Source organism: Aotus nancymaae, unplaced genomic scaffold (genome assembly GCF_030222135.1).
Source record: "Aotus nancymaae isolate 86718 unplaced genomic scaffold, 86718_ANA_hifiasm-v0.15.2.pri h1tg000059l, whole genome shotgun sequence".
NCBI lineage: Eukaryota > Metazoa > Chordata > Mammalia > Primates > Aotidae > Aotus > Aotus nancymaae.
In genome coordinates, this window is record NW_026988473.1 from 56,575,465 (window position 1) to 56,697,360 (window position 121,896).

The 121,896-nt window shown below is 54.0% G+C and overlaps 1 protein-coding gene and 1 non-coding gene across 3 annotated transcripts; one reads left to right on the forward strand and one right to left on the reverse strand.

The window, feature by feature from the left end:
* Positions 1-16,804: 16,804 nt before the first annotated feature.
* PDE2A (phosphodiesterase 2A) lies at positions 16,805-116,845 on the reverse strand. 2 transcript variants are annotated; one of them, XM_012456903.2, is made up of 31 exons: positions 116,235-116,845; positions 84,197-84,269; positions 49,761-49,850; positions 46,232-46,320; positions 38,499-38,608; positions 37,608-37,663; positions 32,129-32,188; positions 31,308-31,461; positions 31,075-31,127; positions 30,800-30,874; positions 30,636-30,677; positions 30,067-30,132; positions 29,690-29,820; positions 27,046-27,157; positions 26,533-26,572; positions 26,335-26,398; positions 25,847-25,919; positions 25,527-25,704; positions 25,103-25,215; positions 24,383-24,460; positions 23,349-23,471; positions 22,752-22,822; positions 22,239-22,361; positions 21,768-21,855; positions 21,459-21,506; positions 20,455-20,529; positions 20,213-20,312; positions 19,825-19,937; positions 19,436-19,474; positions 19,193-19,299; positions 16,805-18,268 (listed from the first exon to the last, which is right to left on the reverse strand). In XM_012456903.2, exons 1-31 carry the CDS (start codon positions 116,303-116,305, stop codon positions 18,058-18,060), a joined length of 2,826 nt encoding a protein of 941 aa, XP_012312326.2. In that variant the 5' UTR covers positions 116,306-116,845; the 3' UTR covers positions 16,805-18,057. The 2 variants fall into 2 exon arrangements, with proteins under 2 accessions (XP_012312326.2, XP_012312327.2); XM_012456904.2 differs by lacking the exon at positions 116,235-116,845 and adding an exon at positions 73,048-73,109 and having other exon boundaries at positions 84,197-84,386.
* Positions 62,626-62,687, forward strand: LOC135270291 (U7 small nuclear RNA). Its single transcript, XR_010338452.1, has one exon. It is a non-coding gene; the product is annotated as a U7 small nuclear RNA (small nuclear RNA).
* Positions 116,846-121,896: the final 5,051 nt, after the last annotated feature.

The following is a 121,896-nucleotide window of genomic DNA, read 5'->3' on the forward strand; positions in this document are numbered from 1 at the left end:
AAAAAAATCAGTAAATCCAGGAGCTGGTTTTTCAAAAAGATCGACAAAATAGACAGACCACTAGCCAGATTAATAAAAAAGAAAAGGGAGAATAATCAAATAGATGCAATAAAAAACGACAAAGGGGATATCACCACTCACCACAGATTCCACAGAAATACAAACCATCATCAGAGATTATCACAAACAACTCTATGCACATAAACTAGTGAACCTGGAAGAAATGGATAACTTCCTGGACACTTGCATCCTCCCAAGCCTAAACCAGGAAGAAGTCGAAACCCTGAATAGACCAATAACAAGGTCTGAAGTTGAGGCAGCAATTAAGAGCCTACCACCCAAAAAAAGCCCAGGTCCAGATGGGTTCACAGCCAAATTCTACCAGACATACAAAGAGGAGCTGCTACCATTTCTTCTGAAACTATTCCAAACAATCCAAAAAGAGGAAATCCTTCCCAAATCATTTTATGAGACCAACATCATCCTGATACCAAAACCTGGCAGAGACTCAGCAAGAAAAGAAAACTTCAGGCCAATATCCATAATGCACATAGATGCAAAAATCTTCAATAAAATACTGGCAAACCAATTGCAACAGCACATCAAAAAGTTTATCCACCATGATCAAGTAGGCTTCATCCCGGGAATATAAGGCTGGTTCAACATACATAAGTCTATAAACATAATTCACCACATAAACAGAACCAAAGACAAAAACCACATGATTATCTCAATAGATGCAGAGACGGCCTTTGACAAAATTCAACAGCCCTTTATGCTAAAAACCCTCAATAAACTAGGTATTGATGGAACGTATCTCAAAATAATAAAAGCTATTTACGACAAACCAACAGCCAATATCATACTGAATGGGCAAAAACTGGAAGCATTCCCTTTGCAATCTGGCACTAGACAAGGATTCCCTATCTCACCACTCCTATTCAATATAGTATTGAAGTTCTAGCCAGAGCAATCAGGCAAGAAAAAGAAATAAAGGGCATTCAAATAGGAAAAGAGGAAGTCAAACTGTCTCTATTTGCAGACTACATGATTGCAGACTACATGATTGCAGATGATGTAGACCCCATCGTCTCAGCCCAAAATCTCCTGAAACTGATAAGCAACTTCAGAAAAGTCTCAGGATACAAAATCAATGTGCAAAAATCACAAGCATTCCTATACACCAATAACAGACTTAAAGAGAGCCAAATCAAGAATGGACTGCCATTCACAATTTCTACAAAGAGAATAAAATACCTAGGAAGAAAACTAACAAGGAATGTAAAGGACCTTTTCAAGGAGAACTACAAACCACTGCTCAACAAAGTAAGAGAGGACACAAACAGATGGAGAAACATTCCATGTTCATGGTTAGGAAGAATCAATATCATGAAAATGGCCATATTGCCCAAAGTAATTTACAGATTCAATGCTATCCCCATCAAGCTACCAATGACCTTCTTCACAGAACTGGAAAAAACCACCTTAAACTTCATATGGGATCAAAAGAGAGCCCGCATAGCCAAGTCAATTCTAAGCATAAAGAACAAAGCGGGAGGCATCACACTACCAGACTTCAAACTATACTACAAGGCTACAGTAATCAAAACAGCATGGTACTGGTACCAAAACAGACATATAGACCAATGGAACAGAACAGAGGCCTCGGAGGCAACACAACACATCTACAACCATCCGATCTTTGACAAACCTGACAAAAACAAGCAATGGGGAAAGGATTCCCTGTTTAATAAATGGTGTTGGGAAAACTGGCTAGCCATGTGCAGAAAGCAGAAACTGGACCCCTTCCTGACACCTTACACTAAAATTAACTCCAGATGGATTAAAGACTTAAACATAAGACCTAACACCATAAAAACTCTAGAAGAAAATCTAGGCAAAACCATTCAGGTCATAGGCGTAGGCAAGGACTTCATGACCAAAACACCAAAAGTACTGGCAACAAAAACCAAAATAGACAAATGGGACCTAATCAAACTCCACAGCTTCTGCACAGCAAAAGAAACAGTCATTAGAGTGAATCAGCAACCAATAGAATGGGAAAAAATTTTTGCAGTCTACCCATCTGACAAAGGGCTGATATCCAGAATCTACAAAGAACTAAAACAGATTTACAAGAAAAAAACAAACAAGCCCATTCAAAAGTGAAGGATATGAACAGACACTTTACAAAAAAAAACATACATGAGGCCAACAAGCATATGAAAAAATGCTCATCATCACTGGTCATTAGAGAAATGCAAATCATAACTACATTGAGATACCATCTCACGCCAGTTAGAATGGCGATCATTAAAAAATCTGGAGACAACAGATGCTGGAGAGGATGTGGAGAAATAGGAACACTTTTACACTGTTGGTGGGAGTGTAAATTAGTTTAACCACTGTGGAAGAAGTGTGGTGCTTCCTCAAGGACCTAGAAATAGAAATTCCATTTGATGCAGCAATCCCATTACTGGGTATATATCCAAAGGATTATAAATCATTCTGCTATAAGGACACATGCACACAAATGTTCATTGCAGCACTGTTCACAATAGCAAAGACCTGGAACCAACCCAAATGCCCATTGTTGATAGACTGGACAGGGAAAATGTGGCACATATACACCATGGAATACTATGCAGCCATCAAAAACGATGAGTTTGTGTCCTTTGTAGGGACATGGATGAACCTGGAAACCATCATTCTCAGCAAACTGACACAAGAACAGAAAATCAAACACTGCATGTTCTCACTCATAGGTGGGTGTTGAACAATGAGAACACATGGACACAGGGAGGGGAGCATCACACACTGGGGTCTGTCAGGGGGAAATAGGGGAGGGACAGCGGGGGGTGGGGAGTTGGGGATAGCATGGGGAGAAATGCAAGATATAGGTGATGGGGAGGAAGGCAGCAAATCACATTGCCATGTGTGTACCTATGCAACAATCTTGCATGTTCTTCACATGTATCCCCAAACCTAAAATGCAATTAAAAAAAGAAAAATAATTCCTAACCTAGAATTCAATAGCAGCAAAAATATCCTTCAAGAATAAAAAAGAAAATTTTTTATTTTTTATATTTTAATTAAAAATACAGGGTGCCTGCTTGCCTCTTTCTCCCAATCCCTTGAGAAAACACCCACTTGGAAGGGGAGAGGACCTTGCCTTCAGGGCAGGAGGTTGGCTCTGTTTCAAAGACACTTAATAACAGAAATAACAGAATTCACCAGCAGCAGGTCTGCACTAAAGGAAATATTAAAAGGGTATTTTTCAAGTCAAAAGGAGTGATCACCCAGATGGAAGCCTAAAGATGTGCATTAACAATGGAAGTGAAGAAATGAATTCTAATATATTCATATAATGGTATATTCAAAACATATATACATATACAAGGGTTTTCTGGGAATATTGTTCTTAAGAACCAAAGCTTCATATCCAAATGTCTATTCATAGTCAAACATGGAGTATTCTATAGCAACACAAATTAATATAGACATGCACTCGTATCCAAAATAGACTAATAAAGACTAAATTTACCCTCCTGTCTAAAATAATAAACAAAAAAGGGGCCAAACCTATGAAATGAAAGTTTTCAAGGCATTGCATATTAGGTAATGACTATGACTCCTAAGAAGTAGGAAACAGATGTGGTGAGTCCCACAATGCTCCCCTTACTGCCTGGAGAGAGTTTCCACGCCACAGGCTAGGAAGGGGAGCCCACGGGAAGCCCAGAAGTGTCCCTGAGTTGAGGAGATGGACAGGCGGTGGCTTCTAGGAGCTCTACACTTTGGAGTTTGAATTCAGGCTCCACCACTTCCTAGCTGGGTGGCCCTAGGCTCTCTGAGCTTCCTTTTCCACATTTGTATAAGGAGATTGCCAGTAATACATGAAATAAACACAGGAAAGAACCCAAAATAGGCTTAGCCGATGGCCTGGCTCAGCCCAGGCTGAGGCCCCCTCCCTCCCTCCTGCCCCACACTTGAGGCTTCACCATCATGACCTTGACTCAGGACACCTGCGATGATGCCTCTGTGGGCTGTGGGAACCCTGGAAGCACTCATGCTGGGAAACTCACCAGACCTGTCCCGCTTTCTACCCTTCCCCTCCCAGCCATACAACACTACATCCCATCCACCCCGCCCCATCCCAGCTTACAAGCCCAACCCTGGCCAACATCAACTTGTCCAGTGCCCTGAACTTAGAGCTGAGCCAGGCCTTGTGGACAGAGCTCCCTTGTGGGAGCTCTATATGAGGCACTTACCTTCCAGGCCCTGCAATTCTACCTGACCTGGAGTAGCAACTGCTGCAGGGCAGGGGGCGCTGCTGTGGGGACCCTGGGAGGTGATATTCCCAGGTGTGGACAGCTTCCACTTCGTGCTTGGGAGGATAGAGGCCTCTGTCCAACAGGGCCCATTCACCTCCAGCTGCCTCCAGGGGGTAGTCCTCAGTTTTGGGAACGCTGCATTTTTCTCCCTACAGAACTGCTTCGGGGCTTCCATCCACACCCTGTCAGGCTTTGTGGCTGTTAAGGTTTTGTGGCTGCCAGCCTCTCCTGTGATGGGGCAGGCATGCAGCCTAGTAATTCTTCAGAGCACCAAGCAGACCTGCAACCACCTCAACTGTGCCTGCCTGTCAGGTCAGCTCTCCCCAAGGTCTGGGCAAACAGCCAGGCTCCCTCATTCATGCTCCATTCACTCACCCATCTATTCACTCATCAAGGCATTGACTCACCGAAGCCAGTCACTCTCTTTATCATCTTTATTCATTCACTCAGTTATTCTGGCACTCACTCATTTATTCAGTGGCCCATCCATTCATTCACCCATTCACTTACTAATTCAATCATTAGCTCATTTCTCCTTCAACTGTTATTCATCTGCCCATTCATCCATGTGTGTATTCCTTCCGTCACTAAGCAAGCATTTAGCAAGGTTTTCTACCAGCCAGGAATCAGAAAAGGCTCTGCTTTCAGAGACAGGTGCGTTCTCAAACAAGAACAATTAAGGAACTCAGAGGAGGCTGACTGGGGGCAGGTGTGCTTCTCGTGCCCAGGATATTTGTTCCCCAGACCTCAGGTGCAGAGGGCTGAGCTAATCCTACTCCTGAGTTCACAGCGTGGAACCATCATTGGTTCATCTAGGGTCCTGCTCATGGTTTACTTACGGATTCCTTTTCATCCTCCTTCTCCCCTGCTATTCTTCTCTTCTCCTCAAAAGAAATTAGGTACTTAATGTGTAGGCTTTTGCTGATGAGAGTTCTTATAAAATGAATGCTGTAATTTTGAATGCCTACGTTTCAGTTCATGTAAATTGTCGTATATGATAGATCTCATTCTCCTCTCTTACTTCACTCAGCTGTATGTTTTTAGGATTCATGCTGCTATAGATGTGTCTATACATTATTTCCACCTGCTAAGTAATACCCTGTGGTGTGCATACACCCCATTTTGTCCATCAACATGCTGTACATTCCGCCGGCATCCTCATTCCTGTGCCCTTTGAGCCTGTGGGAAGATTTCCCTGGGGTATATACCTAGCAGCGGCACTGCTAATCTAGGGGATCTAGACACTTTGAGTACTGCCATGTGGCTGCCCAGAAGTGCTGCTTCAGTCTACATTCCCATGGGCACTGTGAAAGTGTCCATTTCCCGCATACCTGTCAAGAATTGATATCATCAGCCGGGCGCGGTGGCTCATGTCTGTAATTCCAGCACTTTGGGAGGCCGAGGCAGGTGGATCACAAGTTCAGGAGATCAAGACCATCCTGGCCAATATAGTGAAACCCTGTCTCTACGAAAATACAAAAAATTGGCTAAGTGTGGTGGTATGCACCTGTTGTCCTGGCTACTCGGGAGGCGGAGGCAGGGGAATCGCTTGAACCCAGGAGGCAGAGGTTGGAGTGAGCCGAAATCAGGCCACTGTACTCCAGCCTGGTGACAGAACAACACCCTGTCTCAAAAAAAAAAAAAAAGAATTAGCATCATCTGGCTCTTGGAGTTCTGCCAATCTAACAGGTGTAAAATATCTTCTTGTTTTCATTTCTGCTTCTCTGATAATCAATGAATTTGAGCATCTCTTCCATAAATAGCTTATTCAGGGCTTTTCCTATTGGGGTTGCTGTCCTCTTCTTGCTGGCTTGTGGGGATTTCTCATCTATTCCAGATAATAGCCTCTTGTCAATTTTAAACATTGAATAACATCCCGCCTTCCAGCAGCTCTCTATTAACCTTATCCTTGACATATGTCACTGAACAGAAATCCACAATTTCAATGTAATTGAATACACAAATTGTTTTTCTTATGGCTTGTCCTCCATGCCCACAAAGATACTCCGTTTTCTTCTGTCGACCTGACACTCTCACCTTTTATGCTCAGTCTATAATCTGCCTGGCATCCACCTGTGTGTGTGATGGTAAGCAGGGATCCAGTCTTCATTTCTGCATGATATGAGTGAGTTTTCCCAACAATCCAGCCTCTCCCCTAGAAGCAGGGATCCCATCTTTATTGGGTAGTATTGTGAAGTTCCTAGTTGTATGTATGCTCCTCTCTGAACTCTCTACTCTGTCCCATTAACCCTTTCATCTGTCTGGCACCAATATCACTTCTTTTCCTACTCTTGTGTTGGATTACAATATCATTTTTGGCTGAGGAGTGCAGTGGCTCACACCTGTAATCCCAACACTTCGGGAGGCTGAGGTGGGAGGACCACATGAGCTCAGGAGTTTGAGATCAGCCTGAGCAACATAGTGAGACCTTGTGTCTCTTTTTTTAAATTATAGTATCACTTAAAAATCATAATCTTTACTTTCACTTTTCAAATGTATCTTGCTATTCACAGATTTTTATTTTTCCACATATACTCAATAGGAGTTTATTGTGTTGCTCAAGAAACCAACAGGAATTTGTATAGGGATTGTATTGGATATCTAAATTACTTTTAGGAGAATTACCTTGTAATAATATCAAGTCATTTCATCCAGAACATGGACTCCTTCTCCACTAGTCAAATAACCTTTCTTTCTTATCAGATGTCTAGATTTTGTCCCAAAGATAGCATTTATATTCTTAGCTAGATTAATTTCTAAGATGCTTTATCATTTTTATGGCTTTTGTGAGTGGCACATTATTTCTGAGTTATATTTTCCAATTGGTTCTGGTTGTTGTAGAGAAATGGCATTAATTTTCATCTTATTTCCAGAAATATTGATAAACTCTTATTAGTTCCAATGGTTTGTCTATTGATTCTATTTTCTAGATAAACAATTGTATCATCTGTGAAAAATGACACTCTAATCGGTTCCCTTCCAAAATTGGTATCTATTTATTTTTCTTTCATTAAAGCATTGGCTGGGACCTCTAGTACTAGGTGCAACAGGATTGGTGATAATGGGCATCCCTGTCTTATTTCTGTTTCCAGAGGGAATACATCAAAATTCCTCCACTGACTAAAATCTTAACTGGAGAGTTTTGGAATATTACCTCTTCCAAGTTAACATCTCATATAACCCCAGTTCATCAAATTATTTTAAATCCCAAATAGATATCAATTTTATCAAATACTCTTTTCTACATCAGTTGAAATAATCCTATAATTTTCTTCATAAGTCTATTAATATTGTGAATGATACAGATAGGTTTCCTGAGGTGAAACCATCCTTGCATCCCTTGGAAAAAAATTTCCATCTGATTTTGATGCATTTTAAAATATTCATTTGTATCTGGTTAGCTAGCATTTTACATTTAGGATTTTTGCATCTAAACTCCTAGATGAAACTGAACTAATCTTGCATTATCTTCTTTTGCATTATCTGGTTTGAAAATCAAGAACAAGTTAACATCATAAAATGAGCTGGGGAGCTTTGCTTTGTTACCTGGAATAACGTATATGAATCAGATACTATCCTTCTTTTAAAGTTTAGTGAACTTATCTGTAAAGCTATCTGGAAAGGAGTTTTTTTGAGAGGAGGTTTTTAACTGCCATTTCATTCCTTTAATACACATTGATCTATTCAAATTCTATGTCCCGTGAATTTTATATCTTTTTAGAAATGTATCCATTTCATCCAAGTTTTTAAATTGTAATTTTCAATGATATGCTTGTATTATGTTTTTAATCCCTCTTGGATGAAATGTAAAGATTGTCTATCATTTGTTCTATACTTAGTATGTCTACTCTTTTAACCCAAGAGTATACTTAGTATGTCTTTCTTTTTTCATGATCAGACTTATCAGAGGTCAATCTTACTAATCTTTTTTAAAGAACAAGCTTTTGGTTTGGGGAATCTCTAATAGCTGTTGGTGTTCTCTGGGTTATTTCTGCCCCATGTTTATTTTCCTCTTGTTGCTCTTTTGCTGTCTTTTGTCCAGCCTCTTAAGTTAAATGCTTAGTTCATTTTTAGTGTTCTGCTTCCCAACAAATGAATCTAAAGATATAAATTTCACCAAGTACTGTTTTGGCTATTCCATAAATGTTGATACTGTATGTAGTGAAGATTTGTTTTTACAATCTAGTTCTAAGTATTTCATCATTTCCTTTATAGTTTTCTTTTTAACGCAAGAGTAATTTAATAATATACTACTTCACTTCCAGATATATGGAAATTTTAACCATTCTTTTGTTATTAATGTCTATTAATATCTATGTTTATTATATTATGATCAGAAAACATTATGTCATGTTGATCCTTTGGAGTCTTTAGGCTTCTGTGGGGTCTCATAGATCAGTGGTCCCCACCATTTTGGCACCAGGGACTGGTTTTGTGGAAGACAATTTTTCCATGGAGCAGGAGTGGGGGATGGTTTCAGGATGATTCAAGCACATTACATTTATGTGCACTTTATTTCTATTTTTATTACGTTGTAGTATATAATGAAATAATTCTAAAATTCGCCATAATGTAGAATCAGTGGGAGCCCTGAGCTTGTTGTGGCACCCCACAGCCACAGGGACCGGGACCAGTCCATGGCCTGGGGGTTGCAAATCCCTGTAACAGATGATCAGTTTTTCAAATACTCTGTATGTGCAGAAAATCATATATTCTCTGTTGCATGTAGGGGATATGTATAGACAGTCTTTGACTGTCTCATCATTATGCATTCCAGCCAGTAGTGAATACTGTTAGGAACTCTGATGATAACCTGGTTTGTTCTCCTTTTTAGGTGACCTGTATTTTCTCTCTGGCAGTGTTTGGAATTTTCTCTTTGCCTTGGTAGTCTTAAATTTATGAAATAATGCATCTGGTTGGAAGTTTGTCCTTATCTCCCCTGATTGACACTCTCAGATCCCTTTAAATGTTAGGTCTTTCAATTTTTTAATGTAGTACCTTTATGTCCACTCTTTCTACAAATATTTCCTCCAACTTGTTTATCCTTTCATCTGGGATGTCTATTGCCTGGATATTGGCATTTCTACTTCTATCCTTCACATCTCATATTTTATTTTCACTTATACCTTCTATTTCTTGATCCTTTCCAATTGCCTTTGTCAAGAGTTTATCCAGCTGATCCTCAAACCTCACTATTTCTCTCTTCAGTTGAATCCTCCTTGCTCTTCTCATCTATTCTCTTCTTTATTCCAATTATAATCTTTTAATATCTGATACTTCCACTTGGTTCCTTTTTGTTTGGTTTGGTTTTTGTTTTGTTTTTCTGGAGACAGAATCTTGTTCTGCTGCCCAGGCTGGAGTTCAGTGGCACAATCATGGCTCACTGCAGCATCAACCTCCTGGGCTCAAGTGATCCTCCCACCTCAGCCTCCCGAGGAGCTGGAACTACAAGTGTACACTACTACACCCAGCTAATTTTGGTAATTTTTTGGAGAGATAGGGTCTTGTTATGTTGCCCAGGTTGGTCTCAAATCGTTCTTTTTTTTTTTTTAATGATTTCTTGTTCTTACTTCATGTTGCTAATATCTTCCCTTAGCTCTTTAGGAAAATTTAAAGCATTTATTTTAAATTCTGAGCCCTTCTGTTAAAGTATGCCTGATTTGTGTGCATTGTTTTCTTTCTTTTGGTTACATTCTTTTGACCTGTGGGCCAATGTTTCCCTCAGAGCAGTGTGACTCAGACTAGTAATACGTGCTGGGATGAGCTGAAGGCAGCATCCTAGTCTGTGCTGGGTCCTGACCAAGGTGAGGACCAGATGCGAGGGCCAGGCACCCCACAGCCACAGCTGGACACTCCTTTCTGCTGGAGCCTCCTCTGACTAGAATATCTAGAAGAGAAGCAGCCCTAGGCATCTCCCTAGATTGTGAGCCACCCGTCCTAGGGACTTGGGAGAGAAAGTGCTAGGGTGATGTCCACGGGGACCTGGCTGGCCCCTCCTCACTGAATCAAGTCACATCAGGAGTTTGTGCACAGGTGAAAGGGCAGGCAGTGACTGTCCAAGGCAGTAGGGGGTAAGGCAGGCATTCCTCTCCAACCCAGTTTTCATTTTTATCTCTCCCTCCCCCCAGCACACCCAGGCTGCTGTGGAAAAATTAAGTGAGAAACTGAGAATGATAGAGAAATCTGTCACAGCTGACTCCATCTTCCTTCTTACTTCACAAGCACGTCGTCTGCTCATTCCTAGGCATAGGCCAAGTTAGCTATGGGAGAAATTTAGCTTATCGTTTAATTTTAAAACAAAAATGATAATAGCCTCTTCCCGAAATTAACCCCCTTTTTGCTAGGGGACCAAAACTGACTTTATAAAACTTTATAAAACTAAAAAATTGTCCATAAGTTTAGAATTATGGCTTAGAAGTTATGAAGCCAAAGATCACAAGATTTGTAACCTCCCCATTTGCTCCTATAGGTAACATCACTATTGTAAAACCTAAGACTGGTATGTGAGATATTTTTCAGATCTTGCATTCTGATCAATCAGAAGGTATCACCCAGACCAGTAACCTACACTAGGAAACTGACTCAACCGGTCCTGTGACCCCCCACCCAAAACTGACTCAGTGCAAGAAGACAGCTTCAACCCTCTGATTTCTTCTTCAACCCAACCAATCAATCAGCTTCCCCCATTTCCTAGTCCCCTGCCCACCAAACTATGTTTAATAAACCCTAGCTACCAAATTCTCAGGGAGGCATATTTGAGAAACATCTCCTATCCTTCCACTTGGATGGCCCTGTGATTATTAAACTCTTTCTTTGCTGCAACACCTGCTGTTCTCAGTGCATTGGCCTTTCTGGGCAGCAGGCAAGAAGAACCCATTGGACTGTGACACTGTTGTCATTTCCTAGAATCCTATGCATCCCAATCAGTTCTGTAGGTTTCCCAGGGGTAATTTAGGAATTGAGAGTGGCAGCCATTTTGGCAGGATGTTGTCACTCCTCTCATTCTTACACCTGACCCACCCCAGTCCCCAAAGTTGATATTGTGCTTTGTTTCCTGTATGGACTCATCCTGGTATTCCCTCAGAGAACAATCTGGCTGTGTCATCTATCACACTTCATTCCCACACAGCTGCCCAGATGCAGGACAGCCTCCCTCTCAGAGCACCTTCTGCATCCTGAAGGCCTCCAGTGGGCTCATCCTCCCAGTTAATGGAGAGGAAAACTAAGACCAATGAGGTAGCCCAGTGCTCATCCTGCCAGGATAGAAAGGAAAGCCCAGAGGGATTGCAGAGAGTGCTGAAGAGCAGGGATTCATTGTGTAGGGTCAGCTCTTGCTTTGTTTCAGGACAGGAAACCCAGGAGTGCAAACGTCAGTCAGGTAAGAGGCCTGCCCTGATATCCTTGATCTGCCCACACCACCCATGCTGCCTCCTCTCCTGATTTCCCATGCTTCTTCCTTCATTCCCTCCCCAACCCTGATTCTCCCTTTTCTCCCCAGGTGCAGTCCAGAGCCTGCCTTGGGGGCAATGGCTGCTCTGCTCTGCCCCCTACCCTCACCACCTCCAGCAGGGTTCATCATCCTGGTTTATAGACAGAAAAACTAAGATTAGAGGGGGAGAGATTAGCTCCTGCTCAGAGCAGACCTTCAACATCTTCACCTCCCTGGACCTGGCACCCTCCCAAGGGGACTGCAACCAAGATTATGAAAATAGCATCTACTCACCATTCTCTCTCAGCACACCCCCAACCAACCCACCCCCTCAGTCCCACACCTGTTTCAAAGAGACCAAGCCCTGAGAGGCACAGCTTCCTACACCTCCTCATCCCCCAGCCTGCTTTCCTAGTCTATCTGCAATGTCCTCAAGTCCTTTCCCATCCTCCTCATCCAAACTCCAAGACCTGCCTACACCTCACGCCCCTCCAGGAAGCATCCTCCATGAGCTGGGTTCACTCCCTGCCATGACTCTCCTCCCTCACTAGCCTAGCACCAAGCCTTGCAATGCTCTCTATTAGTTATTTCCTGCACAGAAAAGGGGTGAGGGAAGCATCATTTCTGTCTATGTCTGTTCACACGCAAGGCTGGCTCTGCTTTCCCAGGGACCCTTCTGCAGAGGGAGACCACTCATCAAGCAGGCACCACCTGCAGGGGTCTCACTCAGGTAAAGCTAATGGACCTCAGTCCTGTTCAGAGTACAGCTATACGGGCTGGAAGCCTTCAGGAAACAGTTCCTATTTTCCCTGTGGTGTCTGTATGGGTGTGTACTGTATAGGGTATATGTTGTATAGAGTCTGCAGGTAAACATGCCTGTGTGTCAAAGAATGAGCATGTGAGTGTGTGTGTGCATGTGTCAGTGTAAGAATGCCTCTGTGTTTGTGAGTGTGAAAGGGTCATACAGGTAGAACACTCTGTTGATGAAAAGAGTCAAACTCTGTAAAAAAAAAAAAAAAAAAATTTTTTTGAGATGGCATCTCTGTCACCCAGGCTGAAGTATAGTGGCACAATGTCAGCTCACTGTAACTGCTGCCTCCTGGGTTCAAACAATTCTTCCTGCCTTAGCCTCTCGAGTAGCTGGGATTACAGGTGCCCACCACCATACCTGGCTAATTTTTATATTTTTTAGTAGAGATGGGGTTTCGCCATGTTGATCAGGCTGATCTTGAACTCCTGACCTCAGGTGATCCACCCTCCTTGGCCTCCCAAAGTTCGGGTATTACAAGCTTGAGCCACCGCACCCAGCCTATAAAATATTTTAAGAGATTTCTTCTGAGCCAAATATGAATGACTGTGGCCCATGACACAGCCCTCAGGAGGTCCTAAGAACATGTGCCCAAGGTGGTCGGGATACAGTTTGGTTTTATATCTTTTAGGGAGGTATGAGACATCAATCTACTACATTTAAGAAATACGTTGGTTTGGTTCAGAAAGACAGAACTACTTAAAGTGGGGGCTTCCAGCTATAGGTAAATTGAAATATTTTCTCGTTGACAATTGGCTGAACTTGTCTAAAGACTTGGGATCTATAGAAAGGAATGTTCAGGTTAAAGATGAAGGATTATGGAGACCAAGGTTTATTGTGCAGAGGAAGCTCTCAGATAGCAGACTTCAGAGAAAGCAAGTTCAGACTTAAAAGGGTGCCTGGCTCTTACTTAGTTGATTATCTCCTGGATCTGGAAAGCAAGGAAGGAAAACAAAGGGGGAAGGAGAATCTCTAAAGAATGTGGATTTCTCCCACAAGAGACTTTGCAGGGTAATTTTAAGATATGGCAAGGAAATACATTTTGGGATTAAATATTTTTTCCTTGTCTCATAATGTTAGGCCAGAGTCAGATTGAAAAGTAAGTCACAACATATAGGGTCAAATAAAACCCATCTGATGAGAATGTATGGTTTGTAGGGCATGGCTCCCTAGACCCTTAGGTAGGAATTTGGGTAAGACAAAAAATCAGAGCTTAGTCCTCAATTCCTAATGCAACCTTCTGAGATCCAGAACGCTCCAAAATCTAAAACATTTTTTAGCACTGACATAATGCCACAAGTGGAAAATTCCACACTCGCTTCAATGTGCACAAACTTTGTTTCATGCACAAATTATTTAAAATATTGTATAAAACTGCTTCAGGCTGTGTGTATATAAAACATAAATGGATTTCGTCTTTAGCTTGGGGTCTCATTCCCAAGATAGCTCATTATGTATATGCAAATATTCCAAAATAAAAAAAAAAAAGTCTTAAATCTGGCCCCAAGCCTTTTGGATTAGGGATACTCAACCTGTCTGTGAATGGACAGGAGTGAGATTGCCAACCGCACTCCCCTTCCCTACCGCCCCACCCTTACCCTTGTCTGACCTCTGGGGAGGTGAGGACAGTAAGGGCTGGACACCATCTGGTGGCCATGAGCTGCACTACAAGCCAACCGCCCCCAACTCCTTTCTCCCTGCCCCCTACTCCAACTCATATACACACAGACACACACATGCTAAGAGTTGATCCCAGCTCTTAGCTCTTTCTCTGGGGCCTCAACCACTTTGTGCTCATCATCCCAATGCCCTACAATAGTTTTGCAAAGACTGAAGATGGAGACCCATCCTTCTGAGTCTCCTTCCTCTATCCCAGAGAGGGAGGGAGGATTCAGACAGGTGGGGCTCACATCCTAACCTTGGTGCATTACTTAACCTCTCTGAACCTCAGGCAACTTGACTGCAGAATAGACTAACAGTGTCTGCTGGAATCATTGCAAGATTTAAATAACATGCAAAATGAAGCCATTAAGTTGACAGGGCAGGACTGCTTACAGGAAGCCAATGGGGTCAAGCCTTGTGTTCTGTAACCTGGTGAGGGCTGCCCTCAGGCTCTGTACAGAGCCTCCTCCCATCTGTCCTCCTTCCCTTCCTCCCACTTCTCCTCCCTGGGGAACCCCAGACAGCTGTCTTGCTCACCTTTGTAGGGAGCTCCCCCCTGCCAGAGGCTCTACCCAATACCTGCTGTGGGTGAGGGTGATGCTGAGCAGAGCCCCCATGGCTCGTCATGGAGTGGCATAGACCTCACCTCCCAGGGCCCCTCCAAGTCCTCCCTCTGCATCCCCTTTTCCATTGGTCACCACGTTCTGCCAGCCCAGCATCTCTTGAATTCCTCTCCTTGCCCAGCCCAGGGTGAGCATCCCACATCACCCATAGAATAATCCCTGCCCACCCTCTCCCTCTGCAATCACATCCTTGCTCTCCAGGGGCATCTTTCTAAAATGCACTTCTGAGTCACTCTCCTGCTGAAAACCTTTCTCTGGTTCTCCACTGCCCACAGAATAAAGCCAAACTCCACAAGCTGGCATTTAAGGCCCTTCATGATCTGGCCTTGCTTCCTCCTCCATCCCTCAGCTCCTCCACCTGCCAGTCCCTTCCCTTCTCGGGGCCTTTGCAAAAGCGGTTTCTTTTACCAGGCAGGAGTACCTGTCGCCTTTTGCCTGTAGGAAAACAACATCTGCTCATCTTTCAAGCCTCACTGTTGTTCTCAGGGTTCTGATCCTGCCTGAGCCTCATGGCGGGCACCCCACAATGCTATCGTGGCCTGCATCTGAGTTTGGATATATCTCTCCAATCAAACTGTGAGACTCTCCAGGCCAGGACAAAGACAAAGTCAGCCTCAGCCCTAGCACAGGGCCCTGCATTCATGGGGAAATAACTGTGGCTGTTCCCTCCATTTGCTGAAAAACAGAATGTGTCACAGAATGGGCCTTAAAGGAGGGTTGGGCTGGGGGCAGACAGCAGATGCAGGGTCAAAGTCCCCCTTGCCCAAAGGCTTATGGAAGACGAACACGCAAACACACTCAGGGTTAGGGGTCAGGCAGAAGAGCAGCTACATCAGCCCACAGTGACCCTGGGGTCAGCTAGGCACCATTAGAATAGCCATCTCTTATTGGCCTTGGTCCATGAACTGACCACTCCCACCCCCACCTGCGGACTCACTGGCCAAGCCTGGGTCCTGTGCTGTGAGAGGGTAGAGACAGACTTGGGGAGCCCAAAGCAGGAGACGGGAGCGGGAGGAGCCTGGAGCCACGTGACACTAAACAAAGCTGGAGACCTGGAGACCATTCAGCCAGAGGAGCAGATTCCAAACCCAGACAGGCTGGAGGGGTGGGGGGAGCTGCAGAGGAAGCAGAGGGGCTCTGTGGTCCCAAAGGCAAGACTGGCAATGGCTGATGGTCACAAGATGGCCCTGTCCATCTCCTTCCTGCTCTCACCAAGAAAGGAGACCTCAGTGCCCGCCCTCTCAACACATCACCTTTACGGATCAGGAAGAAATGAACAGGGAGACAGGGGTAGGTAAGTCGGGGACAGGGCCTGGAGACTGCCAGGCAGAGCCACTTCATGGCCCCAACCTGGAACCTGCCCATCTTGGACTGGGCGGAAGTGAACGCTCTCACGTGGAGGAAATCAGGGACTAACTCCTCAGACACAACTCGGGGCTGGATCTGGTGTGGAGTCCGACTCAGGAGCGGCCCTTCGGCGGGACTCAGAGAAACTGGGATGTGGGACTTGCTGGGACACAGATCACTGTACACAGGCATCACTGCAGCTAAGAACAGGGATCAGAGGCCCAGGCCCTCACCATATTGGCACTCATGACCAGGGCAGGCCAGCACTGGGAAGGTCTAGGACGAGCTTCAGGCTACCTCCTCCAGGCAGCCTACCTGCTTGCTTCTACCTCTCAGTTTTCTGTCTACTCCACAATCTCTGGTAGCCAACATGTCCCATCACTGCTCCCTGACCAGGCCTTCTCATCTGCCACCCACCCCTTAGCTTCCACGATCTGGCACAGGGCTAGCCCAGGGAGTACCCCAACAGGTCTAAATGACTCTCCCAGAAGAGGGGCTAGGCATCAAGGGTAGGGGATTCGGGAAGAGAGCATTTGCCTCTCCCAGTTCTAATCCCCCCTTCACCCACCCCAAGCACAAAGTCTGCAAACAGCTCCATGAGGGATGACTGGTAGAAAGAAATAGATTTATTCTCATGTACAAAGCGGTCAGCCCACGGGACCATATACGACAGTTGCACAGAGTCCTAGAAAAACGCATCTCTCTAAAGGCAACTCAGAAAGGTAAGGCAGGTGGCCCCCCTCCCCCACCCCACAACGCACACAGAACGAAACGGAGAAAAAGAGAGAAGCCAGTGGCCGGGCTGACCCAAGAGTCCCGACCCTATGGGGTCTCCCAAGCCCCACGGCACAGGTGGATATGGCCTTGAAAAGAGAGCCCTGCCAGGGCTGAGGCCAGGTCTCTCACTGGCTGCAGGAATGGGGAAGGGGCTCAGGCCAAGGGGGGCGCCTCTGAGGGACGCAGGGGACTCTGAGGGACGCAGGTTTGGGCTCTGTGTGCCCTAGGGTGGCAGAAACATTCCACAGCCTCTGCTGGGACTCCACAGAGCTACAGAGCTATTTTAGACATTGATCTCAAATGGATCTTAGAGCGTGGATTCTCTTACCCTCCTGTTTGGCCCAGACAGGGGAAGAGACTTGCTCAGCGTCACACAGGCTGGAGGAAGCAAGGCTGGCTCATACCTGGGCCTGTTTCCCAGTACGGGGATCCCTCCTGCCCATCAACCCCATCCTGCCTTCTTCCCAAGCCCCCTCTCCACAGAGCATTGAGCTGCCCTTCTGGCAGCTTCCTCCCGGGGCCTCTGTATCCCCCAGGTCCCAATCCCACCGTCAGTATGTAGTGGTGGTCCTCAGGGGACTTTCGCCCCGAGGCTGTTTCTAGTCCTCCCATAGAACTGAGGACTGTTTCTAAGACGCCACACTCTGCTCACTCAGATGTTTCACTTTCCCCTTCCATGAGGATCCTGAAGACCCCAAGGGGTGGGAATCCCCCAAGGGAAAGGAGCAAAGATCTGGTGGGACAGGAATGGGGCAAGGAGAAACCATCAAGCTGCTCAGACAAAGAATGGCTTGGGAAAGACTCGCCAAGGTGTAATCAGAGGCGCAGAGCAGGGCCCACTGCTCATTGGTCACCCCTGTGCTCTCAGAGGACAAATTACAAAGTCTCCATGAGGCTGGAAGTCTTGCTTCCATTATACAGACGAGAAAGCTGAGGCCCAGGAAGGTAGTACTTGTCCAGGGTCACACAGGAAGTCCTGGTGTACGACCCAGGACCTGTGGCTCTGTTCCCAGTGCATCTGGCCAGGCCAGTGGAGGGCTGTGGGAGGTGGCCTGGGCCGGGAAGGGTCCCTGGAGGGGATCACTCAGCATCAAGGCTGCAGCAGCCATTGATGGGGGCCCTAGTGCCATCCAGATCAGGCACCTCGTACTCCTCATCCAGGAAGTCCAGCGAGTTGTTGCTTGGGAGGCCGCGGATGGTGAACTTGTGGGACACTTTGGTCCAGTGCTCACGGTTGGAGGCCACACGCTCATACAGCTCTGCTGCTTTGGGGAACAGGTCCTGCAGAAGCCTGTGGATGTATAGGGGCAGGACGACAGGTAGAAATCAGATGGGCAGCAAGAAAGAAGAGGGCTACACAACACAGAACTTCCACAAGGGCCGGCACGATGGCTCACACCTGTAATCCCAGCACTTTGGAGGCCGAGGAGGGCAGGTCATCTGAAGTCAGGAGTCCAAGACCAGCCTGACCAACATGATAAAACCTCATTTCTACTAAAAATACAAAATTGGCTGGGGGCAGTGGCTCACGCCTGTAATCCCAGCACTTTAGGAGGCCGAAGCGGGTGGATCACAAGGTCAAGAGATCGAGACCATCCTGACCAACATGGCGAAACCCCATTTCTACTAAAAATACAAAAATTAGCCGGGTGTGGTGGTGCGCACTTGTAGTCCCAGCTACTCAGGAGACTGAGGCAGAAGAATCACTTGAACCGGGAGGCGGAGCTTGCAGTGAGCTGAGATTGCGCCACTGCACTCCAGCCTGGTGTCAGAGCGAGACTCCATCTCAAAAAACAAAACAAAACAAAATTATCCAGGCTGGTGGCAGGTTGTAATCCCAGCTACTCAGGAAGCTGAGATAGCAGAATCGCTTGAACCCAGGAGGCAGAGGTTGCAGTGAGCCAAGATCATGCCATTGCACTCCAGCCTGGGCAATAGAGTGAGACTCCACCTCAAAAAAAAAAACTTCCACAAGAGTGTAAGGCATAGGACTGGACACCCAGGAAAGCATGATGGTCTCTTTCCACTGGGGACCAGGGACGAAGTGAGGGGCCCATTGAGGGGTACAGCAGGCAGCAATTGTGCCCAGAGGCAGGGGAGTGAATCAGTTGGAGCTGGGCCAGGCCAACCTCAGCACCTGTGTTTGCTGTGACGTCCGTGCTCCAGCCCACCCTCTCTGTGTAGGGTGCCAGCTTGTCCCTGTGAGCTCACTCACTTGTAGATGGGCATTGCAATGTGCTCCATGAAGCTGATTTGCAACTCGGGGATATAGGCCTTCTCCCGGTCCATCATCTCCATCGGCCTGTTGCCCATGGCCTTCTCCTGCAGACATCAAGTTGTCAGGCCTGTCGCTCTCATTCCTCCATCAGATACTAGGGTCAGGCTAACCCAAGCCCTCCCAGCCCCAGGCCAGAAACCCTCCCCCAACCTGGACATCCTGGGGTGACTCCACACATACCAGGTCTCCCTGGGAGAAGAATTCTTTGTAGATCAGCTCCTGAAAGGCCAACACACTCATCACATCCTGCACCCAAGCTCCTCTGACAGCCCGTTCCCAGGAGAGAAAACTGAGACCCAGTGACTCAGTCCCAGGTCAGGAGCTGTCCCCACCAGCCCCAGCCAGGCAGGAAGGAGTGGCTGGGTTGGGGCCCGTCTTCCACCAGCCACTGACTTGTTAGGTCTGTTCCCCTCTCTGAGTCTCCATTTATCACCCTGAGATGGTCTAGGTTTCTGTCTCCCCAGAACATAGCCAGGCTGAGCTGAGCAAAGCGGTGTTCAGGCTGCAGGAGGCACCCAGAGCCAGGCGGGGTGGGCAGCCTGTGCCTTCCCAGGGAGGACAGCACCTACCGCGATCTTTCTCGTGGTCTTCCAGCCCTTGGTCTGGTCAGAGAGGTCACAGGAGGTCATGAGGAGGCAGAGGAGGAGTCTGTGGTGCTGCCTGTTGTTTCTGTCATAGCCCACTGTTGTGGGGAGCGTGGGGTCAAGGAGCGAACGGGGGAACTCCTTGACCTTCTGAGGACAAGTCTCCCAGGGCCCACCCCAGAGTGGCCCAAGGAATTGGGCACTCCTGATGGGAGCCAAGGGGCCAGTGCTGGGTCTACCTGGTGGGGCCATACAGCCAGAGAAGGGTTGATACCGCAGGGGATGGGTCTGCACCCCTGGGAATGTTCCCCTGGCAAATCCTCCCCCTAGTTGTTCCTCCCCAGCCCTGAGGCCTGGGGCTAATGGCAGTCACCCTCAGCCATCTTCTGGAGGTCCTTAAAGATGCGGAGATGATGGGCTAGGTCTGTGGCCAAGATGATGTCCCGCATCAAATCCAGCATTCGCTGATAGTCCTGGGTAGAGGGCAGGGGCGTCATGGCCTCCTGCTGGACACCCCCACCCATTTGCCCATCCCAGTGAGCCTCCACTCCTTCTCCCACCTCCAGCCAGCTCCCAGCTCCCCCTCATTCCCTACCCCACCCTCGACCCCATCACCTTCCGGGAGAAATGGTCAAAGATGTTGCAGCCGTGGGTGTTGAGGATGGCGATGGCCTGAGCAAAGTGGTGCCTCTGTGGGGAGAGGAGTGATGGGGGCTCGGCTGGGGCAGAGGGGCTCCCCTCACCACTGACCCCAAGAGAGGAAGCAGGGCCTGGTCCAGCTCCAGCCCCGAGGTCAACAGAGCAGGCAGAAAGAGGGAGTCAGGGGCCCAAGTTCCCTTCCTGAGCTCTGTTTCGGCCCTCTGTCTGACCCAGGGCAAGCCCCTAGACCACTCTGAGCCTCAGACTCCTCAGCTGTCACATGCAGGGACCCAGCAAGGTAAGCTCTGGGGTCCTCGAAAGCTGGAACATTTTGAAATGATTTCTTGGAGTCCTAGACACTAAATCATGCAGAACACACTTGTTTGCTGACAAGGAGAGGCAGTGATGAGGCGAGGGCAAGGCCCCTGTTTCCAGACGCTGAAGGGCTCTCACTCAGAAGAGGAGCAGCTTATCTCAGGGGGCAGAGGGTGGAACTAGCATTGCCACCAGCCTTCCTGGGAGAGCCTTGTCTCTCGGGGTGTGCAAGCAGGGACAGCCTCTGGAGTAAGGTGACCTTGGAAATGTGTCTCCTGCTCTGTGCCAAGCCCTGTGCCAAGTGCAGGGAACTCAGAAATGGCTCATACCTTGTGCATGCAGAGGTGGGCAGAACCAAAGCAAACAATCTAAGGTGATGCCAAGTGATGGGAGTGAAGCCCACCCCAAGCCTGGCACGAGTGGGCCGAATGGGGTTCCCAGACAGCCAAAGGGAAATGCACTGAACACAAATCCTCGCTACCATCCGCACCTGCACCCTTCCAAGCCCACCCCAGGAAAATGAGCCAGACGCGTCCTAGGTGAGGCTACAGCTCTCACAGCCTGTCTGGAGAGCATGGTTTGGGAATGGGAGGAGCTGGGTCATACTTTGCAAGTCACTGGCCTTAAATGGAAAGGAGGATGGGGATGGGACAGAAGAGTGATACCTCCATGACGGAGCCCTCAGAGCTGTAGAGCGCAGCCAGCACAGATTTCTGGAAAAGCCCAGGAAAGCTGCGGTCACTCCTCACATCCGGATCCAAGTGTCACTGCTTTAGGCAAAGCAGTGTCCTGCCCTTCCCACCCTTCTCCCCCGTCCCTATCTCAGAGCACAGGGCGAACCCTGGGGGAACCTCCTCCTGTCTCTAAACCTGGCTCCTGGTCTCACTTGCTCCCACCTGCCTTCAGGCTGGGAGAGGATGAGACTCCCAGACACCCCATGGAGGATCCCCACTGTGAGCAGGGCAGGGTCTCACCGAGGCCACCTGGAAAGAGTTGTTTGTGCCTCTGTGGTCCAGGTCATGACACATGCAGGAAATAAACAAGGCAAAGATCTCGATGTCCCTGGTTGGGAGGCAAAAAAGAGAAAAAAAAGAGGTCAGACAGCACCCTCCCCAAACCCCCTAGAGGAGAGACAGCTGGATGACGTGCCCAGGAGCCACTGGGACGGGAGGTTGGGACACCTGGGTTCCCTTCCTGGAAAGATGCACTGGTTTGGAGTCCAGCAGACCTGAGTTTAAATCAGGCTCAATCTTCACTGGCTGCAAGACTGTGAGCAAACCCCTCCCGGAAGAGGAGGCATGCAGCCTTCCCCTCTAGTCCCCTGGGGCTAAGAGGCTCTCATGAGGCGGTGCGTGTAACATGCCTGACACACAGGGGGATGCTTCCCTGTCTCAGGTAAGGGGACCCCAGCAGCTGCTAGATGTGGGGGAGATGCAGCCACTCACTCGAGGTAGTTGGTGAGCTCCAGGTTCTTGTAGAGCAGGTAGCAGAAGTGGGAGACAGAAAAGGCGTGCATCCAGTTGTGGTAGGGGGGATCCCGGTAGCCCTTCTTCACCATCAAACAGAACCTGGGGGAGGGGAGAGGGCAGCAGAGGGGCCTCAGTCTCTCCTCCTCTATCATAACCCCATGATGGTAGACTACATTTCCCCCCGCATCCCTGAGGGAGCCTCCATAGCCTTCCTTGATGACTCTGCTTAGCTGGAAGTTCCTCTGCACATCTAACTTAAACCTCTGGCTACACACTCTCAGCCTCGCCTCCAGGCTCTGCCCTATTTCTTGCCTTTACTGACAGTTCGGTGTCTAGGAATTGCTTCTCACTTGTGGATCCTCCCCATCCCCATAAGACTGGGTCTCCCTAGTCATCCTTAGAGAGAGCCTCTCCAGAATGCCAGGGGCAATGGACGTGACAGCAGAGGAGAGAGGGAGGCGAAGACGGGCTGTCTGCATGCGGACGAACCGGGCCAGGGTCGGGCAGTCAATTTTGTAGTTGTTGATGAAATTCATGTCCTGCAGCATGCTCAGGATGGCCTGGAGAGAACAGAGGGAGGGATCAGAGATACTGCCAATATCAAGAGAGGGCCCCTGCCTGGGCCCTTCTTCAAGCTCCACACTCAAAATCTGGAGTCTTAGAAACTTAAATCTAAACTAGAGAACCACAAAATAATTGAAGCAACCATTCTTAGAGCTATGAAGTTTTAGAAATCTAAGAGATCTAAGAACTAAGAACTCTTGAAACCAAGCCCACACAAAATCTTAGAAAAACGGGGTTGGTGGGGTGGATGCAAACCCTGAGGTCACATGCCCTGGATATTAATGGTCCAAGAGTGGCCCTTGGGATCATCCAGTCCAGCCCCCAGCCCCTGGGCAGGCCCCATAGCCTCATGATGGCAGACTACATGCTCCTCCATCTCTGAGGGACACTCCACAGCCTTCCTTGATGACTCTGTCTTACCAGGAATTTCTTTATGCACATTTAACTGAAGCTTCACATTTAACTGAAGTCTCTGGCTACACAGCCTCGGCCTCACCAGTCAAGTAGAGGAGAGCAGCTCACCATGGACGTGTCATCCTCGGGCAGAGAACGAGGGGTATAGGTGAAATTGGCAAAGTTGGAGTCAATGGCAGCCACAGGCTGGATTCCATCATGGAGAAGTTTGGTGTACTCATCATCAGAGACCTAGAGGAGACCAGCCAGGTCATTAGAAGACAGCCTTCACCCCATCTGGTGTCTTCACCCTCAAATTCCCACAACAGGTGGGGAATCCATCATCAAGAATGCCACAGTTGGGCCACCACGCTGTGGACTGTCACTAGGCAGAAAATCACCACCCTCCCCTCACAGCCCTGCAGCCCACCCCATGCGCCTCCCTGCAGATGACCACCCTTTTTCCATAACAACCTAACCTTGGCAAAGATGGAGAACACCCCTCATGACACCCCCAAACCACAGCAGCATTAGTCCTGGGTGGGGAGTCTCCCAGGGCCCACCCCAGAGTGGTCCAAGGAATTGGGCACTCTGTTCTCCTTTTGTGGGGACCTTCCTACTGTCTAACCCCAACTCTTCCTACTACAGTTTTGATCCAGCTCACAAGGTCTAGGCCTCTCTGGTTTAGACACAAGTGAGAAGAAATGTCCAAATGAACAGTGACTACCATATATGTGGAACTCAGCCAGCTTTTCCCAGACCAGGGTCTGGGAATGAGAAAGAATATCAGCAATTAGGACTGCCCAGGGCTGCACGGCCATTGTACCTAGAAAAGCCATGGGGGCAGGTCCTGGGTGAGCTTCCTAGCCCTCAGGAATTCCCAAGATGAAAATTATTCCCTGAACATGGGGAATACCTGGCTCAAACAAGTTATTCCCTGGGCTGGGTCCTCTGGCTACTTCCAGCCTTGGGACTGAGCTCAGAAGCAGCTTGGAGGAGAGGTCTGTAAGCAGAGGTGGGAGCTGCCCCTATGGAGGGCAGGAGGCCTGCTGTGGCTCTGGGCCTATCCTCTCATCCTCAGTAGAGATTGATCAGGAAGCCCCGCCTGGCCCTGGGTTCCCTGGGAATCTGGGAGGAGAACTAGAGGTCCTTACAAGCCTCACCTTCATGTGATACATCATCATCTCGTTGGCCAGGTGGCTGCGATACTGAGCCTCATTCACTTTTTTGTATAGGAGAGACTGGGGGAGAGAGGGAAGATAGGGCTCAAGGAGGCTGGCTGTGAAATCTTGGCAATGCCCTGGACTGGGAAAAGGGATCAGAAAGATACCCCACTTTCTGTCTGATTCTGGCCCCAGTCAAAACCTTGAAGCTCCAGTCCAGAGTAAAGACCCCACCCTCACTTTCATCCAGACACCCCACCCCACCCGTTCCTCCTCACCAAGTCCTCCTGGTATTCTGGCCCTTTACACCCCTTGCGCCAAGGAGAAGCAAGGAGGGAATCATGTTAGGGACACTGGGGCTGGATTCCCAGGCCAGAGCACCAGCAGGCCTGGACACCGAGACCCAGCATTTCCAAAAAACACCCGGCTTGGGTTGAGACTGCTTCTAGGGAAGGGAGGAGGTTTTGACAACGGGAGTTTCTCTTGGTCCTAGGAGGCTGAGTGGACACGGCACGAAATCATATCCCCAATTTTTAGATGGGAAACTGAGCCCAGAGGTGGACAGCGTGTGCTGAAGGCTGCACAGCACTCCAACAGCGGGACTTTGAGTGCCAGACCAAGGGATCAACCCACAAGGAGATCCAGTCGGGGAGGAGAACCGAGGGTCCCGCGTGGGCCCCGCCCCTATCGCCCTACATCCCACTCCCACCCCGCCCTCACATGGGCGATGCTGATGCCGCAGTAGATGGAGAAGGCCGTCGCCAGGTCCTCATCGAACTTGCTGAACCACGGCCCATTGATCTTGTTCACCAGCTCGGCCACACCTATGACCTCTGGGGAAGGGAGAGGGGCAAGGAACCACCGGTGGAGGGGGGAATCCGGTGGAGGGAGGGATCCGCGGGGACCAGTCCTCGCAGTTTCCGCAGGTGACGTCCCAGGCAAGGAACCCGACTCCCTTCTGCTCCCGGACGCCGGAGGAGGTGGGGAAGTGTTGCCCACCCGGGGCGCTGGGACCAGCTCCGCCTGGTGCAGGCCCCGCCCCGCCCCCTGCCCCGCCCCTCTGCCCCGCCCCTCTTCCCCGCCCCAGCCCCGCCCCGCCCCTCCGCCCGAGCCCCTCGCCTCTGCCCGAGCCGCCAGCGCGCACCCTGGTTCTCGTTCTTGATGGGGAAGCAGAGGATGTTGCGCGTGCGGAAGCCGGTGCTATCGTCCACGCCGCGGTAGAAAAGCGGGTGGGCATATGCGTCCGGGATGTTCAGGATCTGGCCCGTGGTCGCCACGTGTCCCGCGATGCCCTGGTCGGCGGGGATGCGGATCTCGTAGCTCTGCCGGGGCAGAGATGGAGTCGAGAGGAAGAAGTTAGTGACCTGGCCACAGAGGGGCCTATTAAATGTCGGGCCGCTCCCCAGCGCCCCCGGCGGACTCCTGGACACCCTAGGGCCACAGGTTCCCCCCACACCCGCTCACCTCATCATCCACCACGCCCCCGTCGAACACCTTGGCCACCAGCTCATTCTGATCCAGCAGGAACACAGAGCAGCTGTGGGGGGAGGGGGTTTGGTCCTCTGGGGCCTGACAACTCCCTCTGATCGCCCCCATCTCCCATAAGGAGGCAAAGGGCGGACTTCCGAGGCCTGGGAGGAGTGCTCCAAGGTGAGACACTCTGCTCAGGGCTAGCTGGCTCCAGAAACGTGTCCATTCAAGTGCTTTTTTTTGGGAGCACCTACTATGTGCCAGGCACTGTGACAGGAGCTGGGGATCCAAAGCCAGCCCTGTCCCTGCTGTCACTGGAGCTTACAGTCTAGTGAGGGAGACAGACATGAAATAAAGGATCCCTCAAAAGGTGATGAGGTCCCTCAGAAGGCAGAGAAGGGAAAGGGAGGGGCAGGAATGGAGATGAAGGGAACTGAGGGTCACAGCCTCTCTCGCCCCATCTCCTGGGTAGAGTCACTCACATCTCCGCATTGCTGAGGTTTCTGGCCTCTGTGATGATCTCCTGGAGCAGGACAGAGACGTCATCTGGGGGAGGGAGAAGACCGGGCATGGTGAGATCAGGCTGCAGTGACGAGGCCAAGCCCTCCCGCCTCTCCTCTGCAAATCCCAGTCCCCATGCCCACCCCACAGCTGGGCATAGAGGAGAACAGTGCACTCACCCAGGTGGGTGAAGAGGTTCTTTGCCACTTGGAGAAGAGCCTGGAATGGAGGAAATGGAGTGCAGGGTGCAGGGGTCATCCTATCTAATGCCCTGCCTCCAACAGCACCCAGGTCTTCTTCATCCCCTAGGGCTCACCAGACAAGCTGGAAACTGTCAGTGTCTAATTATATCATTTGGCTACTAAGTGAAGGAGTAAGGGAATAGCCCCGGGGCAGATGAGGAGTCTCCTGAGTGCCTCAGCTGCCTTCATGCCAGCTCTAGCTGCCTAGGTGTTGCTGTAGTGCCCAGATTGAACGCTAGAGGGCGATCACACACAGTGCCTGCTGGCAGTGGTGCAGGTCCTGAGCAACTGCAGGCCTTCCTCTTAAGCCTCCAAGTCATTAGTTACAGTTACCTGGAGAAGTGCTGCCACAGGTCTAGAAAGACATGGGCATTTCCCTTGTGAATGGCTCTTTGGGGCTGAAAGCTGGGCAAGTCAGTGCCTGATAGAGGCTCAAGGCCGGGCACTCACCTGGCACTCACACTTGAGCTTCTGCTCCTTCTGGAAGGCCAGGGTGCTGGTAAGCACCGTGCTGGTGTAGTGGAAGCAGTGCTGGATCACGTGCTCATCATGGTCGGTGAACCTGGAGGAGGAGTGAGCTGACTCAGGAGGGAAGGGAAAACTGGCTCCTCTCCCCACTCTCCTTTCTGTTCCACCAGAAGCCCACGGGGTGCCCACCCGCCAACCGTATAACCACTGCACAGGCCCTTGGAACAGCTTTCTGCTCCCACACCCATGCAGAATGGCAGCTCCCTGAGGGGAGGGCTCCAGTCTTCCAGAGCCATACCTCCCCACTCTGATTTGGGATTTACCCAGCTCAAAGCTGAGTCTCCTCCTTCGAAGTAGAGACTGCTCGGGCTCAAGCTGGCATTCTCCTGCTCTTCCCCAGGCACGCCTCCAGCCTTGGGGAGCGGCAGTGCCACTGCCCCATCTTGTGCAGCTCCTGTCACTACCCCACTCTCCCTGGACTCCACTGGCCCTGATTCAGTGCCTCCAGAAATCCGCCGGCCCTGCTTATGGAGCTAGCTCTGGTGTGACAAGGTCAGCCCCAAAGCCTGTTCAGGTCATTCAATCTGGCCTCCAAATGATTCGTCACTGGGGAGCTGCATGGGGCTGGGTGGACCAATGGTGTGAGTCATGGGGGGAGGGGGCCTGCCTCAGCCCACATCACACTGCTCCCAGGTTTCCCTGCCTAAGCCCTTCCCCTTTTTATGGCTGGGCTTGGTGCTCCACCTGGTGGGGCATCCCCCACTCATGCTTGCCTTCTGGTGATTCAGGCCTAGATCCATTCCCATCGCCCTGGCTCTGTCTGCACACCTTCCTTTCATTTGAGATCCCTCAGCTAGCCCCTCCCCCACAGCCTGCCTCTCACCCCTCAACCCTGGACATCTCTCAGCTTCAGCCACACAAAGATCCTCATCATTCTGAGAAAACCTCGGGCTCTTTCACACCTTTGTGCTTTTTCTCTACACTGTTCCCTCAGCCTAGAATACCCTTCCCACTCTCCTCCCTCTATGCCCTGAAAATGAACCTCGAGTCTTATGATACTGTATCACCCCATGCCCAGTGCAGAGCCTGGTACAAACACTTGGGAGGTCTTTGCTGATGTCGTGACTGTACCCTATCCCTGGCCTTGCCACCAGCCCCATCCTGCTCACAGATGAAGGGCTTCTGGAGCTCATGTTCTCCGGCTACTTAGCTGTGTTCCAGGAAGCTTCTCTGCAGTCACTGCACTGAGCTGAGCCCCACCCTGGCTCATGCAATCATTCAACACCCACTCCCTGAAATGCATGGACCCAGAGATGGCCTTGCCCCTGTGCTGGACCTCAGGGCCATCACCAAGGCCCCATCTTGTTTTCCTGCTGATACCACCTCCCCTCCAGCTCTGGGGCCATCCTAGAACCCAATACCACAGCCAGCAGTGAGAGGTCATGGTCCCTGCTGGTCCCCCATTCACTCTGCCTTCCCCTCCCCAAAGGCCTTCCCAAGGCCATCTGGTCAGCACTGGGATGGCAACATTAAGCGCTCAATATTTACTTGCTGAATGGCATAAATTCTCCCACCACTAGGATACCTACAAGTTCCAAATGCCACCGATCCCACAGTCTTCTGCCTCAGCAGATTCTGCCTTGTTCCTATCTTCATTTCCCCAGGCCCACCCAACTGTCAACACAATTCCATGCTGGTAGGTCCTGCAGCTTAGAACTAGGACTCCTGGGTCTCCAGCCTACCCCAGCAGGCCTCAGATCTGGGCTCTGACACCTCCCTAGTCCCAGGCTCTCTAGTGTCCACCTCCTGCAGGAGCTTCAGGCCCTGAAGCCCAGCCTGTTTGCTTGGACTCCAGAAGCAAGCATCCCATCAATGTCTCTGCATCAGGACTCGGCCCCCTCATCTGTCTACTTCTCCCTACCTATGTGATGGTCACGCAGCACAAACTGCTTGTCCTGCCAGCCCAAGCATGAACCTGCACCCTGGACAGAAATGGCTCATCAGACGCACTGTTTCTCACTGACTAAGATCCATTCGCAATAAAATTCAGGCACCTACTGCCAGTTCATGAGTTGGTGCAGGACATGAAATTTACTTACAACACCACTTCTAGACCCCAGGTTTAACCTCAGTTCTTGAGACATGCTTCCCAGCTAAGCCTCCAAGTCTGTTTCCCTGTCCACTGTGCCCCGCCCACCTCTCTTTACAGCTGCCCTATCAGGGGCTCAAAAGATCCACGACTTTTCCCAGTCCCCAAGCATATTCCCTTTGGCCACTGTCCACTGTGTTGATAATGCTCTGTGGGTCCCAGAGGGTTCACCCACCCCAGACAGCACCCACCCTCCATCTAGCAGTTTCTAGCAGTAATGAAGAAACAGGGATGGGAAGGTGGGGGGTCAATACCCGAAAACCAGATAACCCAAACTTCAGGAAGTGGGGGAAGAGAAGGGGAACCAGCTGGGATCTCAACATGACTTTCAGTCTCTTGCACTAACAAACTGTTCAACCCCACTGCTGCTGAGACAGTAGCCCCTGCCTAGTAGCCTTCCTGCACTGTCACCCTAGTGGAGCTCTAGCCAGCCTCTCAGTGACATCTCCTGATCCGTATCATCCCACAAAGACTCACAAGTCTCCTTCCAGCTTGTTGAAGGCGCAGGCCAAGGCCACCACCTGGTCAGTGGCCCGGCTGATGACAGGGACACAGAGCATGGCCTGAAGCTCACAGCCCAACATGCTCTGCAGCTGCTGCACATCCTCCTGCAAAGGAGAGGCAAGTCAGAGCAGGGAAGGAGAGGGGAGCATGCTTCCTTCCTCCAGCCCTCCATCACATTTGGCAACAGGCAGTTCTAAGGGACTCATGCAAGGTGGAAGCTCTGTGACATGGAGATGGGATAGTAGAAAGTCCCCAGGTCTTGTCTCCTCCATTCCTAGGCTGCTTTATAACAGAGACCTTGGCTCTGGGGTCTCCCCTTTCCCCTCTGGGTCAGCCAGGCCATGACTTACAGAAGTGAGGTCCTTCAGCTGGATGGACTTCTTGTCTTCCACCACCTGGCCCAGGCATCCTGTCAACTAGAGGGTGAGGCAAGACTGAGTCAGGGCCAGCACTCCCAGGTCAGGAGACCTCAACCTGTCCCCACCCTCAAGTCTGAAAGTTTCAAAGAACTCTTCAGTCAGTCCAAATGGTGGATGGGGTCAGCACTGAGGAGGAGGGATGGAGGGGAGTCCGGCAGAATTCACTATAGAGGACTCTAGGGTCTTCCCTAACTGCGAGACAGATAAGCAGACTCCAGGATTCTCATCAAAGAGTCCAGCAGATCCATATCCAGAAATACTCCAACAGAAAGGAACAGGTCCCAGGTAAGCCTTTCCATAGATGCTAAGAGATTCCTCATAATAGAGCCTGATGATCACAGGTTGGGATCGCTTTAGCATTTCTAAGTAGATCCCAAGATCCAGATAATTCCATCAGATTCCAAGAATCTAGAGGATCCAAATACTCCAAGAAGATCCCAGAAGTGTCTACCCAGCCTCAACCGCCCCTGCAGATTCCAACAGGAAGACGCAGAACTCACGGGAAAGCTGACCTCTTCCCCCAGCACTTTGTCTCCGATGACCTGAGGAACAGAGTGCAGGGCCCGGTTAAAGGAAAGGCGAGGGATTCCCCCCTCGGAGACAGGAGTGCCTCGCCCAGCCCCCCCCCCCCGCCCCCGGCTCCACTGTGGACCTGGGCCCTCACCTTGCAAGACAGCTGGAGATTGTCCTCCGACACCAGCAGGAGGCAGCAGCGGGAGGCCCGGGTCTCCTGCTGCAGCTGAGGGAGGGACAGGCAGGGCTAGGGTCTGACAGCGGGTCCGGGCCACCCCACTCCCCACCCGCTCCCCTTCTCGGGGCTCTTCAGGCGGGTGGAGGAGAGGGGAAGGGACATCGTAACTGGAACTGAGACGGAGGGCTCAAGAGGGCACTCGTCCCCGGAGGACAGGGGAGATGGCCTGGAGGGGCGCAGGGACTCACATATTGGAGCACTTTAAGCTGCAGGGAAGAGGCATCCAGGTCGTAGAGTTCCCCTGCAAGGGCCGGGCGCGGGTCAGAGAGAGGGCCCCTCCCCACCTCCGTGGCCAGGTCCCTCGGGCACCGCCCAGCCTGCGCCCGGCCCTGGCTGGCTCCTGGGACCGCCCAATCCACCCACCTCCCCTCCAAGTCCCGCCCGGCCCCGCCCTCGGGACCTGCCCAGGCAGGACCCTCACCGCACAGTTGCAGGATCTTGCGGTCGCGGTCGGTGTAGGCTTCCCTGTCCTTCTGGTCTTCCGCCGCGCCCTCCGGGGGATTCTGGACCGCTCGGGGAGCCTCGCTGGGCCCGCGCTGCTGCAGGGCCTGCACCCTCCGCAGGGCCACCAGGGTCTGGGGCAGGCCGAGCGGTCAGCGCGCCGCTTGCCACTGCGGACTCCTGCCTCTGCTCCCGCCGTTCCCTCTGCCTGCTGGGCCCATGGACCCCGCCGCCATCCCAAACAACTCATCCCTGGACTCTACATTCCTGAGGGCTCCCCCAAGGGCTCCCACTGCCCCTGGAGCGTCGGTCGGTCCAGGAACAGGAGGGCACAGGGTCTATCTCCAACCCTAGCCCCTAGATTCTTCCGAGACAAGATGTCAGATTTCTGTCTCCAGCCCCCTCAGGGAGTCGTAAGTCCTTGTTAAAGTCACAAAATCATACAATCTCAGGCAGGAAAGGGCCTCCGTATCATTAGGTGGAGGGGTCTTTCTATCTCCTGGACTTAGGAGGGGTTGCTTCCCCATAAAGCCATCGAAAAGTCGAGACATTGTAAGTTGGCAACCGTGTGTATTTATAAAGTATTTGAACAGTTTTGTCTCACCACTGTCCTAGGTCAGTCAGTGCTATCATTATCCCCATGCTCAGAGAGGTTTAGCGACTTGCTCAAGGTCACACAGCTCGAAAGCAGCAGAGCCGAAGCTGAAACCCAGGTCTGTCCAACTCCCTGGCCAGGCCATCTTCCCACCAGCTGTGATAAGGGTCTTCAGCCTCATCCCACACGGCCCCAGTCCCACTCACATGCCTCTCCACTGCCTGTAGGCTCCACTCCTCATTGTCACTCAGCTGGCCACAGTGCACCTGGAGGGAGGGGAGAAGGGAACTAGCTGTGACCTCTCCCATTGTCTGTCCCTGCCAGAGTGCCCTTCCCATGCTCAGCACACACAGCCCCCATCAACATATACACACTCCAGTCCGTCAGCCTCAATGATAAGCCCCTCCTTCTGACCACGCAGACAGCTCCAGGAAAATCCCCTCCTGTGGGAAGTCTCCTAGGACTAACCCAAAAATGTGAAACTTTTTTGTCTCTGCCTTTTCAATCACCGCCTCATCAAGAGCACAGTTCAAGGTGTATGGTTCAGGAGACGGAGGAACCTTAGACCCCTCTTCAGCTCCCAGCCTATGGAGCCCTGTGGTTGTGATTTTAGAATTGGAGGTATTAGCCTCAGCCTCCCAGCCCTATCCTTTCTGAGTTAGGGTATGAGCTGCTCCTAAGTCTTAGATAAAGGAAAGGGTTCAGTATGACGCACCTGCCATCAGGAGGAGGGGTGAATGAATAAATGGATAAATGGGTTGGTGAAATACTTTTTCTTACGTGTGATTCTCACCACTGTGATGCAAGCCTCCACCTGGCAGATGGGCCATGGCCAGAAAAGTGGAGTAACTTGCCCAAAATCACATAGCAGAAAGTGGCAGAGCGAAGACAGTACCACCCACTCCCTCAAGCTCTCTGCCCACACCTTCCCCCTCCAGCTCCACCCTCACCACCATTCCCATCATCCTGTCCCTCTCCAAGTTCCCTGTGCCAGTCACCAGAGAACTCAGCCCATCTTTCATACTCTGTGAAGTCCCTTCCCTCACCCCTACTTGGGTGCCTGTCAAGGAAAATGAGAGACGGCGGGGCGGGAGGGTGGCAGCCTAGGGACCCACTATAGGCCCTGCCAGCAAGGCTCCCCACCTGCGTCACCAGCTTCCGGAGCCTACTCAAAGCTGCTCACCACCTGCAGAGCTCCCCACAGCGCCTGCACTGGGGGCCCCTCCCTCCTCCCTCCCCAGTCAGCAGCCAATGCCTGCCTCAGCTCTGGGTCCCCTGCCAGGAGCAGATGGGGAGGAGGAGACCAGCAGGTTCCCGGGAAGCTCACAGTCTGGGTTGGGGCGGGATGAGTGGGGGGCGGGGAGGGGGGGACATGACTGGGAGGAGGTGTGGCGCCTCATACCTGATGAAGGAGGGAGAAAACTAGGTGGGTAGCTCAGAGGGGAGGACATTTGGAAGGCTTCCTGAATTGGCCTGGGGAGAACAAGTAAACCCTGAAGAGACCAGGACACTGGAGGTAGGTGGTGTGGGGAGATGAGGACCCAGGCAGGGGTGTGGTCCATGGTATCACAAAAGGAAGGGCCTTGAGTGCCAGGCTAAACAGTTAGGCTTTAGCCTGAGAGTACTGGGGAGCCATGGCAGAAGTTAGCACCTGAGGGCCATTGGCTATGGGGTGTAGGGTGAATTTGAGGGAGGAAGATTGGAGGCAGGAAGACCTGGAAGAGACCTGGGCCGTCAAGAATGGTACTGAAGCTTAAGCTCTGGATGAGGCTCAATCCGTGACTCCTACGGGACAGCGGGGGCTGGCGGGAGGAGAAGATGGGGCTATGGTTCATTTGCATACGGCTTATATAAATATGTTGGCATTTTACTGTTAGCACATGGAGGAGGACATGGTTCTTGTTCCTTCCACCTGGTTCCCACATCTCAGGAATAGAGAAGGTTGGGACCCCTCTAGGGCTGTAGGGGCAACCAGTTCCTGGACTGCCTACGCCCACCTGCACACATGTGCAATACACACACACAGAGCAGTCACAGACACAAAGACATCCACACACCCACCCTCACAGTGTCCACAGCAAGTTCATGCCTGTACACAGGAAACTTAGTTCATATACTCAAGGGCCATGAGCATGCACCTGGCGTCCCTATATACAAACACAATCACCCCAACACATTCATGGCTTTTTGTTCACCCACAGGCACACACACTTGCACCTGCTCTTGCTAATCAGGGCAAGTGTCCAGGGCCCAGTGGGAACACAACAGAGGGTACTGTGGCTGTAAGAGAGGGTTAAAAGCCCAGCACAGGGCCAGGTGCGATGGCTCACGCCTGTAATCCCAGCACTTCGGGAGGCCAAGGCAGGTGGATCACCTGAGGTCAGGAGTTCAAGACCAGCCTAGCCAACATGGTGAAACCCCATCTCTACTGAAAATACAAAAATTAGCTGGGCGTGGCGGTGGGTGCCTATAATCCCAGCTACTTGGGAGGCTGAGGCAGGAGAATCACTTGAACCCAGGAGGTGGAGGTTGCAGTGAGCCAAGGCCGCACCACTGCAGTCCAGCACAGGCGACAACAGTGCAACTCTTTCTCAAAAAAAAAAAAAAGCCCAGCACAGCCCCCAGGTCCCCACCCTCGCAAGTTCAAAATGGCCAATGGCATGAGCACCCATCCCTGTGCAGGGAGTGGCTGGTGCTGCTGGGGCAAGAGTGGGCACACATCAAGCGTCAGATGCCAGAAACCAAGGGCCACCACTCCTCACAGGGACTTCTTATCCAAGGATCGAAGACCAGAGCCAAAGACTCTTTCCATCCAAAAAATCTGCAATCAAGGCACCTTGAGTGGCGAGCTGTAAAGGCCCAGCAGTCGGCCACACAGCCCTGCACCTGGCCGGCATATCCCTCAGAGAGCCCTCGCTGACTGCGGCCCCATCAGGCCCCAGCATTCCTTTGCAGGACTCCCTCGAGGGGTTTCCTGGCTAGCACTTGCCATCATGTGTGATCCTATCCTTATTTTGCTCACTTCTTTTGCAATATTTGAGTTATTTTTATTCTTTTTAGAGATGCCGTCTCACTCCATTCTCCAGGCCAGATTTGAACTCCCGAGCTCAAGGAACACTCCCAGCTAAACCTTCCAAGTAGCTGGGGTTATGCTCACTTCAGTGCTTGCCACCACCACCCCTCCAGACCGTATGGTCTGTGAAGGCAGGGCCTGTCCAATCTGTCTTGGTCACTTCTGTGTTCCCAGCACCTAGCACACCATGCCTGGCATACAGTGGGTACTCAAATAGTTGTCCAACTGATGGACGAGTGGGCGAATGGGTAGGTGGATCAGTGGATCAATACTAAGAGCAGAGACCCAGAGCCCGGAATGGGGCTTGTCGAGGAAGGAGCTGGTGACTCCGCCTTCCCAAAAGATCTACCCTGTGGCACTCCGTCTACTTTCTGCACCCTCTGCCCTGAGGATCTGGTAGCAGCTGGGAAGTCTGGCTGTGCTGCCTCTGGGAGGCAGTGAGATCCTGCGGGCCAGGGAGCATCTGTCAGACGGTATGCCTTGGGGAGGGGCATCCTGGGGAAGTGCATTTCCACATTAGTGGGAAGGTGCAGGCTTGGAGGAGAGGCAGATGTGAATAATCCAAACATCTTTCAAGAGCTCTTCCCTGCCCAGGGTATTTGAGAAGGGGAAGGGACGGGTGTTGAAAACTTCTCCTGGCAGCCAGAGCTCTGGGTGGCTAGCATCCTGCTCCACAGCATGCACCCCTAATTCAGATTCCCTGAGACCACACTCCCCCCAGCACACCACCCCTTCCCCTGGCCTCCTTCCTGCCTCACTCACATTCCTCCTCTGCCTAGGATCCCCTTTCCCTTCTTCCCTGCCTGTGGGCCTCCTACCCATCCCCAAAGCCCCACACAAGTGCTCTCTCCATGGCAAGACACCACTTGCAGACCCAGCCTCTGCCACCAGAGCACCTGCTGGCAGCAGTATTTCACCTGGCCCATGGTGGCAAGGGTGTCCCCACCTTCCCCCAGACTGAGAGCTCCCTGAGGGCAGAGTCTGCCCCAGCACCCAGCCTGCCAAAGGACGAGAGCAGAGTTCTACTGGGTAAGTTAAGTGAAAATGATCAATCCCATCAGCATTCCTGAGACATACACACACACACATACACGCATGCACGTGTGCGCCTCTGGACCAGTAAGAGCCAAGATGAGCAGCGGCCGTGGCAAGCATTCTGCCCACAATGGGAACAGCCTTCCAAATGTCTTCTCCTCGCTTCCCTCCTGACCCAGTCCCCACAACCTCAACCTAAGGAAGTCCTTCTCAGGCACCTGGCACCCCAGGCCCTTTTCCCTCAGCAGAGAAGGAGGTGCATGACCCAGCCACCACCTCCCAACCCCCACCTCTGCACACAGCCCCTCACCTCGGTGCCCCCAAACTGACCAGCCCTGGGACAGAACGAAAGCAAAGAAGAGGGGGAGGCGGCCCCCTGAGAACTCTGCAACAGCAGATCCGTTCCAGAAGCTGGAGGTGGGGGGAGCAGCTTGTGGAGAAACCAAGCAGGGGCCTCGGCTCCCTCAGTCAGGCAGATGGGTGCGGAGGAGACCCAGCCAAGTCCTCCTCCTCTCCTCTCCCCTCTCCTCCCCTCTCAGCTGTCCCCCACTCCCACCGCCCTCTCCCGCCAGCAGCTCAGAAAGGTCAGGCGCCTGGGAAGCCTTTAATTTCATTTTAATGAGCTGGAGAGGAGTCCCCGGGGAACCAACACCTGCTCATTTATCTGTCCCTGCCCCCAAACCTGCCCTTTACTGGAATGGCAGCCCCCTCGACGGAAGCAGACCCCCAATAATGGCGATTTGGGGAACTCATCCTTTGGTCACTAGGACAGAACAAGAGTTTGAACCCCCACCTCCACTGAAAGAGCGGCAGAATTCTGTCCCCACAGGCTCTGCGCTTCCACCACCCCTTCCACGGAGCGGAAACCCTGGGAACTTCGAGAGAGGCTGCAGAAGGAGCCCTGCCTGGGTTCTGGGGTTCCGGGGTTCTGGCAGACCATCCACCACTTCCAGCTAACACTCCTTCCTCACCTACTCCAGGAAGCCCGCCTCGCTGCCTGTCTTTTGCCTAACCTCAGCCCTGGGTCTGGCTGGCCTGCCCACGGGCTTTCCTGAAGGCCCCCAGCTCCCACCACCCCGAACCTCTGGCTAGTTTCCCACACTGTCTCTGTTGGTCAGGCCCTTATGTCCATCCATCCCTCTGCAGTGTCTCTCCTCACACTTCACTTGTTCATGCCCTCCTGGACGCTATCCCCACCCCATCTGGAGGATCCCGACGAGGAACAAGGTTAGCGCTGCTTGTGCCAAGGACTGGGCCTTCTAACCTCTGGGGGGCTGAGAGTCCAGAAGGGGCTTGGACACCACTCGGAAAGCTGCTGACTGGGCCAGTGGCTTCATCCTACCCATTCGAGTTGGGGCAGAAGGTTGGGGTGTGGGAGAGGCCCCAACTCCTCCCACACCCCCATTTCCCCTTGCTCCATCCTCACTTATGGCGCCCATCTCTCTGTCTCTCTCTCTCTCACACACACACACACACACACACACACACACACACACACACACCCCAGACAGGCTTCATCCACCACTCCCTCCCGTGGTCTCCTCTCCCCGCATCCCACCGCCTAGGTGGGCTCTTACCAAGATGACAGCCGCCACAGCCCCGGCCTCCTTGTCCGCTAGCGGTATGACCAGCACTGAGGGGGAGAGGGCAATGAGGTGCTCCTGCAGGGCCGGTGAGGCTCAGTGATACCGAGCCGAGACCCAGGTGGGGGAGACAAAGATGCAGACAAAGAGAGGCCGAGACAGAGACACAGAGAGACCCCAAAACCCACAGAGACAGAGAGGCAGGTCCTGAGGCAGCGACAAAACCACAGCAACAGCCTCTGCACAGAAGGAAACCCCTTCACTCCACCACCTTCCCGTGATCCTCCCATGGTTGCAGGGAGGAAGGCGGCTGGTGCTGAGCACCCCTATTTTACAGATCGGGAAACTGAGGTCTAGCAAGGGGAAGTGACTTGCCAAAGATCACACAGCAAGTCAGGCCTCCTGACTCCCAGTCTTGTGCACTTTCCACATCGAGACAGAGGACAGAGACCTAGAGAGACTGAGACACGAGGCAGAGAAAGACATGGCGGACAGGAAGCATGGAGGGGAACAGAAAGAGGAGCAGGAGCAATGACAGTGACAGAGACAGTGTGAGAACAACTGGAGCCCCATCCAGCGTCAGGCACAAGCACATCACAAGCACAGCCACGGGCCACGGAGCCCTCGCAGGTGCCCGGCCCCTAACATGCATTGTCTCACTTGCGCCTCCTTGAAACTCCCCCCTTGTCCCATTTTATAGTCAGGAAGTTGAGGCTTAGAGAGTTTAGTAGCACAATAGAGAAAGAATTAGATGGAGGGATTGCTAGAGACACAGAGCAAGAGAAAGGAGACAGAGATGAAGACGGGTAGAAGACAGACGTGACCTGGAGTGCAGGGGCCACAGTCCCTCCCTGCCCCTGCCCCTGCCCAGCTCCCAGCCCTTACCTTGGGTATCAGGAGCCAGCGGAGCCACCAGCCTGGCCAAGGGCTTTCCTGGCAGGTCCGAAAGGCCCAGTCCATTGCAGCCCAGCCGCTTCCGGGAGATGACAGCCTCTCTGAAAAGAGGACACGATGCCATATTGAGAGCCTCTGGCTCAGGGAGGAGCAAAGCCTGGCCTGGGGACACAGGACAGTTTGGACCCTGCACATGTGCAAGGATCTGGGCAAGCTGACCTGCCTCAGGGTGGACATGATGACAGCAAAAGTAAAGAAGTAGGGGACCCTAGCCCCTATGTGGGGAAACAGGTGGCCACAGTCTGGCCTCTGTGCCTCTTGCTGGTAAAGGCTCAGGCAGGGCCCATCACAGATCTTCCAGGCAGTGGGAGAGCAGAGTAAATGAATGCAGGGGCTCAGAGCTAGGCTACCGGCTACAAGCTGACCTTGGACATGTGACCTGACCTCTCTGATCCTCTCAAGGACAACTAGGGTGGGGAGAGCAGATCCCTCCACATCACCATTCTCAGAAAACAATTGGAGATCAGTTTTTAGTTCAGGAGGAAATCATCATCACTAAAGTTGATTGACCATTTCCTATGTACCGTGCACAGCCCAAGCCACTCACACAGATGAGCTCAGAATTCCCAGCAATTCTATGAGTGAGATATAATCAGCATCTTTATTTTCAGATGGAGAAGCTATGGCACTGAGAGGCTAATTCACGTGTACAGGGTCACACAGCGAATAAGTGGTAGAGCCAGGATTTGAACCCAGGCAGGTGGCACCAGGGCTAGGTCTAACCACTATGCTGGAACCTTCCCAAAGACCTGTGGAGGTGTGAGCCTTGAACAGGGGGCTGCTGTGAGTGTCAGGGTATGATGGTGGGGGAGTGGTGGGGGAACCAAGGCAGGGGAGGTTGGTACGGGAAGAATGAGTTTCTCTCTGTCCCACCACACAATCCACCTCCTCTATCCCCCTGGCCTCTGGCTCATCCTGCTTAATTAAGCACCTGAATTTGCACCAACTGTCACTCCTTGGTGATTAATTGTCCTGGCTTCTTCCTCCCTCATGCTGCCTCCACTTACCTATGCTTGCAGGAACTGCCTGGCCTGGACAGAAGAGAAACTCGGGGAACTGTGTGCCTAGAGGTTCACTAAGGGAAGCCCAGCAGAGGTCGCATGAGGAAAAGGAGGGGGTGGCCTGCAAGTCACAAGATCATTAGGTCACAGACTTGAGACAAATCGAGGACCAAAGAGGTGGAGCATCTTGTTCAAGCTCATGCAGCATTCTGAACCAGACCCATTCCTTCCCGGCCACTTGGAGTAATCCAGAATCTACAGGAACCGGTGGTCTCCTACCTTCCTGCCCTTACACCCGGGACCTTTAAGGCTCCTGGAGTTCCGGGCTGTCCACATTGCCAGTCACCCGAGGAAGTGGGGGAGCGTAGGCTGAGGGCAATGGGAGCCACATTTCCTGATGATTAAACTGATGAAGGCTGAGGCTCCAGGGAGGCAGGGGGTGACCCCGGGACAAACCCCGCCAGCTCCTTGGCCTCGGACAAGCTGGTTACCCGGAGGCCACAAGGTGGCGCTGGTCCTTGCGTTGCGGTCCGACCCCAAATATTCCCGTCCCAGCCCTGGATGGGGTCTGCCTTGGCCTCTCTCTCCCAGGACCCTAATGAAGGAAACTGTCCTCAACCTATTTTCTCTTTTGCACAAAACCCCTCCGGGCTCAAGGCCTCATGACTCTCCAGCCCTCACTCATGAGCTCCAGACCCCAGATACCCAAAGGCCACCTGGAGCCTCTCCATCACGTGCCTGAGGTGGCCCAGGGACCCCCATTCCACTGAATTATTATCTCCACTCCCCCGACCCTGCAGCAAAGCGGCACAATCATCCACCTTCTCTGGTGGTCCTTCTCTGCTTGTCCGAAAACCTGCCTCTGTTCCTCACCTCCCCCATCTGATCAGTGAGTCACTTCCCAGGCGTCTCACGACAGTCCCCTGCTCTCTATGCCCAAGCCACTGCCCAGCGCACATGGAGACACCTTTCCCCCAAACGCTGGGGCAGCCGCTCCCCAGCCTCTGGCCTCCTAGCTGGGTATCTTCAATCCGTCCTCCATGCCACAGCAAGAATAAATGTTCTGGACTAAAAACCTCAGGGGAGTATCCTCCTTAAAACCTCTCATTCCACTGGGTCCTTCTGGGTCTGGTTCAGTACTGAAGGCTGAGATGAGCAGAGGGGTGGAACATAGGCCTCCCCTGAGGAGGCCAAGGACCCTCGGAGACTGATATACAGACCCAGGCTTGAGTCGGGAGATGAGGGCTCCACCAAAGGGAGGACAAGCAGGCCCCAGCCCGCCCAGGTGCAGGGTGTGATGGAGCCAGAGAAGGCTTCCTGTAGAGGGAGACACCTGAGTTGAGTCTTAAAGCACATGCAGAGGTCATCAAGGCAGACAGGAAAGGATGTCAGGGGAACTGCTCGTACGAAGGTGCGGAGGCGAGAAGACTGCCTGCTGACGGAATGGCCACGAGGACGCTGGTGTGGCTGGACAGCCGAGAGCAAGGCTAGACCGGAGCTGGGGCCCCATGGAGCTGGGCCTGAGCCCGAGGGCAGCAGGAGCCCCAGGAGGGGTCTGAGCAGGGCATGGGAACGGTCAGGTGTGATTTCAGACCGACTGCGCTGCTGCCTGGGTAAAACTCTCTGAGTACGGAGAATGTGACACTGGAAACCTGGTCTCAGTGAGGATCCCATCATCTTAGTGGCCCTGGACAAGAGAGAGGCAGGGCTGGGACAGATCAACCTTGACTAAGCCGAGATACCCCCAAGCACTGGGGCTTCCAAGGACCCTCAGTTCTCAGGAAGCCTCGGCACCTTGCTCTGTAGCCTGCTCTCCCCTGGCTTAGCCGGACCCCCAGCCCAGCTCACCTCAACCTACCACCCTGGGAGTCCCTTTCCTCTGCTACAGCCCCCTAGAACTGCCTTCCTCCTGGAGGCTCCAAAGATGCCCACAGACTGCAAGGGGAATGTGCCAAGGCTGAGTCTCCCCGACCCACATGGGAGTGAGGGCTTTGTCCCTGCTCCTCTCCAGTTCCTCCCTTACTTCTCCCCCTTTCACCACCCTGCCTTCCAGGCTCATGCTGGGGGTTGTGGGGGACTCCACACCCCAGGGCCAGCTGCCCAGGCGAAGGCTAATGACAGCCCTGGGTGCCTGGGTGGTCACAGCCTGCCCCACTGAAGATAAGGACAGATGGGCACAGAGTGGAGAGAGGAACGGGCGTGGACTTTATGACAGTTCCGTCCCTTTAACAACTATTTGTTTAATGGAAAAGAATCGAGGGAAAGGTTCTCTGCTGGTAGGGCCAACAGCCTGGAAAGAGCTGGGTCCCCAGGCCCTGTGCACTTCTCCGAGTCCCGGTGTGTTCTTCTCGGGTCCTCTACTGTGGTGAAGCCCCTTCCCTTTCACTGAGTCCCCCAACACCCACTAGGTCCCAGCCCAAAATGAACAGCCAAGCCTCTTGCTGAGCCCATCCTCCCACTGAGCCCCGTCCCTCAAAGGAACCCCCCATCCTCACTGAGCCCTCCACTCTCACTAAGTTTCCATCCTCCACTGAACCCCCATCCCCTCACTGAGCCCCCCAGTCTCCCTAAGACTCCATCCCCCACTGAATCCCCATCCCCTCACTAAGCCCCCATCCCCTCACTGAGCCCCCATCTCCTCACTGAGCCCCAGTTCTCTCACTGAGCCCACATTCCCTCACTGAGCCCCATCCCCTCACTAAGCCCCCATCCCCTCACTGAGCCCCTATCTCCTCACTGAACCCCAGTTCTCTCACTGAGCCCACATTTCCTCACTGAGCCCCATCCCCTCACTGAGCCCCTATTCTCTCACTGAGCCCCCATCTCTTCACTGAGCCCCCATCCTCTCACTGAGCCCCCATCTCCTCACTGAGCCCCCATCCCCTCACTGAGCCCCTATTCTCTCACTGAGCCCCCATCCCCTCACTGAGCCTCTATCCTCTCACTGAGCCCCTATCTCCTCACTAAGCCCCTATCCTCTCACTGAGCCCCCATCCCCTCACTGAGCCCCCATCCCCTCACTGAGCCCCCATCCCCTGGCTGAGCACCCCACTCTAACTGAGCCCCCAGGACCTTGACCTCTTCTCCCCTCCTTCCCCTAGTATGTGAGGATCCCAAGATGAGAGCATGCAGTTTCCGGTGTCCTCCGAGACAAACCCCAGGGATGGCAGAATTCTGTAAGGAAAGACCTGGTCCCCTTAGGGCAAGAAATTTCTTAGGGATGGGTCCTGGGACCCCGAAATGGTAGCAGAGGGAGACAGCCAGCCTGGGCTGCGGTGGGGGCGGTGGGTGCTTCAGTTGCTGCTGAAAGGCCTGAGATTTTCACTGCACTCAGCAGCAGGTAATCAGAGGCTTTAAGATAGCAGGAGACACCAGAAGAGGAAGGCGGCAGAGCTGGGCCTGAAACGGGCTGGGAGATGGAGGTGGGGCACCAACAAGAGGGAAGTGAAGCCTCCTTCCAGGAAGACCCTGGCCCAGGCAGCCTTCCAGGATTCTCTCCTCTCCAGTCCTAAGGCCCTTTGCAGCCCTTACAATTCAGAGCCTCACCAGCCCTCAGCATCAGAATGTCCAGCCTATCATTTTACAGAAGGTCCAGGGAGAGGGCAAGGGATTGTGATTGCAGCCGTGTTGTCCTGGATTCCAGGTCTCCAACTCCTGGCCCAGGGTTCTTCCTGTGGGCAGACCCATCCCTAAGAGAGGCCACTATGGCCCAGGCCCCTTTCCTGAAACTTGGATCCTTCTCAGTGTCAGCGAGCTGCGGAGTAGGCTTCCCCAAGAGGGCTTCTGGCCGGGCCACAAAAGATAAGTAAAATGGGATTGGCTGAGACGAAGGTGGAGCAGGGAAGGCTTTGCAAGGAAGCGAGTAGCCCTTGCAAGACAAGAAGACAGAAAAGCCAAACACACCGGGGGGATGCAGCTGGGCATCTGAGAGCCTGCAGAGTGAGGGGAGCAGGGGCAGGTGGGGCTGGGAGCTGGCGGGGCCTCCTCACTCCACCTTGACCCTTCCCTACCCTCCTCTCCCCACACTGCCCTGAGCCCATTCCCTGCCCGTTGCGTCGGGCCTCCTTATCTGTCTTTATGATCCAGCCTCCACGCCACACCTGCTGCTGTTTGCCAGCCGTCCAGGGTTTCCTGGAGGAGCACCCTCCCCGCACCCCTGCCTCCTCAGACACTGCTAGAGCCTCAGGCTCCACGGCAGCCTGCAGGCTGGTTCCTCTCCCTCCTGGGGGGATCAGAGCCACAGAGGTCACCATCGAAAGGCCCATGTACCCAATCCCACCCATTTCACAGAAAAAGAGACTGAGGCCAGAAGGGAAGTCGTTTTCTCAAGGTCACCCAAGGCTAATCACTGGTTGGAACTTGGCAGGGTACAAGTAGCAATCACTGAGCTCCTACTGTGTGCTGGGCACTGTGCCAAGCACTTGGCACCTGTTACCTCATTAAGCCAATGGACAGGCCCTCAGGTAGGAACGCAGAGATAGAGGGATGGGGCCAAGCTAAAATCCAGACCTGTCTGAATCCCATTCCAGTGCCCTTCCCTCTTCCATATACCTGGGTCTCAAGTCTGCATCCTGCTGGGAGCTCTTGAGGGCCAAACCAGTCTTGTGGCCTCTCCGCCCTAACTGTGGATGTGGGCTCACCACCAGACACCAGGCACCAAGGTAGGCAAGCAGAGCTCAGATACCAGAGAGAGCACTGGGCCTGGGCCTTCACCCCAATCCTTGCCCCCCAGTGACAGGTATCCCCTGAGAGGTCCTCACTGCGCTCACTCTCTTCCCTTCTCATCCCCCGGCCCTCCTCCTGGATTCTCCAACCCGTCTCCCAGCAGGCACTCGCCTCCCCCACTCCACCGAGCTCTGGGCTAATTGCATTTGAACATTCACTTTTAATTGCTTTTCTTTTGTATTTTTTCCAAAGGCCTGACAGAGTCTGAGTAGTTGGAGGGAGGATGCTGAAAGGGCAGCTGATGCCAAGGATCTGAGCCCTGTCAAAGATGCCTGGACCGCAGACACGCACCAGCTCCACACGCCCAGACAGCCAAGGGGACCCTGTGCAGGGCCTGGGGGCAAAGCACACCTGCAGGCTGCTCCCGCTGCCTCCCTCCCAGGAAGGCCTCCCAGGCTGCTTTGAGGGCCCTCCTAAAGGAGGGGAGCTCATATAAAGCAAAGTTCTTTAGAATTCGAGGAGAAAAGGGGGCATGAGCACATTTCTCCTCTTTAGATTCTAAAGACCTTTCAGCACTGTCCCGTCCTCTTACAGATGGGACATGAGGCTACAGAGGGAGGCTGTGGCTTTGTTCCCACACTCCTTGTCAGAGAATTTGTTAGGGCAAGGTGAAAGGAGCTCAGTGGGAGAAGAGGAGATGGAAAGACTCTGGGCTAACAGAGCGGAACCAACTCCTTCCACAGGAAAGGGGCCGGGAGAGAGGCCAGCATCCTGGAAACCAGGGTTTCCAGCACCAGGAGAGGCCTCAGGACCACGAGTCCAGCATCCCCAAACAGGAATTCTTTCCATGGCCCTGTGAAAGGTGTGTGGCTTGCCAGGCTCAGCTGCTACCTGAAAAAGCCACATCCCTGGACCACTCAGCCTATTGGAAAAGCCCTCCTCACAGGGGTAGAGAGCTGCCTTCTGGGGACACCCCCGCTGGTGCCCATTCTGCCCTCAGCTCCCTGCCCAGTGCTCCCTGGGCCCCACAATGGCCCTGTATTCAGTGCTTAGCGGGCAATGGCCACATCCTTTAGAGCCTGCCTCCTCCCAGCAGCATTCGGCCCCACCGTTTTCTCTCTGATAAATTCCACTTCCTCTCACTGCCCCCTGCACAGCCAGGAGCCAGAAGACCCAAGTCCTAGGCTGGCTCAGCCTCTTACCTGGCATGTAGCCTTGGTCATGTCTCATGGTATCTACCCATCTTGAAGATGAGGAGGCTGAATTAAACGGGCATCGAGGTATCGGGGGGCCAAGTGCACTGATCCTGTGATCCTGAAGTCAGTGATTCCAGCATTCTCTCACAATGGTAATCCCCAACAGATAGTCCTCACCAGGATGATTTAAATACTTCACATGTGTTACACACATTTAATCCTCCCCACAATCCTATAAGTACCATTATTATCACCATTTCACAAACAAAACTGAGGCACAGAGAGGTTGTATCATCTGCCCAAGGTTACACAGCTAGTAAACAGGGAGCTGGGATTTGAACCCAGGCCGTGGGGCTCCAGAACCCTCAGCAGGATGCTGCCTCTGGTCTCTCTGTTCTCAGATACAAGGAGTTGGCTCCTGCAGGCCCAGCATGCTGGGATTCCAAGTCCAGCCTCACAGTGGTTCTCACAGCATGCTGGTGTTCTAACTGGTAGACACCATAGCCCCAACATTCTGAGACTCTGCTCTAAGGAGGCCACAGCCATTTAGAAGCAATTAAAAGGAGAAAATTTACCATCACTTGGTACTTTCTCTGTGCATATCCATTTCCCCAACAGAGAGAAGATATTGCTTCTGCCCTTTATGCTGGGGTCAGCAACCAGGCCAAGAAAGCCCACCTGGCAGGAAGGCTGGGACCAAGGTAGGACGGGGAGCGTCAGACCAGATGACTTTGGATGGTGCCTCAGCCCTGAGAATCCTTGGCCTTGCAAGAGGGCAATGGGGGTGCAGAGAATGGCTCACCGGACTTTCCCCTCCTGGGGCAGCTCATGTGGGGGGTCCTCACACACCAGCCGGGACTCCCCGTCCAGCAGGTAGGTGTAGACAGTTTCCTAGGACAGAAGGCACTGATGAGACCCTGTGGAGAGGCCCTCCCAGCCGCCCGGTCCCAGCCTACACACAGGGGTCTGCGTGGCAAGGTCATGGACCCTGTGGGAGTGGAGCTCTGGCATTGATCTGTTCGTTTTTACTCTCCAGGTGATTCTAAGATGCAGCCAGGGCAGCAAAACACCTGGTGGACTGAGCGCTTCGCCCTCTCCTCTTGGAAGGGATTCTAAGCAGGCAGTGATTCAGTAAAGATGTGACTTTCTTTACCACCCAAAATTTAACATGCCAGGCAGAGTCGGAAGGACTGAAGCTGCAGACAAATCACCTTCCACCCGGGGACATTTCCCTGCCTGACTCAAGCCTCGGGCATTCAGCAAACAGTAACTGAGCATCCACTCTGAGCTGTACCAGGGATGGGGCTGAGAATGCTCTAGGAAGTGCCCCTCCTTCACCTCTACAAGAAACCACACACCCATAACCCCAGCCAGGGAGGAGCACAGAGCAGGCCACTGCACCATCCTCCGTGGGGCCTGGGGAGGGCTTCCTGGAGGAAGTGACCTTCCAGCTGTAACTGAGTAGGAATTAGACACATTCAGGGAGTGTGCAGGGTACAGAATGGGCTCCCAGGCCTCGTAGCAGGTACACAGGTAGGTCCAGAGGTGTACAGAGCATGGAGCATTTAGGAACAGACAGTGAGGGGAGGGGCATGGGGGCTGGGCCCGAGGTCAGCAGGGCTGAGTGGGATGGGCCTTACAAACAGAACTGGGGGCAGAGCAGGACGTGTGCAGGGAGACGTGAGCAGATTTGTATTTTGGACTGATTACTCCTCAGAGGGAGATCAAAGCTCTTGCTCTTCAATCCTCCCTTCCCAAGGGCCCAGAGCAGCTCTGGCCTCAGTTCCAGGCCATGTCTTGGCAGAAGTAGTTGCCCTCACTGACCCACAGGCAAAAATCCACATTCCTTCCAAGCAGAACTGGCAACTCTTAGGGATCCCTGACCAACCCCCACACAACACATCCTTGCCCACAACTCTGCTGTTTCTCTGTGGGACCGTGGAGAAGGGCTCGCCTCCCAGCTGAGGGTATCCTGGAGGGCTTCAGGAGGAGGTGACAGTGGAGTACGTGTTGAAGGCCCACCCTCAGTAAGTGTGGAATCCTTCTCAGCAGAAGCAGTTGCCTTCTATGACTCTGAGAGTCCACAATCCTGCCAGCCACTCTTGTCATCAGCTGTCCCCAGCCAGCCCCCGCCTGCTCCTAATCCCCAAGAGATCCCCAGCCACTACTTCCAGAGACACTGAGCCAGGTTCAGAGGTGGGTGTGGCATGGGGTGGGGACAAGAAGGCCAGAGGGGAGTTAGAGGGCCAGACACCCTCTTGTTTGGCTGGAAGGAAACCTAAGTGGGAAGTTCAGGGATAAAGAATTCAGTGGGAAGAGGCCGCCCACTCCTCGGCTATATCTAGCCTCCTTCTTGTCATCCAGCTCTTCCAGCAGCCTGGGAGGGGCCTGAGGTATTTGGTCCAAAGAGGTTAAGAGACCACCCCAGGTCACATGGAAAGTCCTGCCCAGGCAGAGGGAGGGGTGGGTAATCCATGGGAGCAGAGGGGGACAAATTCTCGCTTCACTTCCGGATGTCCGTGTGTCTCCCACCCCCTCACTCTCAGCCCTCTAGGTTAAAATTAGCTGAGTCTATTGGAGAGAAGGAGGGAACCATTTCAGACACATCAGCACCATCTGCATTCGGGGCTGCCTGCCACAATGGGTGCTGATGAGGAAGCCAGGTGCTAGCAGCTCTCCTCCCTGGGCGGGGGTCCCCTCCCCATCTCCGCTCCCCTCCCTGGGGGCAGCAGAGCAGACCTCAGCTCCCTCACCTCACTGGGGGCTGAGCCCCTCCGTGCAATCAAGCCAGGGCTCCCGGAAGTCAGGGCTTCCCTACCTCATAGAGGTCTCTTGGGTGGGCCAGGGTTGACATTTCCCACCGTCCCAGGAACCTGAACCACAGCTGTCATCCCAGCCCCCAGCTCTGGGGAGACAATTAATTTGTCGTAGAGCATCTAGGCTGGGACAGCCACCAGGGCACCCTGCCTGTGAAACAGAGCCAGTCACTTCCTCCTCCCACCCCGGGCAGCTCTGGTGGCCACAGAGGCTCTGGGGCAGCCCTGCAGAAACCGACCTGCCAGCTTCCACCACCCTCCCTTTCCAGATGTGCCTCCATCCCAGGCCAGATGTTGCCTCAGTCCCATCCTTCTCTGGGAGTATTTATTTTTGGGCGCCAATACATCACCCACTTCCTACCAATTTCACACTCAATAAAGCTCACTCATTAGCCCTCCTCCTGGGCTCTGAACTTCTAGGAGGTTTGGGGAAGACAGAGCTAAGGAGAGGGAATGGGGGTGCGTAGATGCCAAGTCCCATTTATTCTTGTCATGCTGTGTGACCTTGGGGCAACTGCCCTCCCTCTCTGGGCCTCTGGTGGTTCATCCATCAAGCAGATTCAGGGACAATGGGGTCTGGCAGGATGGGAAGGTCGCATTCTGAGTTGGCCATATTTCCTGGAGCAGAGGCTGCCCTTGGTGTTTGGAGTAATGAAGAGGACATTCAAGGCTATCAGGACTCAGTCAGGGCACCTCCTCCTCCAGGAAGTCTTCCATGTCCCTTAGGCTGGATCAGACTCCTTTTCCCAGGCTCCAAAAGTCCCTTGTTTCCCTCTAGCTGGCACAACTGGCACCCTGCTACTTTAGGCCTCAAGGGCTGGTTTACCCATCCTCCTGCCAAAGGGATGAACAGTGGCCATTGAACCAGACTGGGGAGTGGCCTGGAGCAGCTGATGAGGGGCACAGTCTCCCCAGTAAGGTACTCTGGGCTCAGGCAACCATGATCACCACCCTCCATCTGCCCCAAACCTGCAACCTATCCATGATATTGGGATAGGATAGACAGAAAGCCACTAAAAGGCTGCCAGAGGAGATTTTTCCAGCCTCCTGGCTCCGGGCAGGGTGCTTTAACCTAATGCAGTTCTATTTATCAAAGCTGATCCCTATTCTAGCACCTCCCAGACCTGGCTTCCAGGAAGTTCTTCTACATGTCTACCCTCAACTTCTCCTGCTGCATGTATTCCAAAACCCACCTGAGTCCACCATGTCCTGTTATCCTAGGTGAATATCTTTCATTATCTGAGACACAGCTTTTCCACTTGAACTCTAAGCCCCTTTTGGCTCAGCCACTGCAGGATTCCTATGCAAGTTCATTCCTTGGTGTTTAGCTTCAGGCTTCCTCCTCCAGAAAACCATCTCAGAACACCCACCCAGACCCTTCACTTCCCCATGAAAATCCTCTGGGTAGGGACCCTGCCTCTTCCTTCCTCATTGGCCCTGGGCGACGTACAGCATACAGCTGGTTAAAGACTTGGGGGGTGGGGTGGAAATCGTGGGGCAAGGGTGGGCACCTACCACGCGGGGGAGCACAGCTGAGAGGGCCTCCTTGACAGCACGTTGCAGACCCGAAATGTCGATGACAGAGCCCAGACTCAGCAAAGCATCCTGAAAGAGAGGAGAGGGCAGTGAGGGGCTTTGCCAGGCAGGCCAAGGCAGCCCCACCTGCCCAAAGGACTGTGAGCAAACCCCCCAGCTTAGACCAGAGCCCGAGGCTCTGAGGCGCATGAATTCCAGGATCTCGGGATCTTGAAATCAAACAGTCTTAAGGTCACAGACTGTCCAAGTACCTTCATCTTACAGGTGGGGAAATTGAGGCTCAGAGAAGGGCCAGGGACTTAGCAAAGGCCTCATAGTGAGTCAACAGGTCAAGCCTGGCCTAGACCCCAGGTCTCTTGTTCTCTAGTTGAGGACAATTCTGGCATGGTAGGGAAACCACCAGCCTCCAAATTAAAACAAAACAAGCAAACAAACAAACAAAATATCCAAATTTGAGTCCTAGCTCCACTCAGCATGAGCAGTGAGTGTCCTGGTTGAGTCACTGAGCCTCAGTCTCCTATCTGTAAGTTGGAAGCAGCTGGGGCTACTGCCCCCTACAGGCTGACATGAAGACAAAATGAAATTGAGCCCTTAAAAATGAAAATAAAAATGAAACAGAGCGCTAAAAGTGCCTCACAGAATGCCCAACACGGAGTAGATGCTCAGCTGAATGTCCGCTGAAGCTGGGCACACTCACTTTCCCCAGAAGAGAGGTGGTCTCACCTAGTCTCATTTTCCAGCCTAGTGAGGGGCTGGGTTGAGAGTCGCAAGAGTCCACGGGGTGCATTGCCCAAAAGGTGGGAGAACGGTTGGGCCTCCCCGGCAACTAGAGGAGGAGGAGACGTCAGCCTTGACTGCCTCCCAGCCTTCCCATCCCAGGAACAGGGCTCGTCCTTGCAGAGCCGGAACGGAGACAAAAGGCCCTGCTTCTCGCTCTATTAACTTGGCCAGAGCCGTGGGGATCAAAGAGAAAGGTAACAGAACAAACGAAACGAGGGCCAAGGCAAGATCGTGACTCACACCATCCACCAGCCATGCCCTCCCGCAAGCCCTTGGAAGTCCCTTCAGATGTCTTCCCAGTGGAAGGCTGGGTCTGTGTTCAGAAAGCAAAGTGATTAACTGCAAAATGAACGAGACATGGCTGGGTCTCCATTCATGTGAACATAACATGAGGTTGAGGGTCTTAAAAGACCACAAGCTCAGCATGAGCTCACAGCGTAAGCGTGACTGACAAGAAATAAAAATGCTCAAACTGCAGGCCGTATTGATAGAGGTCTGTTAACCCAGTTGGGAAGGTGACAGTTCCCCTACTTCTATAGTCTAGTTAGACCATCCCCCGTTCATTGTGTCCCAGGTGCTGACAAGATGAGACTCATCCAGAGGAGGCGACCCATGAAAGGAGGGAACTGGAACCAAGTCCTGCATGTGACTAAGACTGGATAACCCGGTGATGCCTCATCTATAGCAGTGGAGACCCAGGGTTATCAGTCTCCAGTTCCAATCTCTCAGATCCTCCTGGATGGGGGATCTGAACTCTGTGGCCCCACGGACACCCTGGGAACCCATAGGATTTCACGGGAGGCTGGCCTTTGTCTAGTGGGATAAAGGACCTTCTTCCAAGCAGGGCCATGCTACAAAGGCAGAGGCCACCAGGAGAGAGGGAGCAAGTGAGCTTCCCATCCGAGGGTGCTCAAGAATGGGCTGAATGCCCATTTGTCAGAAAGTTCCACACTGGGCTCTAAATGAAGCCTTGTGTCCAGGCGTCAGCTCCAAGTTTTGCTCCCGGGTCTTCCTGGCTGCCCAATCCTGTGTTCCTTCTCCCCAGATGCTTACTCAGCATCACTTTCCCCAACACCCAGGTTTCCTTGGTCCCTCCCCCTGCTCAAGGATGAAGACACATATCTTGGTTAAGGAAAGATGTCTGCCCTCAGACATTAGAAGCTGCCGATTCCAGACAATACAATACCCAAATTGGATCACTTGTCCTTTGACCACTAGGCACTCCAAGTCACAGCACAGACACCTTCAGCACCACAGACCCCACATCCTCGCAGACATCCCAGCATGCCTTCAGACACCATCCAGGCGCGCACACACAAACACAAACACACACGCACACGCACATATGCGTGCATTCCCACTGGTACAGTTCCTCCTGGATTCACAGGGCAAGAGCTCTAGAGATACGTCCGCACAGTATATACGCAGGCTGTTATGGCCTTCCAAGGTCAATTCTGAAGACTAAAAAGGGGAGGAAGAGCTGATGCCCCAAATACTCCCAAAATAAGGTCTTCCAGATGCAGGCTCTCCAGACTGAGGCTCTAAGGATTGTGCAGAAGGTGGTGCTGGTTTATGTCTATTCCTGCCTAGAGGCAGAGGAGCCAAGAAGCTGACCTCCTGAGAGGCCCTGCCCTCGGAGGAGTCTGACGTATGTGCTGTGGACTTGGGAAAGAGAGACCCAGGTGATGGAGTAAGCTTGATACAGGGGGAGAAATTCTTCAAAGCCACAGACTTCAGACAGCTAAGTCTCCCCATATGACAGATGAGGAAGCCAAGGTTCAAAGAGAAGCAATGATCCACCTGTGGTCAGCCAGCCAGTCAGGGCAGAGCCAGGTCCAGAACCCAAACCTCTGGATCTTTAGCTCCTGTCTGGTTCCGGCTCAGCACCGGATCCCCGCTCCCACCCTAGTGGGAGCTCAGAAAGAACAGTCTGTCCTTTGTTCTGATTGGTGGACTCCTCAACCTGCCCTTTGCTTTGATTGGGAAATGTCCTCCACTGTCCTTTACTGGAATTGGTGGGTGCCTGTCTGACCTTTGCTCTGATTGTTCAGTTTTCCATGACTTTGCAGGCCAAGTGCAGGGTAATAGCAATAAGGAGAGCAGGAAAGGAAAGTTGGGGAGAGCTGGAGCAGCAGCAGGGAAGGGCTTCACATCCATGCCAGAGTGGACTGGATGATGATGTGACCGATGAAGCCCAAGGCTCTCTGCGGGGATCCTTCGGTCACTCCATCTCCTGGTCCTGCCCAGCCTGCCCCAGGAGTGGAGGGTGTTGGGTACAGGAACTGCAGCTGGGAAGGGCCACTTTAGACGTGGCACGCCAAGGGGCCTTCAAGGCTTGCTCAAATGCCATCTCCTCCATGAATCTTCCCCAGATCTCAAAGCAACCTCACCCCCATTGCATCAACTCTGGGGAGGACATAGCTCAAATTTCAAAGCCCATGAGATGTGGGCTTAGAGGGCAGAGTGGCTGCGTCAGCAAAGGAAGGAGAGAAGCAGCGGGGAGCAGCTGAGAATGGGAAGTGGGGAGATTCCTGAATTGGAGGCACAGATGGGGAGCCAGGCTCAAGTCAGGGAGCTTCAATCTTAAAAAGAAGAAGAAATGAAAAATACAGACACAGCTTTACCTGCTCACATGCCCATATCCACATGCCACACAAATACATATTGCCATGCACATGCCTCTACTCATGTGTATATGCACAGGCCCTCACACAAAACGCACACAGACAGATCAAAGGCAATTATATATTCAATGCACACACAAGGTTACACAGGCTTGCACACCACACACACACACATACACACACACCCCAGGCTCAAGATGGGATGAAGAAGGTAACATTTACTGCCTTCACAGCTTTTTGGAACAAATAACAGTATAGATATCAGCATAACAACCAGGCAATTTCCCAGACCAAAGGGGAGAACTTGTGGTGTGTAGAAAAGACTGGCAATTTCTAGCCCTGTCCCAGATTGACTACAGAAGTTCTGTGTGGCCTTAAGCAGCAACTTCCTCTTCTGAGACTCAGCTTTCTTATTACTAAAAAATAGGTCTTTCTAGCTCTGCAGCATATAGCTCTATGGTTTGGTGGTTTAATTCAATGAAGCTCGATGGATGAGAGGGTGGGTGGATAGATGAATGAGTGGAAGATGGGTTGAGGGGGTAGATAGATAGATGGATGGTGGATGGATGGGTGGGTAGATAGGTAGACAAGTGGCTGGGTGGGTGGGTAGATGGAGCCTTTCTGTTCTCCCTAGTTCCACCTGCAGCTCTGTCGTCCAAGGTAGGGCCAGTCAGCACCACAGACAGCACCATTCCCAAGCACTTATCTTTCATTCACCCCAGGTACCAAGAAAGGGGAGCCTGTTCTGAGTCAGGCCTCCTCTGAAGCCAGGGGTGGGGCTCAGCCTTGGGCTGGATCTGCATTTCTGCACTTATCTGGGGAGAAGAGAAGGTCTGGACTAAATTACTTTTAGGTCCTTCTTAAAGCCTAAGAGTCTATGAAACCAGAGATCTTGGTCTTACCCCCTCTGGAGCCACAAGCACAAGACCAACGCCCCTCCTGAGGGTTGGGGTTGCTGCCATAAGCTGCTCTCCTGTTTCATCTCCATGAGTCCCTGTGCCTTTTCCCATCTCCACAGGTTCTCTGGAGCTCTCCCCACTGCCTGGCACTGGCCCCATGCCTCCTTCTCTGGAAAGAAGCCTCACAGTGCCCATCACTCTGGCCTACAGCAAGGCAATAACATCAAAAACTCAAGAGTCAAGGCTCCAGCTGTGCAGTTGGGACTGTCCGTTCACACTGATTCACGCAGCTCTGAGTGTGCTAGGTCTTCTTCGAGGCCCTCTCTCTCTCTCTGGGCCTTGGTGTCCCCTTCTCTAAAGGGAGGAGTCTTCTCCCTCTCTGTCCATCTTCCCTTTCCTTCCTTTTGGGTGGACCTCCCTACCTTCCTCCCTGCCTCCCTCAGTGGACGTCCACCTGTGTCCCAGGCTGCACTCCCGTTCCTCTCCAGGAGTCTTGGCATCTTTTCCCACTTCCGCGTCCTCTCTTCCTCTCACAGCTTCTCCTCCCACTCTCCATCTCTCTCCTGCATACTTGCTGCCCCCACCTACTCCTGTGTCTCCAGCCCACTCCTCCCACAAACCTCGAAATAGTCACCTTGAGAACATGGGGAGAAAGCACCTGACTCAAGAGGAGCGCCCACAGAACGGGGAACCCAGGAAGGCAGCGCAGGGGGCAAACAGGGGGTGCCAGGCAAGTGTCATCTACGTCTCTTTTGCCTCCTGCCTCCTGTTCCGGTGGGCAATAGACACCATTCCTTATCTTCCCAGAGGATGGAGCCCTTCAAGGGCACAGGAGAACTTATCCAGCTCTGTGCCCAGCACAGGCCTGGCACTAGCAAGCACAGCTACCCAGTCAGGATGACTGGCAGCACTGCCCCAAAGGAGGCCTCCTACAGGCTCAGACCAGAGAAGCCCCCTTTCGCTGAGCCTCAGCCCAGCACCCAGGCTGACTCTATGCCTCCTCGCAGCCTCACAGCACGCCCGGCCTGCAGAGTCAGAGACAAGGAAGCAGAACAAGGTGGCTCCTCCTCCTTCCTCCCCACCCGCCCACGCCTGCCACCTGGCCGAGGAGCCGCCTCTCAAAGACACTGGTGCCTTAGATGCTCAAAGAGGAGCTGCCTGTGAGTGCAAAGCTCTTGCAGCCCCAGACCTTTCTCAATAAGGCTGAGCTGGACCAGGGTCAGGAGAACAGAGGAAAGAGGCTCGGCAACCCTTGGGAGTCCTAGTTTGAAGGAGGAGGAAGGACAGAGTCCCAGGTCACAGCTGGACTAGCCCAACTGTCAGTGCCCCGCTTGAGTGAGGCATCAGGCTTTGGGGAGGGGAAGGTACCCTTCCCAAGTACCTCCTGTGGCTAGAGGTTCCACCAGGTGTTCTCCAATTTTCACGTGCACCAGAACCACCTGGCGTGCTTGTTAAAGTGCAGATTGCTGGCCCCACCCCAGGGTTTCTGATACAGTAGGCCTGGGATGAGGTCCAAGAACTTGCGTTTCCAAACATTCCTAGATGACACGGATGCTGCCGGTCGGGGGACCACGCCTTGAGACTCATTGACACTATCTCCGACCCTCCTACAAGCCTGGGAGGTGCCTGTCTGGCTCATCCAATCACACAGGTATACAGTCTAAGGATTGGAGGGGTGGGGCCTTGCTCAGGTGAGAACAGCCAATGAGGGGACTCCTCAGGGAAGGTCCCAGTGGAAGGAGAGCGAAACTAGTGGTAGGGAGACAGGGATAACACGGGAGTATGGATGGGGCTACTCACAGCGCAGGAGCCCAGCCCTAACGGAGGGATCTGCCAGGGACCTTTCCTTCTCCCCGCTCTTCTCTTCCTCCCCTCCCTCCTCTACTTCCCCCTTCCCCCTTCTATACCCCATCCCTCCACCCTCCGGCCCACCCTTCGCAGATTCCGGCTTCAGTTGTTACTCCAACAGGGCCGCGTCTCCAGCCTCCGAGCCACACTGGAGACACGTGCACTGTAGAATACACCCGAGCCAGTCCCGGCGCCTCCCGAGGTGTCACCGTCCACAGGAGCCTGACCCCACACTGTTGGCTCCTCCCTTCCAGCGTCCACAGCCAGCTCCTCCCGGGCCTCTCGCCCTTCCCAAGCTGGTCCCAGCTTCTACTCCAGATCCTGCCTCCTCCAAAATGCCCTCCTGATTGTCCTCAGCGCCCTTGGATCCATCAGGAGCTAGGTTTGGGGGTGGGTGAAGGAATGGGAAGAGGGAAAGAGTGGGAGAAGGAAGGCAAGGGTCGCCTGCAACACCAGTTCCCCAAGGGCTTGGCTCACTGGGATCCCCTCAGTCCCTCAGCCAGAGTCTGGAGTCAGGAAAGGAGGGAACAGCCAGAGTGGGTGGAGGGAGGGAGGCAGGAGCTGAGTGTGGAAAGGGGAAGGATGGCCCTTCGAGGCAGATATCAGATCAAGCAAGGCAGGGCCAGATCAGGTCTCCCACCCCCTCCCACCTTCAGCTGCCTCATCTACAGGCCAGAGCCAACAGCGGCTTCCATTCCTGCCACCCACATTCTCCTCAACGCCACGGAATTCCTCCCAAACACATCACAGCATCCCTCTCTCCATGCCATCACAGTTGTCCTGGTCACCTGGCATTCTAGCTCTCCTTGTCCTCTGGCCTGGGGCCCACGAGGCAGCGCAGGGCAGTCACAAGGAGGCAGATGTGGGCACACTGTGAGTCAGAGTTGCTCATTGCCTGAGCGGGATGGAGGGGCTCCCAGTCCCCAAGGGTATGCAAGCAAGGACAGTGCCCTGCTGCCAGGGAGCCTGTGCCCTGAGAAAGGGCCCTGCTGAGGTGACTGGCCTCCAGCTCTGAGTCCGGTAACCTTGAAGGTCTGTACACCTTCCTCAGCCTCACCCCCTCAGGGTGGGTTGGGAGCTGGACAAAGCAAGTCCAGGAGCCTCCGAGAGGCAGGCATGGCGGCTTCAGCAGAAGAGGAGGAGGACGCTGAGTGTCCCGCTGAGCCAGTGTCAGAAGGGAGTTTATATTCCTCAGGAAATGATGGCCAAAGGAAGACTTTGGATGGATGGATGGATGGATGACTGGATGATGAATGAATGAATGGAATGATCCCCTCCAGGGAGAGTTTGTTGTTCCCTCTCCAGGCAAGTCTGACCCTCCTGCCTGGGGCTCCCACGCCCCCACCACCATGGCATGCACTGTGTGCATCAATGCAGTGCCACCCTTTCCCGTCCGGCTCCCACAACAGACTGGGAGCTTTTGAAGGGGAGAGATTGTCCCCGGGTCTCCAGCATTAACCAGCCTCTCACATATGTCAGGAGGTGTTTGCTGAGCTGTGAAATGACTGGGTGAACCCCTGTGTGTCCAGGGCTATTGGACTGTGAGGGCTACATGCCATCAGGGAGCAGAGGGGTATGCAGGAAGGATCCAGGCAGGGGAGAGAGCTGAGACCTCTCAAAGCCTCCCCAGTCTGGACAGTGACGATCTTAGAGAAGGAGCTGGAGAAATGGGGTGTCTCCTACTGAGAGCCTTTGGCAACCTCTCCCAGGCACCTCCACAGGCCAGGAGGCCCTTTGTGCTTCAGGATCATCTCCCAGTGCAGACCGAGTGGGAGCAGCAGGTCAGGAGAGAGGGCTCTTCCCCAAGAGGAGCACTGTCACTGTCACCTTCTTTCATGAGTGAGGTCACCTCCTCCAGGAAGCCTTCCTGGGTGGTCACTTGTCCTCTTCCCAGGCCTTCTGAGAGTTCCCACAGGACCAGAATCTACAGGGCCCCAGGCCTCATGGAGTCCAATCCCCAGCCTGATGGGGTAGACTAAGGCCAGAGGAGGCAGAGAAGGACTCACCCAGGCTCCTACCTGGAACCAGGAGACCCATGCTTCAGCCCAGCCCTTTGGGCCACACTAGGACACTTTGACCCGGAGTCCTGCTTGCCTTTGGGGCCCCTCTAATACTTGCCTTGGCCAGGGGATGGGCTGAGCCCTCTCAGATGTGGGGTAGGGCTGAGTGTCTGCCTCCAGGCCAGAGACTGGGTCTCTTGTCTCCTCACTGTGTCCGTTGTTCATGGGAGGTAAATGCTGAAGGAGGCGGCCTGGCCTAGGGTTAGTGTGGGCCTGCAGAGGGTGGGGAGGAAGGGCTGGCCTGGGCTGGGCTGGTGGGGGTAGACAGTGGGTAGACCCAGCCATGCTGGTCTTCTTAGGGTTGAGACAGAGAATAGGACACAGCGGCTGGCTGCCCAGTGACACCTGCCCTGGGGCTCTCCCCGACTGTCCCAGAGCGTTTTCTCCCTGCCTCTCAGCCTCCCTGGGCGCTTGGCCGCCTCTCTCTGTCTGTGCTCTGTGGCGTGTATGTCTCCCACAGCCTCCTGCTGCTTTCTCCTCTGACTGTATTCGGCTCTCTCTCGTCAGAGCTTGGCCCATCCCAGCTGTTCCCCAAACCCCGGGGGGAGGGGAAAAGTGGAAGTATGAGAAAGAGAGACGGGGACAGAACAAGGACCAATTCAGAAGCAGAAGGACAGACATAAGAGCCGGAAGGGAACCCCAGGGACAGGCGGGGGCTGGAGAGGCAGGGCTGGCTGGGGAAGCCCCTGATGAGAAGCCCCTGAAGACCAAGGCAGAGCTGGGGGAAGAACGGGGTCCACCCTCTTCTTCTGCACTGACTCCTGCCCTGATTCCCTCTCCCTGCCCCTGCAGGAATGTGTGAGCACTTTTATTGTTCCTAAAAATAGCCCTTCTTTTTGGGAAGGTTGGGATAAGCCATCTTCTGGGTGGGGTCCATCTGGGGCATGCCTGGCCTATGGGGTCCCAGCCACCATGCTCCCCAGGGCAGGGGTCTCTCAGCTCCTCTCTCGCACTGCAGTACTTTGTTAAACACAAATGTGACCCTGTCCCTCCCTTGCACAAGACTGTTATGACTCCTGGGGACGCCCCCTCCCTCCTCCAGAGTGATAGGCTGGAAGCAAAGTGCTCAGCACACAGCCTGGAGCAGGGCTCTCGGTCACCTTACCGCGTCAAAGGGCCAAGGGCGAGGGGCTGCTGCTCCCTCCATCCGGTTCTGCCTGCTCTGGCCTCAGGCCTCTTCGCAGTACCCCAGCCTGATTCCCTGCACCCCTCCAGCCTCCCTACTCTGAGCCTTTGCTCCTCGTTTCCTGCTCCGTGGTGTCGTCTCTTCTCCTCTCCTGTCCTTCCTGCTCTGGGCCTCCAGAAGCCCCCAGCCCTCTCCCCTGATCTTGTCCTCTTACCACTGGGACTCTCATCCCACCTCCTCTCTCTCCCGTCCCCCTCACAGCGCAAGCAAGGAGCTGGGCCACAGAACCCAGAGCAGATGGGGCACCAAGGCACAGTACCCTCCTCCAGTGAAAAAGAGAGTTGGCGGGAGACATGGCAGGCTCCAGGGCCTCCGCACTCCCCCAGACCCGGACCTTCTCTGCTGCCTTCATATACCCTCCCCAGCTTTGGCTGGCTTTTCGGGACTCCAGGCCCCGAGTCTCTGTCTCTCGAATCAGTCTCCAGGGGAAAGCCCACCCAGTCTCACCTCCTTCCTGTCTCCATTTTTCAGATGAGAGAGCCAAGCCCCAAAGAGGGGAGGCAATGTGTCTACGAGCCCATGGGAAGCTGGCCATGGGCCTTGGTCACGCTGCCTCATTACACAGGGTCCCGGTTAGTGGGGCTGCAGGGGCTGAGGCAGGGTCTCACCTAGCCCACCTCCCCACCCAGCCCAGCCCTCCAGGCAGGCAGGCTGGTATCCAGAGTTATTTGCCTTTGGAGGGCCCAGGAAGCCAGAGAACAAACATCCGGAGTCTCTGGAACCTCTCCTATTTTCCCTCCTCACATCCCGAGGACCCGGGAGCCAGCGTGAGCATGCACACAGCACACACAGAGGGATAGCTTGTGGGACTGTTGTGAATCTGTGGGTCCCTTAGAACCCCAAAGCCCTGAAAAGAGGATGATGCCCTCCCACCAGACCCTCGGACCCTCTATACAATTCAAACTAAATTTTATGTTTGAAATGAAAATCAAAATGGCTTTTGTGTGTTTTTTCTGATTGCAGAACTCTGGATACACTCATCAAAACGGACCTGTCCTCTCACTCTGTGCAGAGCTCCCGCTTTGCTGGTGACCTAAGCACATGTGCAGGCTGCCCATTAGTGGTCCACGGTGGCTTGTCCCTAGGGGCCATCACATGATGGTGGCAGACTATGTTCTCTGGGTCACTGAGGGAATGTCCGTGTGAAAGTATGTAGGTCTGTGTTTCTGTGGGAGCCTGTAACCCACGTGGTTTGTGAGAGTGTAAACACGCGTGAGTACCCTGTGTCTATGTGTGTGCACTGGCCATCTGCACGTGGGGGTGACCGTGTGGGCCTGCGTCTATGCATATGCGATTCAGGTCTTTGATGTCCATGTGACAGTGGTGCAGTGAGTGCGTGGCTGTCGAGGGGGCTGTGAACGTGCTGGTGGCTAGCCTTGTCTCCAACTGAGTGAGTGAACGTGTGGCTGAGATGGTGGAATCTGAGAGGGTCTAATTCTCCTCCTCTGTGCACCCCTGTCACTTCTTCCATCCCCTCCCTCAGACGCGGGCTCATCTGCCTGCCCTGCCACATGCCACTTGGACTGAACAAGTCTTTGGACCTTCCTGGGCTCAGTTTCCTCATCCATAAAATGGTCCCTTCCCCTAGAGCTGCTGAGAAGATTAAATTGAGCCATCAAACCTTTTCCTAAACTGACTCCCAGCAGGGGGGTGGGGCCACCTGTGTGGACATTAAAAAGAAGGGAGCCCAATCCTCTGGGCAGATGCGGGTCTGAGGGGCAAGGCCTGGTGAGGGAGAGGGGGCTGAATTTCAGCACTGCCCCCCTCTGCTAGAGCTGCTGTGCAAGGTCTAGCCCACATAGTTAAGAGGCTTTGGCCTTGCAGGTGACCAGGAAAGGGCAGCTCCCTTTCTTCCTGCCCTACCTTCAGGTGTGCAGCCTGGAACTAGAGGGTCTCTGATGATAGGACTGCAGTGGACACATTCCAGATGAGGCTCTGAGGACACTCACCCCTCCCCACTTCCCTGGGGCCCTGTCCTCTCCACCTACCCTCCAGCGCTCCCTCCCCAAGGCCCAGGAGAAGGCACTTCAGAAGACACAGGGACTGACCAGAGCTGGGATTCAGAGCTAGGCTAGCTGGGGCCTCTGATAACCCCCAATCTCACTCCCATTTTCGGAAAGGGAGATTGAGGCCCAGAGAGTGGCAGGGACCCTCCCAGGGATACAAGTGAACCCAGGAAATCCAGCCTCCTGTTTCAAGGCCTCTGTAGCTGGGTTTGAGATAGACCCAAGCTGGATTCTGTTGGCTCCTGAAAGAAGACCAAGGAAGTGGGTAGAGGTCCCAAAAGACAGGCACTTCGACACCTGTGCCTCCGCTGTGGGCATGGACTCCTATCCGCCCCCACCCTCCTACGGGACCAGATCCCCTACTGGTGTGATTAACCAAATTATGGGGCTTTTTCTTGAGCAAATTACATCGGCCTAATTGAATGAGGCTGCAGGAGCCTGGGCTGGAGGCTGACAGTGGTGAGGACAGCAGGGGAGAGGAGCGGGCAGGAGCGAGTGGGTGGAGGGGGTGTCGGTGACAACACCCAGCAGGGGACAGAAGTTGCGGGAGAGGGAGAGAGGAGGGCTGTGGGTGTAAGAGAAGATGATACCTCACTCAGTGCACCCTCACTGTGCTCCCACTGGTGCTCCTGTCATTTGGGGGCCTGGGGTGCAGGCACTGAGGTTACTGCTCCCCAAAAGACCACAGAGCATTTACCAAGTGCCAGGTGTTGCCTGCATGCAAGCACTGCTTCACGTCATCCTCCCAACAGCCCCCATTTTACACTTGAGGAAACTGAGGCTCAAGAGATAAAATGACTTGCTAAATGTCAGAGCCTAGACAAGGCTGTCTGACGCCACAGGCCCTGCTCTTCATCAGCACCTTCGACATCCTGCTGAAGTGCCCACATTCTGCCCCCAGGAAGCCTTCCTGGGTATTCAGAGAAGGGAGGAGCTCGTCTCTGGGCACAGACACCATTTCTGTCCCCATTCAATGCTTCTCCTCATCTGCCCTACAATCTCCATGCTCCCGCATATGGTCAGCAGCTGAGGCTGGGGCTGAGCACACTTGAATCACATGCAGCCGTGTCACCTATATTCAGTCCCTTTCACTCCCATGCAGAGTCCTGCACTGTGTCACACTCACCAACCAGGGCAACACAAGGAGACATGACCCCTGTGGCCTTCACACAGCAGGTCCCACCTGCTCAGTGACGCACAGTCATTTCAGCGTCCACAGCATCCACCTGTCCCACATCGCTGGGGGTTCACAGGGCCACATACACAGTGATCTCTTGCTGTCACCCTGACTCAGGGTCTCCCACATCTTCAGGGTCACACCCATGTTCCCAAAGCCACCATGTCACCCTCACACAGCATCAGACACAGTTCCACACTGGCTGTGTGTCACTGTTACATTTCAGCATCATCCAGGACCTCCTAGCCTTACAAAACAAAAATCCAATGTTACATCTATTTTAGAATTTGTCTAGCAGGTTTTTCAGTCTTCACCGGAAAGCTCCCCCCACAAAAAAGTCTACCTTTGGTGAAATGACATCATGTCTGGGATTTGCTTTAAAATATTTCAGCAAAGCAACTTAAGAAATGGGAGAAAAATATTTGCAAAGCTTTTATCTGATAAAGAGGTAATATCTGGAATATATAAGGAACTCCTACAATTCAACAATGAAAAAAGCAAATGACCCGATTTTTTAAATGGGCAAAGGACTTGAATCAACATTTTTCCAAAGAAGATACACAAGTGGCCAACCAGTACATGAAAAGACGCTCAGCCTCACAAATCATCAGGGAAATGCAAATCAAAATCACAATGAAATGTCACCTCATACCCATTAGGATGGCTACCATTAAAAAAAATAATAATACCATTCGACCCAGCAATCCCATTACTGGGTATATACCCAAAGGATTGTAAGTCGTTCTATTATAAAGACACACACATGTATGTTCATTGTGGCACTGTTTACAATAGCAAAGACTTGGAACCAACCCAAATGCCCATCGATAGACTGGACAAGGAAAATGTGGCACATATACACCATGGAATACTATGCAGCCATAAAAAACAATGAGTTCTGTCCTTCATAGGGACATGGATGAATCTGGAAACCATCATTCTGACACAAGAACAGAAAACCAAACACTGCATGTTCTCACTCATAGGCAAGTGTTGAACAATGAGAACACATGGACACGGGGAGGGGCACATCACACACTGCGGTCAGTTGAGGGGGGCCTAAGGGAGGGACAGCAGGGGGTGGGGAGGGTGGGGAGGGATAACGTGGGGAGAAATACCAGATATAGGTGATGGGGGGAGAAAGGCAGCAAACCACATTGCCATGTATGTACCTATGCAACAATCCTGCATGATCTGCACATGTGCCCCAGAACCTACAAGATAATAATAAATAAATTTTAAAAAACAGAAAATAACACGTGTTGGCAGGGATGTGGAGAAACGGAAACCCTTGTACACTGTCAGTGGGAATGTAAAAAGGTACAGAAAACAGTATGGAGGTTCCTCAAAAACTAAAAAATAGAATTACCATACAATTCAGCAAGTCTACTCCTAGGTATACATCCAAAAGAATTGGAAGCAGGATCTTGAAGAGATATTTGTACACTGGGCCGGGCACGGTGACTCACACCTGTAATCCCAGCACTTTGGAAGGCTGAGGTGGGCGAATATCAAGGTCAAGAGATCGAGACCATCCTTGCCAACATGGTGAAACCCCGTCTCAACAAAAAATACAAAAATTAGCTGGGCGTGGTGGCATGCACCCATAGTCCCAGCTACTCAGGAGGCTGAGGCACAAGAATCTCTTGAACCCAGGATGCAGAGGTTGCAGTGAGCTGAGATCACACCACTGCACTCCAGCCTGGTGACAGAGCAAGACTCCGTCTCAAATAAAATAAAATAATAAAATAAAAAAGATATTTGTACAATTATGTTCATAGCAGCATTATTCACAATAGCTAAAATGTGAAAGCAACCCAAGTGTCGGTCTGTCCACACACTGGAATACTATGTGGCCATAAAAAGGAAGGAAATCCTGTCACACGCTGTAACATGGATAAAACTAGAGGACGTTATGCTAAGTAAACTCAAAAGCCAGTCACAAAAAGACAAATACTACATGATTCCAATTACTGGAGGTATCTAGAGTAGTTCAAGTCATAGAGACAGGAAGTAGAATGGTGGGTGCCAGGAGCTGGGGCTGGGGGAGAATGGGGGCTGTTGTTTAATAGGTGCAGAGTTTCAGTTTGAGAAGATGAAAGGGTTCTGGAGATTGGTTGCAAAACAGTGTGAATGTACCTACCACAACTGAACTATACACTTAGAAATGGTTGCGATGGTAAAGTTTAGACCATGTACATCTTACCACATTCAAAAAATGTTAAGCCTAAGCAAAAAAAAATGAAAGCACAGGTGGGGCGGGGGGAATAGAGGAGACAAATGAGGCCAAATCCCAACAACTGTTGAACTGGGGTGATGCGTATATGGCAGTTTATTCTATTATTCTCTCTGGCATTTTGTCTGCTTAAAATTGCCCATAATAATAATTTTTAAAATGTGGCAGCCAGGTGGATGGCTCACGCCTGTAATCCCAGCACTTTGGGAGACAGAGGCAGGTGGATCACCTGAGGTCGGGAGTTTGAGACCAGCCTGACCAACATGGAGAAACCTGTCTCTACTAAAAATACAAAATTAGCCAGGTGTGGTGGCACATGCCTGTAATCCCAGCTACTCAGGAGGCTGAGGCATGGGAATCACTTGAACCCAGGAGGCAGAAGTTGCAGTGAGCCAAGATGGTGCCACTGCACTCCAGCCTGGGCAACAAGAGCAAAACTCAAAAAAAAAAAAAATGTAATCTCCCTTCCCAGCGACCACGTCCTCTGCAGCCCTCACAGCCCAACATCTCCAAAGGGCTCTCCAGGCTCACATCTTCACCTCCCTCACCATCCCATCCAGGCCCAGTCTGACTTCTGGATCCAGCCCGTGAGCCTGACTCCTCCACAGGGCCCAGCACAGCATGATCTTCCAGTGCCCATCTTACCTGTGGGCCAGCACCATCCACACACCATCCCTCCCTCCCCTTGAGCCTCTTTCCTCTCTCGGCTTCCGGCTTCACACTCCTGGTCTCCTCTGCCTCCCTGGCCCTCCTCCTCTGTCTCGTTGCTGCTCCTCCTCACCTCCCAGCCTCTAGACAATGGAATAGGCAGGGTTGAAGGCTCAGTCCGCAGTCCCCACCTCTTCTGTTGCCAAGCTCCCTATCTCTGTCATCCCAGCCAGATCCAGGACCTTAACAAAACTCTCCATGCCTGTCAACTCCCCAGGTGTATCCCCAGCCTGGTCCCACTACCCGAGGTACACCTTCACCTGGATGATTCCCTTAACACGCCCTTAAAACAGCTCACTCAATTTCTGCCTCCTTGTCCTCCCACCCTACTAGTGCTGACCTTCCCCCTGCCTTTGCCCATCTCAGAAACATCTCCACCATCCATCACTTGGTCCTTCAAGCCGGAATCCTGGAAGTTGTTCTCGGGTTCTCCCTCTTGCTCACCTTCTCATTGATCAGCAAGTTCTGCCATTTCCACTTTCAAATATCTCCAAAGTTGGTCCTTATCTCTAACTCTTCCGCCATCCCATCAGCACAGGCACCATCTCCTGCCTGGGCAGCTGCAGGAGCCTCCAATTGCTCTGCCCACCTCCTCTTTGCATCCCCTAACTTATCCCCCCTCCTTTGCCACACACCGTGCACACATGCACACATATACACGCTGCAGCCAGAGCAATTTTATTTTTTCAAGACAGAGTTTCACTCTTGTCACCTAGGCTGGAGTGCAATGGTGCAATCTCAGCTCACTGCAACCTCCGCCTCCCTGGTTCAAATGAGTCTCCTGCCTTAGTCTCCTGAGTAGCTGGGATTACAGGCACCCACCACCACACCCGGCTAATTTTTGTATTTTTAGTAGAGACAGAGTTTCACCATGTTGGCCAGGCTGGTCTCCAACTCCTGATCTCGTGATCCACCTGCCTTGGCCTCCCGAGATGCTGGGACCACAGGTGTGAGCCACCATGCCCAGACCAGAGCAATCTTTTAAAACTATCCTTTGGGGCCCGGGTGTGGTGGCTCACGCCTGTAATCCCAGCACTTTGGGAGGCCAAGGCGGGTGAATCACGAGGTCAAGAGGTCGAGACCATCCTGGTCAACATGGTGAAACCCCATCTCTACTAAAAACACAAAAAATTAGCTGGGCATGGTGGCACGTGCCTGTAATCCCAGCTACTCAGGAGGCTGAGGCGGGAGAATTGCCTGAACCCAGGAGGCGGAGGTTGCGGTGAGCCGAGATCGCGCCATTGCACTCCAGCCTGGGTAACAAGAGCGAAACTCAGTCTCAAAAAAAAAAAACAAAACATCCTTTGGACGGTGTTACTTTCCTGCCTGAACCCTTCGGTGCGTTCCCCTGACAGTGTCCTACACAGTGCTGTGTGTGCACATTGAATACTGTCACAACCATTACACAGCATCACACATGTAATGTCAGGCTCAGGATCACACAGTGTCACACATTCGCTTCCACAGACTTGCTGTCACTCCATGTCATGCCTTTGCACAGTCAGCCTCACTAGATCATACGCTTGGGACACGCTCAGTTTCACAATTCAGTGTCAGACACTCGAGCCACAGACTCATGACCATACCTGTTACTGCAGCATCATTTGCTCATGTTTCTGTATTTGATTCTCATGGAGTCACACCCTCCATGCACCCATTGTCACTTTCAATATGACAAGTGTGGTACAGGCAATGTGCAATGTCACACACTTAGTATCAGCATCACACAATCAACATCACACAGTGTCACAGTGTCACATACTTGGTGGCACAGCCACTCTGTACACATCTGCTATCATAGAGTGCCTCTTACCCAGTGTCACATACTCAGTGACTCACCCATACTCCACACAGTACCCCGTGATCATGGTCGCACACTCGATATCACACCTCATAAGCTCCGTGTCACATGTGCAGAATGCCCCCTGTCCCACAGTGTCTCTGTGTCCCTCTTGGTGTAACCCTGGGTTCCATAAGCTCAGCTCCTCATCCCCACCCCACTGGGCACAGTCACCAGGGCTGCTGCCCCGTGTCACGGCTGTTTCCTGTTGTTGTGCTCAGAGTCCTCAGCCTCTGCTTGTTCCTTCAAGGATTTCCTGTTGTCAGGGCCCCCGGCAGGCCTGGCCTGTCTGGGATACACGGCCCTAAGCCCAGGTGCTGGCCAGCAGGAACCCTGGGCCCTCTGCCTCCCTACTCCAATTCAGGCTGGATCCATGGGACTGTCCATCCTCCCCCAGTCCACCTACCTGGAGCCCCCATGTGTCTGCACTGGTGCTGGCTTTAGTGGATGGACAGAGGAGATGAGCTCCGGGCCTCGCGCCACCCCCAGGGTGCCCAGGCCTGTGCTTCCCAGAACAGGGCTCCAGGACAGCCTGTACAAAGCTGCTACAGAGGCTGAACCACTGTGGACAGGACTAGCCCGATGCTGGTCTACGGGGCTCCATGTGAAGCTGCTGGAAGCCTGAGAAGGGGGAGGAGGAAGGCAGAGGACAAGAGTTGGAGGTTTAAAGTTGAGGAAGACTTCCCAGAGGAAGCAGCTGAGAGCCAGGAAACAGGGAGGAGGAGGAGGAAAAGGCAGCCTGAGGAGGGGACACCAGGCTGGAGGCCGGAACCTGGAGGAGACAGAATGGACCAGGAGGAAGAAAGGAACGTGAGAGAGGCGGAGGGCATTTGTGGGATTTGGAGAAAACAGGCTTCTCTCCCATCTGCTCCCACCTCTCCAGCACTCGGCCAGCACTCGGACTCAGGCTCTAGGCAGCAGCCTCTGGCACACCCTTCCCTCCTGGCCTCATGGACTGCCCCAACAAGGGCCCGGTCAAGCCCCCTCTCCTCCTGCCCCGGCCAGCCTGCAGGAAGGACACACGAAGGCCAGCGCACACGCTCCTCACACAGCCTGAGATAAATATTTCCCGGGAAACGGAACTTGTTCTCTCAGTGTTTACAGCCAAGGGCCAGGCAGGACAGTGGGGGCGGGGCCGGCTGTAGGAACCTCAGCCCCGGGCTGCAGCATCTGGCCTGGGCACTGCCTCTGACCTGCCTGTGCCTCTGAGACAGCCCCTGTCTTTCTCTGAGTCTCAACTCCAGGCTCTGGAGGAGGCTGGCCCTCCCTGGGCCTAGGCCTGCCTGCAAGCCTCCCCTAGCTCAGTGTGTATCTTCTCTGGGTATAAATCCCTGGTGCTTAATGACTCTTCCTTCAGACTAGCCTTCTCAGATGGCAGGACCTGCGATGCCCATCTCTCCCTTTACGCAGTCAGCCAGGGGTGTGGACAGTGGATGGGCAGGCAGAGAGACAGGCTGGAGTGGCAGCCGAAACCGCCTCCCTGGCCCCAGGTCCCTGCACGCCCTGGGCCTGTGCAGCCCGACAGGTGGGCACAGACAGATGGCAGGGCCTCAGGGCCCCCATGGATGCCAGATGCTATGGCCAACTTGTTGGCAGCCACTCCCTCGGGGCCATGGGGCATCACAGAGGCCACTGGCTCCTGATGTGCAGAATCCAGGAGAAGGCAGCACACCTGGCAGTTAGGAGCTCTCGCTCAGGAATGTTAGACAGAGGCCCGAAAAGTGCTGCCTGCAGGGCCACCTCCAGCCTCACCCAGGGCTCCTTGCTGGTAAGCTGTGCTCCTGTACTGGGAGCCTTCTCCCTCCCACTCCTGCCCACACTCTCACACAAGCTGCTCCTTCCCCAGCGAAGCTCTGCTCCACCCCCAGTGGCAATGGCAATACCCCCTCCAACCTGGCTCCCACCCCTGCCTAGCGCTATCCCCACAGCTGGGCCCATATATTCACCACTGGTGGCCTCAGTCTCACCCTGACTCTGGCACCAAGCCTTCCTCAGCCCAGGACTCAGGGGCAGAACGTTTTGGAGCCAGGTTCTGAACATGAGCCAGCCTCCTGCAGCCCCCTCTGGGGCTGAGTCCTTGTTCCAGGCTCCTCTATCTGCTTGTTCCCAGTCTGTTCTGGTCCTGATTGTCCTCAGCTAATGCTGTCAGCAGCTGGCCACATGGACCTCTCTGACTGCCTAGCTGATCTCTGGCTTCTTCCGTTGGTGGCCTTGACCCTCTCCATCCTTCAAAGTTCCAAGGTTGCCTCCTCCAAGTCTCCAAGACTGCCCCTTCTTGGAACTACTCCAGTCCTATTCACAGTCACTCTTGTTCATTCAAGAAGTATTTATTGAGCACCTACTGTATACTAGGCCTATACCAGGTACCACATGGGCCCAAGAGAGACAAAGGAGACTCAGCCTCAGTCTCTGCCTCCTGGGTGTTCACACTCCCATGGGGAAGGATACATTACCCACAGCACCACGTGGGGTAACAGGTTTCTCAACTGTGGGCTCAGAGAAATGGGGACTGTGAGTGCCTGGGGAAGGGAGGAGACTGGCTCGGCCTGAGGTGGAGGGACCAGTCTGAGGGAACTTCACAAAGGATGCGACATTTCATCTGGGCCTTGAAAAGAGAGTAGGTGGAGAAAGAAAGGAAGGCCTTCCAGACAGGTGGTCAGTGTGAGCGAAGGCAGGAGGCGGGAGGAGCTGCTGTGTGCTGGGAGTGAGCACAACCATGTGGCGGGAGTGCTGGCTGTCTTGGGGCATGAGGGGACATGAGGGGACATGAGGGTACCCAGCAGGCAAGGCCAGCAATGCCCTGCCAAGGGGTGTGGTCTTTGTCCCAAGAGCAGCAACAGAGGAGCCGGTGTTGGGTGGTGCATTTCGGTACTTTGTCTGGACGCCAGTGCCCTCATCCACGTCTGCCTCTCCCCATCCCCCCGCCCCAGCTAGGGCTCCCAAGCCGCCATCTGGGCCCTGACAGCCATCACAAAGAAGGCATTGCTCAGCATGCTCAGTTCACCAACTTGAACTGCCTCAGCCCCGACTTCCAGAGAGACAGTAACGATGCGGAGGCCTGGCCCTGAAGGAGGATGGCAAGAGCCCCTCCTCCAAGCCAGCTGCTGGCACAGGGGCCGGGGAACCATCCCAGGAGGGTGTGCTGAACACACGCCTGCTGGGCAGGGATGGGTGCTGGCGGCTCTGCTTTCTTGGCTGCCGCCCAGCCAGTGCCAGGAGAGCATGCCATGCCCATAGAACTTCCATAAGCCTCAGCCCAGCCCTGCAGAGCACCCCGTCTCATGGGGGTACAGCCTAGTCCTGGCTCCAAGGATGGCACCCTCGAGGGAAACAGGGAGGAGGCTAGCTCTCCCCAAGGACCTGCCATGAGCCAGGCCTGTGCCAGGCACCCCACACATACAGTCTGTAACTTCCCAACAGCTCTGTTGTGCTGATGTCGAATAACAGTGATTATGTCCCAGAATGACAGAGGTTCTTATCCCTGCCTGGCAGGTGAGGAGACTGATGCTCGGGTTGGTTAAGTGACAGGCACAAGGCCACACACCTAGGAAGCAAGGGAGCTGGGACTTGAACCCATGCTCATCTGACCCTGTGGTTTGTCCACTACATGAGGCCATCTTGGCTTCCCAGCCTCCACCCTGACAGGAAGGCCCCTCCTCAGGCTCCCCAGCTCCTTTTCCCTCCAGCTGCCCCTACAGTCTGAGCAATGCCCTCAGGTCCCCACTCTCTCCAGTCCTGCCCTCCCGATATCAGGGGCGTCCTCTCAGGCAGCCCATCTCTTCACAGCAGGACTAAGCATGGGCCTGGGCACTCGGGTGGGGTGCTGGCAGAACCCAGAAATACAGCAGGCCCTGCCAAGAGTCCAGGCAGACACAAACTGTCTTTGGGACAGGTGTGGGGATGGGGTCAGGACAGAGCTGAGAGCTGAGGAGCTCATGGCCCAAGATCCTTGGTCAGAGGGAGGAGGCAGCAGGACCCAGCCCAAGGAAAGGCAGAGAGAATACAGGGGTAGGAGCAGGTGAGGCCTACCCAGGGCAGCCTCAGGGGAAGGATGAGGCCAGTAAAGCTGAGCAAGGGGCAGAACTTGAACCTGCAGAGGGCAACCCAATAGCCTAGGCAGAGGGGGCTGCTCCACAGGCATAAGCAGGGAGCCTGGAGCCAACTCCTTCCCTTGGGCACAGTCCCCGTTGCCCAGGAGGGTCTCAGCTTTGCCAAAGCCCCCTCCTCTTGTGGCTCCCTGAGTGGATGACAAATCTAGTCTTTCCTGGCAGGTGGCCGAGGCTGCTGAGACACTGCAGGCTCCCAGGAACACCATCTGTCCCAGCTCTGGGGGGAGCCCCGCCCCATGGGGAATGCCATGGCAGTAAATAAATTAATAATGGCTTTCCAGGCCCTCCCCTCCCGTCTCCCTCTGCCAGCTCCCAGCAGCAGGGCCCAGCCCCACTTGGAAACACATTCTCAGGTCTTGGCCCTGTGTCCCAGCAGGGAACCCATGCTGAGCCCCTTCTGTGTACCAGGCCCTGTGCGGGCACCTTCGTTCCCATCTTGGTAAGATGGGAAAGAGCGAGCCTCGAGCCTGGGACACATCTGGGCTCCACTGTCGGCTCTGTCCCAATTCACTCGCTGCATGACCCCTCTGGGCCTCAGCTTCCCCAAATGTGGAACAGGAATAATAGCAGTCCCTGCCTCATAGGGGTATTGTAAGAATTAAACAAGGGAGGTGTCGAAAGCTCCTGGCACACAGGAGGGCTGATACAAGCAGCATCTTCCTCCCCCGCTCAGCTGGGCCTGGGCAGACTCATGCTGTTCTGGCTGTGGGTCCAGTTCACAACATACACGCATACACACACACACAGACACCCTCCTCTAAGCCTATCTTCAACATCAGCACCCCACCTTGTGTGCTCGTCAAGGCCCCTTCGAGCACTGAAGATTCCTATGAGGCACCCCAAAGGCATGTTAGGGGTTGGGGATGGCACCCCTCACAGGGAAAGAAATGCACTGGCTGAGCCCTGCACCAGTACCCACCCAAGGGTGGTAGAAGGTTCAGGAATAAAGAAAGCACAGTGCCCAGGCTCAAGGAGCTCACAGTGCAGAGAAGACGACAAGCCAGACACACAGAGTCACGTGATGGAGAAAACAGGGTGCTCACGGCACAGCACGGTGGGCGACAGACAGCAGAGTGCCCCGGCATCTGACTGCCAGGGCACGAGAGCTCAGAGGAGGGAGCGTGAGCGAGCTTGGTCCCGTGGTCCAGGGGTAGGGAGGACTTCCCAGAGGAGAGGAGGCTAGAGCTGATCCCCAAAGGATTTAGGAAGCTGAGGGGGAAGAGGCCAGCGGGAGTGGTTTGGGGGAGGCAGGAATAGATGAAGGGGGGCAGTAGCCAGGCTGGAATTGCAAAGGGGACGTAGGAATGGGGAGCATGGAGGATTCTGGGGCAAGAGAGTGACAAGTTCAGGTCTGTGCATTAGAGAGAGCCTCCTGGTGGCACGTGGAGGATGGGGAAACTGAAAGCAGGCAGCCAGTGAGTGGCCCAAGGGAGAGATGAGGGAGCTTGGACCCAAGCAGGCGGCGGAATGGAGGAGAGGAACTCGGGAAATATTCGGGGCAGAGAGTCAACAGGGAATTGTTGGGTGAAGGTGGGGAGGACAAGGAAGGAGTCTGGAGTGATTCCCAGGTGAGTTGAGAGGAGGAATCCTCATTGGAGGACTTCCAGGTTGGGGATACATAGGGTGAGGGGAGATGGTCTTGATATGGGGGTGATCCTAGTCTGGAGGGCTGGGGCTGGGATGCGACTCCAGCCTCCCCGTCCTCCCAATGGGGAGGGCACCACACAGACTGATCTCCAGTCTGCGCCCCACCCCCTCAAGCCCACCCACTTCTCCCTCCACTGAGCTCTCACCTCCAGTCGGTCGTCTCTACTCCCTGGGGGTCCTGGCTCCTTTGCAAGGGGGTCCAGGCTGGCTGCAAAGACAAGAAGGTCAGGGGCTGAGGCTGGCCAGGCCTTCTCCCCTTCTCCCCAGCCTGCCCTCCCATCAGTCCCCAACAAGCCCATGGATGGCCCCCTCCTCCAGGGAGCCTTGCCTGGTTGCACCCGGCTCTCTCCCCAGACTCCCTCCTTGTTCTCTGCTTCCCATGGGCACCTCTGGCTCTGCTGTATCCTCTGTTCCTTGACTCTGAAAACAGAGCCATGTTCCTTCTTTCCACCTAGGACTCGTAAAGAGTGAAAATGACCACCTCTTTCCTCTTTCTGAGGCCTCCTCCACTTCTGCTTCTCTCCAGGGAACTCCACTAGCCCTCTCTAAGCCTCGGTTTCCCTATCTGTAAAATGGGATCAGTAATGTCCACCTCACATAGTCACTGGGTCTCCATAGCAAGTTGGGTCTCTACTCACAGACAACCAAGGGGCTTCCAGCCTGGGCGCTGTGAGTCCCGAATGAATGTGAGTGCATGTGGGAGCCCCCACCCCAGCCCAGTGCCTAGTCATCTGGACTGGATCAGACCCCCAACCTGTATCCCACCAGTACCACTTCCATAGCTCCCTGAATGCTGGCGGTGGAGACATTGCCACAGCAGCCTGGAGACACCACAGGGACCTGTTCACTTGTTCTCCAGAAGCCCACTACCCCTTGGCATTCTGAACCCCCAGCCTCCCGCAGAAGCACTGTCCAGGGCCCGGCTGCCAGGCTCCTGCCCCTCCCCACCCCCACCCAATAAGCCTACCCAGGCATCGGACAGGCGGCGGGATATTCTGAGCCTGGCTTCGTTCCCGTCAGCTGCTGGCCACCATGCCAGCCTGGCGCGGGTGCAGGGGCTGATTTGATTTGGCAGCTTCAGAATCGTGTGGTGGGGACCGGGAGGGGGAGGGGGATGAGACACCCATCCCCTGCTAGTCCCTGCTAGGAAATAAACAGCCTGAGGCGCTCCTTCTGTGAGCTGTGGGGAGGGCACGGTCTGGCATGGGGGAGGTTCTGGGTTCCCTGCTGGTGTCCCCCTCTTCTCGCCTGGGCACTGGATGCCTCCCATGACTGCTGGAATCTCTGGCTCTCCTTGGGTTGACCGTAGAGGTGACCGGAGCTGCACCTGGTGTGCGGAGGCTGGCAGTGTGGCTGTGGCAGGGTGTCTGGTTGTCCCACATGTCCCTGTGTCCTGCAGTTGGGTGTGCCTGCAGCTGGGTCTGAGTGTCATCTAGGGAGACTGGATCTGTGTGGGGGGTGATGGTCTGGGTGTGGCCATCTCCTGCAGTGACAGTGGCGTCTGGTTGGGCCTCTATGAGGGGCTGACTGCAGCCAGGGTGTGATGAGGTCGTCCGTGTGCCTGACTCTCCTGTAGGCCTGGTATGCATTGGCCCTGGCCTGTTCCTTCCCTCTGTGCAGTGACCCCACTCACCTAGCCACATCCGCAGAGGAAATGACGAGGGTCGAGATAAGTGCCTGACCCCAGGGCCATCCCTTTAATCCACAAAGCCTGAGTCTTCTTTTCCACCCACATCCAGATGGGCTACCTGCTGAGCAGCCTGGGGACAGCCCCCTCCCCTCCCCTAAGAGGAGGGAATGCCAATTTCACTGGAGAATCTCACTCTCCCATCAGGCCTCCCACCACTCCCAGGACAGGTTCCTGCCCCCTAGCCCAGCAGAGGCACTGCCCACAGGCTGGCTGTTGGCTCCTGTCCCTTCCCAACCCCACCCAACTTCTGGTTCCCTCTCCAGCCAATTTCAAGTGTAGGGAAAGTGGCTAGGAGGAGAGGAGGGAGTCTCAGCTAGGTATTCCCAGCTCCCCGTAATCCCACCCCAGCCTGTGTTCGCCACTCTCCTGCTTCCCCCACAGAGGCCTCCCAGGCAGAGAAGCCCAGCTCACCCCTCCTGGACACTGGAATCTGCACCAACCCGCGAATAGCCTACCGGTGTCCTGGAGGCCTGGCCTCCACAGCCGCCAGTTAGAGAAAATCAGGGCTTTGATTTCCAGACCTCCGCACTGTGGGGTCACACCAGGACCCTAGTCCTAAGGGGCCAACAGGCCAGGGCTGTGTCCAAGCCACCAGCCAGGGAGGCCAGGGGAGGGTGGAGTCTGCTTTAGGGAAGACTCAGCCTCTCATCTGTCACCGCCTCCCCATTGTCCCATGTCCTGTGGGGACCTCAGGGCTCTCCCCACCCAGCGACAGGAAGCTGAGCCCCTCCTGGAGACACTGAAGGAGTGGCCCCAGGACTGAATGGGGGACTCAGCCTTGCCCTTCGGGTCACAGAGAAGGAACCTAGGCTCACAGAGCTCAGCTGTCACAAAGGGGCTAGTTGGACAGAGACAGTATTCCGGGCTCCTAAGGGGCTTCCTGGAGGAGGTATGTGAGCCCCGAGAGGAAGAGGACACTGGGTTCCAGAGTGGCCTCCTGGTGGTCTGATCAGTTTTCAGCTGGGATTTATAGATCCCAAGATACATTTGTAGTCTGTGTCTGTGTCTGTGTCTGGGCACATGGGCACGCATCTTAGTTATGGAGGTCTGAGCTCTAGTCTGTGTCCCAAGGACAGTGTCTGCCAGAAGCAGGGGTCAGCAGACAGCAGGGATAGTGAAAGAGAGGAGTTGGGCAAATAAGGGGAAGAGAGGGCAGCTCAGGGCTGTGGAAAAGGGCTGAGGAGAAAAGATCACCCCACCCTGCGTTTCTGTAGGTGCCTGTGTGCTTAAGCGCTGATCATCACAGTCAGTTCTCAAACCCTGGATGTCTGATGCCAAGGGCAGTGTGCACCCATGGCCCAGTGTGGAAGCGAGCATAGCACTGGGCTCTGCCTCGGCCTACTGTGCAGCTTTGGACAGGACCCGCCCCTCTCTGAGCTGGTCTCCTCATCTGAAGAATAAAAGGGTTGGACTTTGTGATCCCCTAGGGCCCTTCCAAATCTAACTTTCACTGGAGAGAGACTTAAATCCGGAGAAAGCCAGAGACAGAGACCTCACAGGGATGGGGAGGGCCCCAGGGCAAGCAGAGGTGAGACAAGGGAAGGGGCAGCAGGAGGAAGAAGGTGGCAGAGTAAGGACAGGAGGGCCTGGGGAGGCACACTACAGCCTATGGCTGGGGAGAGGCTCCCTGCCGGGGACAATGGAGCCTTGTGGAGGCCTGGGGGCAGCTGTCACCGCCACACCTGCTTCTGGCCTGTGGGAGGAGGAAGATGGAGGGGTGACGAACAGAGGTTCCGCTCCCTAACCTGAGTCCCCCCTTCAAGTCTGCTCCTCAGGTGTCCCAGGGAAAGTGGGGGAGGCTGTGGGCAATGAGGAACACCCAGGACTGGGAATCAGGAAGCCTGATTTAAGGCCCCGTTGTGTGTGTGACCGGGGCCAGCTTTGGTCTGTGAACCTACCAGGCAGGGAAGCCCTTGGACCCATGCCGCTGTACTGGGCTTCCAAGGACCCATGGGGGTGGGCACTCGAGAAGGAAACCCTCCCCTGCAGCCTGGACCCCTCCCCAGCTCTGGCCTGGGTGCTGAGGCCATAGGAAGGACCCAGGAGGCAGCAAAGCACTGGATGACTGGGCTGTGGCCTCGCACACAGGGGAGGACCTGCCAGCACTTCCAGTCCCTGACCTGGGATTCCCTTCCTTGACCCCTTCTCACCACCACCCTCGGGGCAAGGACAGGGTCTTCCCTCCTCAGCCTATACTCAGGGCATGCCGACGGGACCCCACTGGCTGTCCAGGCTTCTGCCCTTGTCTGAGGCCTTTGGACACGGGGAACTCGCAGGCGGTTCATGCATTTCCATGTCTGTGTCCAGGAAGTATTCATGTCCTGTTTCCCCATCCGGCTGTCAGGGAACGGGTGGGGGTAAGCATGCCTCTCCTTCCTCCACTGCTGCCATTTCTACCCAGATACTTTGGGGGCTGGGAAGAAAGGGCAGTTTCTCCTCTCTCTGCCACATTCTGAAATGGTTAAGGAATAGAGGCCAGTATTGAAGGAAATGACCCCCTTACCCTGCAAGCTTTGGGAGTGGCAGATCTCTCGAATGTACACACACCAATTCTGTTGTGACAGGAAGATAGCCTGTATGATCCAGGTTGAAAAGGTCTCCATTCTCCTCTAATGCCAGCCCAGCCTGTCCTGTCCTCCCTCCCTGCGGGTGGAGGGAGCGCCCACCATCCTGAGCTATCTGTCTCCATTGCTTCTTGTTATGTTTTTAATAACTGAACACTGACATTAACAAGGCAGGTGGTTGCAGCTCTTCCCAGCAGCCCCATTTAGAATCATTGAATCATCAAACCATCAAATCCTAGAATCCTATATTCACAGAATGTCCGTATCTCCAGCTCCTAGAGCCTCAGCATCTTAAAGTCACAGAATGTCGGAATCACACAACCACGCATCCACACAGCCCTGGCTGGGAGCTGAGAGTCAAGGAATGCTAGAATTGTCCCAGTTAGAGCTCCACAAACTGACAATTCCAGATTCTCCAAATCCTACACTCCTAGAGCTAGAGCTCATATATCCCTTGGATATATTGACCCTCAACTTCCTCCTTTTACAAGTGAGAAAATGCAGCCCAGAAAATGGTCTTGTGTAAGAATACCAGAGAGTTGGGGCCCAGGAACACAACTTAGAGATTGCAAGATCGGACCTCAGTATTCTGATGCTTCAGGAAACGGCACTGCTTTTCTATTCTGAAATACCAGTATTTATGTTGGGGTGATCCTGCGCTTCAGCTCGGCCTGTGCCCCTTTGCTCTCACTCCCGGCCCTCTCCATTCTTCTGGCCACCCTACCTTCCTGCTCCCCGTCCATACCACAAGCTCTCAGCCCCTCTTACCCTCAGCTCCTGCAACTCACATGCCCTGCCTGTCTCCCAGTGGCAGTCCCTAGTAGAGGCAACCATGGATGGGAGGCATGCAAGGCCAACTCCCTTAGGCTGGGGGGCAGGAAAGGCAGAATGCCTGCCCCCTGAAGCCACCAGCCAGAGTACAGGCTCCGCAGAGGAGGGGCCCTGCCGGCTCCTCTCCAGGGAGCTGAACAGGAAGGTCCTGGAGCTGCAGGGGGTAGCCACATCAGAGGCAGCAGCTTCAAGGGAGCCGGATCCAAAGTTTAGGGGAAGCAGCTGAGGCTTACAATTTACATTAGAACAATCACGTATGTTTAGCATTTTCATAAATTTACATTTTTACTCATTTTGGAATGTACTCAGACATTTTTGGATTTGAATTTTATTAAGTATTACATTTCACAGATCGTTTTGATTGTTGAATTGTGAACACTCTTTGCCCAGGGCAGATCCTGAGTTCCCCATGTTACAGGTGAGGCTGTAGCAGCCCTGAGTGGGCTTCAGATCTCCCTTTAGCTTCAAAGCTCACGACCTCCTTGGAGGCTTTCCTGAGACCTGTTGGTCCTTAAAGGGCCCTGACACAGGCCCAGGCATCTGCCACTAACCCCTGTCTACCCTCCTATACCTCTGAGAGACTGCACAAAACCCACCCAGACACCTGGGTGGGGCAGCATTCTCCTCCCTTCCCCTTCACCTCCACAGCTGGCCAGCTCCTTCCACCAGCCCTCCTGTCCATTCTTCAGCCATTTCCCTGTCCAGGCCTCATCACCACCCGCCTCGCCTGGACCACACCAGCCTCCCCCTCAGTCTCCACCTCATGGTCCAGAGAGCTCTCGAACATGCAGATCTGATCTGTCACATCCCTTCTCTCAACTCTTCCCCCAGAGTCAGTTTCCCTCCAGAACACGTCCAAAGTCCTTAACGTGGCTTACAAGTCCTGCACGATCTGGCTGTGCCAGCTTCACCAGTCCTCGTTCCCAGGGCCCAGCCGCCTGGCACCCAGAGGCCTGCTCCATGGAGTGGCGCTGCCACAGGCTCTCCTTCCCCTGTCTGCCACCAACAAACCTTCACAGTAACCATTCTCTCCCCTCTGTCCAGATCTTTCTCCTGGCTTGACCCTTGGCTCTCAGTTTAGATTTGTTTCCTCCTGGAAGCTCCCCAGCGTGCCCCTCACTCCCACACCGGGCTGAATTAGGGGCCCCTGATTTATGTCACCATGGCCCCTGAGTTTATCTCCCACTTTGCCCTCCCCTCACACTTTACCATCATCACTCCCTGCCTCCCTGCCCCCAGTCCCCAGCCCTAGTACCTAGGTCTGTGCCACCTGCCACGGGGCTGATGCAACATTGCTCAGGCTTGGGGGAAGGTATGGGAATTTTAAGGCCTGCATCTGGCTCATCTCTTCCCACCCTCTCTGCTGGGCACATAGCAGGCCTTCACTCATGTCCACCTAGGAAGTCCTGGAAGTACACATGTGTGACTCAGACAGGAAGGGTGGGGTGCTCAAAGGAGGTAAGAATCCCTGGGCTGGGTGGAGCTGGGGGCTTCCTGGAGATGGCATCTGGGAGGACCCTCCATATGTCAGTCCAAGGTAGCAACTGGGGACAGGCTGCAGGAAGTGCCCAGGCCAGCCCTAGGACCATCACAGCAAACCATCAGTGGAGGACTAGAGTCTGCAATGAGTGGGACTCAGTGCCTTGAGCCCAGGGGAGGGGCCACTGGAGGAGCTGGCTGCGCATTCAGAGAAGCCTTCCTGGAGGAAGAGCTACTTCTGGCTGGTGTGGGACAAGGAAGAAGGTAGAGAGGAGTCAGGTTGGAGAAAGTGCTGAGGGAAAGGGATACAGAAAAGAAAGCTCTGTCCCTTCTTGTCATTTACCCTTAGGATGCCAAGATCAGGGAGGTGGGGGATGGGCAAAAGGAGCAAAGAAGACTGAGGCAGAGTGAAGATAACATCTCAGTGCCAATGCCATGGTCAGGGCGGGCATGGATAGCTATGGCTGGCAGGGAGCAGGTCCCCAGCTGTGGCTGGGAAACATTTCCTGTCTCCTTGCCAGGGGGGTCATTAATAATCGTTTGCCCGCCGCGGGCAGCACGGAGGCCAGCCAGAGAGCAGCATGGTGCTGGAGCCAGAACCCAGCCTGGCAGCAAGAAGTGCTGTATTCTGATACCTGCCACCCTGCTGTGAGACCTGGACCAGTCACCTGAACTCTCTTGGTCTCTGGAGCTATTGGTGAAAGAAGGGCCTGATGAGGATGCTGTCTTGAGTCCTCTCATCCACTGGGCCCCAGTTTCCCTAGATGGAGCTTGGCTGCCAACCCTACCGGGCAGTTCCAGTCATCTGATGATAGATGTGAGCATCTGGACTCTGCCAGACCCAGCTCAGGACACACATGATGGGTAGAGGAGCGACCCGGGCCCAGCCTCTGCAGAACTCCCATTCTGGCAGGAGCCAGACCCCAGACCAGAGGGTGCACATGCAGAGCCCCACAGAACCAGGTGCTCCAGACTGAAGGAACACAGAAGGGAGGCCGACTCACAGCGTGGCTGAACACAGAAGGTAGGAGTTCCATGAGGCCAGTTTGGTCACCACCATGACCCCAGCACTTAAAACTATGTCTGCCTGGTACACAGCAGGTGCTCCATAAAGGCTTTTAGACAATTACATAAGTTATCTGTTAAATTAGACATTTGTGAAAGGACCTTGGACTTTGGAAAGAATTGCATAAAAGATGATGACAATGACAATGTCAGTGATAATGAAGATAATTCCAGCCAGAGACAATGGGACAGAAAAGGAACCGTGAAAGCTTGAGAAGGCTGGAGGCCCAGGGATGGCCACCCAAAGCCAGACAGTGTTACCTGGGGAACAGCCAGTTGCCTTCAAGATCCCTTTTACCAGTCAGGCCAGACCTTCCTCAGTCCCAGGCTGCATTTCTCAACACCCGCTTCAGGGCCCAGCTCAAGCCTATTCATTTCAGAGAACCTTCTGGAATGTGACACTGCAGTGTCGACCCCAGCCCCCTTCCCAGACTGTCTTGGACTTCCCTGTGCCTTCCGACCTCAAGGAGTCTTGGATGTTTCTTCTCTCAAGCACCTGCTGGGAGCCGGCCCAGTTAGGGTTTTCCCACAGCTCTCTCTGGAAGGTATGACCTCTGTCCTACAACTGCATCTCCCTCATCAGACTAAAGGATCCCAAAGGTGTGACCAGCTCTCTCCTTATAGATAAGTGTCTCTGTGAGGACAGGGACTATTTCTCCTCCATCAGATCTGGGGTGAACATAAATAGAGCCACATCAAGGTCTTCCTGGTTTTCTCCATCAGGTTTCCTGCAGCCACAGAGAGAAGGGGCAAGGGCAGGTGAACCTGGAGAAGGGGGCGCTTGGCTGCTCAGCCCCGCTGACATAATCCAGGAAGGGTGCTGGGCCACCATGGACCAAGACTGCACGACTGGTAAACTCCAAGCCCAGCCCAAGCTGTTCTTACACCAAGAGGAGCCACCAAAGACACCACCCAGGCCTCGCTGCCCGAGCTGTAGCCTCCCCTCAGCGGAGCACGAAGAGGTATAGTAAACACAGTGACCTCGCTGCCACGTGCATCCTCTCCACACCCTCCTCCAAACTGGGGCCCCAAACACTAGTTAAACTGAGAGGAAAAGAACAAAGGTTCCCAGACTGTGACATCGCCTGCCGCCCGCCTGTCCAGCGCCTGCTCTGCCGGAAACCCAAAACAAAGGCCTTGGTCATGGCAAGGAGGATGAAGGGCAAAGGGTAGGGTCAGCTGGGGCTGGGGGGGCATGGGAGAACATTCCAGGGCATCTCTAGGGACCTGATCAGGAGGGGAGCAAGGACAGGATGGCAGCCAAGCCCTCCTGCACACATGCGTCACTCCACAGACATTTATGGGACACCTGCTATATTCCACACGCCCCAAATGTTACAGAACTCACTCCTCACACACACCTCATGCACACACTCCCACCGCAGCACATTCTATAGTCCTCAACACCCCAACACACACACTGCTCACTCACTGGCCACCCCCGCCCCTCCTCACCACACACACACAGCTCACGGGGAGAAAAGATCACATAATCCACACCTCACACCAAAAAGTCACACAGCTCACACAGCCTCACTTCGCACCACACTCACACCCTGTCTCCCACCACACACCTCACACACCTCTCACCTCCCCAACCACAGGCATATGCGTCCAATTAAATTCAACACACACGCCACCTAGACACAGAGACACACGCAGACACAACCTGCATCGATAATGTGCACATCTAATGTCACACGTTTGTGGCACACACAGCCCCTCAGCCAGCTCTGCTGGCCCACTGCCTCCTCCCACCCCACCCCACTCCCATATGCACATGTACACGCACGGGCACACACCCACATAAACACACACACACTCTCACACACTTGTCAACTGGCTCCTCGCCTCAGACCCCTCAGCCCTCGCTTCACCCTTTCCTGTCCAGAATCGCAGGAGCAGCCACCACACAGACACATGACGCTCAAACCCCAACACTCAGGTCTCAATATCTATACTCCCCAAGCAATCCCAGGATGTGCCACAGTGACTCTAAGCCAGCCACCCAGGCTCCAAACACATTGGCACACACAGCACCCCCTGCCCCAACTCATCTCTGGCAAGACAACCAACGAAAGCCACCAGGCCCCTGCAGTGGCCCTTCCTGGCCACACAACAGCCAGCAACATACACAAGCACATATGCAACCCCATAGGCAAGTTGCTCCTGCAACAACTCCACTGTACAAGGACAGCCATACAGCCACAGACACACAACTTCCCCACACACAACAGCCATACACCCAGCTACCACTCCACAGCCACAGCACTGCCTCCCCAGCCACACACAGCACGAAATGCCATAGACTCACAATCCTCACATTTCCCTTCATCTCCCCACAAATAATCCCACTCGCGATGACACATTCATACATGGCACAACACATGATGACACACAAGACACACCCAACACATGCAACCCAGGCCGTGCTACACACACAGAGGAACACACACAAACGCATATGCTCTAGACCCATCCAGCCTGGACACATCCCACCGCAGGTGACTGACGCCAGGTTGCAGTCTACGCTTCCCCATCCCAAGCCCCAGCCGCCCCCCGTCAAGACCGGGGCGGCAGGGATGAGGGGTTTTATAAGTTACAAAAGCCAGTGCCCACCATGTCATCCCCCCACCGCCTCAGATCCCTGGGCACCACCTGAGGGCAGCACACTCCACATTCAGGCCCTTCCACCTGAGCCCACACCATGCCATGCCTGAGAACATGGGGTGCAGGGGAGGTCCTAGGGACACTAGCCTTGCTCACTGAGCCCGGCCCCTCCTCACGGCTAAGCAGAGGTAGATTCAAGAGGAAGGGGTGACTACAGAAAGAGACCCCAAAGCAAAGATAGAGACCTAAAGAAAATGGGGAGAGCAACCAAGACAGACCAAGAGAGGTGGGCACATGGGGCAAGAGACCAAATTAGAGAGAGAGCCCAGAAACACTTGAAGAGAACCCAGAGGAGAAGCCCGAAGGATAAAGTGGGACTGCCGTACCCAGAGAGAAACCAGAGGAGGGCCCCTCAGGGGTAAAGACTCAGGGATCTCCAACACAGGAGGGAGGGCAGGGATCGGGCAGTGCGTCCTGCAGAGGAGGCCAGCGAAGCCCCGATGGAAGGAGGGTTTGGACTCTGGGGTCCGGTCCAGGCTGAGGACTGAAGTCCGGATGTTTGGGTGGGAAGCTGAGCGGGTGTCCAGCTGAGGTTGTGGAATGGAGGTTGGGTACTTGGGGTGAGGTTGGCTCTGAGGTGGGGTCCCGGAGGACAGCTGGGGGTTCGGGTGCTCTAGGTGTGCCGGGAGTCCCACATATATGGTGAAGGTTCCAAGTCCTGGGCAGGGGTCCCCACTAATCTAAGGAAAGGGAGTTCGAGTCTTGGGCAGAGCTCTCAGTGTGCACTGCGGTCCCATCGTGGACTGGAAGCTCAGTGCTTGGGGTGGAGCCCCGGATCCAAATGGAGTTCGGAGTCTGGGGTGACGTTTGGACTGAGAGCCGGGGCATCAAGGGCTCTTGGTCTACGCTGCTGTCCCAGCACTGGAGTAGAATTCGGAACTAGGGGAGGGGGTCTCCTCCCTGAGAAGGGTTCGGGGGGCTCGGGGGCGGGTGGACCGGGCCCGGCGCTCGCCGGACACCCCGTTCTCCTGGTGCCCAGCGCGGGGGCCCCCCTACCTGCAGGCTGTCGGCGCATGGCTGCGGCGGCGGCGGCGGCTCGTCCGGCTTGAGGAAGACCTGCTGGCCCCGCCTGAGGAATTGGACAACAGCGATGAGGATGTGGTGCAGCACCAGGACCATGCTCGCAGCCGCCCTCCCGCCCGCCGGCCCGGCCGCTGCGCTCGGTCAGCGCGTCCGCGACAGCTTCGCCGGGTCCGCGCGAGTGTCCGCCCCGGCCCCGCCCTGGCCCGCCCCACGCCCGCCCCCGGCCCGCCCCGGCCCCGCCTATGTCCCCCGCCACCGCGGACCGCACCTCTCGGCCCGTCGGATCCTCCAACCCCACCGGACCCCCCGCCGCCGTCACCCCGCTTCTCCCTCTGCCCTGGGTTCCCTCGGCCCTTCCAGCTGGCCTGCTGCTGGGACCCCGCCGGGAAGCCGGCTCTCAGCCTGCGCTCCCTGGCCCTCGCCCAGTCGCCACTTCTCTCGCATCTCGCAGGGGTCGCTCTCAGGGCCCCCACCCTGTCTGATCGCACCCTGTCTTCCCGCCACCACTTTGGGTCCCGGGCCCGGCCGGAGCCCCAGGCGGAGACCGGCGCAGTGGGGTGGGGTGGGGAGGGAAGGAGAAGGGGAAGCGGGGCAAGGGCCGCGGACACCGCAGGAGCCTCGGGCTTGCTCCTCTCCCTGGACCTAGGAGGCAGGGGGAAGTGGGGAGAATGTTGGAGGTCGCTCCGAGACGGACAGGCCCCCGGAGCAGTCGCCAATCTGCCAGGGAGACACGTGTGCACAGACACGGAGCGCACACACAGCGGCCGCTCCTGACTGGGCCCCCAGGCCTGGGCGGGCAGGTCTGCGTCGGCGTCCCCGGAGCCGGAGAGGGTGCAGGCCCCAGGGCCACACAGTCCGCAGTTCCGCGGTGGGACCCGTGCGCCGGGAGCGCGTTTCTCCGCAGAGCGGCTTCTGGGTTCAGGCGCCTGCGGCAGCCGCGACGCTCCTGCGCCCCCTGCCGTCCCATCGCGGCGGCGCAGCCCGGCCTCAGTCGCCGGCGACCCGGAGGCGCCGCGTGGGGGTTCAGCAGGTCACTGGGGTCAGCTCCCTGCCAGGACCGACCTGGTTAGCCTCCGCTTGGCATGAAAGCGACTGGGGCGGCGGGACGGCTCTGGACTGTAGGGTGTGCTTGGGTCTCGTTAGGCCTTTGCCAGCGACTTGCTGCCTGACCTTGGTCCATCCCCTCCTCCCACTCCTGGGCCTCAGTGTTCTCATCACCCTCATAGGACCGCCAGAAGGATCAAACCCGGGAATGGCGGGAAGGCAGAGTCCCCCGACAGCCCTCACTGGGACCTGACCTGAATCTGCCCCCACCATGCACTGCCCGCCCCTCTCTGTAGCTCGCCTCACCAACTCTTGAAGACTGACTCAGTGAGCCCCCAGCCTCTCAGGCTCCCAGCCTCCCAGCCTCCCTACCTCAGTTGGGTGATTCATCGGGGCCCTTTCTCCTTGGGGAGCAATTTCCTCAATGTTGAGTCACTGTGCCCAGTCCTGGACACAGTCCAGGCAGCTGGCACATAGCCTTGACAGAGCCCGGCCACCCCACCAGCTCAGGGGGCGGCCCTGCATGCTAGCATTTCTCCAATCTTTCTTTCTGAGGCACTCTCTGGCATGCTCTCCCCAACTCATCCTCAGTGGCTCCCTACCACCAGCACAATATAGCCGGGGCCCTCAGCCTGGCGGGCCAGAACCGCTACAGCTGAACCCTCACTTGTTCATCCAGCTCCAACTCCCCTCCCACCATTCCTTACACTTCTACTTCTTGCTCTTCTCACATCAGTGACTGACTCACTCTCACCTCCAGGCCTCTGCCCATGCTGCCCTGCCCCTAATACCCTCCCAGATCCTCTCCTCCTGCCTGTCATTTAGGGGTCATTTGAAGGCCCATCTCCTCTGGGAGGGCTTCCCTGGTTACTACCTTATCCCTCTGGGTAGACCTTTTTTGTGTCTTTCCTGGGAGTCACATCAGGGGACTTAGAGGTGTGCAGTAAGTGATCTGGGCCAAGTCAACGTATTTTATTGACTCTTCAAAACAGGCAATTCTTCCTATTTATTAGCACTGTAGAGAAGATTACCTGGGCTAAGATGTGTACAGGTTCTGGCCCTAGAGGGCCTCCCTTCCTATTTTTGACCTCAGTTTTCTCTTCCATAAAAGGGGATGACCCATGTAAGGGCTGCAGGAAGGACTAGGTCTGAGCCTGAGCTCAGTGCATAACTCTCTTGGTAAGTTCTGAGCATGTGTCACTGGCTCGGTCTTGGGCTCTGGACAAGCCTGGGTGGGACACAGGAGCCCGGGAGGTACCTGTTACAGCCACTGGCCGGAGTTACTTGTTCTTCAGGGATGGCCACCTCAGACCATGGTCAACAGCCAACCCTGGCCTGGCACCACCACCGTCTCTTGGGCTCCCAACTCCAGGCACCACCTCCATGGCACTCACCTCTTGAGAAGTTATTTCTTAAGTCTTACTTCAATCTCTCAAACTATAGCTCAATGACTGGGGTCGCTGGTGCATGCTCTATGCATCCCTTAACTCAGAGAGTCTTTCTGTGTCAACCTTTCAGATCCAAGCATTCTTCAGAGGGCTTGAGTCCTAACTATGCCATAGACTTGCTGTGGGATTCTGAGCAGGCCACAGCACCTCTCTAGGCCTCCATTTCCCCATCTGTGAAATGTTATTACACTAGAGTCAATAAAAAAGTGCACTGCTTTCTCTCAGCGCTTGGTAGAGTACAGAGCCCTTTCACAAACACCCTCTCACACAATCCCTGAAATTCCCCAACCAGCGCCCTCCCTGAGGGGGCAACCAGGGCTCCTTGAGTTGGCACATTTAGGGGCCTTGCCAAGCTCTTACAGCTAGGAGTGACCCCTGCTCCTAGGACTCCTCCACCCACACACAAATCCCTGCCTCACTCCAGCTCCACGTTCTGTGATCCTGTGCTGGGTTCTCACCCTGACTCATGTTAGAATAGCCTGGGAGCATTTTAAATGCTGACTTCTGGAACCCCCATCCCAGATATTTGCAAATATCCCCAGGTGATTCTAATTTGCTGCCAGGTCAGAGAACCCTGGGTAGATGCATCTCCTCCCGAGCTGACCTCTGTCCCATGGAGGTGAGGGCCAGGGCTGACCCCTACGGGCCGAGTGTGTACATCTGGGGCTGAGAGGCTTTCACATGTATTGAGCACACACTGTGTGCCTCACATTTCATCTTCTCAACAACGATATAAGGTGGGATCTATTATTAGTCACATTTCACAGATAAGGAAAACTGAGGCACAAAAAGACTAAGTAACTTGCCCATGGTCACACAGCTAGCAAGCAGTCAAAATTCAAACCCAGGCCACCTCGCTCCAGTCTGTGCCTTAAATACATTCCTTGGTTCTTGAGCAAAGGCAAGTAAGGAAATCAGATTTCCCAGCTCTTCTTTTGTTCCCAAGAATGCAGTGGCTGAGGGTCCTACTATCCCAGTGTGTGTACCCTCTGCCATCTCAGACACCAGGAAGCCCAGCCCCAGCCCCAGCTTTCCTCCCAGCTCCAGCTCAGGAATGCCTAGCCCAGCCCCTCTAGTCAACTCTTTTTGTCTCCCCACCTTAGAGGCCACTTGGCCTGGAAAAGGTGACTCAGCTGTCAGCCTGGGTTCTGGACCCACTTAGCCTCAGGCCTTGTCCAGGTACCAGCCCTGCCTTGTTCCTAATAAAAATGACACCTCTCATTGGTGGGACCTTGTGCTGCCAAAGCATTTCCTCACCCAGGCCCCATCCAACAGCCTCAGGAGGCACAGCATTAGCCCCATTTTATAAATAGGGAAACTGAGGCTCAGAGAAATGTAGATGCTTCCCCGAGATGGCACAGCTGGTTGCTACAGGAATGTGGACCCAGGCCTCTAGACTCCAAACCCAGGGCTCTTTGCACCACGGACGAGCAGCTACTATGCAACCCAGGCTCCTCTAGGGCAGGTTCACTCTGACGGTGTTCACCCTCTGCTCATAACCTTCACTGCGCTCCCCATGGCCTCCAAGGCAACATGCAAAGTCAGTATAACATGTGAGGCTCATCCCCAAGTGACTTTTTCCTGCTGCTTCTCCTGCCACTTCCTGTCTAGCCACGCCTGACTCAGCTGTACCCCGAACTTCTGGCTTTTTTTTTTTCTTTTTATTTTTTTGAGATGGAGTTTCACTCTTGTTGCCTAGGCTGGAGTGCAATGGCTCACCATAACCTCTGCCTCCTGGGTTCAAGTGATTCTCCTGCCTCAGCCTCCCGAGTAGCTGAGATTACAGGCATGCACCACCATGCCCGGCTAAGTTTGTATTTTTTCAGTAGAGATGGGGTTTCTCCATGTTGATTAGACTGGTCTTGAACTCCTGACCCCAGGTAATCTGCCTGCCTTGGCTTCCCAAAGTGCTAGGATTACAGGCATGAGCCACCGTGCTTGGCCGAACCTCTGGCTTTTCTTCCACCTCCTTGACTTTCCCCAACCTGTTGCCCTCCTATTTTGAATGCCCTTCCAAAGGCACATCTGCCTGCCAATATCATACTTTTGTTCATTCATTCATGCCATATTTACTGAGAATGTACTCTATGCCAAGTATTGAGGGTAAAGAAATTTACAAGTCAGATCTTTCAAGATGCAGGAAGAAAACCCCCATCCAAACAGAAGTAGCTCCCACCGGTATCTCCCCAGTCTACACTGCCCTCTTCCTTCTTTCCATAGCCCCAGCCCTCCCTCAAGAGTAGGGACTGGCTGATTCTTCCCTGAGTCCCCATGGTTGAGCCAGGCTGGGAGCCCTGTGATGACCAGTGAGCTCTGGTAAAGAAGCACTGTCTCTCCATCTCCCACACTTGGTCCTGACAGACCCTCCATAGACTGTAAGTCTTTTCCTATCCCCCACAACCATGTTCTCCGCTTCCACCAGCCTGTCTGCTGCCTGACATGCATCTATCCTATTGCCATAGACCACGGTTAGACCACCCTGGAAGCTCAGGTTCAAACTTGAGCCCTTCCCTGACATGCTGGGTGACCTCAGGCAAGGCTTTGACCCTTTCTGGCCTCAGACTTCTCAGCAGCTGTGAAGGTTGGCCTGCTTCTCTTTGAGTGCTCAGGAAGCTGAGGTGGAGGGAAGCAGTATCCAGGCAGGCCTCCCTGGGCAGAAGGTACCTCTCTGAGCAGATGGGCCTATGCAGGCACCAGGCCCAAAGATATGGGCAAGGGCTAGATCCTGGTATCGGAGGCCCCTCAGGAGAGGCTGTGTGTGACTTGCTCTCTCTGTGACCTGGGCTAGAGCCCATGGACTAAAAGAGGGCCCCACTTTCAAGGGCTCTGTGAAGGGACAACCCAAGATGCTTCCTGCAAGAAGCTGACATCTCTGCGGGTTCTGCCTCCTTCCAGACCCTGTCCTCAACACTTCAGTCCTGGAGTGGGCACAGATATTCACCTGGGCAGGGGTGAGCCACCCTTAGGCCACTCTGTGTTGTGTGTGCATGTGTGTAAGGCTGCACACAGGCTTGCAAGCATGATGTGTATGAGGGCGGGAGAGGGCATGAATACAGGTTTGTATCCTCGTGAGGGTGTGTGATACTGCCGTGGTATAGCTGACCTTATATGTGTGTACACAGATATGTCTGTGTATCTACAGGAGTTGGCACATGTGTGTACGCAGATAAGCATGTGTCTCTGTGCAGATGCGAGTGTTTATGCACATCGGCAGGTATATGTGTGCAGTTTTATGCATACACAAGTGTCCAGGAATAGCATGAGTGTGCTTTCAGGTGTGAATGTGTGTGAATGTGTGTGCAAGTATGTGACATGTGTGTATGCTCAAATTCCCACCTGCCAGAGGTGCTGCCCACAGCCAGCAGTCCAGATCCAGCTCTGTGTGTCCGCTGGCTATGGCTCCAGGTGTGGCTGTAGTCCTCACAAGGAAAGGAAGTGGCCACGGGCAGGTGCTGGGGACAATGTGGATTTCGGCTCCTGCTGGACAAGGCCTGTTCCCAGAGCCCTGGCAGCAGCTCTGGTCAGGAACGGCACAGGCTGAGTGAACTCAGGCCCAGGGGATGAGTGGCTGTGGGGTGGGTCAGCCACAGGTCTCATCCATTTTCATGTGGTTTGCATGCATGTTTGCCTTGTCTGCAGCAGATGGCTGGTCCCACGACCCTCGGGGGAAGGGAACCCATAGGATTCTAGTCCAGGACTATATAAGACCTGCCGGCTCACAGGGGCTGAAGTCCAGGGAGCACAAGCCCCAGCATACCCTAGGCCTTAGTCTCTGCTCCCCTTCATCCACAGACTCCAAGATCCTTCCTTTTAGCAGGCTGCCCTGGGCTACACAATCATACACACATACACCCCTATGCACAACTGAAGTCTTTCCACAGATACACGTCCATGTTCCTATCACTCCTACACCCCAGTCCTATGCACAAACACACAACCTCAGGCACATGCTCACACAGCTACACAGGCACAGGTGGCCACGCCTGCTTCTGTGCCTCCTCCCGGGACCATTGTGCCTCCTTTTTGATGCCCACAATGGCTGGAGTCATTTCTTCCACACCCAAGTCTGACTCTGCCTCACCCTCACCCATATGGCTTCCCATTGGACAATTGGAGCCCTGGTCCTGGCCTTCAAGGCCTTCCAGGTCCTTAAGCCTGGGCAAAGCCTCCTCTCATGCTGCGCCCACACTCTGCCTTCCGGCCACACTCCCCACCGCTCACCAACACTTCTCATCACGGTCTGGAGGAGCTCAACCTTCCCACCATGCTGTCAGCTCTGTTTTGCTCACTGCTGTTTCACCCCAGCAAATAGAACAAGTCTTGACCCAGAAGAACTGCTCAAAAAGACATCTACAGACTGCAGGAGCCAGTGGTGGAACTGCCTCCCAGCCAGGTCTGCCCCATTTTGTAGGACTTGCCCAGACGTATTTGTGTCCCTGTGTGCCTTCCCCATCAGATTGGGGCTTTTCTAGGTAGAGACTGAGTCAGATTCAGCTCCACATGTCCATGTCCAGCATAGGCCGGGCACAGAGCACAGGAGTTGGGGGTGGATCAGAGGCAGTGCCTAGGGTGCAGCGACCCCCTCTATGAGGCCCAGTGGTGTCTGAAAGGTGGGGCTGGTGGGGCCACCTGGGCCAATCACACAAAACATGATTATCACAGGGAAGTAGCCTCCAGACTGCTTCCTCTACCCCATCTGAACCCCTTTCTGGAGTCACTCTAGCCATTCAGCCCCTGCCTGGCTTGCACACTTCCAGGGACAGGGAGCTCACTTTCTTACCAGCTGGCTCCTTCCCAGGTGGGATGGCTCTGCCTGACACTGACTCCTCCCACAGCGCCATCCTGTCAACCCCTGCTCATCCTGAGCCACAGATTCCCATGGAAACCAGAAAGGAAGATGAGCACAAGGAAAGGCAGATGCCAGCTTTCTCAGCGGCTCTAACCTGTCCAGCTTTGGGTCGAGTTGGGAAAAGGAGCTCTTGCTTCTCAGCCTACGCCAGAGACAGAGTTCCCCTAACCCCACCCGCCACTCTCAGAAACCTGCAGCAGCACAGAGACAGCCCCAAGAAACTTTTTTTTTTTTTTTGAGATAGAATCTCATTCTGTCGCTCAGGCTGGAGTGCAGTGGCACAACCTTGGCTCACTGCAACCTCCACCTCCCAGGTTCAAGCAATTCTCCCGCCTCAGCCTCCCAAGTAGCTGGGATTACAGGTACCGGCCGTTATGCCCGGCTAATTTTTGTATTTTTTGGTACAGACGGAGTTTCGCCATGTTGGCCAGGCTGTTCTCAAACTGCTGACCTCAAGGGATCTACCCGCCTCAGCCTCCCAAAGTGCTAGGATTACAGGCATGAGCCACCACACCCGGCCAACCCCAAGAAACTCTTCAGCAACCTCCACTGAGCCACATCCCCTTGCTGAGACCCCATCCTTCGCTCTGAGTCTCCACTCTCTCAAAAGGTCTCCTACCCACAGAGCCCTTGCCTCCTTCCTAAGCCCCAGCCCAGCACTAAATCCCCAGCCCCTTCACTGATCCCACACCCCTCACTGAGCCCCATGCTATCTCTCATCCCCCGTGCCCCAACTCACCGCAGATAAAGGTCCCAGTCCCTCCCCAATCTCCTCAGTGGCACCTCCTGCCATCCAGTCTGCAGGACCTGGAGGGGCTGCTCTGACTCCAGCCCGAGAGGTGCCATGGAGATGCCTCCTCCTGACCCTGGTAGCAGGCTGGGTGGGGGACGAAGGAGGCAGGCTGGTCCTCTGCCAAAGGCAGCCACCCAGAGCCCTGCCCTGCACCACCAGACAGCTGCAGCCCTGAGGCTGCCCGGCTTTCCTCCACCTGCTATTCCAGGGCTGGCTCCATTCCATGGGTGCCTCAAGCTAGAGTCAGTCACTGACCACAGTCCCCGATACACACACACACACACACACACACACAGACACACACACACACAGAGGCTGCTAGGAGCTGAGCCCATCAGAGATACCAAGACAAGAAAATCTAAGCAACAGGGACCAAGGCCTCATGCTAACTCAGAAACCATTACACAGGGAGGCCCCAGTCTACTGTTTCAAGGCTCTAAGAACTCCCAGATCTTCATGTTCTTAGAAAATCAAAGGCTCTATTATAACACTCCATCATTCAAAGAGTCTGTGCTTCTTACATTCTATGAGTATGAGAACCTGAGGTCTTGAGAATGTAGAAGCCCAAGATTCTAACATTCTATTGTCCTGACTGCCTGAGACACCCAACAGCAGGACTCCAGGACTCCAGCACCCGGTTTCTATGCCCTTGAGAGCCTAATGGTCAGTGGGCTTGAGTCTCTGTGATGCCAGGTAAAGCAGAGGGCAGCAGTAGGCACCTGTACCTGCCTGCAGTGGGGGATACTAAGGACAAGGATTGGGGGAGCCCAAGGAAATGAACACCCACTCCCAGGCAGTGTCAAGGGAGCGATGGGTGTCCTGGAAGGGGGACACAGGGAGGGGCCAGGGTCTGGGTGGGTGACTCAGTCTAAGCCCCCCACTCTCCAGCTGTGCAACCTTAGAGCCTCCTGGATCCCCTGTTTTCTCACATCTAAACTGGGGATCAACTGGCCTTCCTTGGAAGGTAGCTGTGAATACATGAGAAGAGGCTCAAAAGTACTTAACAGAGAGCTTGGCACTCCTGACAGCTCAGAAAAGAATGTTGCTTGTTGTCCTCACACCCCAGCAGGCCTCAGCGTCCTCTGGCAGTGCCAGTGCCCATGGCTTGGGTATACGGATGTTTAACCCTTTCCTGGCCACCCCAGTGACATGAGACTCTGTCCTCAGCGCCCTCCCCGCCAAGTCTACCTCATTTCCTCTCCTCCCTCCCCACCTTCCCTGGTGGCCTGAGGTCCTTAGTGCAGAAGACAGGCCTGAAAGGAGGGAAGAGCTGGGACCTCCCACTTCTGAGCCTCAGTTTCTTCATCTCTACAATGACAGAGCGAGGCCTTCCATGGACACTTGGTGGCCCCAGGATTCAGGCTGTGTGGCCATAGCAGTCTTGGTGGGCAGGCCCGGCAGGAAGAGGAACCAATGGGAGTCCCTCTCCTGGGCCCGAGTGACAGGGCAGAAGTAGGGAGCAGCATGAGAATAAGCAAGGGGCCCCAGTATGGCTCCCTACCCAGCAGCCCCAAATGCTAGAGGAGAAAATGATCAAGCCCATCCCTTTCCACTTGGCAAGAATATACCTCCCAGAAGACAGAGTCCCTTTTCCATGTGCCCCTCAGCCTGCCTGTTTTGTTTTGTTTTTTTTGAGATGGGGTCTCACTATGTTGTCTAGGCTGATCTGGAACTCCAGGGCTCAAGGGATCCTCCTGCCTCAGTCTCCCTGGTAGCTGGCATTACAGGTGCATGACATGGCACCCAGCTTAGCCTGGCTGCTTTCGGCAGAACCATTTCCAGATACGGCCCCTGGTCCTCCCTAAATACTCCTGCGTGTGTGAGGTGCGTGCCAGCCTCCACCTGCTTGCTTACACCATTCCACAGGCCTGGAGAACCCTCCTCCTCCTCTCTGCCAATTAAATCTTAAACAACTTTAAAGGGGAAGATAGGGGAATGGCCATTGATGACCATCTTCTAAATGCCAGATCTATTCTCTCATTTAATCTTCATGATATTATTAGCCCAGTTTTACAGTTGATGAAACTGAGGCCTTGGTACCTGAGATCATTTGTCTGAAGTCATGCAGCTAGAAATGGTAGAACAGCAATTTCAACACAGCCCCTTCCAGCTCCCAAGCTCATGCCTCTTGCAGCAGGCTGACTGGGGGGAAAAGAGCCCAGGGCCTCCCCCAGCTCCTTCCTTGCCTTCAGGGCCATACTTGAGCAACTCCTCCCACCCCAGCAGTCCCCTCAGCTCCAGAAGGCAGAGACCACAGTCCCCTCCTCTCTTGCCTCCTCAAGTTGGAGGCAGCCTAGAGTCTGGCCATGCTTCCTGATCGATCAAAAGGTGCTCGCTTGATTGGCGAAGGCGAAGGCTCCCGTGGTGGGACTGGGAGATGTGGCATTCTGTTTCTAGGCACCCGTCGCTATGGAAGCCAGGTGCTGCCAGCCCAAGGCCTAGCAACAAGGCATAGTGCAGGGCGGAGGCCATTGCTGGGGGCTTCTGAGGCAGCCAGCAAGAGAGAGGGAGGGCGGACTCCATCTGTTCTCTGGGCTAGAGGGCTGGACCTGCTGCCTGGCTGGACTCTCAAGCGGAAGAAGGAAGCAGAGAGGTCAAGACCAGTCAGGTCCTGAGAGACAGAGGCCCAGAGATAAGGGCAGAGAGAAGCATACAGAGAAAAACAAAGGGAGTTCAGAGACAGTAAAAGGCAGAGACACCCTCATACATCATGAGATTCAAGAAGGTGGAAGAAGACAAGAGCTGGCCAGGTCGCGGAGACTGCTTAGACAGAGACCAGAGGCAGGGAGGGCCTGATTCCCAGTGAGGCCCCACTCCCGACTCCCAGAGAGAGAGAGGGTGTGCCAGGGAGTGCAGGAGAGCTGCAGGGGAGTGACAGAGATGGATGGAGGCATGACAAGAGGAGATAAGCCCGAGGCCGGAGGCAATATAGGGACAGTGATAAAGGAAGAGAGGAGAGGACCGCAGAGGGACCGGCAGGCAACGCAGACGCGGAGACAGAGCAGACGGCACTGGAGCAAAACGGCAGCAATGCCAGGTCAAGGGCACCGAGGCCACCAGAGTCTTGAGCTGGCCCAGTCCTGGGCCCCTCCTCCTTAGTCTGCACATCAGTGGCATGGGTGTCTCCCTGCAGCCTGGCCTCTCCCCTAGAACACAGAATCATCTGGGCACAGAATCTCAGAAGAGAGACTCTGGAGGTCAGAGGTCACATGTTTCTCTTACCCCCAAGGGGACAGGTCTTGCCCAAGATGAAACAATGAGGCAGTGCCTGAAATAGCAGGAAGTCAGGGCTTGGCAATCCCTGTCCAGAGATCCTTGCCCACCCCCACCCCAAGTGACACTACTCCTAGTTGCCCATGGGAGCTCAGTTAGTGCAGAGAGGCACATTTGTCCCCATACCAGAGTGAACGAGGAGCTGACAGAGCCTAAGATGGGACACCTCATTGAGGGGCAGAGCTCGAGCCCTGAGATATTTACTTCCCTCTCCCTCGACAGCAGGCCCTGTCAGGGCCCTGGGGACCCACCAGTGACTGGTGGACCACAGCTGCCCACCCAGTGCTAGGACCAGGGAAGGCAGGTGCTGGAGAACCCAGAGCAGCCTAGCTGCTCGGTGTCAGGGAAGTGGCAGATGCTTGACAGGCAACATCTCATTTAACCCTCACCAGAGCCTGTCACGGATGAGAGGGCTGAGGAAAGCGATTTGCCCTAACCTCCACCAGCCAGCAGGTGCCTGAACCGGGGCTCAAGCCCAGCTCTCTTGAGGCCAGTGCAGGTGGGAGAGCCTGGGGAGGAAGCAGGCAAGAAGCAAGGTGACCAGGCCTGCTCAGGAGCCCCTCCCAGAGAGTGTGGGGTCCCAGGGGAGGGTCCCCAGCCCTCCTCCAGCCACCACTGCTCCCAGCACCGACACCTCCTCTCCCCTCGGCAGCACGCTCTCCTCTGCCCCAAGGTACCTGTCCCTGGGATTGCTAACCCCGTTAGCTGCACCTGCCAGTCAGCCTGGGAGCTCCTGTGCCCTCAGAGGCACCCTGCTGCTCTTGGTTTCTCCAGACTCTTACAGGAGGAATGAGATAGGATTAATTCAGCACCCACTATGTGTCCCTTTACATTTCTTATCTCACCATATTGTCTGTCGAGGTCTCCAAAGGCTCTGAGGGGGCTTGTCTCATCTCCCCTCAGCTCCAGCCCCTGGTCCCCCTAACCACCCATCCCCAACCACCACAGGGTGACTCTCGCAGCACCCACCCAAGATCTGCCTCTGGGGCAAGGCGAGACGGTAGCAGCAGGCACGCAGGTGCCTGGGAACTGGGAGTTTGACTCTCAGCCTCTATAGTGCCCAGGGTGGGGACAGTGGGGGAATCAGTGGGAGGTGTGAGGCTGGCAGGAAGAAGGCAGGAGCAGGGGAAGGGAGCCGGGGGAGGGCGGGCAGCTGCACACCAGCCTCACCCCACACATACCCTGTACACACTCCGAGACTGCGCTGCTGCCCAGAACATCGACCCACGGCGCCACACTCCCCTGGGCCCCAGTTCCTGGAAGGAGGCACCGCAGGGATGATCGATTGACTGTCTCCCAGCCTCCCCTTTCTACTGCCTGGAGGCTGCCACCTCCATGCAGCTCCCCTGCCGGCCAGTCCCATAGCCAGGATGAGACAGCCTGGGGACAGTGAGCTCGGGGCAACCTGAGAACAATGAGCAGTGACCCCTCACCTTCTCTGCAGCCCGCATTCTCCTCATCCTCAAGAGCCTGGCCCAGGTAGATGGATGGTACAAGAGCTGAACCGGTAGCCTGTGTTCATGCGTGCACATGAGTGCTTGTGCACGGTTTTGTGCACAGGTGAGTCAGTAGAGCAGGCGTTGTGAAGGCAAGATGTGAGCCATACAGAGCTGGGTTCAAATCTCAGCTCTTTCATTTCCTGGGTATGGAACATATGCAAGCCACTTAACCTCTCTGGGCGTGAGTTTCTGTATCTGTACCTTTGAGCTACTAATCGTACCCAACAGATAGGATGAATGAGATGATACCCAGGGCTCTGCAACCATGCCTGCCATACAATATTCTTTTGATATACGAAAGGTTTTATTAGTGTTACTATGAGTGTGTGCGCCTGTGTGTGCATGTGCAGGTGCCTTAGGGAGATCCAGAAGGGATTTCTGACTCTCCAGCAAGGGAGTGCAGGCTGTTCCCTAACCCTCGGGCCCCATAGGGTGGGGGCTGTAGCCGAACTCTCAGCTCAGCCTCAGAGGAAGACCTGCTGTGCCCTCCTTCCCCCAAAATAAAACCACCTGTGCTGGGCAAGGCTGCGTGGAGAGATGGATGGCTTGGCGGCCACCAGGCAGGACTGGTGATTAGGAGGCTAACGGCCCAGCATCCGGAGAGGAATGGGAGGGAGGCTGAGCTGCAGAGCCATCTATCAAGGCTGGCAGGCCCATCCATGCTGCACAGTGGTGGGGAGAGACGAGGGGAGAGCAGTGAGGGAAGGCCGTGTAGACAAGACGAGGGCCCGGCAGCCAGGCCCAGCCCAGCCACTGACCTCTCATAACCCTGAGTCACTGTTACCTTGGGACCTTAGTTTCTTCACCAGGATAATGGAGCTAAAGGTTTCTTCTGCCTGGATAAGTTCCAGCACAGCAGGCCCGATATCAGGCCCCAGGACCAGGAGGAGCCCTGAGGAGCATATGAGGGGCTGGGGGTGGGCAGGGGGGGCCTTGCCTCCTTTAAGTGCCCAACTCAGCCAAAGGCCCCTGAGAACGGGAGGAAGGGGATGGAGCACACAGTCTGGGCTGGGTCTCCAAAAACCCCAGTTTGGATCCATTTCTGTCTCTAATGCCTTGGTGGTCCTGGCCAAGCCCCTGACTTCCCAAATCCTTCCCTGGACGTCTGTCTCCACCCCGCCCCCACCCCCACCCCCAACCAGGCCAGTCTGCTAGACACGGGCAGGAAGGACAATCAGCACAGTCCTAGCTGATGCAAATTTCATTCAAACTGAGGGCAAAGTCACCCGTGTGCTCTCCCCACCTTTCTCGGAGATAGTGGTTACCTGGGAAAATCCTGGCCAGCAAGTCTGGGGCAAAAAGTCCCAGCTAGAGTTCAGCCAGACCCAAGGAGGCCTAAGTCTCAGTCTGTCTCTAGAGACTTAAGCGAGGTTGAGCAAGTCACTTTCCCACCCTGGGCCTGTTTCGCCATCTCTAAAATGAACCCTCCCGTTTAAAAATCAAAGCAGCAATAACACAAATCTTCAGGGCTCCTCTTTCCCCAGGGACAAACTGCAAACTCCTCACCGCATCCCTCCCTCCCAGTCCTTCTCCAGCCTCGAGTCCTCCCACGTTCTCTGCTCTGCATCTCACACATAGGCCACTCTAAACATCTGTCACTCCCCATCCCACGCTGCTTCATCTCCGACCTTGCCTCTCCACTGAAAGCCTCCTCCCCATTCATCAGGGCAGGGGCCAGGCCCTCCCACAGAGCCATCAGTGGTCCCCGCACACCTTCCCTGAGGCCTAGACCAAGAGGTGGTTGTCCCAGACCTCACTCAGCTCCCTGGGGTGACAGCTGAGCCAGGCTTGATTCCCAGAGGAGGGGAAAAGGGTTGGCAGCCCAGGGCCTCAAACAGGAACAGGGCTCAGAGGAAGTGGGAGGAGTGGAAAGAGGAGGGATGGAGGAATGAAAAGAAGGTGGGAAGGAAGAAGACAAACAACTGTCCCCAAGACCCCCTGGATGGAACAATCTGAATGAACTCCAGTCCATGCCAGATGCAGCCCCATGCCCTGGCCCCTGCCCCTCCCGCTCCCCTAATCTTCCTCAGGCCCCAGCCCTCCTCACACACACCAATTCCAAGTCCAGAGCTAAAGGGATCTCTGGGCTGTTCGTCGGAGCCCTGGCTGGAGGCTAAGAATGCCACATGGTCGTCATAGTGATGCTGGATGCTGTCATCACTAATTCATCACCTGAACCCTGGGAGGCCTACGAGGTGTGAGAAGAGCTGGTCAGAGCTGATCAGAGTGGCCACTGGGCGCAGGCATCTTGGGGTCTTGGGCCTAGGGGAGGAGCAGGGATTGAACTCCATCACCCCAATCCAGCTGTGCCCTTCCCTTAGCCTCCCAACACTATGGTAAGAAGCACAGACCTGCCCCCGTCTGTTGTGTGCACCTACTGTGTGTCCAGCTAGGTCCAACTGCAGAGGCGGACTCAGTGAAGGCCATGATGGGAGCCTCCCACCCCAGCCTCTGTGAGCAGGGCAGGGCATGTCCCTCCTGATGTTACAGGAGCTGAGGAGGGGTGGAGGGAAGGGGAAGGGAGTTCACACGTTGTGCCTCCTCCTGGCAGGCATGTACCAGGCATCTTTTTTTTTTTTTTGAGCTGGAGGCTTGCTCTGTCATCCAGGCTGGAGTGCAGTGGCGCAATCTCGGCTCACTGCATCCTCCGCCTCCCAGGTTCAAGTGATTCTCCTGCCTCAGCCTCCCAAATAACTGGGATTACACGCACACACCATCATGCCCAGCTAAGTTTTGTATTTTTAGTAGAGATGGGGTTTCACCACATTGGCCAGGCTGGTCTCGAACTCCTGGCCTCATGATCCGCCCGCCTCAGCCTCCCAGGTGAGGAAGTGCTGGGATTACAGGCGTGAGCCACTGTGCCTGGCCGTACCAGGCATCTTTAAAATGTAACTCATTTAATCCTCCCAGAAAACCTGCAGGGCCGGAATCATTACTCCATTTTACGGATGCCAGATGTCCTCTCCACCTAAATCCTCACAGCCAATCCTATCGCCTCCTCTGGTAAGCCTTCAGGATGCCCCACCCTGACTTATCACTGCCTTCTCTGAACTGCCAGCAATGGTGGGTGAAGGTTCTGGTCTCTCCATCAGACTGGGCTGGGGGCTCCTCCTCCTCTCACCCCAGGTTGTGGAGGAACCACGGGGCAGATCTTCCCACCTAGCTACCCTCCTGGCAACCAGAAGACTGCCCTCATCCAAGCAGGCTGGAGCTATCTGTGGTTCTGATTCCTCCCAGGCCTTTCCCTGGAAGTCAGCAGCTCCTCAGCCTGGAGGAGAAATGCCAGACTCCCACCTGTGAGACACCCCCCACAACCTCCCCCACCCACCACCCCACACACTATTTTTTTCTTTTAAAAAAACTTCTTTAAGTAGAGATGGGCGTCTCACTAAGTTATCCAGTCTGGTCTTGAACTCCTGGCCTCAAGTGATCCTCCCGCCTCAGCCTCCCAAATTGCTAGGGATTATAGGCATGAGCCACCACACCTGGCCCACACTGCCTATTTTCTTCACTTACAACCTCAGGAAAAGGAACTTTTTTTGGAACAGGAGAATGGGAACAAAATTAACATGCAGTCACACAACAAAGCATTTACTGAACACCTACTATGTGCAGTTCTATCAGTGAAGCTTGGGATACAACAGTGAACAACAGAAATCAAACCTAATCCTTGCCTTTGCGGGCTTTTTGGTCTAGTAGAGTCAGCACTGAGTCTTCTAAGTTTTTTTTTTAGAGACAGGGTCTCCTTGTGTCGTGCAGGCTGGTCTCAAAACTACTGGGCTGAAGCAATCCGCCTCAGCCCCACAAAGTACTGGGATTACAGGTGTGAGCCACTGTGCCCAGCTGAGCACTAAATCTTGCTTTGCACATTTGAGCCCACTCAATCCTTACAAGACACATGCAGGTGGACAAATTTATAGTGGAGGAGATGGCAAAGCTTAGGGTGGTAAAGGAAACTGCTGGCAACCCGCAAAGGCAGGAGTCACACCCAGCTGTGTCTGACTCCCAAGTCTCATTCTTGGTCTGCTGCTGGGGGAGAAGGCCATCACAGACCTAATCCCTGCCCTCACAGAGTTTACAGTCCAGTGTTGCCGTCCCAGTTCTCCAATAAGCACCACTGGGAAGTGTTGTCGGGTCTGATCCGAACCCCTCCTGCTGCGGCTCTGACGCGGCCTTTCTTCCTTACGACCTCAGTGGGGCAGAAGATCAGCTTTCATCTCCTTGCAGACACTTGGGTGCTCCCATGAGTTCCCAGCCTTTTTTCCACCCCCACCTTGCACAGAGGCCTCCCCCACAGGAGAGAGTGAGGTGTGTGCTCTAAAAATACCTTAATCCTTCCCTGCTAGCGCTCTAATTAAGCTGAGTGAGTCACTACTTTAAGTAATTTATTGCTAGTTACATAATTGCTTTAATATTTGGTTCTAGAACTGGTGAACAAAAGTGACCCCCTTCTTTTCAGGGAATTGTTCATCCATAGAGTAGGGTTTATGGCCCCTGGTTGGGGGAGGACAGGGAGAGGAGTGGATCATCTTGGCCAGCCCCTGCTACAGTCTGGACAATGTATGGCCATTTCCACCAGGACCACAGGGCCCACCTGGTCAAAGGAGGGGCAGGTTTGTGGAAACACCATCTCCCTACCCTGTCACCTGCTCTATGGGTTTCTGAAGCCACCACTTCCAGCCTATCCAGCCCTCATATCCAAGGCTTGCCCTTGGGAGACCAAGGCCTGAGCATCCCTTCCCCTTGCCTGGCTGCACTGCCTCTGCCAGGAACCAAGGCCCAGAGAGGGTGAGCAGTTCCCTAGCAACTTCCATCATGTCAGAGGCACCCCCACTCCATTTGCCCGGGTTTTAAGCTCAAGAAAAACCCAGTACCTCTCACGCTCCTGTAAGAAGTCCCCCTTGGTAGGGCGAGGTGGCTCACACCTGTAATCCCAGCACTTTGGGAGGCCGAGGCGGGCGGATTGTCTGAGCTCAGGAGTTCTCGACCAGCCTGGGCAACACGGTGAAACTCTGTCTCTACTAAAATACAAAAAACTAGCCAGACCTGGTGTCATGTGCCTGTGGTTCCACAGCTATTCAGGAGGCTGAGGCAGGAAAATTGTTTGAACCTGGGAGGCAGAGGTTGCCGTGAGCGGAGACCACACCACTGCATTCCAGCCGGGGCTACAGAGTGAGACTCTGTCTCAAACAAAAAAGAAGTCCCCCTCAAAGAGATTGATTACAAAGGGCACAAGGAAAGTCTGTGGGGATTAAAATATTCTTTTTTTTTATTGCATTTTAGGTTTTGGGGTACATGTGAAAATCATGCAAGGTTGTTGCATAGGTGCATACGTGGCAGTGTGATTTGCTGCCTCCCTCCCCTTCACCTATATCTGGCATTTCTCCCCATGCTATCCCTCCCCAACTCCCCACTCCCCCTCTGTTCCCCCCACTCCCCCCCAACAGACCCCAGTGTATAGTGCTCCCCTCCCTGTGTCCATGTGTTCTCATTGTTCAACACCCACCTATGAGTGAGAACATGATGGTTACATGACTGTATATATATTTATCAAAGCTTATTATACACTTTAAATTGATTTTATTGTATGTAAATTATGCCTCAATAATAAATTTTGAAAGAGTAATCACACTCCCACCTTCTGAGCCCCCACAGGAGTCACAGCTGTGCAGAACTGGCAGCCACGCAGAAACTGAGGAGGGCGGGGCACAGAGCCAGTTATGGAGGCACGTAGTAGGTGCTCACACAGGAGGTGTTTGTTTCACTGAGTGCCAATTAGCAAGGACTCACTAGGCACTTCTGTGTGCATTTGCACATCCTTGATCTCATTAGCTCTCTCCCTGCTCTCACGACACCTGGAGAGGGAATCCAGGTATATTACCCACTGTGTCTCATTTAATCCTCGAGGCAGCCCTAATGAGGTGGGCTCTATTATCCTCTCCTCTCTACAGATGAGGGAACAAAGGTCGCAGAACTTGCACAATCCTGCAGCTAAGAAGTAGAGGAGCAGAGATCTGAACCAAGAGACAGTCTTCAATGCTTGCACTCCCAAGCATGTCGCTCCACTACCTCCCTTCACAATCCTCAGTGTCACGGGTTAGGACGCAGGCATGGCTGACACACCCGATAACGAGGATTTCACTAGGCTTAGAAGTAGGGGCAGGGCACAGCCAAGCAGAGAATGTGAGTGAGCATGTGTGAGCTCAGAGAGGTGGCAAGGGGCAAGGCTGGCTCGGGGAAGGAGGGAACTGGGTCAGGCGGCAAGCCTGGAAGAAACACAAAAGAAATTAGGCAGGGTCTGAGAAAATGAGGCAGAGGGCATCCGGCGGTGTCCTTTCTGTGGGTTTAAATGTCTTCTGAGGTGAGGCACAGTGGCTCACGCCTGTAATCCCAGCACTTTGGAGGCCAAGGCAGGAGGATTACCTGAGATCAGGAGTTCGAGACCAGTCTGACCAACATGGTGAAACCTCGTTGCTAAAAATACAAAAATTAGCCAGGCATGGTGATGTGCACCTGTAATCCCAGCTACTCGGGAGGCTGAGGCAGGAGAATCACTTGAACCTGGGATGTGAAGGTTGCAGTGGACCAGGATCGTGCCACTGCCCTCCAGCCTGGGCAACAGAGCAAGACTCTGTCTCTCTCAATCAATCAATCAATCAATCAGTATCTTCTGAGGCCCTGAGAAGCTGGGGCACCTCACAGCTATTTCTAATTCATCTCCCCTCAAATTTGTCTCTGTCCAGTTTTGGGGTTTTTAGGGGTTTTGGCCCTAATCACCCATTCACACCCACAGTCACCACCTCACCGAGCACAGGCAAAATTCACTCCAAAACTTGACAGAAACTCACTGGAAAACAGTCAGTGATGCCACGTGGCAGGAAGCGCTCCAAGGTTAGTGAGTATGGCGGCAGCCCAGAGGTGAGAGACGCTGCACGGGTGGGGAACCACAGGCGGCTCGGTCTGGCCATCTTGGCATCTGTGAATATGCCAAGTGCGACTGCTTCCCTGGGGTGCGCCACACGTGTGCTGAGTCGTACCTGTGTTGCAAATCAGGATGTGTATGCCTGTGTCGTGTGCATTGGTGTTCCCGTTTGTTCTAAGTCACTTTTTGGAATGATCCTGTGTCTGCTTTTCGGCATCTGTTGGTGTCCGTGTTGTGTGTGTACTGTGGGTCTGTTTGTGCTATGGTCTGCTTCTTGGTGTGGGGAGTTCTTCTGTGTTACTGGATTTTTCCTCTCTATATTTATGTTGGTGTTTGAGTCCCTGTGCCTAGATTGTGTCTGGGTTTCAGGGCGTTGTGCTTGTGGCCAGGTCCCTTATCTCAGGCAGCTGGAGCAGGATGGTGCTGAGCTGGATCCAGTTGCACCCAATAGCACCTAATGATTGTCAAGCACTTACAGTGGGGCAGAAAGCTGCATGGGAGACGCTAATCAGCACTGAAAATGAGTCCGCTGACCAGGCCTGGAGAGGCTGACACAAGCGCTGAGTTGGCTGGGCCAAGGTCCCTAAACTCCCAGCAGCATAAGGGGTCTGCCCTCACTGACTCACTTCCCAGGGAGACTCAAGGTCCAGGCTCTGGACAGCAAGAAGGACTGAGATCTGACTCCAGGAGGAACGTCTTCAAAGAGAGGTCTTTTATCAGATTTGGTAGTGGAGGGGTCACAGTGTTATCAAGAGTTGAGGCAGCAGTGATATAGGTTTGCTTTGGGAGGCCAGTGTCTGAGGGGTGCTCCAGAGAGTGGAAGCCACAGGCAGCATGAGGCAGGGAGGGATGTCCCTAGAGGGGGGTCTAGAGCTGCCACACACCTGCACTGGTGAGCAGACACTGAGGAACTAGGGCCATAGGTCAGGCAGGTGAGCCGGGAGGTAGCGGCTGTCACTCCTCCTCTTGCCCATCTATGCCACTCATATGTCCTCAGCCACCCCCAATACTGTCTCTCACCTGGAGCTAATCCCCCTAATTCACCCGTCATTTGGAGCTTCCTAACCCCAAAGCTCACCATGGTCTGACCCTGCTTAAACCTTCCTCTGCTTCCTTTTGTGAGCTGGGCCTTTACTCCCTTCCTCTCCACCGCCAGGCCCTTCCTCCAGCCCAGAAACCCTGGACCCACCACCCTTGACTTCTTGCTGCTCACACCTTTGCTCTCTTGGAGCTTTTTGCCTGGAATACCCTTCATCTCCTCCACCTGGAAAACTTGCACTTGTTCTTTAAGGCTAAGACCCAGCATCGCCTCCTCAGGAAGGGTCCTCATCAGTGGTCCCAGCACTCACCCCACAAAGTTGATTGCCTGCATCTGGGTGTGCCTGTCTCCAACCAAGTGGAGGGCAAGGGCTGTCAGGTCCGTCTCCATGGCCAGAATGACAAGCACAGGCAGGGCATACCAGGCACCCTTGAGGCCAGTTGGAATTAATGAGCAGGTGACTTGGGGGGGGCCCAGGGGACACTGCGTCCTGAGAATGGCATTCTTCAGCAGCCCCTGTGCTGCCCAGATACAGAGCAGGGTGGCCACGGCAGGAAGCTGCTCTTAGCCAGAGACTGGATAACGTGCATATGGGTCCACTCAGGAGACCTCAGTAAATGTGACAGAGTGTGTGTTTGGGCCAGGTGCGGTGGCTCGTGCCTGTAATCCCAGCACTTTGGGAGGCAAGGCAGGCAGATCACCTGAGGGCAGGAGTTTGAGATCAGCCTGGCCAACATGGTGAAACCATCTCTACTAAAAATACAAAAATTAGCCAGGTGTGCTGGCGGGCACCTGTAATCCCAGCTACTTGGGAGGATGAGGCAGGAGAATCACTTGAATCCAGGAGGTGGAGGTTGCAGTGAGCCGAGATGGCACCACTGCACTCCGGCCTGGGTGACAGAGAGACTCTGCCTCTCAAACAAAAACAAAGTGAGTGTTCAGAGGAAGGGCCTGGCTTCTGGCTCGAATTCTGACACCAACAGGCTGTGTGATCTTGGGCAAGTCCACACCCTCTCTGTTCTTCAGTTTCCAAGCATCTATTTGTCCCTCCACTTCCAATCTCCACCCTTTGCTGCTGGGTTATGTGCCCCGGAAGCTGACTTCTAAGTGGCAGCTTCATTCAGGGCTCCCTTGCCCCCTGGCATCCAGATGAATTCTGCCAATGAGGGTCAGGGTGCTAGCAGGAGAGCAAAGGGTAAGAAGCATGCAGGCTCGCTGGGGGCATTCACCCCCTCCCCGACCTGCCTCCTTTGACAAGCAGTGGCTGTGGCCACAGCTCTTGCAGGGCAGCCCCATCTCCAGGGCTCCGGCTCAGGGAGCTGCAGAACCCTCCTTGCCCTCCAGGCACCTTGGATGCCAGTCCTGAGTACCTTGACATGTCCTGCTAGTTCCCTTAAGCCTTCCCGATCTCTGTAATAGTTGCTTCACTAATTGCCTTCAGTTAAACCATTTAAGTGTGTCATCTTTTTCTCCTCTACAAAATAGGGTTAGCCCCTTGAAGGATTGTTTAAGGAGGCGATTAAACAAGGTAATTGTTAAAACATAAAGGTCACTCTGTAAACATTAATTCTCTCCCTCTGGACCCCAGATCCCACCCCACTGAGTTTTGGGGTTTTTTTGTTTGTTTGTTTTTTGTTTCTTTTTTGAGATGGAGTTTCGCTCTTGTTGCCCAGTCTGGAGTGCAATGGCATGATCTCGGCTCACCACAATCTATCTCCACCTTCCAGGTTCAAGTGATTCTCCTGCCTCAGCCTCCTGAGTAGCTGGGATTACAGGCATGCACCACCCAGTCTGGCTAATTTTGTATTTTTAGTAGAGACGAGGGATCTCCATGTTGGCCAGGCTGGTCTTGAACTCCCGACCTCAGGTGATCCACCCACCTCGGCCTCCCAAAGTGCTGGGATTACAGGCTTGAGCCACCACACCTGGCCCACTGAGAGTTTTTAGATAACTCTGAATTACCTGACCCGGGAAGGAGGTGGTACCCGGCTGCTGTTTCTCTCCTACCCCAATTCCTGCCCAGACCCCAACCCCTGGAAGCCTCTCCTCTGCCCCAATCAGAACCCATGTTTGAGACACACAGCCATGAGCCTCCCACCCTAGAGCCCCATGTGACTCAGGACATGCCTCCCTGCTCCTTCCAGCAGGTGCTCAAAGCAGAGCTGCCTCGGACTTGCCCAGTCCTCATCCCACCCCCACTCCGCCCCAGAGTGTCCTCCCATCCAGCCCCTGCCTCAGCCTCAAACCTCCAGAAGACAAATTTCCCTTCAGTTCCCCAGGGAATGGGATCTCCCTGCTTCCATCTGCGCAGTCTAACCTTGCACCTTCCACTGCCCAGGATACCAGGAGCACAACAGAGCTGAAGCACGTTCTTTGCCACCCCCTATGGCAGCCACAGCTTGAAGGGACTCAGAATCTGCAACCAGCCTCTTTGCTAGGGCAGGCACCTCGTGTACAGCCTTGCTAACCAGGCTGTCTAGCCCCTGCTCAGGCCTCCCCACTAAGGGCAGGAAGCTCATCCCTCTCTCCCAAGTAGCCCTTTCCCTAAGGGACTGCCCTGCCACCCTCACACTGAGCCCAGCTGGGCCTCCAGGATTGCCCCAAACCCCAGCACTCTCTCAGTACTAAGAGCTCAAAGAGAGATGATAGGGAAAGCCTTGAATGTTAGAACAGTGGAAACCTGAAAGAAAAAAAAGAAGAAAAGCACCTACTACAAAGAAGAAATTGAGGCTTCCAGAGGCCCCTCCCCTGGCCTTGCCTCACCACTGGGCTCCTCTCCATGCTCCATGAACAGCCAACTTCACACGTCTCCAGGAGGAATCTCACAGCATGCAGAAGCTCTGGTAAAAACTTCAAAGGCAGCCTCTGAGGCCCGGGAGGCATGGAAACACCCAGGTGCAGGAGGCGGCTTCACACCACAGACTTGGCTCTCCTCTGAGCTCCCCACTTGCTCTAGGGGCCAGAGGGAGGGCAGCCTTCCAGGTCAGACACTCCTCTCTCTGTTCCAAGCCCTGCCATCTCACCCTAGGTCCTGCTGAGTGACCTTGGGTTAATCACTGCACCTCTCTGGACTTCAATATTTGCATCAGTACCAGAGGACTGTGTTGGGAGTCCCTGAAACTCTTTAAGTGTGACCATTAAGAGTTCCTGGGGGGCCTGGTGCAGTGGCTCATGCCTATAATCCCAGCACTTTGGGAGGCCAAGGCAGGTGGATCACGAGGTGAAGAGATCTAGACCATCGTGGTCAACATGGTGAAACCCCATCTCTACTAAAAATACAAAAATTAGCTGGGCATGGTGGCACGCACCTGTAGTCCCAGCTACTCAGGAAGCTGAGGCAGGAGAATTGCTTGAACCCAGGAGGCGGAGGTTGTGGTGAGCCGAGATCGCTCCATTGCACTCCAGCCTGGGTAACAAAAGTGAAACTTCATCTAAAAAAAAAAAAAAAAAGTTCCTGGGGAGAATGGAACCTAGACACTTCCCAGCCATGTCCAGCTGCTTAATCCAATAGCCTAGGACCCTGGCTGGCCCAACCTGAGCCTGAACACAAAGCCTGACTCTGGCCCAGAGTTCCCTGAAGGAAGGCCAGCCCTTCAAGGGTCTCTACCTTGAAGGCGGAACCCAGGAGAAAAAGTGTTGAGTAGCTGGACATGAGGCTTGGCCTGAACAGTTAGCACAGCAGGCATCTGGGCCTTCACACACACACACATTCCCTTATCCCTGTGCTCACACTCAGACACACATCTGTATACACAGGAAACATAGTTTCACTAGAACATATGTACATGGCACTCTACACTCATGTACACACACACAAGCCACACTCACATGCAAACAACTATTTACCAAAATCACACATAGAAATGGACACTCACAGCTGGGCACAGTGGCTCATGCCTATAATCCCAGTGCTTTGGGAGGCCGAGGCAGGTGGATCATTTGAGGTCAGGATTTGAGACCAGCCTGGCCAACATGGTAAAACCCTTTTCTACTAAAAATAGAAAAATTAGCCGGGTGGTAGTGGCACACGCCTGTAATCCCAGCTACTCAAGAGGCTGAGACGGGAGAATTGCTTGAGCCTGGGAGGCGGAGGTTGCAGTGAGCCGAGATCGCACCACTGCACTCCATTCTGGGTGAGAGAGTGAGACCCTGTGAGCACTCACATGCTCATACACATGAGTATGTTCACACTTTTATATGAACACTGATCCACACATTCTCACCCTCTCAGACCAGCATACACACGTGCACAACTGGAAGCTTACATTCAAGTACACACACACACACCGAGACACAGGCAGACACGAATAAACCAAGCAATATCCCTAACATCTCAGTATCGAGCAAATCATGACTCAAAAGAAACCCAGACCCCAACTGCGATGTCATTCTAAATCCATTTCCAAATCTTAGCCTTTCCCAGAAACATGAGGAGAAAATTTTCTCTGGCTGAATTCAGTATGTCTGTCCCTACTGGGTGGGGTCCAGCCTCTCCTAACCCTTCATTCCTCCCAATGCCATTTCAGCAGGGCCCTCTCATCCTAGGCTCAGTAGAGGTGAAGAACAGTGGGCTATCCTTCTCTCTACCCTTCCTCTCTGCTACTTGTCCAGACACTTCTTTCCTACTGGCCCTTCAAACATAAGGTTCAGGCAGGAAAGGACTGTATATGACAGCACCCCCTTCTGGAGATGTGTGATATTACAGCACAGCTCTATGGTATAAAAGTCATCACTCCCCAGCCTAAGCAGAGAGGAGTAGGAGAGAAAGAAGAAGATCGGCTAGGTGCAGTGGCTCACACCTGTAATCCTAGCACTTTGGGAGGCCCAGGTGGGAGGATCACTTCAGCCCAGGAATTTGAGGCCGCAGTGAGCTATTATGGCATTACTGCACTCCAGCAAGCAAGACATTGTCACTACTTAAAAAAAGAGGGGGAAATGAAGGAGAAGAGGAGGAAGAAATTGAGAAGAAGCACAGAGGAAGAAGAGGAGCAAAGTGTTGGGTGCACCAAGGATGGGATTTAGAAGCCTCAGGCTGACTGGTTTCTACAGTTCAATCAATTCAGCCCAGACTGCAAGATCAATTCTCTCAAAGCTCAACTCTAATCAGAAAACCATTGGGTGGACCCTGGTGGGCCACCACACAAAGTCCAAACTTTCAGCCTGGAATCAGCAGCTCTGTGCTCAGCTGCTCCTCTGCTGAGATGTCTCACATTCAACCTTAATTGTCCACATCTTGCCTGTTCTTCAAGGCCTGGTTTGCCATCTGGAACAGTAATGTATGGGAAGAGCAGGAGCTCTGGAAGCAGACAGACTTGTGCTCCAGGTCTGGCTCCACCGTCACTGGCTGAATACCTGCGGGTAAGCGATTTCCCCAATGGATCCTCCATTTCTTCATCCAGAAAACAGCAGTCTCTTGGGTTTGTGGTGAGGATTAAATGAGATCATACATGTGGAAACAGTGCTCAGGAAGCTGTAAACTTCTGTGTGAATGTATGAGGAGTCGTAATTATGGCTTCATCCTTTTATCTCTGCTCCCACCTGCACCCCCATCACACAGCAAGCCAGGGGGTCCCCGAGGGAAGAGGTTAATGCTGCTTCACCTTTGGGCCCCACACAGCCCACCACCCACCAGGGTCAGCCCTCAGCCAGCCTTGGCAGCAGAGCGTGGATTTGGATCAAAAGAGGCAGTATGAACTATGCTTACTGCAAATTCACACCACACTACAGCTCCCAGAATGGCTCACAGACTGCATGGGTGTGGCCACAGACTTAACCCCTTCTTCACCAAGTCCTTTCTTGCACTGTATTCGCAGAGGATTGGTCTCAGACCAGTCGGGATAACCTAGTGGGGTGGCCACACATCTCTGAGATGCCTCAGTCCCTCCCACAGAGCTTCGTGCTTCTCACCATAGCCACAACCACAGCTGTTTTAGGCTTCCTGGTCCCTCCCACATGACAGCCCCTGGCTCCTAGCTCTGGTCTCTCCCCCTCCAGGCCCCACTAAATCTTTCTGAAATTGTGGGTGATCGTGGGTGGTTCATAATGACAGTAGCTAACCTTTGTGAGTACCTGCTGCATGCCAGAGGCTAAGCTCTGCACTTCCAGATTCTTCACAATCCTGCCAAGAAAGGATAATTATCTCCACCCTACTATTCACATGAGGTTCAGAGAAGTTAAGTAACTTGCCCAGGACCACACAGCTACAGAGTAACAGTACATCTTTCAGTATGCTGAAATTTGGGCATAAGCCTGTCTGCCACCTTTTCTGCTCTATCTTCAAAGCCTCCTCTGCACCCAAGGCAACCATCCAAAGAATGAAAGCCCAGAAATTCAGGGTCCACACATCTCAGCAATTACACTGTTGGGAAGTCCTCCTAGATATTTGACTCAAATCTCTTCTGCTGCACCAAGCCCCAGCTGCCTCCTGTTTTTCAAGGAGGGCACTGAGAAGGGTGACTTCAGGGACTTCAAGAAATGGGTCACATCACTGGGGACCTGGCCTTTCCCAGGGAGCAAGCAGCTGAACAATAGGAGATAAACGTGTGAAAACATTCCTGTTACTAAATATATCGACTTCCTGAGAGGATGAGGGTGCTGACAGGGAGCCTATGGCCCCCACTGGAAGACACAATCTGTGGCTCAAGAAAGCTGGGGCGCTCTGAGGAGCAGACAAGGGTGTTCTGGCTGTCCTGGGGGCTGGGGTGGAGGGGGTGAGAGGCTGGCCTAAGAGGGGGTGATGGCTCATTTCTTCCAACAAAAGCTGCCAAGCCCTAGTCAGCTGATTTGCATATTGCTTTGCATTTGTTCGCATGCCACTTTCTGGAATGGGCCCACATTCTTTAGCCACTGACTTTCTCTCATTTCTAGGATCTCTTTCATTCACTGAACACCCCTTTCTCAAGCAAGGCTGGGTCCCTCAGCAGGCCCTGGTCAGGAGAACCAGGAGAGACCAAGAAGTTGCAAACTTACAATGATGCCTAGGCATCAAGCCTGTTGGAGACACCTTCATGGTAGAAAGTGCTTCCTACAGTCTAGCCTCAATTCCCCACTCCTTTCCTGCTCCACCACTACCCAGCACTTCCCCCCAGCCTGGCACTTCATGCCTAGACCACTCGGAACTCCTACAGTGCTGAGTAAACAAAATCATGCTCGCCCTCACCTCAAGGCCTTTGCACATGCTGTTCCCTCTTCCTGGTGCTGTCTCTCAATTCAACCTGAAGTACGTCTTCCTTATAAGGCCAGCCCCTCCTCATAAATGCCTTCCTGTGACATTGGCACAGGTAGGAAAGACTCTGGGTTTCCATCCATGTGGTCACTGGCTCTGTCCATCTCCCCAAGGGCTGTCATGTTTGGTGGGGTAGCAGCCCAGCGAATGGCTGCTGAATGAATGAATGATGAGTCCTGATTCCCCTCCCCAGTTCCCACTCCCTGGATGACTTCATTCACTCACCTATGGGAGGGTCCAAGACTGACAGTGCCTCTGCCTCCAATTCCCCCTCCTGTCCTCAGACTTTCCCCTTCATACCCACAGCCCACTCTCATGAAGCCAAGAGACTCACAGCCCTTCTGCACCTGCTGTCTGTCCTCCCTCATCTGGCCATGCCTGCTTCTTTGTCATTATTTTTGGGGAGGAGTCAGGGCCTGCCCCCATCTCAGTTTTTTTGTTAATAAAGGCTGCCCGTGTCTCCCACTCCCTGCCTAGGATGTGTTCTCGCCACTCCTGCATCATTATGCCCCAGTCTGGCCCTGTTTCAGAGGACAGTGACACAGGATGGAGACAGGACATAAGGCCAGGCTGGGTAGCCTGGAGTTCCTGGGCCTTGCAGAGAAGATCCAGGGCAGATATAACCACTACCAGGGAAGGGCCGCCCAGGAGGGATGAGCTGAATATCCCATTTCTGGGGGCATGCAGACGGCAGGCTGGATAGATCTGCAGGCAAGCTGTAGAGAGCAGCAAAGCAACTGCTAGAAAACGACCCCAATGCCCTTACCGTCTCCTCCCACGCGGAGGCTGCACTGCCCTGTGCCCTTCCTACCCACCTTCACAGGCTGTTCCTTCTGCTCTTCCCTGTCTGGGCGATCCCTACCCATCCTCCAAGGTCCTGCTCAAACGTCTCTTCCTCTGAAGCCTGGGCTCACTGTGGGCCCCACACCTCCTACATAGCACTGCTCACCCTGTGGGGTTGCATATTTCCACTTCTTTCTCCTTCATCAGACTGGGTACTCCCTGAGAGCAGGGACTCGGTCAGTGTCTGCTCTGTGTCCCCAGTGATCAGCCAAGCAGGCACCAAGCAGGTACTGAGGAGTTCCTGTTGAGTGGTTGAATGAATGCAGGAATGGAATCATGCTGAGTGGGGAGATTTCATAGGCCCAAGCAGCAGAAGCCTGGGGAGTACAGGCCTGGCTTGACAGCAGCATGGCTGAGGGTGAGACTCCCAGTCCATTAAGACCAAGGGGTAGGGGGCTGCTGGGAGCTCTTCCCACCCCCAACCCACCATTTGGCTAGATCCCAGCCAAGCCATCAGCAGTCCCTGGGGACAGGAGGCTGGAGTGGGAAGCAGGAAGAGTGGCAGGAGCTGCTTGGTGGGCAGGGGGAATGACTGCGGTCGGCGGAGGGGGCCAGGGGGGACAGTGGGGGAGGCGTGCAGGGAGCATAAAGACAATTAACCCTCACTAAGCTGACCGAGCTCAGCAACCAAGAGGTTCCGGGCAGGGCCTGAAGGAGAATGATACTGAGGATCGGGTCTGATGAAGAGCTTCAGCCCCAGCCTTGCAGCCAGAGGATGGTGATGAAGCCCCAGTCTCAGTTTCCCTGCCTGGGAAGAGATGGCTCCATGATCTCTGACCCCCTGCATCTTAGCTAGAAACACTACACAGATCTCTCCCACTACCTCAGCCCCCACACATCCAGGTTTCCTGAGCCTTCCAGGAGCCTTTTCCCTCCTGAGATCCTGACTTATTGAGGTGTCTGCACTACAGCCCCACCCAGTCCAAGCCTGTGCCACCTAGACAAGCCCTTCCCTATCCTCATCTATCCAGCCTTTCCCAAGTCCTCAAAAAGCCCCAGAACTCACTGACCCCTGTACTGGCTTGGCCTCCACTCTAGCCTCCTGGCCCCACCTCTCTCTTCCAGTTCAACTTGGACAATGCCACTAAGGCAGGTTTCTTTTTCCTTTTTTTGAGACAGGGTCTCACTCTGTCACCCCCAGGCTATAGTGCAGTGGTGCAATCTCAGCTCACTGCAACCTCCACCTCCCAAGTTCAAGTGATTCTCGTTTCTCAGTCTTCTGAGTAGCTGGGACTACAGGCATGTGCTACCACGCCCAGCTAATTTTATTGTATTTTTAGTAGAGACAGGGTTTCACCATGTTGGCCAGGCTCATCTCGAACTCCTGGTCTCAAGTGAGTTCACCTGCCTCAGGTGAACACCTACCTCAGCCTCCTAAAGTGATGGGATTACAGGCGTGAGCCACCATACCCGGCCCAAGGCATGTTTCTAAAACCCAAATCTGATCATGTCTCTGCCTTGCATAAAACCCTCCTGGGCTCCCCACGGCTCTCTGGATAAAGCCTAACAGTCCTGGAGCTGAGAGCTCTGCAGAATGTGGCTCCTGCCTGCCCCCCACACTCTTTATACAGCATCCTCACTGCTCCAGGACATGCCCAGCCCAGCCCAGGGCTTTTGTTTATAAGTTCCCACCACACCCCCACCTGTTAGCATGACCTGATCTCTACTACTTAATTATTCTCCAGTTATTTTATGTCTATGAAGCTTAGAGGCCTCAGGGGAAAGAGTCATTATTGCCTATTTCTTTTCTGCATCTCTCCCACAGGGTGTAGAATGAATTGTCCTGAGTTCAAAGAGGTGGTCATACATTCAGTCACCCCCACCCTGCCTCAGTGGGCCACGGTGTCCCAGCTATGTCCTCAATCAAGGGAAGAAAACAGCCACCCACACACACTCAGATAACACATACAGACAGACAGACACACACACACCAGCCACAGAAGTACCAATATACACACTAGCACCATGATCACACACCCACACCAGAACACTTATGCTAACGCACACATCCACATCCACCCCCACATAAGCGACAATATTATTCACACACTAACAAATACACGCATATGAATACACATGGAACAGATAAAAATGCACATCGATTCATTCTGTTTTTCAGACACAACACACATAACACAAAAACACAACCTAATAGACACACCTACATACATATGCAGACCAACCTGCACTCACACTCAGACACATGCAAATAAACTCCCAGTCACACAGGGATGATCACAAACTCTGACAGGCTGTTTTGTATCCAAACATCAAGGACTCTAGAGCTCCACAGGCCCCTCTACACCCAATGTGTCCCTTACACTCCACACGTGTATACACATACACACAAACACATACGCCCTGCCTGCCACCTCAGCAGCTCTTAGTAGAGGAGTGTCTCCATGGAGCCCCCCACTCACTGGCACACGCACCCCCCTGCATGTGGACACACATGAGGCTGGCACCTCATTCAATCTGGCTCCGTAGAACCCTATCCTGGGACAGATGCTTTGGGGTAAAGTTTCATGAAGTGGTGTCCCTGAACCCCAACTCCCAATTCCATGGAGGGCAGTTACCTCTGACCCTCTCTTGCTCCAGGGCCACTCTTATTCATATTTTCTCCATCTCTTCCCACTCCCCACCTCCTTCACACACACACAGCTTTGGTGGGCCAAGACACTCTCCCTCTCCAGGGTCCTGAACCAGCCTATCGCAGCCCTGAGAGCTCCTCCCAACTCCTTGGCAGACCTCCCCCTCCCCACACCCCACCTCAGCCCTTGAAGAGATGGTTCAGATTAATTACCAGCCCCTCCTCCAACCAGCAGCCCCTTCCATGGGATGCCGGCCTCATCACCTACTAGATTGATGTCAGGCACCCTCATCCTGCTCAGAGGTATCCGGCCCCAGCCCCAGGCTGCAGTCCAGCAACACGGGGAGGAGGGGTGCCCAAGAGCAGGATCGATCCTTCCACGTGGCTCAGCTCCATGCCAACCCAAGCTCCTTGGAGGGACTCCCAGGACCCTGTCTGTGGCACCTCTCACAGCCGCTCACCACCCCAGCCCCTCACTATACTCACGGCTCAGCCGGTCTCGCTGCCGGGTACTGCTGGCTCCTGCAGAGGATGGAGTGGCCGCATGCCTGCCCCATCACTCCTCATCGTCCGTCTCCCCAGCCAGACTAAGGTGGCACCTCGCCCTGTCCCCACTGCCTGGAGTTTCGGGCAGGGCACCCCCAGCAGGCACAGGGACCAAGAGCAGTGGGATGCCCCCCACTCAGCCTGGACTCAACACCCCAATCCAGCTCTGCTGCCCCGCTGCTCCCGCCTCTCCTGCTGCCACTGCCTCTGCTGCTCGGCTGGCTCTGGGAGGAGGTTGGAGCAGGTCTGATAATGCAGAAGGGGGAGGGAGGAGGGAGGAGGAACAGAGAGAGGCCCAGACAGAGAGGGAGAGAGGGAGGGGTAGAGAGTCTGACTGAGAGAGAGGAAAAAAGACTCACACACAGAGACTGAGAGATAAACAGAGACAGGAAGGGGGAGAGAAACACATGAAGAGGGAGAGGAGAGAAGGATCAGAGCCTCACAGAGATCAAGATGGAAGTACAAAGAGATCAGAGAGGCACAGGGAAATATGCACACACAGAGGAACAAAGACATAAAAGGAAAAAAAAACCAGAGGCAAAAATAGAAAGAGAGCAGGGTAGGGGGAGAGGGGAGTGGCTGACAGAGGAGAGAGGGGTGAGGATGAGGGATTTACAATCCTCATGGGCTAGGATGGGACCGGAAACTTGAGGAGCAGCAGACCCAGACCCTCTGCTGCCCCATCGCAAAAGCCTTCAGGATAAGGAGACACACTTGTGCCCTCCTTGAGTCCGAGAGGTCAGGCCTCCATGCATAGCTAGCCGCCCTCTCCTCTGGGCTCCCTCACCTGGTGTCTATCATGTCCTAGAGTGCACCCCAGCATGGAGTTGGGTCTATGGAAGACTCAGGGGCCTTGTCACAGGACCACCTCTTGGTGGCTCAGCTGAGCTGGCCTTTGGACTCAGAGCCTTGTCACAGGGCCACCTCTTGGTGGCTCGGCTTAGCTGGGACTCGGAGCTGATATATGAGCATGAATTTCTACCAGGATCTGTGGACACCTAGGCCACAGCCTGCCCCACTGGCCTTTGCTACCCACAGACTATAGGCATGGTGGAAGGCCTGCTGTACCCCAACTCTGCTTCCAAAGAGGGCTCCTTAGGATAAACCTTTAACCTAATGAAATAGAGGCATTTTAGGCCCTAGGACAGATAAGGAGTTTTCCCAGCAGACCTACTATTGTACGCAGGAGAAAGAGTTCCACACCTTGAGGCAGGAAATGGGGATTTAAATCCTGGCTTCACCATTAACTTACTTATTCATTGGCCTACCAGTGGCTGACCCCATGGCTCACGCTATCCCTTGTCTCAGAGAAGCACTCAGACTGCGAGGGAGGAGGGGAGACTTGCAGGCTGTGACAGAAATCACAGGGTTTGTGAAGCCCAGAGGGACTCCCTGACTCAGTGGGAGTGGGGGTTGGCAAGCATTTCTGGAAGAGTGAGTATATTCCAAAGAGCTACAGCAAAACCTCTGCAGTGACCCCATCTCTCTGAGCTGTGGGGAGAATACCCTCGACCCATAAAACAGGCTCCAAGCAGAGAAGTCCATGAGGCTGAATGGAAACCTGACTCATGCTGAAGAATATGGGGGGTGCACGCTGGAGGGGCGAGTCCAGAAATGACCAAGCTTCTCCAGATGGCCAGCCCAGGCTGGGTGCTGCAGAAAGCTGTTGTCTCATGGCCTAAGAAGTGTCAGGAAAGAAAATGTGAGGAACCTTTGCTTCCCAGTGTGGCCCCAGAAGGCATTATAGAATTTTAGGCATCTGAAAGCTCTGGGCAAATCATTTTCTCAAAGGGAACAAGGCCCAGGCTGATTGTAAACCGGCTGAGCCAGCCCAGAACTTGTGTCTTACTCCTCTGCCTCACCTATCACTGGGACCTCGCTGCTCCATTCCTACCAGGTAGGAAGGCATTCTCTGGGCTCAGAAAGCTGCAGCCCTCCACCAGGCCAGTACTGGTCCCTCACAGCTCCCCTTCATGCCCTGGGAACCTGCTTAAGGGTCCAAGGAAGCTGGTAGCAAGAAGCTGAGTCAGAAGAGTTCAAAGGAGGATGCCTCCTGGGTGTGGGTGCGTGCAGGTGCAAGGAGGTCTCACCTAGCCCTCAGCCTCCTTTCTGCCCTCCCACTCCAGAAACAATGGTGGTGGCCTCATCCTCAGAAATCTCCTGGGAATACACCCAAACAAGTAGGTGGAAGGGTCTCCTCCCCATCCCAGTGCCACACCAGACTCCACAGCCACCCGGAAGTGGAGAGTCTGCAGGGGCAAGATGCAAGATCCAGGACTCAAAAGGGCTAATGGGCACTCGGGAACTTAGATTCCAGCTCTGCCACATGCCTGCGCAAGGTAGTTCACCGTCCTGAACTTCAATTTAGTTTTCTCATCTGAAATACGGGGTCACAAATTCCAAGCTCAAAAGGCTGTGAGGTTTTGGGTATGTCTGAAAAGTTCCCAGTAAATAGTTGCCCCTCCCCTCCCATCTCCTTCCCTGAAGTCGTCGAATTGATGGTGCCAAGAGAGTAATAGCCCCAAATGCTGGGACAGGGGCTCTTGTGGGCCAGTGCCAGGATGGCGGAGGTGCATAAAGGGGAGAGAACTGGAGACAATCCAAGACTGTTCTTCCCTCCTCCGCCAACTGCCTGCCTGCAAGACCGCTCCCAGCCGGAGCCAAAGGCCCAAGTGATCGGACGGCGGTGCCCCGCCCCCGCTGCAGGCCCCGCCCCGGCCGCAGGCCGCTCTCCAGGGTGCTGAGCCGTGAGAGCCAGGTTCACAAGCCCGGCCTGGCCCGGCCCGCCCCGCCGGGGGTCCATAGACACCGTTTTTTGTTAGCTGGGGAACTGAAGGTGGGACGGGAGGAGGGAGGATGCAGTTCTGGAATCCGGCCTCCGCGCTGTCCCCAAAGCCTTGAGAGAACTGCAGGCTCCACAGGCTTCAGCTACTTTACCGAAGGCGGCGGCTTCTTCTCAGCGCCCGCCCCCGCCCTGTCCTGCGCTGCTGTTTCCCTCCCACCTTCCAGACGGCCCCTCCTCTCTCTCCCTCACTGGCGCACCCTGTCCTCACCCCCTCAATATGGATGTTCCTCGCAAGACGCCGGCCCCGTCTCTCTTCATCCTCCACCCCACTCCTAGGGAGCATGCAGCCTCCCAGCATACCAACAACTCCGGGTGTCCTCTGCCGCCCATCCCTCTCCCTGGAGCTCCAGGTGTCCACACTGCCTCTTAGATATCTCCTCTGGAAACAACCTGTAGGCCCCTCATACTCAAATACTGAACATCCAATACACCTTTCGACTCTATTAAAGGCATCAGCAAACTTCTAATCGCCGAGCTGGACACTTCAAAGTCGCCTTGCCCCGTCCCTCTCCTAAACTTCCGGTATCAAATCTGTTCCAAAGAACAGTAGATTCCCACACATCTGTCCACTCCCTCCATCCCCCTCCCCTGCTTCCTTCCCCCTCCCCTGGTCATGCTCCAGCCCCTACCCCAGGTCAACCTCTCTACTCCACCTCCACCTTGCACTTAGAGGTGACTCCCAAGACATCTATCTGGTCATAGAACTTCCCCTCAAAACCTTTGCAGGGCTCCTCATTGCCCTCAGGATCAAGGCCGAGCTCCTCGGCCTGGCATTTGAGGTCTCTCGTTATGCAGCCCTGACAGACCTTGCCCATCCTCGGCTCCAGGTGGGGCCAGGTCTGGTCCCTAAGCACATGCCGGTCCTCTCTTCAACTTTGTACACTATTTCTCCTCCAGGCTGACAGACCCCTCCTCTTCCTTGTCTGTGCCCATCCCAAATCCTGGCCTAGCCTTGCTGGGCCAGTCAGCACACACCCTGCTTCCCACCCACAAGGACACTGGATTTTGGGCTAGAGACCCTTGGTGGCCTCTCCTTTCCCTAATGTGCCAGCTGTCTCACCACCGGCTGTCACCCTCCCACGCCCCCCCACTCAGGCTTATCTCATTTCTTCTACAGGATCCTGCTTTCCTCAAAAGATAAGCCAAAGCCCTATTTACCTCGGCCCTAGTCCACAGCCTTTAAGGAGCCCCCAAGAGGTCCAAGCAGGAAATGTTGCTGGAGGAAAGTCAGAAAGAAGGAGGCAGATGGAAATGGGGTGGTGCACATCAGAGCTCAGCCCAGGGGCATAGAGGAGCACACTGCAGGTGTATGGGGATGCAGGCAGTAACAGAGGGCCCTTGCTTACCTGCTCTGTAGGCACCCCCACCCCAGGGCAGCCCTCAGCTCTCCGGGGAAAGGCTGGTTATTGGTGGAATGTGGATTTCATGGAGGGTTGGCCTCAACACCCCCAGGTGACTCCCTCTGGCTGTGGGACAGGATAAGCCCACAACTGGGTCTTGGCAATGGGCAGGGGAAGGGGTGGAGTGGGGAGCTCAGGGAGCTGTTCGACAGTGTTTCTCCCTGCTCCTCCTCTGCCAGGAAGCTCCCCTCTGTGGCTCTGATGACAATGGCTGAAGGAGCACCACGTCCTTGGGAAGGGCCTGGCATGGGTTCTTGCATTCTCACACTAAGTAAGGCTCCCATCACACAACAGGTGACAACGTTTTCGCTGATAAAGGAATGAAAGGCCACCACAGCCTCCACAGTAGTTCCAAGGTGAAGCAGCTTCTTCACACCTCAGGAAGGTGGCTTTGGGATTCAGAACCCAGGGCTGGGGCATGAAGGATCCACTTCAGGCTCCAGGATCCGTCAGAGCTGCCCTGTGAGGAAGGGGTGACCCCAGGTGAGGGCAGTGATCTCCATGGCTGCTAGGCAGGGAGCTGGGGGGCTGGAACAGATGGTGAGTTCAGGGAAGGGAGAAGCTGCCTGAGGCTGCCCAGCCCCTCAACCAAGTCCAGGGCCCTCTCCTACCTACCTTGTCCTGTGGGGTGGGGGTTGGGAGGTGGCTGCACTGGTCCAGGAGGGATGGTAGAGAAAAGGGAAAGGGAAGTCAGCCCGGAATGGGGCTGCCCTAGACACTCGGAAGTGCCTTCAGCCTAAGGTTGAGATCATCTCCAGGGTTATAAATCAGGGAGCATGAGATGCTAGAGCCAGTGAATCCAATCCCTCATGGTACAGATGGGAAAACTGATGTCAGAGGGTGCCCAGGTAACTCAATAAGTGAAGGGCGGGGCTGATCCTAGGACCAGAGACACTGGCCATTGCCCCACCGGACTACTTCCCCCTCTTCATATTCTTCCCGCTCTCCCTCCTCCCCCCTCACCTCTTCCAGCTGGGACAGCAGACCACTAGAGAAGGCTGTGCATACAGCTTGTGACTCTGGGGATGGCCCCCAGGAATGTGGAATTCCAGCAGGGATGGGTCAGGGCAGAAGTGGCGCCTGCGGCTTCATATTCTGGGAAAGGCTTGCTCTTCTTGGGGCCTCAGCACCAGCCCCTCACCACCACCACCCTCCAACCCAGCACACCAGGATCTTCCTTGCCAGGAGGCCCTGAACCTCCCACTCAGCCCTGAACCACCTCTTCCCCCATAACTCCCCACACCTGAGGGGGGATGGAGGGGGTGTGACTCAGTGGGATAAAGGCAGCTGCTATATTTGAATTATTACGTAAGCCAGGAGGGAGGCAGCTGCAACGTGACTCCATCAAGGTCGGGAG

Excerpts from the sequence above, each read along its gene's own strand:
- PDE2A (XM_012456903.2), bottom strand. The coding sequence starts at position 116,305 with ATGGGGCAGGCATGCGGCCACTCCATCCTCTGCAGGAGCCAGCAGTAC. Across the intron at positions 31,128-31,307 it reads CAAGATCCTGCAACTGTGCG|GGGAACTCTACGACCTGGAT; the intron begins GTGAGGGTCCTG and ends CGGCCCTTGCAG. Across the intron at positions 20,530-21,458 it reads CTGAGGGCTCCGTCATGGAG|AGGCACCACTTTGCTCAGGC; the intron begins GTATCACTCTTC and ends CTCTCCCCACAG.